General features: G+C 44.4%; 2 protein-coding genes and 1 long non-coding RNA gene across 7 annotated transcripts; 2 read left to right on the top strand and 1 right to left on the bottom strand.

Moving 5' to 3' along the window:
- Positions 1-15,098: 15,098 nt before the first annotated feature.
- Positions 15,099-17,747, top strand: LOC122939816. The gene is made up of 2 exons (XM_044295989.1): positions 15,099-15,520; positions 17,059-17,747. Exons 1-2 carry the CDS (start codon positions 15,507-15,509, stop codon positions 17,687-17,689), a joined length of 645 nt encoding a protein of 214 aa, XP_044151924.1. The 5' UTR covers positions 15,099-15,506; the 3' UTR covers positions 17,690-17,747.
- A 38,677-nt stretch (positions 17,748-56,424) lies between these two features.
- LOC122939804 (zinc finger protein OZF-like) lies at positions 56,425-119,119 on the bottom strand. 5 transcript variants are annotated; one of them, XM_044295966.1, is made up of 8 exons: positions 119,001-119,119; positions 112,113-112,249; positions 110,994-111,182; positions 110,829-110,913; positions 110,337-110,428; positions 83,677-83,782; positions 57,771-57,924; positions 56,425-57,151 (listed from the first exon to the last, which is right to left on the bottom strand). In XM_044295966.1, exons 2-8 carry the CDS (start codon positions 112,188-112,190, stop codon positions 57,025-57,027), a joined length of 831 nt encoding a protein of 276 aa, XP_044151901.1. In that variant the 5' UTR covers positions 112,191-112,249; positions 119,001-119,119; the 3' UTR covers positions 56,425-57,024. The 5 variants fall into 5 exon arrangements, with proteins under 5 accessions (XP_044151901.1, XP_044151896.1, XP_044151899.1 ...); XM_044295961.1 differs by lacking the exons at positions 56,425-57,151; positions 57,771-57,924 and adding an exon at positions 79,758-82,228; XM_044295964.1 differs by lacking the exons at positions 56,425-57,151; positions 57,771-57,924 and adding an exon at positions 79,758-82,228 and having other exon boundaries at positions 110,370-110,428.
- Positions 77,095-82,156, top strand: LOC122939817. Its single transcript, XR_006390176.1, has 3 exons — positions 77,095-77,486; positions 78,028-78,088; positions 82,019-82,156. It is a non-coding gene; the product is annotated as an uncharacterized LOC122939817 (long non-coding RNA).
- Positions 119,120-122,891: the final 3,772 nt, after the last annotated feature.

Below are 122,891 nucleotides of genomic sequence, written 5' to 3'. Positions count from 1 at the left end.
AAGACACATGCATCAAAAGATTCATTAGTCTTCCTTCCTGAGGTCCTTTTCCTTAATTTTCCCTTGTAAAAACTGAACAGAAGTATTCATTGAGGCAGTCAGCTAGTTCTTTATCTTCTTCCATATACCTTCCTTCTTTTGTTTTTATACGGCCAACAACACGCTAGATTGTGGGTCAATGGCACACTCTCACTAATGGGAAAGGCCAGGGGTGCACCCTTTCCCGGTCTCTGTTTATCGTGGTGGCCGAAACCTTTATTCAGTCCACTAGACAGACTACTGAGATTGCTGGAATCCAATATGGCAGTAGAGAATTGAAGTGCACCACATTTGCGGATTACTTGCTGTTTTTGGTCACCAACCCGGAGATCGGAGTAAGGGTCTTGGAGGGTAAACTTTGGGAATTTGGTACACTATCGGACTTTAAGGTAAACCCTACCAAGTGAGAAATGCTGAACATCACATTATCTGAGGCACAAGTTTCTCACTCGCAATCGTTCTTCCCTTTTCCTTGGTCGAAAGGGCCCAGTGACGTATCTAGAAATTCAAAATCTGAGGCAATTGGAAGATTTATATCTGACTAATTATGTCCCTCTGCTAGACTACATAAAGTGAATTCTACAAACGCATACTTTACAGTTTCTGCCTTGGATGGGTCAAAAAAAATACTCTATACCATACAGATGGTCCCAATATATCTACCAGCTAGGTTTTTCTAGGATATCAAAGGAATGTTCTCTCGATACCTGTGTGTGGGGTGGGGTAAGAGGCCCCACATCCCCTATAGCATCATGACCTGGCGTCGGGAAGAGGGAGGTCTGGGTCTACTGACATAGCTGTATACTATCATGCTATTTTATTGAGCAGGTGGCTAGAACATATAGAACAAAGGAGACAACCTGATGTTCCTGCGCTGTGTGCCTATAGTGTGGGCACTCTGTTCTACAGCATCTATGGCTCACTGATAGACATCTATATACAATGGAGAACTCTTGCTCAGGGGGCTGTGTGCAACATGGCTGGCCTTTTATAATAAACTGGCCCCGTCTCCCTCCCCTATGATGCCGGCTAGCTTACCCCCAGATTTGATACAAGTCCCAATGGGTGCCTACTTAGATATATGGGCTTCTTTTTCCTCCATTAAAGTGGGGAACTTCTTGGCAGATCAGGAGCCCCCTTCCACAGAGGTACTCTCTGACTCCCTTAGGGAATCCCCTTCTATCTTTTTGACTTTGACCATTTTAGCACAGTATGCCAGAAAGCACTGAGAAAACACACATTTTAGAGACTGCTCACTGCCTTTGAAAAATTAATTACCACACCAATAATAAAGCAGCAGAAGGTCACTGCTCTGTACTCATTGCTGGGAGGCCAGGGGAGGGACTTCAAGCCAACATACATTGCACTGGGAAAGGTAGCTCTATACGGTTTTAACGGTGCAGGAGACCAGGATAATCCTGTCGTCATCATATGGTTTTTCACCATGTGTGCGTCTCCAAGAGAACAACGCCAAACTCATATCTAGGTGGTATAAGATGCCTGAGTTTCTATACATGAGAGGCTTATATGCCTCAAAACAGTGCTGTAGATGTGGGGGAGAAGTGGGCTCACTGTCTCACATTTTGTGGAATTGCTCTTTGATTAAACCATACTGGTAAGGAGTGCAGGACGTGATTAGAAAGCTTTCTACAACCAACTTCCAGTTCACTTTAGATATGATAGTTTTCGCCCGACCTACCATACAGTATAAAAAAAAAGCCTAAAAAAAGAACCTTGTGACCCATCTCAGTGCAGCAGCAAGGGCCCTCATTCGTTTGAATTGGAATGGAGGTCCAAGGTAGCTCAGTTGTCACGGTGGGGAGTGGGGGGAAACTCCCCACCAAACACCATTGGGGAGCGAGAACAGAAACCAGGCGACACCTGGGAAGGGGAGCAGGGGACTTCCTACTGCCACCGTAATCCTAGCCCTGACTCCTAGCCATATGAGCGGACCCAGATGGTAGGAGGGCTCATACACAGTAACCTAGGGCCCTACTAACCCTAAAGATCACTAGAATTGAGTCAGGACCAGAGACGACCGGTTCCTCCAAAACACAGACGAACCAGAAGTCTCCAACTGGCCTAGCTGCAAGGAAAGGGGAAGACAGTGAAAAGCAACTTGTTCGGCAGGTAAGAACCCAGAACAACTAGCACTTACCTGCTGCAGCAACACACTAGAAACTACCTGGACCCCGATGCGAATCGGATACATGATGGCACCAGCCAGAGCTGCTCACTGACTTGTAGTTCCCCCTCCAGGGAACCCAGGAGCCCTCTTACCGAAAGCACAGACAGACAAGGGAATGTCTAGCATCCATGCAGAACAATACATACAACAGTCCAGACATGGAACAACAACTAGACATACAACAGACCCTGAACATAACCCACACCAAACATATACAAGGGAAGGTAAGGTAAAATACATAGAAGCATAGGGATGACATTTATGTCAAACTAGGTGGCCCTACACTGGACAGATGGAATTTCCAGGAAAGGAGCCAGGCTCCATCACCAACCAAGGCTGGAATACCACTGACCTCAATCTCACAGCAACAGGATAAGTAGAGCCATGAGACCACACCCAGATCCACACCATAACCCCATAACTAGCAGACTGGGGAGAGGCCAGGAAACAGGAGCAGTGCACACACATGCAGAAACAACACGTTGCCACAGGCAACTGCATGCACAGCACACGTGTCATGGCAAACTACACCGGAACTGAGACACAGCCTTGACATCAGTTATGTCAATTATAGGACATGTCCAGTTGGATAAACAGAAGTCATGACAGGTTTATCCAGGTTTGGCAGCCATGGCGTACAATTGCAAGTTCCCTTTGAGGTTCTTCTTATGCTCTGTCTAATAGTTAGGATAGCGAGTCATGCTGAATTCTGCCTTGTCTCACTATCTCCATGAAACACAGCTATGATAATAAACATCATATCTTCACAATATGGGATTCTGTATAATAGTTATTGAATCCCTGAAAATGGTATGAATTAAAGGAGATCTTAAAGGGAATCTGTCACCACAATTTGACAATATAAACTGCTTACGTGGCGCTCTAGCACAACTACACAAGATTGCAATGATACCCTTGTTGTATTCTTCTGACTTTCACCAGCTGAAAAAAACATAGTTTTATCTATATGCAAATGAGGGCTTCACCAGCTGAAAAAACATAGTTTTATCTATGAAGAAAAAGGAAATTCAGCAGCTCTCACCTGCCCCTCCTTCAGCTGTGAGCACGGAAGGCCCGTGTCAGGTAACGGGCTGCAAATGCAAAAAGATGTTGAAAGAAATCCAGCTCCACTTGAATAAAGGAATGTAGATTTATTTTGCTTGCGGTAAAAACTCATCCATGAATTACAAAAATAGCAGTCTTGTCTAAGCTTTTCGGGCTACCAGAGACAATTCCAGCCCTTCCTCATAGTTTTATCTATATGCCAATGAGGGCTCGCAAGTGCCCAGGGGCGGGGTTCTTGTTGTAGGTGCCCAGGTTGCTCTGCCTTCTTTTCATATTACCCCACCCAAGCCTCTTGCTGGGCCCGCTCTATAAGGCTGTTTCATCATCCCAAGTACCGGCCGAGATCCGGCGCGTGCGCAGTTCTTCGCCGGCCGGGGCATACGTACTACGATGCCCATTTGTGGGGAGTGGCATCACTGTATGTTGTGCGCATGCGCCAGCGGATGGCACGAAACCAGCGGCAAGGGGGCAGGCCGGAAGCAAGCAGGGAGACTGGAGGCAAGCCGAGTGAGAGAAAGGTAAGTATATCCACATTGAAGTGCGCATGCCTGTGCCAGCGGTGAACTGCGCATGCGCCGGATCTCGGCCGGTACTTGGGATGATGAAACTGCCTTACAGGGAGGGACCAGCAAGAGGCTGGGGAGGGCTAATATGAAAAGAAGGCAGAGCAGCCTGGGCACCTACAACAAGAACTCCGCCCCTGGGCACTTGCGAGCCCTCATTTGCATATAGATAAAACTATGTTTTTTCAGCTGGTGAAAGTCAGAAGAATACTACAAATTGGAATCTTGTGTAGTTGTGCTAGAGCACTACGTAAGCAGGTAATATTGTCAAATTTTGGTGACAGACTCCCTTTAAAGGGAATCTGTCACCAGTTTTTTGCTGCTAGGTTCCAACAGCACCAGCGCAGGCCAATGAGTCCCCATATTCGTGAGTTTACGGCTTACCCCGCCCACCTGCCTCTGACAGTTTTTTTCCAGCTGAATTAGCAGCAGATGGGTGGGAAAAGCCAGGAGCTCATGAATATCAGGACTCGTTCAGCATGCTCAAGCTATTTAGCACAAGATTTTAGTCAATTAAAGAAAGAGACCCAGCATTTTGCCAAGGAGAACTCTTAATAGTTCATGTTGCCCTTAGTTATAAAACTGGTGACAGATTCCCTTTAAGAAGTTTCAAGATAGAACATCATAATAACAAAAAAAGCAGTAACAAGAACAAAATGTCTCAGGGTTCACACCAACCACCTGGTGTACATGATGACAGGGACAGGTTAAGAGGACCTACCGCTTTTGTTAAGATTGAAAGATTTTTTTTTTAAGTTCAAGAACAGCAAAAATAAATCTAAGTTATCTGAGATTTTTCTCTTAACATTTGATATTCTTGTTGTTGCCTATTCTTTATGTCCTTGTGACATTGGCAGGCAAAGAGAACCTGTAACTTTGGTAATTTTGCAGTGATTACCAGTGCGGGTCTAGCAATGCTGGGGGGTCTGTAGAAAAGGTCCTCACTGGTGAACAACCTTTTTTAATGGCTAGACAATTTTTAGTGCAGTGGTTTAATAGCCCTAGCTTTTTTTATTTATAGACTGTAGACGTGTGTTTGTTAAATAAATTACTTTATTGTTAAATACGCAGTTTATAGTCATTTGTAGTCGCCACCATAACATAACGCACATAGTTAAAGAAGTATAGCAACAAGGTAGTTAGTATTTATAGCTAGACGACTCACACCTATTTATGAATATTAATGATTGATATTACCAAAATATTAATAATTAGGTGGAATTGTAGTTGGGAGTGTATTGTGTTAGCATAGTTGGGTTTAGCTGTGTAATAGTGATATTGCTGTACGCGTCTATATATATATAGCATCACTTCCAGCTTTTGGTGATAGGGTAACGACCCCAAACTTTATTCCCAGCATTCCTAGCTGGGAATAAAGTTTGGGGTCGTTACCCTATCACCAAAAGCTGGAAGTGCTGCCTCTTCATTCGTTGAATATATGTCTTGGAGGAAAAGCCTGCCTCTGTGAGGAATTTTGCACCCAGTGCACAACTTCTGACTGTGCTGCTGCAATATTTGTGGTATTATATATATATATATATATATATATATATAGCATAAATATAATCGACTGTAGACTTGTGATTGTTAATAAATACTTTATTGTTATAATATAGTTTATAGTCTTTTATTGCCGTAACAATCCATCGCACGTAGTCCACAGGAAGGAATAGCAACTGGTAGTTGGTATTTATCATCAATAATCAATAGACGACTCACGTCTATTTATGAATATTAATTATTGATATTAACCCAAAATATTAACAATTAATATTTCCTTTTACATTGGCAAGCCAAGCCCACTGCTAAGAATTAGTTTTTGTGTTTCTGAGCGTCCAGGGCCTGATAGTTCAGACAGGTAACTTGTATTTTTGTCGCAGAAGTTGTCGCATACCGTCTCTTTGAGAAAACCATTGCTGTTTGAACTTATCAGAAGAAGTCCGACTGGAAAGGAGAAGGGGTTTCTGGCACTAGAGGACCTCCTTTAAGCAGCGAACCAAGGACAAGGAAAGGACAGCACCAATGAAGATGGCTTCTCAACAAAACGGGAGTATGGACTTTTCCTCATTGAAACACCTAGCAAAACACAGCACATTTAACCCCATCCTCCCCACCACTTACAAGTCAGCAGAAATGCTGTGGTCCGGTTTGTTTGATACAGGCTTGTAGTTATGACAAGCTCTGTGTTAACAAACAGACGGTATTGAACAAGGCGACCAAACGGCTTCAGATGCTAGCCAAACTTGTACATACATTTAAGGATAGCATCTACAAGCCAAAGCGTGTTGCACTGGTGTCTCGTCAACAGAGACAATTCTCCCGACCATTCATTGCCAGTGCTGTGCCAGTAATTCGAATCAGGTTTCGGCATTGCGTGCATAGCTGGCAGAGAATGTACAGTCTACGGTTGACCGAGACACGCTGTTGGCTAGAATACAATCACAGTTAGTAGAGATGCAAAGGCAGAAGGAGGAAATAGAGGCTCAGTTGACTCATATGCTGAGATCAAGGCCTTCAAGGAATGGGCTGCCTCTACTAACGTGATGGTAGCCAAATTGAAGGATGAGGTTGCTATAAGATCCCAGTTAATGACAGGCATGCAACATGTCATTGAATTTTTTTCCAAAATGGTGCCGGCCCTTTCTTTTTCCTTAAAGTCAGGGCCAAAATCTCCAAAAGTGTTGCCCTATCCAGGGCAAAAAGAGGGGGATCAGTCTGTGATAGGCCGAATCTCCCAGAATATGAGCCTGTCCAGACTAATGGAGATTGTTCCCTGACTTTGGGAAAAATAAATATTGTGAAGAGTGCTTCCCTGAGGATGGAACAATTCAGGAGAAGGGAGTACCACTGCAGTGTAGACAGACCTAAGCCATGCGAGGCAAACATCAGATGTTTTGCATGTGCTGGCTTAGGTCATATAGCGAAACACTGCAAAAGCAGGTGGGGGAACAAGGACATATTGCAAGGAATTGCCCTTGTGCAAGTAATTGCAATGTGTGCAGTAGTAGTAGCCAGGTAACAAATCGTGCAGTGGGGCCTAGTCAGTTTGGCCATAAAGGGGTTACCTCTCAGCAGCATACGCCTCACCAGGCGCTGAGGAGTCAGAATGGCCAATCTAGGCTAGAAAAGACAACACTGTACTATTTGTTGCACAGTTTGCTCCCCGTGTATGTCCATGATTGTGTTTTTGTTATCTGTTTGTATGTTTTTCTTGATGTTGATGGTGGTAATCCTTGTTTATGACTGTGTTTTACCTTGCTGATTTTTGTAGTTTGCATTCCCCACTGTGAGTCCAGTCGCTGCTGTTTTCAAATTATTCTTGCGTCTCCTTTTGAGTAGAACTGTGTTATACTGTGGACTGAGGAAGGTGTTGGTTTGCGGACAGGTAACATTTTCACATGGTATAGTGTGATGTTACACTGTGCAACCAAGGTCTCAGATCGATACAGGTAACACTGTTTTGCTCAAGGTTTTCGGTAGGGCTGTGTTATACTGGGGACTGGGACGGACAGACAACATTGGTGTGATGTTGCACTGTGCACTGACTTTCTAGTCTGATCAGGTAACGCAGCTCTGATTGAGATTGGACGCAGAGTGATTGGCGGCAGAGTGTGGCCTGTGTTTGTGATGTGGAGTCCTGAAGAGTCAAGGCATGACTTATGCCATGGATTCTCCACAAGACAGGATGACAGGGAGAAATCAGCCTGAGTACACATGAGTAAGACAGTGATACAGTGCCATTACGAACAAGATGGTGCTTTGTCCACCGCTCCCCTCGGATATCCTAACCTATTAGGGTGACCATCCTTATCTGTTGGTGCTATCCTCTGATAGTTGGGTGTTTACACACCAGTGTTAGGATAACGAGGGGTCCTATGAGATGAAGGTCAGCCCATTGCCTTTTTCTCCATTAGGGCCAAAGGTATTGGTGCTGGGATTCGGCAACTTATTGCACCATGAGGGGAGAACCCCCTCAGAAGCGCATGGTATTTTTTTCTGTCCTAGGAATGGGTACCATAGAGCAGAAGGAAAAATCCTGATGACGCCAGAGAAGAGACCTGATAGCCGCCCTGATACACCCGTGAGACTTCAGAAGATTCCTCTTGGTTTTGGTAAATAACTCAATCTACGAGAGACTAAGAATTGGGCCACCATTCAACTAACCCATGACAAGACCAAGATCCAAGGTTTCATGGTGGGAGAGTCTATTTAGCTACAGTTCTAAGGCTACAATCTTGTGATACACCCAGTGAAAATTCTTCTGGTTCTGGTTATCATCATCTACATGGGACTGTGACCGGAGGGTCAAGGAACTTGCTGACCAGTTACACCAGAACTAGACAGAACTTCACAAAGTTAATCAGATGAAGAGGCTCAGGACGTAACTCCAGTAAAATCCTGAAGCCAGGTACCTCATGGACATGAGAGACAGCGAAGCAGAAGGTTCAGGGTCTAACTTCTTTATGGGGTTCGGGACAGGATTTGAAATTGATCCTGAAACCCCATAATGTTGTATTTGTATTGATTATATCACTGTCATATTGGTTTGGCAGTGTTGGGTGGGGGAGGGATGAGTATCTGTTTTGTGTGAATGGGGATTAGAGTAGATCTCCTAGGTACAGGCCCCCTCCTCTACTAAGTTATTTGCCACTTTAACCCTAAGAACTGTGATTTTCGCAAGGGAGGGACTGAATGTCAGTTAGTACGGTGTTCTTTCAAGCAGTTAGAATTTAGGTACTATGACATCACCTCTTATTCAGAAATTCTGACCTGCCTTGTAAAGACCTGTGTATCTGTCCATGGGAGAACCACCTCAACGAGAGATTCTTCAATCAAGATGGAAGAAGAAGTGTCAGAAGAAAAGTTGTGCCATTGCTAACAGGAGGCCATTCCACGGTTGACTGTGCTCCAGAAAGAAGCTGCTAAGTGGATCGACCTGGAGACTGTGAGGGTGAAGCTATCCCAGAGTCTGACTTATAAAAGACGACAGTGGGAGCGGCTGATATCTGAAGATCGACACTGACGGCAGAAATTAAAGGAGGCCAGTCCACAGTTGCTACGTGGATCGACTTAGAGACTCTGAGGGTGAATCCAGTGCAGAGTCAGGAAAAGACTACATTGGGAATGGCTGATACCGAAGATCAACACTGACAGACCGCAGATCAAGAAAGTTCCAGACCAAGATCCAGAGAAGAAGAAGATAGTGTATTCTGTGGATGGAGACGTTTGGTTACGTTGAAGGGCAGGTCAGATGTGTTGGTTGCGATGGGCGATGTCGTGTTCTCAACAACAGGGGGATTGTAGAGGGAAGAGGTATAATCATGCATATATATAGATATATATATCTATATATATATATATATATATATACACAGTACAGACCAAAAGTTTGGACACACCTTCTCATTCAAAGAGTTTTCTTTATTTTCATGACTATGAAAATTGTAGATTCACACTGAAGGCATCAAAACTATGAATTAACACATGTGGAATTATATACATAACAAAAAAGTGTGAAACAACTGAAAATATGTAATATTCTAGGTTCTTCAAAGTAGCCACCTTTTGCTTTGATTACTGCTTTGCACACTCTTGGCATTCTCTTGATGAGCTTCAAGAGGTAGTCATCTGAAATGGTTTTCACTTCACAGGTGTGCCCTGTCAGTTTTAATAAGTGGGATTTCTTGCCTTATAAATGGGGTTGGGACTATCAGTTGCGTTGTGGAGAAGTCAGGTGGATACACAGCTGATAGTCCTACTGAATAGACTGTTAAAATTTGTATTATGGCAAGAAAAAAGCAGCTAAGTAAAGAAAAACGAGGGGCCATCATTACTTTACGAAATGAAGGTCGGTCAGTCCGAAAAATTGGGAAAACTTTGAAAGTGTCCCCAAGTGCAGTCACAAAAACCATCAAGCGCTACAAAGAAACTGGCTCACATGCAGACCGCCCCAGGAAAGGAAGACCAAGAGTCACCTCTACTGCGGAGGTTAAGTTAATCCTAGTCACCAGCCTCAGAAATCGCAGGTTAACAGCAGCTCAGATTAGAGACCAGGTCAATCAGATTAGAGACCAGGTCAATCAAACCAAAGCACAGATTTCCACTGGTCTAATGTCCATTCCTTGTGTTCTTTAGCCCAAACAAGTCTCTTCTGCTTGTTGCCTGTCCTTAGCAGTGCTTTCCTAGCAGATATTCTACCATGAAGGCCTGATTCACACAGTCTCCTCTTAACAGTTGTTCTAGAGATGTGTCTGCTGCTAGAACTCTGTTGTCACGGAAGGTGTACAGGAAACAAGACCATGCAAAATGAATATATGACTCACTGGATCCAAAACTAAGGAACAAAAGGGAGACCCCTGCATCAGACCTGGCTCTCTCCCTGTCTGCTCAGCCTATGCGAAAATCCCAATGGTGGATGATCGCATGTCCACGTACCTCGACTATATACCACCTGAACACCCTACAATAGTGAGGGGACATGACCACCGGCTCCCTACACCAGACACGGAGGGAGTCAGGGTCACCTGGGATCCAGCAAACAGAAAATCACAAATAAATGTACAGCACTTAACTTGTAGAAGGCTGGAAGATAGGATCAGCATGCACACACACTCCAGGAAGTTGTATAAGCCGCACACAATGCATTATGGGGAGGAATTTAAAGGGATGCAATCAGTCCAACTACATGACAGCTGAGAGAGGCTAACGAGATGAGGAACTGAAATTCAAAACAAAGAAAACTCAAGGAGGAGGTTCTGAAAGGCTTCTGTCAGAGCTTCTCAGCTGTCTGGTTGTGACAGTACCCCTCCCTCTACGAGTGGACTCCGGACACTCAGAGCCCACCTTCTCAGGATGGGACCTATGGAAAGCCCTGATGAGACGAGTGGCCTTAATGTCCGTCACTGGGACCCACATCCTCTCCTCAGGACCATAACCCTCCCAATGAACGAGGTACTGGAGAGAACCACGGACAAGACGAGAATCCACAATCCTAGAGACCTGAAATTCAAGATTCCCATCAACCATAATCGGAGGAGGAGGCAAAGGCGAGGGTACAATGGGTTGAACATAAGGTTTCAATAAGGACTTATGAAAAACATTATGGATCTTCCAAGTCTGAGGAAGATCAAGACGGTAGGCAACAGGATTGATGACAGACAGGATTTTGTAAGGCCCAATAAACCTAGGACTAGTGATGAGCGAACTTCTGTTTTAAGTTCGGCGTCTAAAGTTCGGCTTCCGGTTAGCGGAGAATCCCGATATGGATCCCGATATGGATTCCTACTTCCGTTGTGGTCCGTGGTAGCGGAATCAATAATGGCCGATTATTGATTCCGCTACCACGGACCACAACGGAAGTCGGAATCCATATCGGGATCCATATCGGGATTCTCCGCTAACCGGAAGCCGAACTTTAGACGCCGAACTTAAAACAGAAGTTCGCTCATCACTACCTAGGACCCAACTTCCAGGAGGGAACCTTCAATTTGATATTCTTGGTAGACAACCACACCAGATCACCAACATTCAGGTCCGGACCAGGCACACGTCTCTTATCTGCCACACGCTTATATCTCTCACTCATGCTCTTTAGATTATCCTGAATCTTTTGCCAAATAGAAGACAAAGACGAGGAGAATCTGTCCTCATCAGGTAAACCAGAAGACCCCTCTCCCGAGAAAGTCCCAAACTGCGGATGAAACCCATATGCACCAAAAAATGGTGACTTATCAGAGGACTCCTGACGACGGTTATTCAAAGCAAACTCAGCAAGGGCCAGAAAAGAACACCAATCCTCCTGATTCTCCGCCACAAAACAGCGCAGATATGTCTCCAGATTCTGATTGACGCGCTCTGTCTGGCCATTCGACTGCGGGTGGAAAGCAGAAAAGAATGACAACCGAACCCCCAAGCGAGAACAGAAAGCCTTCCAGAATCTGGAAACAAACTGCGTGCCCCTATCAGAGACTATGTCTGAAGGAATACCATGCAATTTGACAATGTGATCAATAAATGCCTGCGCCAGCGTCTTAGCATTGGGCAAACCAGGAAAAGGGATGAAATGCACCATTTTGCTAAAAATCACAGTCTTCCCCGAGGAACGAGGCAGGTCCATTATGAAGTCCATGGACAGATGTGTCCAAGGACGGGAAGGAATGGGTAAGGGAAGGAGAGGACCTGATGGCCGTGAATGAGGGACTTTGTCACGAGAGCAAGTCTCGCAGGCTGCCACAAAACCCTCAACCGACTTACGAAGCGCAGGCCACCAGAATCTCCGAGCGATGAGATCCACTGTGGCTCTTGCCCCCGGGTGCCCAGCAAGGACCGTATCGTGGTGTTCCTTAAAAATCTTGTGTCTTAAAGCGAGAGGCACAAACAACCTCCCAGGAGGACAAAGATCAGGAGCCTCTGACTGGGCTGCCTGCACCTCTGCCTCCAATTCAGGAAAAAGAGCAGAGACCACCACACCTTCAGCCAGAATGGGACCCGGGTCTTCAAAATTCCCACCTCCCGGAAAACAACGTGACAGGGCATCTGCCTTCACATTCTTAACCCCAGGGCGGAACGTGACAACAAAATTAAACCTTGAAAAGAACAAAGACCATCTGGCCTGTCTCGGGTTCAGACGCTTGGCTGACTCCAAGTAGGCCAGATTTTTATGGTCAGTAAACACGGTAATAGGGTGTCTGGCTCCCTCTAGCCAATGGCGCCATTCCTCAAAAGCCAACTTGATGGCCAACAATTCCCTATCTCCCACATCGTAATTTCTCTCTGCGGAGGAGAGTTTCTTCGAGAAAAAGGCACACGGTCGCCATTTGGCAGGAGAGGAACCCTGAGACAAGACCGCACCCACACCCACCTCAGAAGCATCAACCTCAACTATGAAGGGTAGAGAAATATCAGGTTGTACCAAGATGGGAGCGGAAGCAAAACTCTCCTTGATATTAGAAAAGGCCTTACGCGCCTCTACCGGCCAGGAAGAAAAATCTACCCCCTTTCTGGTCATATCAGTGAGTGGTTTAACAATAGAGGAATAATTCAAAATAAACTTCCTGTAATAATTGGCAAAGCCCAAAAAACGCATCAGCGCCTTCTGATTCTCAGGAAGCTCCCGCTCAAGCACAGCGCGGACCTTCTCAGGGTCCATGCGAAAACCAGAAATTGAATTTCTGGAACCGCAAACACACATTTTTCCAGTTTTGCGTATAATTTATTCTCCCGCAGGATGAGCAAGACCTGACGTAAGTGTTCCTTATGAGTTTTGAAATCAGGAGAAAAATTCAAAATGTCATCCAAATACACTAATACAAATTTTCCCATTAAATAATAAAAAAATGCTGTTCAAGAAATGCTGAAAAACGGCTGGGGCATTCATCAAACCAAAAGGCATAACCAAATTCTCAAAATGGCCCTCAGGGGTATTGAAGGCTGTCTTCCATTCGTCTCCTTCTCTGACCCTGACCAGGTTGTATGCCCCTCTTAGATCTAACTTGGAAAAGACTTTAGCCCCAACAATCTGCCTTCACATTCTTGTGTCATGTCATGTTAAACAGGTCCGGGATCAGAGGAAGCGGATAAGGGTCACGAATAGTGATACTGTTCAGCTCCCTGAAATCCAGACAAGGTCTTAAAGAACCATCTTTTTTCTTAACAAAGAGAAAACCAGCGGCAACAGGTGACTTCGAGGGTCGTATGTGTCCTTTTCTCAGACTCTCAGAGATATAAGCACGCATAGCGACCCTTTCAGGTTGGGAGAGATTGTATAAACGAGATTTAGGCAGCTTGGCGCCTGGGATGAGATTAATAGGGCAATCGTACTCCCTGTGCGGGGGCAAATCCTGAACTCCACTCACAGAGAAGACATCCGAAAATTCAGAGAAAAGATGGTACAGTCTTAGTAGAAACCTCAGAAACAGATGTCGTGAGGCAATTCTCTCTGCAAAAGTCACTCCAACCATTTATTTGCCTCGATGCCAATCAATGGTGGGGTTATGTTTAGTGAGCCAGGGTAGCCCCAACACAAGAGGAGTAGGTAATCCGCTAAGGACGAAACATGACACATCCTCAACATGAGCATCACTCACAATTAGGGTCCATTCACACGTCCGTTTTTTCCTTCCTGATCTGTTCCGTTTTTTCAGGAACAGATCAGGACCAGATCTGGACCCATTCATTTTCAATGGGTCCTGGAAAAAATCGGACAACACAATGTGTGCTGTCCGTTTCCGTTGTTCCGTTCCGCATGTCCGTTTAAATATAAAACATGTCCTATTCTTGTCCTGAAAAATCGGATCCTGGTACAATGCAAAGTCAATGGTTCCGCAAAAAACGGATGACATTCGGATGTCCTTCCGTATGTCATCCGTTTTAAACGGAATCCGTTCCTGGAAATTAAATCCTGCCCACAGAAAACAAAGGGGAAGGGCTTGGCAGAGCTGGATCCAGATTTGTGAAAATCAGACTGGAGAAGTTGACAAGATGCCACTGTATGATGTGGAACGTCTGATTACGTTGATTGAGGAGCGTCCCAATCTATGGGATACACGGCTGGAGTCATACCATGACCGAGTTTTGAAAGATAGGTCCTGGGAGGAGATTGCCAAGGAACTTGATGGGGCAGAATTTGCGAAAGCAGATGCCAAGAAGCGTCAAGTCATCAGTGAGTAATTTATATATGTTTAATATGTCTGGTCATATTTCTTGTATGAAATGCATGTACTCAGGAAGGTGTAAACTATGGCTCTCCTAACTACTACTCCTCCTATGACATGCTGTCTAGAGTAGTAGTTTTTCAGCATTTGGAGAGCAGCAAGCTGACCATGCATTCCATATAGAATTACTATCCAGGTTTTTAGGCTTTGCAAACTTTAAAAATCCTTACATCAAAGATTTTTACTTTGCAAACCTGTGCATAGCAAGGCATTCATATACATCTGCATATGCATGCTTTTTGAGCTGGTTTGCAAACATTTTAACCCCCCAGTCCCAGATGGTTGCTATGCAAACCTGTGCAGAGCAAGGCATAAATACAGCTGCATATGGCTACATTTTTTTTTTGGCCCTTGCAAACATGTTAACTCCTTATAGCATGGCTGCTCAAGCTGTGGCCATCCTGCTTCGGACAATCTACAACACCTAACATGCCATGCTATAGGCCAGTGTTTCCCAACCAGTGTGCCTCCAGCTGTTGTAAAACTACAACTCTCAGCATGCCCGCACAAACAAAGGCTGTCCAGGAATGCTGGGAGTTGTAGTTTTGCAACAGCTGGAGGCACACTGGTTGGGAAACACTGCTATAGGCTGATAGCTGTAGCCTGTGCAGAAATGATGGGAGTTGTAGTTTGGAAACAGCAGGGGGGCCTGAGGTACTGCATGCCACCCTTTACAGCTAAAACTTTAAATTGAGTAGATTAGTGTTTGAATAGTGTGTAAATCTCATATATGTTTTTTTTTTAATATTGCAAATGTAAAATATATGTCAGTTTATTCTTTTTTCTTTTTTTATCCCAGTCAATAAAATAAAAAACCGCTGGTACTCTTGCCGGGACCAGTTCAAGCGGGAATTGAACCTGCGGCATAAAAGTGGAGATGGGTCCTTGGCCAAAAAGCCTTATCTATATACTGAACATTTACAATTTCTAAGGCCTGTAATGGAAACCAGACCGTAAGTAATGTTTGAATAATATTATATTATATTTCAATGTCATCTTGATGAGTATAGTTTGGTTCTTTTCTGACTGGCGTTTCGCGGTCGACCTGTGAAATCAGTTTTTAGGCCGGCGCAAGCGGTCCAAAAATGACAAGATAAGGACCAATGCATTCTGATTGGATATGGATCCATTTAGAATGCATAAATTTTACCGGCACCATGCCTCTTTTACTAAACATGCTGCGCTTTTTGCACTGGCCAAAAAACCGGAACACTTGTCGCAAGGCCGGATCCGTAAGGCTATTTTCACACTTAGCTTTTTTTTGCTAGAATAATGCAGACGGATCCGTACTGAACTGAGCCTCCGTCTGCATTATTATGATCGGATCCGATCGAACGCTAGCCGAACGCTAGTGTGAAAGTAGCCTAAGTGTGGAAATAGCCTAGGACGGATCCGTCCAGACTTTCAATGTAAAGTCAATGGGGGACGGATCCGCTTGAAGATTGAGCCACATTGTGGCATCTTCAAACGGATCCGTCCCCATTGACTTACATTGAAAGTCTGGACGGATCCGCACGGATCCGCACGCCTCCGAACGGCCAGGCAGACACCCGAACGCTGCAAGCAGCGTTCAGCTGTCCGCCTGTCCGTGCGGAGGCGAGCGGAGCGGAGGCTGAACGCCACCAGACTGATGCAGTCTGAGCGGATCCGCCTCCATTCAGACTGCATCAGGGCTGGACGGCTGCGTTCGGGTCCGCTCGTGAGCTCCTTCAAACGGAGCTCACGAACGGAATACCGAACGCTAGTGTGAAAGCAGCCTAAATGATGTATGAAGAATTTAGATGTGCTCCTGGAGATGGCGAACCAAAGGGATCCGTCCTGAGGTACAATGTAAGTAAATGTGAATGGATCCTTTTGCAGTTACACAATATGGTGCAATTGTAAACGGATCCATTTCCAATTGCCTTTCATTGTAAAGTCAGGAGTCCCTATTAATATACCATTGGATCAGATTTTTTTCCTATCCAATGGTATTTTTTATATTGAAACGTCCACATCACCATGAGAAAGCCTCTATGTTATAAAATACCAGGCATGCTCAACCTGCGGCCCTCCCGCTGTTCCCAAACTACAACTACCAGCATGCCCGAACAGCATACAGCTATCAGTTTACAGCAGGCCAACGTGGGAGTTTTAGTTCGACAACACTCATTGAGTGAGGAATCCTGTGGGTTTAGTTGAACTAGATAGTCAATCTATCCTGACAGAATCAGTTATTCTCATCAGCAGTGGGCCTATGGTTTTTTCATATCCAATAGCTTGGATAGTGACCCTGCGTCATGCATAAAACTGTTAGCAACTAGCAACTCTCACAATGGTCCTATGGTTAAGAGGATTTCTGTATGCCGTTCGGAAATGATGGGAAATGTAGGTCGGAAACTGGTTGACGTTTCCCAGATCTGCATGTCTGTCAAATAATAATCTTTTTTTTTTTTTTTTTTGTTTCTTGAATAATTAACTTTTATTAATACTTCTGAAATTTTTTTTACAGGACCGTTGATAACCTCTGCAGTGCTCTGGAGGCTGACCAAGCACCATCTGGCCCAGCTTCCCCAGAAAATCCATCGGCCCCTCCATCCACGGATGAAACTCCGCCATTAGAACCAGTCAGGGAGGATGTCCCGGAAAATCGCACAGTGCCACAGCAGATAAGCACCCAGCCTCGTTCCTCGGGTAGACGTAGGGGTCCCCCTCCCCACGATTCTGGTTTAGATACTAGAGCCATTGTTGAAGCAAGGGTTATGGACTATTTAAACCAGAATCGTGGTGAGAGTGCGGACGAAACTATGATAAAAAGTTTAGTGCCCTTACTAAAAAAAATACCCGAGGAACGAAAAGCTCGGTGTCTATCTGCTGTGGCACTGTTGATGGACCTATTTGCAGGTCCACAAGAACCAATGCAAACTGTTCACAATTTAGAGCGGGACCGCGATGCAATGCTGAATTGGAGGCCATATGCTCCAACGTTTTCTCAGCATCCACCCCCATCTCGATTCCATCACGGAGACAGTTCATCCCTGGGGAGTTATCAATTCGAGGCTGGACACCCCAGTTCTTCACAGGCAACTCATCTCCCAAGTTCCAACCCTGGCCCTTTTACAAGGGATCTTTTTGAACTTTAATTTATTTTTTCCAAAAAAAATTGTTTTCTAAAATAAATGGCATTTATCATTTCAAAAAGTCTATTCTTTTTTTTCTTTTTTCTGAGCACCAATCATGTTTCCTGAGGTTCTACAGTGCCCAGACAGTAGAAAACCCTCACAAATGACCCCATTTTAGAAAGTAGACACCCCAAGGTATTCGCTGATTGGGCATAGTGAGTTTATAGAACTTTAAAATTTTTGTCACAAGTTAGCGGAAAATGATGTTTTTTTTTTTTTCAAACAAAGTCTCATATTCCACTAACTTGGGACAAAAAATTAAAACTTTCATGAACTCACTATGCCCATCACGAAATACATTGGGGTGTCTTCTTTCCAAAATGGGGTCACTTGTGGGTAAGTTATACTGCCCTGGCATTCTAGGGCCCCTAATGTGTGGTTATTAATTTTAAATCTAAATGTGTAAAAAATGGCCAGTGAAATCCCAAAGGTGCTCTTTGGAATGTGTGCCCCTTTGCCCACCTAGGCGGCAAAAAAGTGACACACATCTGGTATCGCCGTACACCCCAAAACACATTGCCCAACTTCTCCTGAGTACGGCGATACCAGATGTGTGACACTTTTTTGCAGACTAGATGATTTTTACGGATACATGGATCGGATCCGCAAAACACATGCGGAGTCTATATGGGCTGATCAGTGGTTCCTAAAGGGTTAATAAGTGACGGGGGGGGGGGGTGTAGTGTAGTGTAGTAGTGTTTGGTGCTACTTTACTGAGCTGCCTGTGTCCTCTGGTGGTCGATCCAAACAAAAGGGACCACCAGAGGACCAGGTAGCAGGTATATTAGACGCTGTTATCAAAACAGCGTCTAATATACCTTTAGGGGTTAAAAAAAATCACATCTCCAGCCTGCCAGCGAACGATCACCGCTGGCAGGCTGGAGATCAACTCGCTTACCTTCCGTTCCTGTGAGTGCGCGCGCCTGTGTGCGCGCGTTCACAGGAAATCTCGGATCACACGAGAAGACGCCTATTGGCGTAAGCGTAGCCTGGGAGAGCTGCCGCAATGACGCCTTTCGGCGTTAGCGCGGTGGCAAGTGGTTAATGAATTAACGTTCATAACATATAGTTCTAAAAATTCACTGCAAACACAATTTTTTGAAATCTTTATTGCTTGAAAACAAAAAAAAAATGGGGTTACAAAAACACAATTCAAAAAAACATTTTGATCATTTTTGCACTAATGTTATTTAGAGGTATTTGAAGGTATTTAATAGCAAAAAAAAAGATTCAAAAATTAAAACACTATCACCAAATTCTGAGAGAATGATAGTCATTTGTCAAATATTAAATACCTCAGCTCGCAAGCCCACATCAAGGGTCCTCTTTATCTTGCGAGTCCCTAAACTAAACTATAACAACTGGGGATCTAACTAAACTAATAAATTGAAAATTTGGAAATTAATTTGGAAACCAGATTCAAGCTGAAATCAACGACTTCCACGGATGGCTTCCAATTGCCACGGTAATGCCCCCTCTGGACTGCTGAAAAAGTCGGCATAGAAATCCCGAACAGCTAGCCCAGCCGTTCCCGGTCTTCCAGTCCGACTGAGATCAAAATTGACTAAAGATGGCACATTTTGACCCAAATCAGCATCAGCGGAGGCATCATGTATCCTGGTGAAGTTGTGCAGCACTACACAAGCCTGTATCACCAGGGTGGCATTGTCCGGATTCATCTGTATGGATGACATGAATACTCTCCACTTACTGGACAGTATTCCAAAAGCGCACTCCACATACCGACGGGCGCGAGTCAATCGATAATTGAAGATACGCTTCCTGTCATCCAGATCGCGTCTAGGGAAGGGCCGCATCAGGTGATGTGACAATGCGAATCCTTCGTCTGCCACGATCACAAATGGAGCCGGCGGACCTGCAGATCCGGGTAGTCTTCTTGGCTCTGGCAGGGCAAGCTGGTTTTCACGAAGCCGTTCACCCATTCTGGAAACACTAAAGATGCGGCTGTCTGAAGTGCTCCCGTAGGCCCCGATATCCACAATTACAAACTTGTAGTTACTGTCAACCAAGGCCATCAGCACTACAGAAAAATATTGTTTGTAATTGAAGTACCGGGACCCTGAGTGAGGCGGTTTCTTCACACGGATGTGCTTTCCGTCCAGTGCCCCAATGCAGTTTGGAAACTGCGCGGATTGGAAAAAACCCTCGGCGATACGAAGCCAATCTTCCGCCTTGGGGGTGGGCATCACCGCATCTCTGAGTCGCTGCCATATGACTTTACACGTATGGCAGACAATCCCAGAGATAGTTGAGATCCCTAGCAAAAATTCAAAGTGCAGCGATGCAAACGAATTTCCAGTTGCAAGGAATCTGTGGAAAAAAAAAAAAGGTTTTAGTTCAATTAAAATTAAAATACACAAAATATTCACATTACCGAAAAAAACTTACCTCAACGTGACAATAAGCCTTTGTTCGGCAGAGATGCTGCGCCGCATGCTTGTGTCCCTGAAGTTAAGGTCAGGGTGGAGAGACGTCAAAAGGTGATCAAATGACGCCATGGACATACGGCAAAAATTGTGAAACTTGAAGGGGTCTTGACGCAGATCGTTATAAAGTGTGTGAAATTGTCCCTTCTGAATTCTCTGCGCAACAATGGGATGAATCCAGTGTCTCCTCCTCCTCCTCTCCGGTTCTTCTTCCAACATTGGTTGTTGTTGTCCGAATAACCGAAATAGGACCCAATGGAACAGAACTCCACAAATATCCTTCGGCATTTTATCGCAGTAGAGTATGCACGGAAAAATGGCTATACAGCAAAATTTCCACACAGAGCTCTTTACCTCACGATGAACCAAAGAAAATGGCACCTGAGGTAATCATATCTTGTCATTTTATCCACTTTTTTTTCACTTTTTTTCAAAGAAATCCAAATAACTTTATTTGCTTCCAACTTTAGACATCTATCCGTTTTTTGCGGATCCGCAAAAAACGGATGACATACGGAAACATTTTCAGGAACAACGGATCCGCAAAAAACGGACAGAAAATCGGATTATAGAAAAATCAGGACGTGTGAATGGACCCTAATGAATATTGTGAACTATGCCCTTTAATGATTTCTGAGAAAGTGGAGCGGAATCAATAGCAAAAACAGGAATATCCTTTCCCAAAGTGCACACCTGGAAACCATGAGTTATCGCAAAATGATTATCAATGAGATTGACAGCTGCTCCACTATCTACAAAAATCTCACAAAAAATGTTCTTGCTCTCTAGCGCCACCCTGGCAGGCAGGACAAAACGGGAACTACAAGCAAACGGAAAACCTTCAATTTCCGCCTCAACCCTGCCAATAGTAACAGATGGAACATTTTTAAAAGATTTTTTTCCTTTTTGTTTCTTTATTACTCCCAGAAAACTGCCTGAATCTCCTAGAGGGACAAACATTTGCCAAATGATTTATACCTCCACAACAAAAACAAACCTTCCCATGCGGGCTGAATCTTCTATTGTCAGAGGCAATCAACCCCAGCTGCATGGGCTCCTGCTCAGAAGGGGCTGACAGCGACTGAGACCCCTGCGCATAGAATGAGACCGCTGCACTGTCCTGAGACTGAGTATGACAGGAAGGAGAGATCTCTCCTCTCTCTCTAAGACGCCTGTCAATACGAACGGCCTGAGACATAGCACAGTCCAAGGAGATAGGCCTCTCATGAAAGGCAAATGCATCTTTCAATCCCTCTGAAAGACCATGGCAAAATTGACTTCGGAGTGCAGCATCATTCCAACCAGTATCAGCTGCCCATCTCCGAAATTCTGAGCAGTATATCTCTGCGGATTGTTTACCCTGGCATAACAGACGTAGTCTAGAATCAGCCAAAGCAACACGATCCGGATCATCATATATCTGACCCAGGGCTAAAAAGAAATCATCCACTGAACGGAGGGGCCGTGCCCCCACCGGCAGCGAAAAGGCCCACGACTGAGCGTTACCCCTGAGCAGCGATATAATGATCCCCACCCTCCGTTCCTCATCACCAGAGGAATGGGGAAGAAGGCGAAAATGGAGTTTGCAAGCCTCTCTGAAACGCACAAAATTCTCACTACCCCCGGAGAACGTATCCGGGAGCGAGATCTTAGGCTCAGAACAAACTCCATGAACGCAGACTGAACCAGTAACTAGAAACTGAGAAAGAGTCTTACGGAGATCAGCTACCTCCAATGAAAGACCCTGGAAACGTTCAGTCAAAAGTGAAACCGGATCCATGCTTGAGACGGTTTTGGCGGCTTATAATGTCACGGAAGGTATACAGGAAATAAGACCATGCAAAATGAATATATGACTCACTGGATCCAAAACTAAGGAACAAAAGGGAGACCCCTGCATCAGACCTGGCTCTCTCCCTTTCTGCTCAGCCTATGCGAAAATCCCAATGGTGGATGATCGCATATCCACGTACCTCAACTATATACCACCTGAACACCCTACAATAGTGAGGGGACACGACCACCGGCTCCCTACACCAGACACGGAGGGAGTCAGGGTCACCTGGGATCCAGCAAACAGAAAATCACAAATAAATGTACAGCACTTAACTTGTAGAAGGCTGGAAGATAGGATCAGCATGTACACACACTCCAGGAAGTTGTATAAGCCGCACACTAATGCATTATGAGGAGGAATTTAAAGGGATGCAATCAGTCCAACTACATGACAGCTGAGAGAGGCTAACGAGATGAGGAACTGAAATTCAAAACAAAGAAAACTCAAGGAGGAGGTTCTGAAAGGCTTCTGTCAGAGCTTCTCAGCTGTCTGGTTGTGACATCTGTGTGGCATTGACCTGGTCTCTAATCTGAGCTGCTGTTAACCTGCGATTTCTGAGGCTGGTGACTCGGATGAACTTATCCTCCGCAGCAGAGATGACTCTTGGTCTTCCTTTCCTGGGGCGGTCCGCATGTGAGCCAGTTTCTTTGTAGCGCTTGATGGTTTTTGTGACCTCACTTGTGACTGCAAAGTTTTTCCAATTTTTCGGACTGACCGACCTTCATTTCTTAAAGTAATGATGGCCACTTGTTTTTCTTTACTTAGCTGCTTTTTTCTTGCCATAATACAAATTCTAACAGTCTGTTCAGTAGGACTATCAGCTGTGTATCCACCTGACTTCTCCACAATGATGGTCCCAACCCCATTTATAAGGCAAGAAATCCCACTTATTAAACCTGACAGGGCATCGACAATATGGATCCTGCGTGATCCTTTATTACTATATTGTAATAGTGTCATTTAATGCTCATGTGTTTATTGAGTGACTTTGACACCTTTTGAAAATAATAAAGTGAAGTAAACATAAACCTGACAGGGCACACCTGTGAAGTGAAAACCATTTCAGGTGACTACCTCTTGAAGCTCATCAAGAGAATGCCAAGAATGTGCAAAGCAGTAATCAAATGAAAAGGCAGCTACTTTGAAGAACCTAGAATATGACATATTTTCAGTTGTTTCACACTTTTTTGTTATGTATATAATTCCACATGTGTTAATTCATAGTTCTGATGCCTTCAGTGTGAATCTACAATTTTCATAGTCATGAAAATAAAGAAAACTCTTTGAATTAAAAGGTGTGTCCAAACTTTTGGTCTGTACTGTATATATATGCCCCAATTATCTACAAGTGGATAAAAAAAGTCTACACACCCCTGTTAAAATGTCAGGTTTCTGTGATGACAAAGATAAATAATTTCTGAACTTTTTCCACCTTTAATGTGACCTATAAACTGTACCACTCAATTGATAAAAAAAATGAAATCTTTTAGGTGGAGAGAAGAAAACAAAAAAAACTAAATGAATGTGGTTGCATAAGTATATAACTGGGGATGTAGCTGTGTTTAGAATTAAGCAATCCCATTCAAAATCATGTTAAATAGGAGTCAGCATAAACCTGCCATCATTTAAAGTGCCTCTGATTAACCCCAAATAAAGTTCAGCTGCTCCAGTTGGTCTTTCTTGAAATTTTCTTAGTCGCATCCCACAGCAAAAGCCATGGTCCACAGACAGCTTCCAAAGCATCAGCGGGATCTCATTATTAAAAGGTATCAGCCAGGAGAAGGGTACAAAAGAATTTCCAAGGCATTAGATATACCATGGAACACAGTGAAGACAGTCTTCATCAAGTGGAGAACATATGGCACAACAGTGACATTACCAAGAACTGGACGTCCCTCCAAAATTTATAAAAATATGAGAAGAAAACTGGTCTGGAAGGCTACCAAGAGGCCTACAGCAACATTAAAGGAGCTGCAGGAATATCTGGCAAGTACTGGCTGTGTGGTACATGTGACAACAATCTCCCGTATTCTTCATATGTCTGGGCTATGGGATAGAGTGGCAAGACAAAAGCCTTTTCTTACGAAGAAAAACATCTAAGCCAGGCTACATTTTTGCAAAAGCACATCTGAAGTCTCCCAAAAGCATGTGGGAAAATGTGTTATGGTCTGATGAAACCAAGGTTGAACTTTTTCGCCATAATTCCAAAAGATATGTTTGGTGCAAAAACAACACTGCACATCACCAAAAGAACACCATACCCACAGTGAAGCATGGTGGTGCCAGCATCATGCTTTGGGGCTGTTTTTCTTCAGCTGGAACTGGGGCCTTAGTTAAGCTAGAGGGAATTATGAACAGTTCCAAATACCAGTCAATATTGGCACAAAACCTTCAGACTTCTGCTAGAAAGCTGAATATGAAGAGGAACTTCATCTTTCAGCATGACAACGACCCAAAGCATACATCCAAATCAACAAAGGAATGGCTTCACCAAAAGAAGATTAAAGTATTGGAATGGCCCAGCCAGAGCCCAGACCTGAATCTGATTGAAAATCTATGAGGTGATCTGAAGAGGACTGTGCACAGGAGATTCCCTCGCAATCTGACAGATTTGGAGTGTTTTTGCAAAGAAGAGTGGGCAAATCTTGCCAAGCCAAGTCAAAATGTGCCATGCGGATAGACTCATACCCAAAAAGACTGAGTGCTGTAATAAAATCAAAAGGTGCTTCAACAATGTATTAGTTTACGGGTGTGCACACTTATGCAACCATATTATTTTATTTTTACATTTTTCCTTCTCTCCACCTTAAAGATTTCAGTTTGTTTTTCAATTGAATGGTACAGTTTATAGGTCACATTAAAGGTGGAAAAAGTTCTGAAATGATTTATCTTTGTCTCATTTTTTTACATCACAGAAACCTGACATTTTAACAGGGGTGTGTAAACTTTTTATATCCACTGTATGTATATATACTTATATCATGTAATATTTCCCCAAAGCACGGATGCTCCCTCAGCTGATGCTGCTACATGACTCGACAGTTATGTCCAGTTGCGGCCACTTCAAAAGACAGAGGATCAATCAATCCTCTGCCTTTTCATAACATCTCCGGCAGGTATTTAGCATTACAAAGACAGGGGAACAAAGGGCTCCCTGCCTTTGTATGCTGCGGACCTCTGGCGCTGGAGATTCAAAATCACTTCACAGGCAGGAGGATCAAAGCATCCCCCTGCCTGGAAGCAAGCGCTGAGACGCATGGGCTGGTACGGTGACGTCATATCACCGCACCAGCCCACGTGTACTTGGCTACAGGCGTGCGTGCACGCCTGCAGCGCAGGAGCAAGCCCCGCGGGGTTTCAATAACCCGGTTGCGCTGCGCTTAATAGGAGGAGGAAAGATGGTCTGAGCAGAAGGAAGTTGAGCTGAGCAGCCTCCCTGAGAAGCCAGAATCTACCCCAGGACAGCGAGCAAGACAACGAGCAAGCGGGAATTAACCCTGGATCATCCCCTGGGAACGAGTATTAACCCCTGGAAACGAGCTGGCTGAGTAAACCTTCCCCTATACCACCACCGAGCATTAACCCCTACATTTCCCTAATATTAACCCCTGAACCACTAATAACCTCTTACACCCTGCCTTGCAATATTAACCCCTATATATCCCACTGCTTCCATACCCAGCCCAATACCACACATTAACCCCTTTGATTTCCTCCCTGCATTGCACTCTATATCATTAACACCTTACACCCTGCCCTGACCAATCTTTGAACCCCTTTACCTGCAATATTAACCCCTGCAATCCCGGGTGACCCTACTATATTTACCCCCAGCTATCCCTGCACACTCCTTGATCCTTGGCCTGCATTAACCCTTGCAGTGCCATCATCAGGGTTCCTATGGGAAAAACAACGTGTTAAACACAATCCAGGGTGGATTGTGTTTAACACCTTGTTTTCGCCATAGGAACAGTGTGTAGCCAGGAGGATGGGCACTGCTACTTAATGTGTGTATGTAAGTGTGTTATTTAGATAGTTTGTGGGGTAGAATTGTAATTGTGTTGTGTTAGCGTATTTTAGGTGTATTGTAGTGTGTTTACTGTATTGCGGTGTATATTTATATGTATATATATTTATAACCATTGATATAAATATATATATAGATATAGTAGTATTAATAGACTGCAGACTTTTGATTGTTAATAAATTCCTTTATTGTTCAAAACACAGTTTATGGGCATTTGTAGTCACCGCAACTTAGCACACATAGTTAATAAGGTAGAGCAACAAGGAAGTAGTTTGTTTAGTATTTTTAGTATAAATAGGCGGAGTTATCAATAGGCGACTCACACCTATTTATGAATATTAATTATTGATATTAACGCAAAATATAAATAATTAATATTTTCTTTTTACACTGGGCTACCATGATAATTTTTACTACTATGATAATTTTAAATAATACATTTTTTACGTGATCTGTAGGGCTGTTCATTCACATGTTTTCTTCCAATATTTTTTTTCGGTAAACTGTACAAAAAGTTAAAAATATTTTTTTTGTTCAAATTATTGTTCTTTATGTTCTTTGCAGATTACACCAAATTAATTACTGAAATTGGTTCCCTATTTTGTGTTGGCCTTTTTGATACCTAATATTATGTCTCTGGTGTGCGGGGTGGCAATAGTGATATATTTTTTTTTAAATACGTTTTTATTGTTTTCCAAAATATAAGGAGAGATACAACAAAGTTGCATAATACATCTGTGCTTCACATAGCCACATTGGCAGCTCTGATGCATGTCATACAGTAACATTGGGAAACTGATACATGCAAGAAGAACCAAATAATAACAAAGTAATAAACAGAAGGGAGGGGGTGGGTACACCTCACTAGGGGTATGCATCACATACAGATGTCGAAGTTTCGCTACTGTCTAATCAAGGGATTGAATTGCCAGTGTAGATTTTTCCCAGGAGCTCCACAGTACTGCAAATTTAGAGGAGGAATTCTTGGCTCTAGCAATCTTTTTTTGTATATATAGGTAGTATTTAGTTTGAGAAGGACCTCCGATAGGCAGGGAATTTTTGGAGACTTCCAATTTCGAGTGATAGCTAATTTAGTTGATAAAAATAAATGTGCTATGACTAGGTGGAGGTTACAGGGTATAGTATCTATATCAATGAAAAGTAAAGCTATCTCTGGCCTAGGAGTCAATGTAGAACCTAGTAGGTCAGATAGTATTCCAAATACTTTGCAGTGAAGGGCAAGACCAGAGCATGTGGTACAGTGTGCCCTTCTGGCCGCAGCCCCTCCAGCACATGTGTGAGGCTCCTGAGAAAATGAAACTTAAGCGTTCTGGCGTGTAATACCATCTCAATACAGTTTTAATCAAAGATTCATAATGAAGAGCACATTGCAGGTTCCTAGATATGAAGGTTAGGGCCTTGGTCCATTGTTCTTCTGAAAATTGTGAGCCTATCTCTGTTTCCCATGAGCTTATTGGTGCCGTTTTAGTTAACAACTTTTTGTCCCTCAAAGCCAAATATAATGGGCGGAGGCGCGTGGAGATTGGAGGAGGGAGCGCCCATACCTTAAATATCTCCGGATTGGCCAGAATTTGAAGAGGGGTTTTGTATGTAGGAAATGTCTGATGCAGAGATACTTATAAAACTTAGTATAGGGTATTTGATAACTATTATGTAAGTGTTCAAATGAGTGCAGACAGTCTGCCTCATACAGAAGCGATGTAGAGACTAAACCTCGGGATATCCAGGATTTGGTGTTTAGGTCAGGAATAAGATAATCTAGTAATGTAATAGGATCGGTAGAGATTAAAGATCTAAGGGAGTTTGGGCATAGTTTGTGGAAACGTGACCAGTTTGTTAGGGCCATGGATACTAAGGTAGGGGTAGGTGGGCATGTAAATGATGGGGTAAGAGAAGCTAATAGGAGAGCCTTAAGGTTACGAGAGGGGGGTTAAGGTGGCTTCAATATGAACCCACTGCTTGTTATAGTCTGCCAGCCACCAATCTCTCAATTGAACTATATTTGTGAGGGTAGGAAATAGTCATATAAGTTGGGGAGGTTGAGCCCTCCGCGGGATTTAGTCTTATGCATAAGGTTTGTCGCAATTCTGGGTTTACACTGATTCCAAACCAAGGTATTGAGGTGTTTAGAGCAAGTCTTAAAAAAAGAATCTGGTAAAGTGACTGGTAATGTTTCGAAAAGGTATAGAAGTTTGGGGAGTGTGAACATTTTGAAAGCTGCAATGCGGCCTACCCAGAATATTTCATACTTAGCTAGGTTGAGGAGCTCTTTCTCCATTATAGAGAGAAAGGGGAAATAGTTTACTTTGTAAAGTCTGGAAAGGGTGGGTGTCAGTTTGATTCCTAGGTAAACTGAGACATTTGCCAATCTATCAGAGTCTTGATAATTTTGGTGGATTTGTTTATGGGAAGTGCTATTTAGTAGTGTTGAGTTTATAGAATGATAGTTCTCCAAATGAGGAGATGGCGTACATAGCTGATTTTAGAGAAGTGAGGGGATCCGTCAGGGAAAGGAAAATATCGTCAGCATATAAGCTTATGGCGTGGCTTCTATTCCCTATTGTGATGCCTTTAATGGTGGTGTTTTACCTAATTGCCTGGGCTAAAGGTTCAATGGATAATACAAACATGAGTGGGGAGAGGGGGCAACCCTGTCGGGTGCCATTAGTTATGTTGAAGGAATCTGAGAGCGCCCCATTAACCCAGACTCTGGCACTTGGGTTGGTATATAGAGCTGTGGTAGCCGACAGGATTGTACCAGAGAAACCAAGGGTGACAAGACCGTGAAGGTAAAAGACCAATTGATCCGGTCAAATGCCTTCTCGGCATTGAGTGTGACCAGAAGGTTCGGGATCTTATTTTTTTGCACAAAGTCTACAATGTTTAAGATGCATCTAGAATTTCCTGTATTTGCCTAACTTTGACAAATCCCACTTGGTCTATGTGGGTAAGGCTGGGGATTAGGGGGCTATGCGGTTGACCAATAATTTGGCGTATATTTTGAGGTCTGTATTTAGGAGTGAAATTGGATGGTATTTTTTAGGGTCTTCTGAAGGTTGTTCTGAATTAGGGATGGTAACTATAGTTGCTTCCAACATCTTTTTTGGAAGATTCCCTGTGTTCATTATCTGTTGGAAAATCAGGAGCAGGTAAGGGGAGAGCTCTTTCTGAAATACTTTATAATATGTGTTTGAGAAGCCATCTGGTCCTGGGGCTTTATTATGGGGAGTTTCTTGATAATTCCTAGAATTTCCTCTATCGAGAGGGGGGCATTTAAGCTATTGAGTTGCTCATTAGATAGATATGGGAGGTTTAGATAGATAGGAAACGGTTCGCAGCTTCTGTTTTTTGAGGAATAGGTTTAGTCTGTGGGGAAAGATTGTGTAACGATTCGTAATAATCCCTGAAGGAATTGGCAATCCCGGTCAGATCCATGACCTTTAGGCCGGACCGTGGGGATCTCAAGAACGGGATTTTATATTTAAAAGCTCTGTCTTTTAACCTATGTGCTAGTAGGTTCCCAGCTTTGTTGTTTTGGGATTAATAAGAGGCGTTAAGGGACTTAAAGATGTTTCTCATATAAACATTCTTTTAATTGGAGTCTCACTGTTTGGAGTTGTTCCGCGGCTAGTGTGGATGGATTTGTTTTGTTCAGCAACTCCATAGCTTTATGTTGGCTTAATAGGTTCAAAATGTTTTCTTCCCTATACTTCTTGGCTCTGTAACCTGTTTTGATAAATATTCCTCTCATAAACGCTTTATGAGCGTTCCATAGAGAGAAGGGATTAGATATCGAATTCTCATTCGTCTGAAAGTATTCTGTTGTTCTAATAGGTGTTATTTTGCCAGGGTGAGTATTGGGGTTTGGAGTTAGTCTCATTTATGGTCAAGGTAATAGGGGCATGGTTGGACCATGTAATTGAATTCAATTCAATTGAAGATTGGGAGGCGTTACATAGGAGAGATCTGTCGACCAGAAAAAGGTCAATCCTGGAGAAGGAGTTATGGACAGTTGAATGAAACGAATAATCCCTTTCTCTGTCGTGGTGAAACCTCCAAACATCATAGAGGTCTTCTCTCAAGATCAGAGGAGCGAGTGCAGGGCAGTATTCTCTATTTTGGCCAGTCAAATCAATAGAGGGGTCTAGTACAGTATTAAAGTCGCCTCCCCAAACGACCAGACCCTGTCGTAGTTTGTTAACCTCGGTCATGAGTTTCCGTAAAAAGGAAACTTGATGTTTGTTCGGGGCATATATAAAAACTAGGGTATATTTTATGTTATTGAGAGAGGCCACTAATACCTGTCATTTTGGTCTACAACTGAGGAATCCAGTTGGAACGCCACTGAGTCTTTTATTGCTACCATTACACCCCTTTGTTTCTTGGAGTGGTGCGAGTGGAAGATGTGGGGGACGTGGGCGTTTTTCATTCTAGGAGCGCCTTCTACTTTCAAATGTGTTTCTGTAGCACAGAGAACATCACACTTAAGGGCTTTTGCCTCCTTCCATAACATAGACCTTTTGAATGGGCTATTAAGGCTCTTAGGGTTCAGGGCTACAACTTTAAGAACCATCTATCTGTAGGTATATGCTATGTAAGTGGGAAATATTGATGTTTAAACATTGAATAACTGAGACAAGGCAATGTAAATCAACTGTTAGGAAAATGAGAACAGCAACATGTGCAAAGGCAGCTTTCGCAAAGTGCCCTAGAGTGAAGTGTACAGAAAGGGGAATAAAAACAGTAAAATCTAACTGGAAGGTAAAAAGGGAAACATAATAGAAAAGAAAAGCAAATCGGCAGAGTATGCCGGCTAACATAGAGGGCATTAATCATGACTCATGGCCGAGGAAGGCCGAAGAGCGGCTAATTACTGTAGTAATGAAACCATACAACCACACAGTGGTGAGATCTTCTTCTTTGGGATCCTAGTTGCCACTTTCAAGGCAGATGGGGAGATGGCTTGGATCCTGGGGCCAAATCTTCCATGGTGACGTTCCAGGAGTCCAATAGCTTCTTCCCGGATTCCAGTGAGCTGATAACGTGAAGAGTCCCTTGGTGTTGAATCAGGACTTTGGTCGGAAATCTGTATGGGATGTTGTGTTATGCCGCAGGGCTGATGTGAATGTGCTTAGGGCCCTTCTCTGCTGGAGGGTAACCGCAGATAAATCTGTAAACATTTTGATCTGATCATAGGGGGCAGGTAGAGATCCTGCCTTCCTAGATGCCGCCATCAGCGCTTCCTTGGTATGAAAAAAATGTACATGCGCCAATACATACAGTGGAGGAAATAATTATTTGACCCCTCACTGATTTTGTAAGTTTGTCCAATGACAAAGAAATGAAAAGTCTCAGAACAGTATCATTTCAATGGTAGGTTTATTGTAACAGTGGCAGATAGCACATCAAAAGGAAAATTGAAAAAATAACTTTAAATAAAAGATAGCAACTGATTTGCATTTCATTGAGTGAAATAAGTATTTGAACCCTCTAACAAAAAAAGACTTAATACTTGGTGGAAAAACCCTTGTTTGCAAGCACAGAGGTCAAACGTTTCTTGTAATTGATGACCAAGTTTGCGCACATTTTAGGAGGAATGTTGGTCCACTCCTCTTTGCAGATCATCTCTAAATCCCTAAGGTTTCGAGGCTGTCTCTGTGCAACTCTGAGCTTGAGCTCCCTCCATAGGTTTTCGATTGGATTAAGGTCCGGAGACTGACTAGGCCACTCCATGACCTTAATGTGCTTCTTCTTGAGCCACTCCTTTGTTGCCTTTGCTGTATGTTTTGGGTCATTGTCGTGCTGGAACACCCATCCACGACCCATTTTCAGTTTCCTGGCAGAGGGAAGGAGGTTGTCGCTCAGGATTTCACGATACATGGCTCCGTCCATTTTCCCGTTTATGCGAATAAGTTGTCCTGTGCCCTTAGCAGAAAAACACCCCCAAAGCAAAATGTTTCCACCCCCATGCTTGACGGTGGGGACGGTGTTTTGGGGGTCATAGGCAGCATTTTTCTTCCTCCAAACACAGCGAGTTGAGTTAATGCCAAAGAGCTCTATTTTGGTCTCATCAGACCACAGCACCTTCTCCCAGTCACTCTCTGAATCATTCAGGTGTTCATTGGCAAACTTCAGACGGGCCTGCACATGTGCCTTCCTGAGCAGGGGGACCTTGCGAGCCCTGCAGGATTTTAATCCATTGCGGTGTAATGTGTTTCCAATGGTTTTCTTGGTGACTGTGGTCCCTGCTAATTTGAGGTCATTAACTAACTCCTCCCGTGTAGTTCTAGGATGCTTTTTCACCTTTCTCAGAACCATTGACACCCCACGAGGTGAGATCTTGCGTGGAGCCCCAGAGCGAGGTCGATTGATGGTCATTTTGTGCTCCTTCCATTTTCGAACAATCGCACTAACAGTTGTCACCTTCTCTCCCAGCTTCTTGCTAATGGTTTTGTAGCCCATTCCAGCCTTGTGCAGGTCTACAATTTTGTCTCTGACATCCTTGGACAGCTCTTTGGTCTTTCCCATGTTGGAGAGTTTGGAGTCTGCTTGATTGATTGATTCTGTGGACAGGTGTCTTTTATACAGGTGACTAGTTAAGACAGGTGTCCTTAATGAGGGTGACTAATTGAGTAGAAGTGTCTAACCACTCTGTGGGAGCCAGAACTCTTAATGGTTGGTAGGGGTTCAAATACTTATTTCACTCAATGAAATGCAAATCAGTTGCTATCTTTTATTTAAAGTTATTTTTTCGATTTTCCTTTTGATGTGCTATCTGCCACTGTTACAATAAACCTACAATTGAAATGATACTGTTCTGAGACTTTTCATTTCTTTGTCATTGGACAAACTTACAAAATCAGTGAGGGGTCAAATAATTATTTCCTCCACTGTATCTTGGAGAAGTGTTTGGAAGGTGTTTTGGGTGCTGTACTCTGTGTGCTCTTTCTAAAATGAGGTCATGGGATGAAAGTCCTGGAATGAGTGAGTTCATGCCTTGCAGATAGGAGGGCATAATTTCCTCAGGAATTCCGCGAAACTTGAGATTATTTCGGCGGGACTTGTCCTCCAGATCCACCAGTTTGGATCTGAGGTTTTCCAGATTCTCCATCATATCATTGTGCGAATCAATTAGCTTATTGTGAGAAGTGGCGAAGTCGCCCATTTTAGATTCCACATGGTTGACTCTTTAATCAATGTCCTCCACTGCAGACTGGAGTGGGAGGATGAGAGAAGACATGTCTTTCTGCAAGGATTTACTAAATAGGACTAACATGTCCTTTAACAGGTTTCCAGAGGCAGGCTGGTTGTTAGTAGGGAGCTCTTGCATAATGAGTATGGTGTGATTGCTCATCTCAGTGGTTTTCAAGGACTGCGTCTTCACGCTTGGTAAGTGCATCTCACGAGCAGAGGAGGGAGATGGCGTGTCCATGATGTCTCGTTCTCCTGGGCTTGGCAGCAGGATATCAGGATCGCGACGAGAGCTGCTCAGTGTGGACGGGTCTGATCTCCGAGATGGGGAAACTATCGGCGCATGTTCCGTAGTGAGCACTGCTGACGAGTGCAGAGAAACTGGAAGGTCGGGGCCTGATGAGCAGGGCAGAGGCGGCGACGCGGTGCCATTTTGGTGCGGGCTCTTTCCAGGTAGTAGTCCAGCTTCCCCTGCTTCTTTACTGACCGTTTGCCTCTGGTCATCATCTGGGCCAACTGTCCTCCGTTAGGGAGTATTTTGTGGGTGGTTAGGATGGGTCGCTTTCCCTCTGTTGATATAGTGGCGCTGAAGCTCTCGCCTCACGTGGCCATCTTACTCGGCTGGCAAGCCACGCCCCCGGACTAGCCTTTTTTTAACCCCTTTATTGGTATTTTATTTTATAATTTGTGTTTTTATTTGTGTGAGTGTTCATATTTTGGCACATAATAAAAGACCTCTGGGTACATTTACACCATATTATATTGCCATTTTCCACTGTAACTGAGTCATCCATAGGAGCCCCAGTTACAGGAGAACATGGTTCCTATAGTGACAACAGTGACTGGCAGAGCTCATCTTGGCCTACTATGACAGGAGACACCTGTAAGTTGGGATTCCTGGCACTCACTGAGTTTGATGTATGCTGAACAATGGAAGGCAGGAGCAGTTATAAACCACTTCTGTCTTCTCATTTGCCGAGCGCGGACCTGCTCCTTCTAGATTGCAAGAGAAGAATCTTAAAACCTGCCCAGTAAATTTACATTGGCATGAATATAAAGGCGAGAACTACGCGTTTTACATGTATGGCACACGGTTGTAAAACAAGATTGAAAATAAAACACTAACAATCAAGAAAGTACATTTACCTTAAAGGAAAATGAAACCTAAAACATTGGCAGGAAAGTTACTGGTTACTTTCACTACTTGGCACTCCTCCTGGCTGTCCTTGTAAACATGAACATACAGACTCTTCCACCAATATTTTAGGACATTTCAGTAGCCTGTCTACATCGCAGTGGATTATCCCAACCCCATTTAGGCTATTTTCACACTCGCGTTCTGTGCGCATCCGTCTTGTTAATAATGGATCGGTTTGCATTATTCATTCAAAAAAAATCTAAGTCAAAACGGATCCGTCTTGACTTACATTGAAAGTTAATGGGGGACGGATCCGTTTTCTTTTGCACCATATTGTGTCAGTGAAAAACTGATCCGTCGCCATTGACTTACATTGTAAGTCTTGACAGATCTGTTAGGCTCCGCATAGTCAGACAGTCACCAAAACGCTGCAAGCTGTGTTTTAGTGACCGTCTAAAAAATAGAACTGAGACCAAACGCAGCCAAACTGATGCATTCTGAACGGATCCTTATCCATTCAAAATGCATTGGGGCATAACTGATCCGTTTTGGTCCGCTTGTGAGAGCCCTGAGACAGGCCCATGACTTTTAATAGATCTTCAAACAGAGACGAGTCTTAATTCAGTAATAAACAGCAGGTAATGAAGTTTGTTGTATATCTGAACCAGTCTCAATGAAGAGATTAGATTATTGATGGGATGCCACCCAGTATGACCATGGAGCACAAGAGCATGAAGTGTGCATATTAAGTAGCAGGGCCGATTCTGCTGTCTGAGGCAAAAATTTAAATGCCACCGCCCCCCGTAACTAAATCCAGCCCCTTCCTGCCAGCCCTACTGTTAAATACATATGTAGATGAACATTACATACAGCGCTATCACACATACAGGAGAATACAGCACCACATAACTCTTACATCCAGTGACGTTGACGTTCTCTTTTCTCATCTTCTTCATTGGAAGTGGACCTGCATGATAACTTTCTGCAGAATTTAGCACACAGACATCATAGGTTCCTCGCTTTTCCATCATCCTCCCCGTCTTGCTGCTACACCCAATACTGTGCCCACTATGCTCCACAATGCCCACAAACACTATACTACACACATGATAGTGCTATACAGATAGTCCCCCTATAGTAAAAGTTCTTACAGACTGCCCTCAATAGTAATAGTACCCCCTACAGTACCCCCAATAGTAACTTTAATAGTAATGCCCCCACAGTACCTCCAATATTTATAATGCCCCCATAGCAGTAAAAAGGCCCCCTATAGAGCCCCTAGTAGCAATAAAGCCCCCATAGTATCCCCAGTAGTTTTGTAGTGCCAGTACGTATCATTCATCACCCTGTAGCGACCATATGTATAATGCCCCCTGCAGTGCTCTGGGCTGTAATATAATGCCCCACTTGCAGTACCCCCTGCATTATAATTCCCCTTGTATTATAATGCCCTGTAGTTGTCTGGCCTGTATTATAATGCTCTCCTGCCTTTCCCCAGTAGCCCTCTCTGTAGTATAATGCCTCCATGTAGTGCTACCATGTAAAATGTAATGTTCTCCCCCGTAGTGACCCCATAGTATAATGCCCCATTATATAAAATACTCTGTCCCTGTAGTATAATCCCTCCATATACATAATGCTCTCCCCATTTAATATTATGCCCCCCACCCATATATATGTTACATAGTATGTAACATAATATGTTACAGTATATTGCTCTACCTCTTGTAGCATAATGTCCCCTCCCCTGGTAGTCCCAACCTATATATAAAATAAAACAACAACTAAAAACACCTTTGTCCTGTTCTCCACCACCATCTGGGGCCATTAATTAGTGAGCATCATTATTGAACAAACATTTTTTTTTAACAGCGTGGTTGGAATCTCTACATGAGAATATCATTCCCAATTAAGAGTACAAATTGTTGGGCTTCATGGGGAATATCCCACTTCCCATATTATGCTAAAGGCTGTTAAGGGGGTACTCTGGGAATAAAGACTTTTTATTTAATGCCTACAGCCTGCCTCCATAAATAGAAGATTTATACTTACCTGCTCCCTGCCACTCTGGTCCTCCACACTGGCTCCTACATGTCCATGTCCCTGGCTCTGCATGGGTATGGTGACATGCCACAATCGGCATATCGCCATTGAAGCCAGTGATTGGTTGCAGTGGAGCATGTGACCGTGCCCATGTAGCACCAGATGTAAAGAGTTAACCGTTCCGCTGATTACTGCAGACCTTCACTACGCTCCAATTCACACCGTCCTAATAAAACTGTAGAGGGAAGTCAGGTGGGCGTATGTATATGGATATATATATATGTATCTGCCCCTTCTTTGATATATATGGGCCCCTTTATATGGCCAATAGGGATATCTATTTCCTGTATGGCCGTGTATATATTGGCCCTGTATGGTCAGTGGGGACATATGTATGTCCCCTGTATGTGATACCCCAGGTATATGAGAGTGTGTGAGTATATATATAGATATGTGTGTATGTATTTGCACACGTCTTTATGTATATACACTTATGCCAGCATGACAGTATGTATGTGGGCTTATTGCTGCCCATTCATACCCCCGGTTTTGTATGTGTATGTGTTTATAGATGTGCCCCAAGCATCTGTGGAGATATATATCTATATATATATATCTATATATATATATATGTAGAGGGAAGTGGTATAATTGTGCATATGTGCGTATATACATATATATATTGGCCCTGTATGGCCAGAGGGGGGAAGGTCATAGTGTTATGTCTGTACATGTGGATATGTCTGTATGCCCCTGTATCTGCACACATGTCCATTTATACTTACATTAGAGTTGGGTATATATAATATATATAGATATGCCCCAATTGTCTTATATGCTTGTGGCCAGTTATGTCCCCCAGTCATGGCGCCCCCGCCTCCTCCTGCATACCTGCGGGTGATGGCACCAGATGGCTAGATTGTCCAGCTTCTGGTCACTTCAGAAGATCAATGGATCTCTTTGAAACATCCCCAGCAGGGCTCCCCACCTTCTGTCTAGGGACTGTTTATGACATGGGTGTGTGTGTGTGTGTGTGTGTGTGGAGCCATGGTGTCTTTGGCTATACAGATTCTGAGCATCAGGGGGCCAGTCAGCTATCTTCTGCAATCTGAGTGCATGCATTCCGTCACATGCACACGATGATGTCATTTCCCTACACCTTGGATGGGGGAAGGGGGGGGGGAGTGAGAGTGACTTATATATCAGTCCAAGACAGAGGAAAGTGGGCTCTTGCAACCAGACTAGAATCAGAGACACATGGGAGAAGAGAGCCGGCCGCCCACCCTCCCTGAAGGATCATCCCCAGGATGACGAGCATCCCCTAGGCAACGAGCTGGAAGGACTAAGTATCCCCCCCCCCACTATCCCACCAACGAATCTACCCCATTACATTAACCCCACTATCCCACCAACGAACCCCCACTATCCCACTATAACTCCTGCAACCCTATAATCCCTGAAACACCCCCTATTTCATTAAATCTCCACTTAACCCTATAACCCCTGGTGAACCCCTTTCCCCTGATTTACCCTGTTAACCCCTGGTGGACAACCCCTGTTTCACCACCTCCCCTGATTAACCCTTTTCCTGCCAGGCCTTACCATACCCCTTAACCCCTGCTATGACCCTTAACCCTTCCTGATTCCCCTGAGTAACCCTGGCATCCCCTGGTTACTCTGTATTTGTGTCGGTGGCCTGCATACACCCCTGCAGTGCCACTGTTAACCCTTGTCGTACGTTAGGGATAGAATTAGTCAGGTGGGGTGGGTTGTTATATACTTGTATGTGTGAATTGTATAGATAGTTTATGGGTGGATTTGGGAACGTGTAGTTTAGGATTGTATATTTAGTGCTGTATTGTTAGTGTATTGCGTGCGTAGTGTATTGTAAGTAATAAATACTGTGTTACTTGTAACTATCTGTGTAACGTGTAGTTATTGGCGATAGTTAGTTCAGTAAGGCGCATGCAGTTAGTGTAGCGATTAGTGTAAAGCATAGCGAAGGTATTGTGTAAGTATTATATAAAGGCATAAATAGGCGGAGTCATCACTAGACGGCTCCTCCTATTTAGGAATATTAATTATCGATATTTACTTAAATATTGGTGATTAATATTCTCCCTTTACAAAAACGCAACGCATCAATCACTTAGATTAATTCATATTTTCAAGTGAGCACAAATCACTACTCACGACCATGGGGTGCATCAAAGTTCTGTCTTTTCTTTATTTAGTCTTCATATTTAAATCCATACTTTTCATGTAGCATATTGAGATCACAGAGTTTTCTGCCCCATATGCAAAACGATTTGGGAGACACGCTACCTTACTGATCTGTATGCTATACCAGATATAAACAGCCAAGTACCTGAACATGGGCATGTGTGAGCCCATACAGTGGAAACAGACAGGCAGGCAGGAAGCAGGTAAGTATGAATCTTCTATTTGCAAAGGCAGCCTGAGGGCATTAGATTAGTATATAAGTATTTATTCCCAGGGAACCTCTTTAAGGAATCTGAGATATGAAGAGCTGTTTGGTGGGGTCCTCATGCAAAAGATACAGGAAAACCTGATGGACTCGTTTAAGAGCCAGTGGGGACTACCAACATTTGTTGTAAGTTTCTTTCTACCTTCGAAAAATCTTACTGGCAGGATAATGTGTCTTCCCATAAAACTGGCCTAGTGTGCGTGTGGCTGAGGATGGGGACTGTAGATTGTGAGCACCACTGAGGACAGGGAATGATATAACCACCTCTTTACAGTAGTGTGAAATATGTTGGCACCATCTAAGCAACAGAAAAACAGCAAATTTATTTGGAATAGAGGACAAAACAGGATTGGCTCCATTACCCTTTCAGGGCCCAATAGAAAAGGTGGGTTGGGTCTCCCAGACTAAATACGCAAAGGCTGCTGTCTTATCGAGAGTCCTGGAATGGAACAGTAGGCCAAAACGTAAATATTGGGTAGATCTTGAGGAGGGTTGCACTTCTTTCCCACTCAGCTTTGTAACATGGAAAACTAAACATAACCAATATCTTTTCAAAGATATAGGAAACCCATACACCACCCACACTCTTAAGACTTGGCATAAGACTCTCAAAGCAGAAACTATATTATAGAGAACTTCCCTTATTCGCTTTAATTCCTAAAAAACTTAGGTTGATCAGGAATAAAATAAGTATGTCCCAGGTTGTAACATAGCTTTAAAATATATAATTGCTGGAGACAATATACTAGATTTCGAAACCTTTAAAAGTTCCCAAACACTCCCACAATTTACACACAGAGAATACTCTCAATTAAGGAAACATCTGTGTTGGTCTCAAGTTCATATGTGCAGCATGGCTGAGAAAAATAAAGTGTTAATATATGCAAATGAGCCTTTGGAGCAATGGGGACACTGGCATTACACCTAAAGGCTCTGCTCTCTCTACCACTGCTGTGCCCTCTGCACTTTGATTGACAGAGCCAGGCATGATGATGTTTACACTGCCTGGTCCTGTCAATCAAAGTTGCTCCTAGAGGCTCATTTGCATATATTAAATGAAAGGAATGGAATCCAGCACTTGTTTAAAAATATATTAAAATATATTTTTTCTCAGAAATGTGAGCACATAAACATGGGACCAACACAGATGCCTTCAGCTGCTAAGCGCACATGTAACAGGTCAGCTAGTTTCATAGGTACAAATCTGCTGACAGATGGCCTTTAATATCAGGAGGGAAAACATTGAAAAAATTGTTATTTTGAAATATCTTTTTTAAGTAAATACAATAGCAACATTGGGTCTAAGAGATCTATTTAATAATGTATGTAGTTTGTATTTTCTAGTCATTTTTGTCAGTAGGTCCAAATACGTTCATTAAACATATCACAGGGTAGGCAAAATTTCCAGCTGTAATAGACGACAGCAGGTCCTGACAAGCTCCAATACTTCATGCTGAGACTTGTCGTTCTACAACAGCTGAAAAGCCACAGGGTGCTTTACTCTACTGTAACTATGCAACTCCCCCTCACCTGGTCATCGCTACTATTATGGAACATATATATATACAACCTATATGAACTATATATTGAGTAATTAAAAAATAACACATTCAAATAATGAATTAACATTAAATGTAATTAACTCAATGATGTCTCATACAGACGAATTACGGCTCATAATTCATAGAGGCACATAGGGCCTCTAGCTTTGCCTTCATAACCCTCCAATTCCATAACAAGTTTTTCTTTTCTAATGTATTCTGTACAAATCTTAAGTACAGAAATAATATACCCTTACTTATGCCTGATGGAACTATATTGCAGTGCATCAATGTTGTGTAGCTCTGTACTGAGTGTCCCAATAGAGGCTGTTTATTGTTCCTGCAAAGAATGCACTCTGTGTTGATGGGTCAGGTAGAGTAAAGAAATGATATACAGGTCCTTCTAAAAAATTAGCATATTGTGATAAAGTTCATTATTTTCTATAATGTACTGATAAACATTAGACTTTCATATATTTTAGATTCATTACACACCAACTGAAGTAGTTCAAGCCTTTTATTGTTTTAATATTGATGATTTTGGCATACAGCTCATGAAAACCCAAAATTCCTATCAAAAAAAATTAGCATATTTCATCTGACCAATAAAAGAAAAGTGTTTTTAATACAAAAAAAGTCAACCTTCAAATAATTATGTTCAGTTATGCACTCAATACTTGGTCGGGAATCCTTTTGCAGAAATTACTGCTTCAATGCAGCGTGGCATGGAGGCAATCAGCCTGTCAGTGTCGCAGGGGTCGCACTTGCGACCGGGCCCGGCACTCCAGGGGGCCCGGCCGCCTGTGGACCCGCCCTGCAGTAGTACTGTGCCTGTATAACCCGGGCGGCTGGCCCGGGGCCCGCCCCCCAGTGTTGAGTTTCCCTGCTGCCAGCCCTACTCTCCCTTGAGTCTCCTCCCCCTAAGTCTCCTCCCCGGCCGCCTGTGGACCCGCCCTGCAGTAGTGCTGTGCCTGTATAACCCGGGCGGCAGGCCCAGGGCCCGCCCCCCAGTGTTGAGTTTCCTTGCTGCCAGCCCTACCCTCCCTTGAGTCTCCTCCCCCTGAGCAGTGGCTACCTACCATATAGGCAGACCGGCCCGAAGTGGAGAAGAGGCCCCGCCCCCTAATTGCTTCTATTTATCTTTCTTATTTTTTTATCAATTGTCTTTTTATTGACAGTTTTTCCAAGAATAAACACGTACACATGAAAAAACATGACTTCGGAGTACATTACTTATGGTACAGAAAAAGAATCAATGGTAATTGAGCAGGAAAATAGCATACCTTTACATTGAATAAGTCTGAAAAAGTACATATACAATAGTCATGGATGAGTATGTACTATAAGAAGCGCCTATAGGCTATTAAGGTAACAAAGCAACTGTATTCGCATTAACTATGCAAAGTTATACAAAATGTAATGTAATAAAGATACAGACGTACAGTGGGGAATGACAAGACTAGACACATTAGGATTAGGATGAAGGGAGTAAGGTGAAAGCTCAGTCAGTTGAGACATCAAACACCATGTCCCATTGCTTCCAGACTTGGTCAAATTTATCTACCGAGGCAAGCAGTGTAGCCGACATGTGCTCGAAGCGTCTAACTTCTAATACACTATGTATGAGGTCAGTTCGTGTTGGGCAATCCGTCCTTTTCCAAAATCTTGCTAACAAACGCCTAGCTGCAGTCAAGATGTATAACATTAACTTTAATAGGTGCTTCTTCAGAGGTATGTGTGGGATATTCAGCAGATATATATAAGGATCTAAGGGGAACCTCACCTCAAACAGACTATATAGGATTTCCTGTACCATATTCCAGAATGGGGTTAGAATCTGGCATCCCCAGAAGATGTGAATATGTGAACCCTCCTCCGTGTTGCATCTCCAACAGCGATCCGAAATGTCAGGGTTAAACTTATGTAACAACTGTGGAGTGTGGTACCAGAACATCATTATTTTGTAGGTGTTCTCTCTATGAATAGCACAAGTAGATGTCATCGCAGCTCTCTGCCAGATTATCCTCCAATCATCTACTGAAATAGAACGGTGCAGGAGGGACTCCCATTTAGACATGTACGAATGACGGATAGATGCAGGAGAGGCCGGGGAGGAGAGGAGCACATATATTTCGGATATAAGACCCTTAGTGGACTCTGAGAGCTTACACATCTTCTCAAAAGACGTGGGGATAGATACTTGTCTTGAGTGAAACAACGCAGTAAACAAATGTTGGATTTGCAAGTATTGATACCTAGTGACTTCCGTAAGTGACCTAGAACTTCGAAGTTCATCTAATGACAGTAATTGCAGCGTCCTATAATCAATCATATCTGCAAACCTAAACATTTTCTTGGCAAACCAAGGTTTAAAAAAGGACACCTCTGACCCAGCATTGAAAAGCGGCGTAAACAGAAAAGATGTCATGGAGGATTTCTCAGAAACCAGAGAGAAACGGTGCTTACAATATTGCCATATTTTGTATGTATGTAGCATTGGACCTAATAAATCTGGTAATTGAATTTGAGGAATTGGGGACCACAACAAAGAGTTAGGGTGTATTGGAGCAATCCACAATTTTTCGATTTCCACCCACCTGGAGTAAGCATAGAGTTTAGACCATGCTGGTAATCGTCTAAGATGCGTGGCCCAATAATATTTGGCTACATCTGGGACCGCCAATCCTCCATGAGACTTCAGGGCCATAAGGGTACTACTAGCTATCCTGTGTCTCTTCCCATTCCATATGAATTTAAATATCCCAGCCTGCAATGCCCGAAGTTCCGTCCCTGGTACATGGACCGGGAGGGTCTCAAATAGGTAGAGTAATTTCGGCAAGATAGACATTTTAACTGCCACTATGCGGCCGAACATGGATATGGGAAGAGACATCCATTTAGCCATTTGACGCTTAAGTTCCTGAAAAAGGGCAGGAAAATTATGAGTATATATAGAAGAATACGTTGCCGCCAAATTCACCCCCAAATAACGCAGGGCAGCATCCTGCCATCGAAAATGATAATTGGATCGTAATGTAGCTAGAACGTCTGCCGGCACATTCAAGGGAAGAGCTTCTGTTTTCGAGGAGTTAATCTTATATCCGGAAAGCCGACTATACAGTGTTAACAAACCAAATAAATTGGGCAGGGTAATATGTAGGTCTGATAGAGTAAGTAGAACATCGTCTGCAAATAGTGATATTTTATATTCAACTCGGTTGACTATGATTCCATGAATGTCTGGGTGGGATCTGACTGCCGTAGCTAAGGGTTCAATACAAAGCACAAACAGGAGAGGGGAGAGCGGACATCCCTGCCTGGTGCCGTTTTTTATCGGGAAAGGAGCTGAATTTGCATATGGCAATTTGATTGTCGCTGTAGGACGGCTATATAGTGAATGGAGGGCTGAGAGAAAGGGACCAGAAAATCCAAAAGCTTGCAAGGTAGAAAACATAAACGACCAACTTAAGCGGTCAAACGCTTTTTCAGCGTCCAGGCTCAATAGTAATGCCTGTTGGTGTTGCCTATTGACAATATCTATTAAATTGATAAGTTTTCTCGTATTATCTCCACCCTGACGACCTCTCACAAAGCCAACCTGATCTGAGTGTATCAGTTGCGGGAGCCAATGCGCCAACCGGTCTGCCAACAGCTTGGTGAATATCTTCAGATCAGAGTTTAGAAGAGCAATAGGGCGGTAGTTTGCGCAATCTAAGGGGTCCTTTCCCGGCTTCGGAATAAGGGTTATATGAGAATGAAACATGGTTTCTGGTATAGCTGTACCTTGTAAGAATGAGTTAAACAGCGTACACAAATGGGGTATGAGAAGAGATGAAAAAGTTTTGTAGTAAGAATAGGGTAACCCATCCGGCCCAGGAGACCTGCCATTAGGTAACTGGGAGATCACCCCCTGAATTTCTTCAGCTGTGATCTGGGCATTAAGCGCAGACCTTGCCTCTGATGATAATTTGGGTATACTACTTTGAGCTAGGAAAGAGTTAAATAGTGTCTGGCGATCAGCCGGGTCGGAGGGTGTCTGTGGTGTAAGGGAGTATAAAGAAGCATAGTATTTCTGAAATTGGTCGAGTATCGCTTTGGGGTCATATATCATGTCTCCATTGCTCTTTCTCAGGGACATTGGGGTAGTAGCCGTGGTTGAATCCCGCAACTGACGGGCCAAGATAGTGTGTGATTTGTTCCCCCACATGTAGAACCGTTGTCGCGAATATAGTAGGAGTTTACCCGTTTTTTCAAAGGCCATCTCACGCAATCGAACTCGGAGGAGTACTATACGCCTTAGCAAGTGACAGGAGCGATGAGATCCCAGACGGGCTTCTAACTGTTTTAGCTGGTCAAGGGTGTTATTATAGCGGAGATTATAATCCCTTTTCAATCTGGTGCTGACACTAATACATTTGCCTCTAAAAACGGCCTTATGCGCTTCCCACAATATAGCTGTAGACGGGGCCGAGGGTTGATTAAACGCAAAGTATTCCTCCAAGGAACTTCCTAACTCCTGCCTAGTTGGCAATTTAGTCAGCAGAGATTCATTAAGCCGCCAGTGGCATATCCTAGGGCGGGCACCCCCAGGATTAAACGTGACAGAGATCGGCGCGTGGTCTGACCACGTAATATTGCCTACCTCAGCATCTGTCATCATTCTAAGGGCAGGAGTATTCCCAAAGAAATAGTCTATACGTGTATGAGTCCTGTGGGGGTGGGAGTAAAATGAATACGTCCTAGCCGAGGGATGATTAACCCTCCACAGATCATACAGAGCATATTGTCTGATGAGCTTTCTAAAGAGACGTGATATTTTCCGTTGGGCCCTAGACGGTGGTGTGTTTCCTGAAGGTAGCCTATCCCAATGCTCAGAAAAAGCGACATTAAAATCTCCACCTATAACAAGCGCTGCTGGCAGATAATCCTCTAGTTCTCTAAAGACCGTCTTCAGGAATGGGATCTGATTCGAATTTGGGGCATAAATATTACATAAGATGAGAGGGGTACCGTGGAGGGAGGCCTGGAGTATTATATATCTACCGTGGCTATCAACCCGTGTGGATTCAACTTGTATAGGACAGGTAGTAGATAAAAGAATAGCAGTCCCAGCAGTCTTTGTGTCAGCAGTGGCTGAATATATTCGTGGGTAAGATCGGGCCGCAAACTTAAAGGAGCCCTCTCTGTCAAAATGCGTCTCCTGCAGGAAAACAACGTCTGCTTTTTGAGATTTACATTCAGTGAGAGCCAAACGTCTTTTTGCATTAGAGTTGAGACCCTTAACATTCAAGGAAATGCACTTAATCATGAGTGTATGTGGTAGAACAATACTTGCCAATGACCAGAGAGGGACCCTGTAGTGGGCATCTTCCTCCATTTACATCATTAAGGAACCTAGGGGGGAGAGACAGGAGGGGAGAAGGGAAGACAAAGGACAACATATACGACAATAAACAGGATATATAATTCTGAACAATGGGTGTGACCACCCAGTCAGGACTCAAGATAACATGGGCTAAAGTGAAAAAAAAAGCCCGTGTCTGTCCCACCTCAAAAATCAGAGTGAGGGAAAGAGAGAGGGCAACAAATAGAGTCCCGTCGGTAGGGACCTGACTGGACGCCATAACAGGCGTGGCTGTAACAATAGCTCAGGGGACACCTGAGACAGATCAGGTCAAAAAGATAAAGAGATAAACAATGCACTGAAAAACAATTACATTAACTCTTAGAGCTGCTGCTCAGAACAGTCGTCTGAAGGCCTCAGAGGGGGTCAGACCCCCTAAAAAAAAAAACTTTCAAGGAGGCGCGTCACGATGGGGAGATCCAGATGTACTCGTTTGGGATGGAGGTCGGTTTCTCTTCCGCTGGACTGTGTGCCATGATGGGGCAGGAGCTGAGGGAGGGTCTGGAATCTCCCAGTCATCAAGGGCCGGCGTGTTAAGGCCCAAAGAAGAACAAAAACGGGATAAGTCCGCGTGTGTGCGCAATACTGAGGATTTGCCATTTTTCGTAGCAATTAAAGCAAAGGGAAAGCCCCAACAGTATGGGATTTTGAGATCTTTCAAACATGCTAAGAGAGGTTGAAGATTTCTCCTTTTCTGTAAAGTCAGCCAAGATAAGTCCTGGTATAGGTGAACGCTTGAGCCTTTAAAAGAGATCGTACGTAAAGCGCGTGCTTTGACCATAATGGATTCCTTCAGGCGGAAGTCATGCAGGCAACAAATCACATCTCGTGGTTGTGACGTAGTGTTTTTCGGCCTAAGCGCTCTGTGAGCTCTATCAAGCTTGATGGCCAGCGGTGTTTGGGGCGCCAAAATCAAATTAAAGAGTTCGTTCAATATAATGTCCAAGTCCTCATCGGAGTCCGATTCTTGCAAACCCCTCACCCGTATATTATTACGGCGTCCTCTATTGTCTAGATCTTCCAGATGATTAGTATTCTCTTTAATAGCTTGGGATTGAGTGGCTATAATAGACTGTAGCTTAGACACATAACGCCTGGTGTCATCATGCTCCGTTTCAATCTGATCTACACAAGCAGACACTTGTTGAAAGTCCATTCTTAAAGAGGAAATTTCTGCTTTAAAGGCATCATGCACCCCAGCCACCATTACTTTAAAATCCTCTTTTGTGGGCATCTGCTGCAGAGCCTGCTGCAGAGACTTCATATCCTGGGAAGCGCAGGGGGGATCATCGCCATTCTCATCCCCAGAAACTGCATGTTGGCTCCACACATTTAGTTCCCCAGGGGGATGCAAAGGGACCAAGGCTGTGTCCGCCTCAATATCAGGGCCGTCTCCCCACTCTCGGCGGCGTGCCGGTGTAGCCGCAGGCTGCCTGGCCTGTTTAGGAGCCGTTTTGGGCGGCATATTAGAGGCTGTAAATTGGGAACCCTGTAACCAGCCAGGGGACTCCAGGCACAGGTTAGTAGTATCGGTGGGCCGAATCGGCACAAAATCTGCAGCCAGGGGGCAAAGAGAGGACTCCCCTGCTATTACGCCGCTGCGCTCACCTGCCGTGGTAGTGAAGGCGGGAGCCGTCGGAGCTGTAATGGCGCCTGTGACGAGATGCTGGAGAAGGCCGCACTGGGAAGACGGGAGCTGAGAGCCGCGGGTGAGGTAAGCATCCAGGGTTCTTTCCCCTCGGGAGGACGGGTGTGTAGTGGGCTTCTTTAGGGGCAACTTTTTCCCCATGTGACGCGCCGCTGTAAGCGGAATTGGCCCAAGTTAGAAGCAGGAGCAGCGGAGCTCAGGGATCACGCCGCCATCTCTGTAGACGTCCAGGCCACGCCCCTCTATTTATCTTTCTAAAGCTAAAGGACCTTTGATGATGTCATCAGAGGTCCTGTAAGGGAACTGCACAGTGTAAGGTGTAGTTCCCAGGTTAGAACAGTGCATCTGCCAGGACCTGTGATGACATCATATTCAACATCAAAGGTCCTGCAGAATCTAGCAAAGGAATAGGATCATCCCAGGTCCTTCAACCCCTAACAGCAAGTATTAGAAGTTCACAATCAGCTCTGCGTTAATTCATACAGACTGGACTGGAGTGGTAAGAGGAGGTCCTCCACTTTTCATCATTTACCCCCCTCCATGCCCTGTTTTTACTCATTGCTCACTCATATATAATACTTCAGACAGTTACAGTGACCACTACTACCTCATGTACCTCACACACACAGTGACCATAATGTATAACTGACCACATATATCTGTAAACACTGCATCTACAGTATTATACCTTCTATGTCTCACATCAATACACTGCTCTGTGTGTGTGTGTGTGTGTGTATATATATATATATATATATATATATATACACACACTGCATATATTACACAGTATTATACATGCAATATGTACAGATATATAACAGATATATAGTATATACCGCAGTGCACTGATATGTGAGGTACAAGGTATAATAGATGCTGTGTGTACAGATATCAGTACACTGCTGTATATACTATATATGTGAGGTATGAGGTATAATAGAGGCAGTGTGTACAGATATATAGTATATACAGCGGTGTACTGATATGTGAGGTACGAGGTGTCAATACACTGCTGTATTTACTATATACCTGTACACACTGCATCTATTATACCTCACATATTACACTACTGTATATACTGTATACACTGCATATATTAAACCCCGTACCTCACATATCAGTACACTGCTGTTATGTATATACTATATACCTGTACACACTGCATATATTATACCCTGTACCTCACATATCAGAACACTAGGGAATATACTATATACCTGTACACACTGCATATATTATACCGCGTACCTCATATAACTGTACACTGCTGTATATAATATACATCTGTACACACTGCATCTGTGCCAGGGCTGTTTTGTAATCCCAATCCGGCCCTGATGGCATAAATTATAAAACGCAGCAGCAAGAATAGTTCATGGAACAAAGGGAGGGGCTATTAAAGGGGAATGGGGGCCCAATTTAGATTCCTGCTATGGGGCCCAGTGATTTTTATGTACGCTCCTGCCCCTGAGTCTCCTCCCCGGCCGGCAGTGCGGCGTGCCGGACATGACGTTGAGACGCAGGGACAGGGAGAAGGCGCCGGAAAAGAAAGGGAGAGGGAGAGCGCTGCGCAAAGAAGCCGGTCCGGCTTTCAGAGTGAGTGAGGTCTGATGGGGGCTGAGAGTTGGGCAATGTATGTAAAGTTATGACTGGTGACTTGTGCTATGAAGTAATGTTTTTTTTTTCTGTTGTCTTGGGGTGCAGCTCTTTTGTGTAGGCACTTCTATTGAGCTTCTAGTATATGCTTGGATGTAGCAGAGCTGGTTTTGTCATGCATTTATTTTGCCTTCATATGGTAAAATACTTCATTGGCCTATCAATAGCTTTATAACTAACTCTGCTATATTTCTGTAGCCTACAACCTCTGACTGCTCAGTTGGACTGAAACTACTACACCCAACATGTTCTGGCAGTAATAGTAAATGGATATTGGTGCAATTCTGAGCTACTAGTCTATATAATACATATGTAGCCTACATATTTATTATATAGACTAGTAGCTCAGAATTGCACCAATATCCATTTACTATTACTGCCAGAACATGTTGGGTGTAGTAGTTTCAACTGGGCAGTCAGAGGTTGTAGGCTACAGAAATATAACAGAGTTAGTTATAAAGCCATTGATAGGCCAATGAAGTATTTTACTATATGAAGGCAAAAGAAATGCATGACAAAACCAGCACTGCTACATAATGTAGCAGAGCTGGTTTTACGTGGGAATACCGTGGGTTATACCGAATATCATCCTCTTGTATATAGTAATATACAGTATATAATATATATATATATACACACACACATGCATACACGCGCGGCAGCGGGTTGGGGGGGGCATCGACGGGAAGGGGGCCCCATGGACAGTTTCGCACCGGGGCCCCGTGGATTGTGTGTACGCCACTGCAGCCTGTGGCACTGCTGAGGTGTTATGGAGGCCCAGGATGCTTTGATAGTGGCCTTAAGCTCATCCAGAGTGTTGGGTCTTGCGTCTCTCAACTTTCTCTTCCCAATATCCCACAGATTCTCTATGGGGTTCAGGTCAGGAGAGTTGGCAGGCCAATTGAGCACAGTAATACCATGGTCAGTAAACCATTTGGCACTGTGAGCAGGTGCCAGGTCGTGGTGAAAAATGAAATCTTCATCTCCATAAAGCTTTTCAGCAGATGGAAGCATGAAGTGCTCCAAAATCTCCTGATAGCTAGCTGCATTGACCCTGCCCTTGATAAAACACAGTGGACCAACACCAGCAGCTGACATGGCACCCCAGACCATCAGTGACTGTGGGTACTTGACACTGGACTTCAGGCATTTTGGCATTTCCCTCTCCCCAGTCTTCCTCCAGACTCTGGCACCTTGATTTCCGAATTACATGCAACAGTCCAGTGCTGCTTCTCTGTAGCCCAGGTCAGGCGCTTCTGCCGCTGTTTCTGGTTCAAAAGTGGCTTGACCTGGGGAATGCGGCACCTGTAGCCCATTTCCTGCACACACCTGTACACGGTGGCTCTGGATGTTTCTACTCCAGACTCAGTCCACTGCTTCGGCAGGTCCCCCAAGGTCTGGAATCGGTCCTTCTCCACAATCTTCCTCAGGGTCCGGTCACCTCTTCTCGTTGTGCAGCGTTTTCTGCCACACCTTTTCCTTCCCACTGAGGTGCCTTGATACAGCACTCTGGGAACAGCCTATTCGTTCAGAAATTTATTTCTGTGTCTTAGCCTCTTGCTTGAGGGTGTCAATGATGGCCTTCTGGACAGCAGTCAGGTCAGCAGTCTTACCCACGATTGCGGTTTTGAGTAATGAACCAGGCTGGGAGTTTTTAAAAGCCTCAGGAATATTTTGCAGGTGTTTAGAGTTAATTAGTTGATTCAGATGATTAGGTTAATAGCTCATTTAGAGAACCTTTTCATGATATGCTAATTTTTTTAGATAGGAATTTGGGGTTTTCATGAGCTGTATGCCAGAATCATCAATATTAAAACAATAAAAGGCTTGAACTACTTCAGTTGGTGTGTAATGAATCTAAAATATATGAAAGTCTAATGTTTATCAGTACATTACAGAAAATAATGAACTTTATCACAATATGCTAATTTTTTTAGAAGGACCTGTATAACACTAGTGGACTAAGCCTTAGTCAATCAGTGCTAGGCTTGTTTTCTGGGTCTCTCTCAAGTTCAACACTGCACCTAGGTTGGATGGTGTCCTACGACAGATTGGGAACTTAAGGTGGCCCTGGGAACCTTAAATTGGCCCATGTTGTAGGTAAGTCTAAATTGAAAGAAGGTAGGGACAGCAGAGGTAGTCGGGCCAGAAATACCATAGTGCAGCATAAAACACCACCCTAGAAGAACCAAATACTATAGTGCAAAACAAAATACTGTTGCCCTCTCCACAGTATTTAACTCGGTCACCATCTTGAGGACATTGATTAGGTTGACTTCAGGGGGCCAGTAAGGCCTCATGAACATGACCGTTGTTGTGTCCCATGTCCGTTGTTCCGTTTTCCGCGATTTTCTGCGGACCCATTGACTTTCAATGGGTCCGTGGAAAACTCGGCTAATGCACCGTTTGTCATCCGCGTCCGTGATCCGTGTTTCTAGTCCGTGAAAAATATATGAAAAAAATATGACCTGTCCTATTTTTTTCACAGACAACGGTTCACGGACCCATTCAAGTAAATGGGTCCGTGAAAAAACACGGAGGCACACAAGATTGTCATCCGCGTCCGTGTCTGTTTTTTTCCTATCATTTGCATGGTAAACTTGACTTAGATTTTTTTTACTTTCCTTCATGTCTGGAGATCCTCCAAAAATAAAGGAAGACACACGGAAACAAAAACGGACACGGATCATGGAACAACGGAACCCCTTTTTGCGGACCGCAAAAAATACTGTCGTGAGGCCTAAAGGTGATAATGACAAACTAGCTGCAAATCGATTCCAGCGCACCCAGGCAGACAGATAACCCTTCCAAGTTGATACTGCAACCGAATTACTCAATAGCTTCAAGGCTACGACCAAATCAGCCCCCACAAGTGCTCCAGACAAGGAATCCCGCAAGCATTGGCCGATAGATCCAAGCTGTGAAAACGATTCATCTCCAAATGGAACAAGGCATCAGCAATTTCATTATTAACACCTGGAATATGCACTGCCTTAATCCAAAGGTTCAATTTTAAGCAGAGTACAGCTAAATGCCGCAAGAGTTTCATCACCAATGGACTCTTGGAAGATAGAAAATTGATTGCAAACATAACACCTTTATTGTCAGTATGCAAACGAATGCGTCTGTTCCTAAAATAAAGACCCCAAAACAGTTCCAATAAAACCAAATTCCCCAACACTGAATTAGAAACCCATGAGTTATGCCAAGCCGACGCACACCAATGACCATCCCAGAATGCACCAAACCCAGCACTACCAGCCGCGTCAGTGAACAAGTTCAACTGTGCCGCATTCACAAAATCCTCCTGCCACAAAGACCTGCCATTAAAATCCTGCAAAAACCCCAGCCAAACTAGCAGATCATCCTTCATATCCTTAGACAAAGACACATGCAAACGAGGATTCCGCAAACCTGAAACCATAAATGACAATTGCCTGCAAAAGATTTGCCCCACAGGCATAACTCTACAACAAAACGCTAATAAACCTAATAACGACTGAACTCCCTTTACCATAACACTGTGACGAGACAAAAAACTCTTAATCAAACAAGCTGCTTTTAAAATCTTATCTCCCGGTAACCTAAATTCCCCTGCCTGAGAATAAATCACTATACCTAGATATTCAATACAATCAAAAGGTGAAACAGTTTTCTCCATGGCTAGAGGAACACCAAATTCTGCAACTGAGAAAAACAATGACAAAACTTCAGAACAAACCGTAGAACTCGCAGGACCAACAAACAGAAAATCGTCTAGATGATGAATAATACCGCCTTTCATCGCACGAACAGAGACAACCCATTCTAGAAAAGTAGAAAAAACATCTCATAGGAAGGCATCTATCAAAATAAAAAAAACTTGAAAATGAAAACCCAACGAGTTAAAAGCTGCGGGATGGATGGGAAGAAGCCAAAATGCTGACTTAATATCAGCTTTCGCCATCAAAGCCCCCTTCCCAAACGACTTTACCACAGCTACTGCCAAATCAAAAGTAGCGTAACACACTCAATGAATGACCAAAAGGGCAAGACAAATGATAAATTATTCTGAAGGAATCAGGCTCCTTCTTAATTGTGCGTATCATAGCCCCCTGTAACCCTAAGTTCACACCTGAGCGTTTTACAGCGCGTTCCTACGCGCTGTAAAACGCTCAACAAGGAGAAACCAATGCTTCCCTATGGGAATGGTTCTCACTTGGGCGTTTTACAGCGCGTACGATCGCGTTGTAAAACGCCCGACGCTCAAACAAGTTCTTGAGCTTTTTTTGGGGCGTTTGTCGCGCGTTACCGCACATAGATAATAGGGAACGCGCGACAATGTGTGCACGCCTGTCTCTGTATGCACTATTGTAAACGCCCGTACAATCGCGCATACAGAGCGCTCGTTTCAGAACGCTCAGGTCTGAACCCAGGGTAAGAGATCGGGTGCTGCCAGGCAGCAGGGAGCCAGACCCCCCTCCCTCCCCAGTTTTAAATTCATTGGTGGCAAGTGCGGCCCCCCCTCCCTCCCTCCCCAGTATTAAATTAATTGGTGGCCAGTGCGGCCCTCCCTCCCCCCTCCCCAGTATTAAATTCATTGGTGGCCAGTGCGGCCCCCCTCTCCCCCACCCCTAATTAAAATCACCCCCTCCCCATCATTGGTGGCAGCGGAGAGTTCCGATCGGAGTCCCAGTTTAATCGCTGGGGCTCCGATCGGTTACCATGGCAGCCGAACGCTACTGCAGTTCTGGCTGCCATGGTTACTTAGCAATTTTAGAAGCATTATACTTACCTGAGCTGTCTGTGACCGGCCGGTCGCTCCTCTTACTGGTAAGTGAAAGGTCTGTGCGGTGCATTGCTTATAGCACAGACCTGTCACTTACCAGTAGGAGGAGTGACCGGCCGGCCACAGACAGCGCAGGTAAGTACAATGCTTCTAAAATTCGGAACTCTCCACTGCCCAATGATTGGGGGGGGGGGGATTTTAATTAGGGGGGGCCGCACTGGCCACCAATGAATTTTATACTGGGGAGGGAGGGGGGGCCGCACTGGCCACCAATGAATGTAATACTGGGGAGGGAGGGGGGCCGCACTGGCCACCAATGAATTTAATACTGAATAAAACATAGAGGCGTTCCCATGGTGATGGGGACGCTTCAAGTTAAAATATACCATCGGATTGGAGAAAACTCCGATCCGATGGTATATTAATAGGGACTCCTGACTTTACATTGAAAGTCAATGGGGGACGGATCAGTTTGCAATTGCACCATATTGTGTCAACGTCAAACGGATCTGTCCCCATTGACTTGCATTGTAAGTCTGGACGGATCCGTTTAGCTCCGCACGGCCAGGCGGACACGAAAACGCTGCAAGCTGTGTTCGGGTGTCTGCCTGCTGAGCAGAACGGAGGCCAAATGGAGCCATACTGATGCATTCTGAGCGGATCCGCATCCAATCAGAATGCATTAGGGCTGGACGGATCCGTTCGGGGCTGCTTGTGAGAGCCTTCAAACGGAACTCACAAGCGGAACCCCGAACGCAAGTGTGAAAGTAGCCTAAAGTGGGTGATGTTAGACAATGTGCAGATGTAAACTGAAGTTACCATTGTTTGTTCATTCTTTCTATGTGCCATTGTGTAGTTCTTTTGCTATCTTTTTTTTATGCCAAAGAACATGCAAAAATGAAAGGTAGTGTTGTGTTTGCCACGTCATCATCATGCTGATAGAGTACTCGCAGCATTCTGCATTGTCCATACATTGTGCATTGAAATGGCGTGACCATTGTAGTCGTAACAGAGCTTGTAGTAATACGGGCCACACACCCATTTTTGTAAAGTGTTATAGTCAAAAGTAAAAAAAAAAATAATGAGCAAAGTGCTGTATTTTAAAATATATTCATTTTTGTTTTTTTACCTTTTTCCCCAGATTCCTTTCTACTGGTAACTCATTTGCATCCCTGTATTTTGAGTTTCTTTTGGGAAGCTCAACGATTTCTCGGATCGTGCGTCACACTTGCCATGTCATCAACTCCGAGAAACTGTGATGTCATAGCCCAAGTCGGTGGCTTGGGTTTGAATCGCAGAGGGCTTTAATATTTCTGCGCAGTTTCCAAACTGCATCAGGGCAATGGATAGCAAGCACATTCGTGTGAAGAAGCCTCCTCACTCAGGGGTCCCGATTCTTCAATTATAAGCAACATTTTTCGGTAGTGCTTATGGCTGTTGCTGACAGTAACTACCGGTTTATAATGGTTGATATCGGGGCCTATGGAAGCACTTCGAATGCTCGCATCTTTAGTGCTTCTAGTATGGGTGCCCGAGCCCAGAAGACTGCCCGGATATGCAGGTCTGCCAGCTCCATTTGTCATCGTGGTGGATGAAGGGTTTGCATTAACTCCCCATGTTATGTGGCCCTTCCCAAAACGTGGTTTAGATGTCAGGAGGCATATTTTCAACTACCGGTGGACTCGTGCCCACCGGTATGTTGAGTGCACCTTTGGAATACACTCTGGCAAATGGAGGGTGTTTTTGCCATCCATACAGATGGATCCGGAGAATGCTACCCTGGTGATTCAAGCTTGTGTTGTTTTACACAACTTCACCAGGATTCACGAGGCTTCCTCTTCTGTTGACCTGGATAAATTTCCAACGTCATCAGGTTTGGGTTTGGATCTGACACTGCATAGACGAACTGCGACTGCAGGAATTGCAGTTAAGGAACTCTGTACAGATTTCTTTTCCAGCCCAGAGGGGTCTGTGCCATGGCAGATGGACGCTATTCGTGGCGGGATTTGATTTCTTCTGGGCTTGTTAGTTTTTTGTTTGTTTTTTCACAGATAGATTTGTCAATTTATTATGGAGTAGTTGAGTGTAGGGACAAGCAAGATAATGAGGACCCTTGACGTGAGCTTGCGGGCTGAGGTTTTGGCCCATATACAAATTGAATGTTCATAGAATTTACAAACAGACTTTGGCAAGTGTGTTTTATAGAAAAACATCATTCATCAATTTGCACTATGGACCCCAAAACCTTCTAATACCTAATTTGCTAATTAATACTTTGAAAAGTAAGTTGTTTACGGTATATTAAAATTATACTGCTTGAAGGATATATTGTGCGTGTTTGATTTTTGATATGAATGTGTAGAACTGCTAACGTATTTTGGTGGGATAATCAATATTACAGGACGAGTGATTTTTCAAATACTTCTTTGAAAAATAGTTCCAAACAACAAAACAAAAACATACATAAAAAGGCATTTATGACATATCTGTACACAATAAATAAATATAAACAAAGAATCCAACATTTATATATCAAAAAGATCCCTGGTGAAGGATCCTGCTGCATATGAGGGTCCGGGACGAGCATGTCCTGGATCCTGGGCCCCTGTTGGATAAGGGGCAGGATAATTGGGTTGATGCAAAGGCTGGTTATGACTTTGGGAGAGATATACATTTGGGGGTGGGCAAGATGGTCCTTGGCCTGTGGGTGGCCGAGGTGGGAAGGTGGTGGGCTTTGGATTTTGTGACAACACCACTTGGCGCCTGACCCGTTGGATTAGAGTATGTATGTCCTCCTGGTATGGGTGGCCATACATCTCTAACACCAGGGTCAGGGACGCCATGCACGTTGCCTGGTTGTCAATTGGGACCCGCTGCAATAAAGGAGCCAGGCCCCTCATCATAGTTTCCTCCCGGACTTCAGTCCTCTTCTGGGCTAGGTACTGAATGACTTGGGAGTCAATCATTTCTTTAGTAACTAGCCCAGAAGAAGCCTGAGGGGCAGCCCTTCTATGCTGATTCTGTGGCCTTTGGGTTTCTTCTGTGAACACTTCTGCAGGCCTTGCAGGTTCCCTAAGCTGCTGCTCATGTTCTTCTGTGGGTTGATGTGTAGGACTGGGTTCTGGGGAAAACACAGCTGGTGTCTCTTGCCCCTTCACCATTGGACTGCTGTGATTCATCAATGTCTGGCTCTTCATGACTGTCCACAGTACTGTAGGTGAAAAACATATGAAAAAACATATTAGACTTCTCATAAAACATTTATACACAATATATATAATCCTAGTATGGAAAACGGTGCTGCAAGTCCAGAATAAGGTGAGCATGCACAGATCGCTCAAGGGTTCTAAATAGGAATGTTAGCAATAAAACCTTTGTGGTAACAGTATAGAAATCCACAATTGTAGGACTTGATCTGGAAAGTGTGCAAACAGCAACTGAACATTTTGGAGGTAGCGAGGTGTTTGTAGCTGTCCAACAAAAACCCGTTGACCCGTTTAGGAGCTGACCAAGTTCTGAAATTGGTGCCATGTATATAAAAGGGAGAAAGCGGTTTGTATTGGTTGGCATACTTTAACAAAAGTGATTTTGGGGCCTTTGCACAGGCGTGTAGAAAACCAACATTACAAGAGACAAAATCCAGAAAACCACTTAAAAAACATAAGTATAAAAATATAGCATGTGAAAAACAGTAAAGGCTTATTTTAAACACATGATATGATCTAATGACCAAACCCGGAAGAAAGGTCTTCAATATATTATCATATTGACAAATGACAATATATAAATATAGACTGTATAACATGATTTATTTTAATATATGAACTTACGGCCTCAAATCCATGACTGGCTTCAGAAAACGCAGCTGCTTGGTGTACATGTATGGGCGTTTTCGGGGGGCACCATCACCACTTCTGCCCATCTCTGTCAGTTCTCGACAGTACTGGTCACTGCAGCTGTTCCAACGATTTTCTGTTTTCTTTACTGTGAAAACAAACATTTCAAAATAAATATAATTTTAAACCAACCCCCAAAAAAACAACAACATCACAAGAGGACAATAACCAGGTAGCTTTCAAAGACTGCTAAAAGGGGAGAATCCACAGCACATGGTACAGTAGGGCATCGCTCAATAACAGGCCACATCCGAAAGGTCACACAGGTCCATGGGCAGGCCACAATAAATAACGGCAAACGCATGGCCCAGTGTCAGCTCTGTGTATACAGCTAATGCGTTCTGACATTGTCTAGCAGGGATTACTCTGCTCAATGTTTAAACACTGTCAACTCACCTGCCCAAACTACATACCAGCAAAACAATGTCCTGTCCAACATGGTGAGGCAGGGGTGGGTATCAGCAGCATTTCAAAACTGACATGATCAGCAAACACAACACAAAATACACAACAGGGCAATGTCGGACAGTACATGGTGGTACTGATGTGGAACACTGGATACTAATGTTAGAGAATTGCATGAAGTTTAAAAATCTTTGGGGTACCCCTTTTATTAATAATATTTTATGGGAAGGGGACAGATGTCGCCACATCTATTCTAACAGGGCCACATGAGTACAAAACCGTAAAGGCCGCAGGCTGTGCAGACATTACTACTGTGTCCTGGAGAAAAGGTTGTGACATGCATTAAAACATTGGGGTGATGAGGAAATTGTAAGACAGAAAACTATGACAAAACGGACATGAATCTGAACTTATGCTACTAGTACGGCAATCATTAGGGACAACACAGGGCTAAGACACAAAACGACATAGATTGCTCTGGTTGGCTCGGTCCCATTCTGAAGGTCTCAAGAGTCTTGCCACTTCTTCCCATAAGCAGTCCTTTTTAATGCGGTCATTGTACAGACTGCTCCTTGTGTCCCAAAGCACTGGCCGCTCCTGGACCAGGAGGATACGTTTTTCTACATCCCAGCTGGGCATTATTTTGTCAAGTGTCACACTATCTCTCCTTACTAATCCTAACTCTTGACAAACTGCCTTTAAACTTCCTGTCCAATTGAATTTTTATTTTTTTTTAATAAAGCTTCAAACCCTTGGACACAGGTGTCAACAGATCTGCATAAAATGCGGATGCGGATGACATGCGGAAGCCTTCCGTTGTGCATCCGCAGTTTATGCGGACCCATTGACTTCAATGGTCCGCAATCCGTATTTTGCTGACAAGAAAAAGGACATGTTATTTTATTTTTGCGGCCAACGGAACAGAGCAACAGATGTGGACAGCATACGGAGTGCTGTCCGCATCTTTTGCGGCCCCATTGCTGTGAATGGGTCCGCATCTAAGCCGCCAAAAATGCGGAACGGATGCAGAATAAAACAACGGTCGTATGCGTGAGGCCTAAAACTGAGGCAACACAAAACCTTCTGAAAAACCAGCATTTTGGGAATCTGTTTAACCAAGGAAGCATTTTCGCTAATCTTACTGGCGTCCATGCTTTTGATAAAAACTCCTTTGCAGTCGGTTGTGACGGCAAATTAGCTTTCTTAAAACATCTGGACATTGGGTGTCCTGCTCCACAAAATGCACATTCATGCTTGTACTTACAACTGGCCGGCCACTTGCCATTGCGACTCATTGTAGGCAAAGCAAAGACCCTACCTCATCATACCCCCAACCGGGGATATCTTTGGGCTCACTACAACCAGCTTTTCGGGAACCAAAAGATTGAGCCACAAGCCCACATCCTTTGTTCCCCACTGCAATTGTGGGTAAACTGCCAATTTCTGCCTGAAATTCTCATCGTATTGGAACCAACCAAAACCTTCAAAGCTTTTGCCTCCAATACGATATCAAGGTGCTGAAACAACCCTGAGCATTTTTCAGGAAATCTTACCACTAACACTAGCAAAAATGCAAAAGCCTGTAACCAATTGTTAAATTAATGAGAAATAGGACGGAACCTATCCTCCTCAGATCTCTCCTCCTTGCGCTCAATTTTAGCAACAAAATCTTTAGGGGCAGGCAGGAGAGATAACATACCAACATAATCGCAGTTCCAAATTTTCTCTTTAACAGATGCAGACAAATGGAAACCTAACAGGGAAATGGAGCACTGTAAAGCTAAATTCTCTGAAATCCCCTTCGATCTGTCCATCAGAGGTAAGCTCTGATGACCCAACAATGGTTCAATCACACTATCAGCCTCCCCTCCACCCATCCCTTCAGCTGCAAGCCAAGCAGAAGCTATATTATAACAAAGCTTCCAGTGTGAAAACACACTACACAGGGAAGACAGAACAGGGGCAAGCTGGGCAATAGCACACTCACCCGCCTGTGGACTTGAACCAGGACTGGATGCTTCAGCTGCTACAGACGTGACGTCCCCCAGCAATCTTTCCACGGAACTTCCTGCTCCACCATGTCCGACCCGGCTGTCTGTGCATCCTCCAGCAGGTCCCTCCGATCCCCGCAACCCAAAGTCTGCGGTCTGCGGGGAGGAATTACAAACCTGCGCGGTCACAGCGGTCCTCATCCTGGCCAAAGAGGCTTTTTCGCGCCGGAAGTGACGAAATGCCCTCACGTCTTTACGCGGGAACAACGCCACCCCGTCCGTCTTCATGCAAACATGGCCGCGCATGCGCACTTGGTGAAGGAGAGAATCTTCGCATCTGGCTACGTTGTCTGCAGCTCCAGCTTCCGAGCCCACCTCCATCTGCTGTGCATGACCAAACTCCGCTGAGGCTCCCACAGCAACTCCAACTATGTCCACAGGTTCTGGGGGAAGCGTAGCCAGCCCAGAAGACAGCTCCACAGCAGGAGGGACCCCGAAAGCGGAGTAAGCAGTCCACAACGGAGCACCCTCTTCCGAAGCACAGGCAGTCAATTTATCCATCAGGACATCCATCAGGTAAGCGGGGTGGGGGGGAAAGGCGCAGAGGGTCCAGCTCCACAGGCAGGTGCAAGCAAATGGTAAAACCAGCCCGCGGAGCTCAAACACTTATACCCCAAACACTCCACCAATTAGACCACTGTTACCAGGGTCCGGGTAATCCTACCCGGCACCCTGGAACACAATAGCTCAATCAAATTGACCAATTAAGGAGAAATCACTGGGCAGAATATTGATGTGATCTTTCTCAAGAGCAGGGAAATTTTCCCTCCAAAATCGGGCTAAAGATATCCTCCTTATCACTGGGCAGAAAACCTATTCAGTCAGTTGCCTAACCTAAAGTTGGGCAATGCCAGTATTGCTATGCGTCCCCTTCCTAAATGTCCGGGGTCCCTCCAGTATGCAATACAATTCTGCACTCTCATTTCAGAACTCTTGTGGAATAAAAGGCCCTGGTACCTTCTTTCTGGAAAGGTTTGTATGGTTTAAAGATGAATTAGCAGGTCAGGATGTTCCTTCCACACTGGACAACCTGATCACCATAATAGCCCCACTAACACCAAATGAAAAATAATTTATCCTAACATTAGATACCAACACACAGAAATATAGACACTCACACACACTCAGGAGTCAAAGTCTAGGCTTGTATCCATGGCTCAAGTCTGTAAGAAATGATCAGGTGTCCATTTTGTTGCATATACTAATTTATATAGTGTGTCCATAGTAGTATTCATAGTGTATCCATAGTAGGAGTTTTGTGGGCCTATAGTTTTCCTAGCATAGAACATGAGACAATACCGTTTCCTAACATATTTAGTAGGGATCATGTCAGTTACCAGCAAGCTAACTGCATGGGAACAGATTTCAGGAATACCCAGTTTGTAATTATAAAGGTATGGATCTCCTACTAATATGTCTGCATAACCAGACACGTCCACGTTCATGAATCAAATAACCAAATGTAAGGTTATGCACATGGGAAGGAAAAATACATATGGCAACACTAAAGTGGATAGCTCACCTTCTTTACGGTATGGAACTGGTGCTCTAGTCAAAAACTGATCACCCAATCAGTATGAAGAAACTTAGAAAGAAATAGTACGAGACTGGCACTCAATTATGTGGATCACATAGAACATGGCAATTTATTGCAGCAATACATTAATATAGAATCACATTTATTAACATACAATAAAATCCAGTAATAAAAATAAAAATAAACTAAAATGAAATAATATACATAATAATCGCAGATGAAATGCACACTGATGGAGCTAGATAAAGTGCATATATAACTGGTCCTTCAATTGATTGGATTATAAAATCGCTTGTAGTTCATAGAGAATAGCTCCAGGTATAGGACTGGAGAGAATAGACTTGTACAGGTCCTTCTAAAAAAAACTTTGCATATTGTGATAAAGTTCATTATTTTCTGTAATGTACTGATAAACATTAGACTTTCATATATTTTAGATTCATTACACACCAACTGAAGTAGTTCAAGCCTTTTATTGTTTTAATATTGATGATTTTGGCATACAGCTCATGAAAACCCAAAATTCCTATCTAAAAAAATTAGCATATTTCATCCGACCAATAAAAGAAAAGTGTTTTTAATACAAAAAAAGTCAACCTTCAAATAATGATGTTCAGTTATTCACTCAATACTTGGTCGGGAATCCTTTTGCAGAAATCACTGCTTCAATGCGGCGTGGCATGGAGGCAATCAGCCTGTGGCACTGCTGAGGTGTTATGGAGGCCCAGGATGCTTCGATAGCGGCCTTAAGCTCATCCAGAGTGTTGGGTCTTGCGTCTCTCAACTTTCTCTTCCCAATATCCCACAGGTTCTCTATGGGGTTCAGGTCAGGAGAGTTGGCAGGCCAATTGAGCACAGTAATACCATGGTCAGTAAACCATTTACCAGTGGTTTTGGCACTGTGAGCAGGTGCCAGGTCGTGCTGAAAAATGAAATCTTCATCTCCATAAAGCTTTTCAGCAGATGGAAGCATGAAGTGCTCCAAAATCTCCTGATAGCTAGCTGCATTGACCCTGCCCTTGATAAAACACAGCGGACCAACACCAGCAGCTGACATGGCACCCCAGACCATCACTGACTGTGGGTACTTGACACTGGACTTCAGGCATTTTGGCATTTCCCTCTCCCCAGTCTTCCTCCAGACTCTGGCACCTTGATTTCCGAATGACATGCAACAGTCCAGTGCTGCTTCTCTGTAGCCCAGGTCAGGCGCTTCTGCCGCTGTTTCTGGTTCAAAAGTGGCTTGACCTGGGGAATGCGGCACCTGTAGCCCATTTCCTGCACACGTCTGTACACGGTGGCTCTGGATTTTTACTACTCCAGACTCAGTCCACTGCTTCCGCAGGTCCCCCAAGGTCTGGAATCGGTCCTTCTCCACAATCTTCCTCAGGGTCCGGTCACCTCTTCTCGTTGTGCAGCGTTTTCTGCCACACTTTTTCCTTCCCACTGAGGTGCCTTGATACAGCACTCTGGGAACAGCCTAGTCGTTCAGAAATTTCTTTCTGTGTCTTACCCTCTTGCTTGAGGGTGTCAATGATGGCCTTCTGGACAGCAGTCAGGTCGGCAGTCTTACCCATGATTGCGGTTTTGAGTAATGAACCAGGCTGGGAGTTTTTAAAAGCCTCAGGAATCTTTTGCAGGTGTTTAGAGTTAATTAGTTGATTCAGATGATTAGGTTAATAGCTCGTTTAGAGAACCTTTTCATGATATGCTAATTTTTTTAGATAAGAATTTTGGGTTTTCATGAGCTGTATGCCAAAATCATCAATATTAAAACAATAAAAGGCTTGAACTACTTCAGTTGTGTGTAATGAATCTAAAATATATGAAAGTCTAATGTTTATCAGTACATTACAGAAAATAATGAACTTTATCACAATATTCTAATTTTTTTAGAAGGACCTGTATATGTCAGTTACTTAAATATCGCTGTGTTCGATAGCATTCCCTAAAATCGGGACAGCACGGACGGTGGATACAGTCGGAGGGCGTTACTTTGGTATGCCGGTTCATGTAATTGTTAGGTATAGTTGGTGGATAGGGCGTGAAATAGTTCCTTACCCCTGTTGTATCGGGAACGCCACTTAGATTTCCACTCACCGCCTTGTACCAGCCTCTTCTCCTCCCGCTTGGCGCCCTCGTCCGAGACTTCTGCGTCACGTGGTGTTTGTCTCGCGGGACTTGCCTGTTTGGTCCGGTCTTTCGCAAGGATATCAATTCGGAAGATTTATATGGATCGCTCCACAAATGGTATAGTCCTCGGCTCTGTACAGTTAATCCAGATCTTTCTTTATGGGGGTGAACTCTGCCAGACGCGTTTCAGGGACCTCTCTCCCCTTCCTCAGTGATCCACATAATTGAGTGCCAGTCTCATACTATTTCTTTCTAAGGAAAAATACATGTCACCTGTACATACTAAATGGAAAAACACTGGGTAACACTTACATGGAAAAGGACAGCAAATTTAGGCTGAATTCACAATTCAGTTATTTGGTCAGTTATTTCCATCAGTTATTATGAGCCAAAACCAGGTGGCTGGTCAAAAACACAGGTGCAGATCTTTTCATTACATCTGATCTCTGTGGAGGCTTCACTACTGGTTTGGGCTCACAATAACTGATGGAAATCACTGATCAAATAACTGAAGTGTGAACTCAGCCTCAGGGCTCATGCACACAAAGTTTTTTCCCCCCCCTGTTTCCATTCCATTATTTTCATTCACTTCAATGGGGCTTGAAAAACCCCCAGAAATGACTCTGTGTGCATTCCGTGTCCGCATGCCGGTTCCACAAAAAAAGACAGAACATGTCCTATTCTTATCCATTTGGTGGATAAGGACAAGCATTGTTACAATGGATCCGCAAACAAAACAGATGCAACACGGATGCCATCAATTTTTTTAGCGGATCCATGTTTTGCCGACTGCAAAATACTATGGTTATGGGCATGAGTCCTTAACTGTAGAAAACAGTGTCAGGCAGCTGCTGCCAAGGCCAGTAAAATAATGGGTTGCATCAAAAGGGGCATAGCTGCCCGTGATTAGAACATAGTCCTGACAATTTACAAATCGCTAGTCAGACCACACATGGAGTACTGTGTACAGTTCTGGGCTCCTGTAAACAAGGCAGACATAGCAGAGCTGGAGAGGGTCCAGAGGAGGGCAACTAAAGTAATAACTGGAATGGGGCAACTACAGTACCCTGAAAGATTATAAAAATTAGGGTTATTCACTTTAGAAAAAAAGACGACTGAGGGGAGATCTAATTAATATGTATAAATATATCAGGGGTCAGTACAGAGATCTATCCCATCATCTATTTATCCCAGGACTCTGGCGAGGGGACATCCTGTAAATCTAGAGGAAAGAAGGTTTCTACACAAACATAGAAGAGGATTATTTACGGTAAGGGCAGTGAGACTATGGAACTGCTAGGCCTCGACCCCCTGGAGTGCTTGCTCAATCACCAGCCAGCCGGTAACAGAATAACAGTACCGACGCAGGAGGCAGATTGTGGGAACACAATTTGGGTGCATAGAAGTCAGTAGATGCTATGGTGTTTATCAGGATCAAGCAGGAGCTTAAGGAAAGTGAGCCCTCACACCATTATACTTATGCCACTCCCCGATATGTCCTGGATTCTGATTCAGCAGGTAACTTCCTACTTTGTTTTAATGGTATACGGACACCTGTCTCCGTACAGCATTAACCCCTTAAGCCATCGTGATGTACCTGTACATCAAGGTGGTGCAGGGGATGTACGGAGCAGGCCCGCACCCGGGCGCACTGACAGGGAGTGATCTTGCCACCTCAGTCATTTAACCCCTCAGGTGCCGTGATCAATGCTGATCGTGGCACCTGTGAGTTAAGGCAGGGGTATGCGGCTCCCTCTGCCTTCCCATTGGAGTCCCGGCAGTGAAATTGCGGGGTACAATTGGTTGCCATTGCTGCTGAAGTGATCCAGGCCTGCTATGGCTTTCGCCATAATTAGCTATGCAGAGGGCATAGCTCAGAATGGAGACTGTAGAAATCCTATTCACCCTAATAGAGATCTATCAGATCTATCAGGGGGAATAGGAGAGGGGATCAAAAGATCCCAGGTTCTATCCCACTAAGGGAGCTAAGTTAAAAATGTAAACAAAAAAAAATTAAATTAAAATATTAAGTCTAAATTGCCCCCTTTCCCAATTTTACATCTAAAAACATATATACAATAAAAAAAATAAACATTAGGTATTGCCACATCTGAAAATCCTATTAAACCATAGCACCTTCCTATTACTCAAGCAGCGATCGGCTGAAACCATGCCTGAATCTTATAATAGGATTATTAATTATACCAATGTAGGAGGACTTTACTATTCAACACCAGTCAATTAAGGATCAATATGAATTAATACCTACAATCAGATGTCATGTTATTCCGACCACTTCAAACCCTTCGATTTGAGAGCTACAGCGCCATCTACTGAACATAAGTAAAAAGACTATTATCCCATAGTATCGGCAGAAGGAAAATTCCCATGAAGTAGATTCTTTATTAAAGGACTTTTTCTACAAATCAATAATTTATCTATTTTTTTAACATATTTTTTATCTTTTTACCTTTTTTCCGTTTTCTTTAGTTTTTTTTTCTTAAAGTTAACTATTTAAATTTTTTCATAGCAATTGTAATTGTACCTTTTGATGATATGCGCATGGCATCTTTTTAGCAGCTTGAAAAATAAATTTATATTGTGTCAAGACATATCTCCATTGTCATATACAATTCTAGATTGTACTATATACACATACAGCCAGGGATATCAGAGTGCCCCCCACATCCATTATCGATGATTGTGAACAAGCCTAATCCGAACAGGTTATTTAAAGGGGTTATCTCATCATGGACAATGGGGGCATAGCGCTAGGATATGACCCCATTGTCTTATAGGTGCGGGTCCCACTGCTGGGACACGCACCTATATAGAGAACGAACGGAGCCCCGCAAGTGAAGGAGGGTGCACTGCGCATGCGCAGTCGCCCTCCATTCATTTTCTATGGGGCCAGCGAAAATAGCCGAGCGCTGGCTCGGCTATTTCCATTGGCCCCATAGAAATGAATGGGACCGGGGGACACGCATGCGCAGTACACTCCAATTCACTTCTATGGGGAGCCGGCTTGGTGGTTGCCGGACTGGAGTCCTGACGCCACCACAGTGCGGGGCTCCGTTCTCGATATAGGTGTGGGACCCGCACCTAGCGATATGCCCCCATTGTTCATGATGAGACAACCCCTTTAAGGTCTGATACATCAAAGTTATCTGAGCACTCAAATCTCCTTGGGTTCTTATACATTTGCATGGTACTCCTTTCCTTTTTTTTTTTTTTTTTTTTCAGTCTAAGTGTACAAAACCAAAATACACTGATGTTCCTTACCATGCTGAAAAGTGTGTTTCATCTTTAACTTTATGCCTTTTGGAGATCATTTCTTCAACTTGTTTAACTGTTCACAGTAACAGTAATTTTGATCAAGGGTGGCATTAACAGTCAGCTCCTATTGGATTTTCTAGTCATTACTGTCTCCAATCTCTGCCCTCTCCTGTCCTGATTTGGCAGCCAAACAGTTCAACAACTTTATAATTCATCCTGGAGGAAGTACGGTAGCTGCCCCTACCATTAGACTCATTCGACAAAGATGGCGGAAGCCTTGGCACACGTCTCAAACATCCTAGGAGCACCTAACGTGCTCTGCCCTTCACTTTGCCAAACAATAATCCTAAATCCCTCTGACACTTTCCACTCAATCCTAAAGTGCAGGCACCTGAAAAATATCTCACTGCCAAAGACCTGGCCACCTACTTTAGAAACAAAATTGACAACATCCAGCAGAAAATCCCTCAGTCCCCCAGCACCATTGATCAATCCTCTTCCGTCCCACTCATCATTTGACCCTGTAACAGAAAGACCTCTCCAGGCTCCTCTATTTTACTCACCTTACTCCCTGCCTCAGTGATCCTATTCCCTCATACCTCCTATTGGTCTAGCCGTCTAAACCACTTTCTCTCAGCTAACTCTCTTCTTGAGCCATTACAATCTGGCTCTGCACTGTTCACAGAAACTGCCCTTTCTAAAGTCTCCAATTATCTCCTCCTGGCTAAATCTAATGGTAACTACTTCCTACTGATTCTCCTGGATCTCTCTGCAGCATTTAACACACTAAACCACCCTCTCCTACTCAGTATGGTCCACTCTATTAGCCTCAAGGCTACTGCTCTATTCTGGTTTTCTTCCTACCTCTCTTTCAACATTTCATTTCCTCAGGATTCAGTCCTTGGTCGTCTTATGTTCTCGGTACACTGCCCCAATCGGACAAACCATGAGCAGATTTGACTTTCAATACTACTTCTATGCCAATTATACCAATTATATACCTCATCCCTTGATATTACCCTTGCACTACTACAGAATAGCAGTGATGGTCTGTCCATTGTCTCTAACAGCATGTCCTCTTTATTTCTGAATCTAAATATTTCTAAAACTGAATTTCAGTTTTTCTCTTGCATCTACTTTCCTAAATATATTTCTCTCAGTGAGTGAAACGACCATAACTCCTAGGCAGCATGCCTTCTGTCTTTGGGTTGTCTTCGACAGCATGCCCTAAAAACATGTCTTTAGGCAGGCCTATGCCCATCCCTAATGTAACCCTTTTCTGCTCCCTTCTATATTATCCCCTAAAACCTGTACCCCTCATCCAAACATAACCCTGATACTCGATCTCCAATGCACTTAATGTTTCTTTTGACTGGTGTCAGCTCAGGCAGCTTTATATGTACTTCCCTATACTATATAAAAGACAACTGGACCATGGTATAGTACAAGCACTTATGCCTCATGTATCACCCCTATCCCCTCAGATTGTAAGCTCTTGCGAGCAGAGCCCTCACTCCTAATGTCTGAATTGTTGACTTTTCATTCCATAGTGTCCGCTTTGTTTGTACAGTACATGTTCCCTCTGAATTGTAAAGCGCTGCAGAATATGTTGGTGCTATATAAAGATTATTATTTTTATTAACCCAGGACCTTCCCTTTATATGCCCTGTCATATCAGTGGCTGCTTAGAGCCATGAATCAGTGCTGCACATTATGCTTTCACACAATATCAAGTGCGTACAGCATTTGTAACCATGTTTAACCATTCCTGAGGATGCACCTTGATTCTTGAGGATATAATTGTGGGTGCAGAAAAGCATGGCTCGTGGGAAACAGTCTGGGAAACACATAAAGCAGTGATAAGGGGGGAATTAATAGCCTTGGGGAGCAGAGTCAAAAAGGATAGGCAAAAGTTAATAAACTCCCTGCTCTCTCAGCAACTATAGATTCTCTTCATAAAAGATCCAAAGCTATACAAGCTAAAAGACCATCTCAATGCTTGCAATGAAAAGTGTATCAATATTCTAAATTCCGCTTCTATGCTCACGGGGACAAGGGCACCAAACTTATGTCTCAGCTCATAAAACAAAAGACAGACTCCGCGTTCATCACTATTTAAACTAATAGAGGTAAAATAGCGTAAAAAACAAAAGGATATTGCGGGGGTGTTCTGTGAGTTTTATCAGGGCTTATATGGGCTTAGGGAATCCAGGAAATTATCTGAGGCCTATCCAACAGAAGAATTGGATAAATTCTTAAGTAAACTACAGTTTCCCTGTCTGACAGAAGGGGAAGTAGAGGAGCTTATGAAACCAGCCACAGAGGAAGAACTTAAAAAGGTTATAAATTCAATGCAATTAGAGAAAAGCCCTCGCCCTGACCGTTTCCCGGTGGGTTATTATAGGGCATTCCTAGCAGATTTTCTCCCACAAATCACAAATTGGTGCGGGTCCCTTATGGCAGGATCGCATCTCCATAAACAGTCACCATACTCCCAAAGGATGGAAAAGATCCCCAACAATGCGGAAGCAATAGACCCATCTCGCTTCTAAATTAGTCCCAGGCAGGGAGGGTGTAACAATACAGCCTGGACCGCAGCGGCTCCCTGTGACGATACGCTGGCTTGCGCTCCAGCGTGGAACGCAGCGACCGCCTGTGTTGTTACGCTGGCTTGCGCTCCAGCGTGGAACGCAGTGGCCGCCAGGCCTTCTGTGACTCCGCCCACTTACCATTCAGGTGCTAAGCAGGGTGTTCCACTAATGGAGTGCGCACCCTGCTAGCTCCATGGTATCTGAAGACTCTGTCCACATATCCAAACCTGGATGCCTAACTACATTGTGAAGGACTGTCTACCTTCTTGCCACTGGCTTTCTAGCCAGGACCAACTAACCGCAAGTATATGCCTGTTACCTGCTCTGATTAATGTCCTGGAACTCAGAGTGAACCTACTGCATACTATATACCAAACTGTGGACATGCTATACTAACTCTGAACCTACTGCATAGTATATATCAAATTGTGGACATGCTATACTAACTCTGAACCTACTGCATAGTATATATCAAACTGTGGACATGCTATACAAACTCAACCTACTGCATAGTATATATCAAACTGTGGACATGCTATACTAACTCTGAACCTACTGCATAGTGTATACTAAACTATGGACATGCTATACTAACTCTGAACCTATGGCATACTATATACTAAACTGAGGACATGCTATATACTAACTCTGAAGCTATTGCATACTAGATGCTAACTCTGAACGTTGCACAAGCTTATACTAACTCGTGACTCCTGTAATTCTGAGAGTCCCTCCTTACCATCAGTAAAACTAATTAGTTAAATGATTTTGTTACCCCAAACTCTCCGCTTAAGACTGAGAGTGACGCCTGGGGTACATACTGAGTAACCGCGAATCCCACAGCCAAACACAAGGGTGGTGGGATAATAGTGGATGTCCATTGCTTCCGCAGTTGAGATCCTAACTGATCAACTAGGTGCGTTACAGAGGGGAACCAAAACTCCTGTAGACTCATTACAACAATCCAAGCAGCTAGGAAGACGGGCCAGTCACTAGTGCCCTTAGGTATCGATGCGGAGAAGGCCTTTGACAGGGTTAATTGGGACTTTCTACAGAAGGCATTACTGCGATATGGCATACCAGAACAGTTTCAGTGAGCAATTATGTCCTTATACAGCGAACCGAGCGCCAGGGTCAGAGTAAACAGGATGTTATCTGATCCCTTTACTATTAAAAATGGCGCGAGGCAAGGGTGCCCCTTGTCCCCCTCCCTTTATCATGGAAACTCTTCTCCAGGCCATCAGAGTGCACCCAACAATTCAGGGGGTTAAAGTAAAAAAATAACAAATCTAGCTACACAAATATAGCCTTTGCTGATGACCTTCTCATAATGGTAACAAACCCTGTCCAGGCCTTCCCGCATCTGCTTGAGTTATTTGAACAATATGGGAGGTTATCTAATTTCAAAGTTAACCATTCTAAAACTGAAGAGATAAATATCTCTGCTTCCCAAGCGGTGGTTTGTCATTCCTGAATACCTCTACACCTTTCAAGTGGCTACAATCCCATATCACTTATCTGGGGGTCAAAATCCCCTCCCAGCTTGGCAGACTTTTCCAGCTAAATTACATCCCCTTACTTAAAGACATTCAAACACACTTAAAATCCCTAAGAATCCCCTATGTATCATGGATGGGTAGAAAAAAGGTTTTAAAAACTTTCATTATGCCCAAATTATTGTGTGTTCTCTAAATGCTCAAAATTTTCTTACCCAACTTTTTTTTTCCCAAGTGAGAAGCACCTTTTCCAATTTCCTTTGGAATGGGAAGAGACCTAGAGTGGCACACCATAGATTAATTATGAGAAAGAAGCATGGAGGATTCGGTCTCCCAGATGCCATTACTTATTATAGAGATGCCTCCAAATTCAAATCCCTGCGTATGGAGCCCTGGGTAACAAACTGGAACATATACACCTTACACGAGAACAGAGAGCGGGGCTATGGGGCTTAACAACCACGCTATTAGATGATAATCCTCTTTTGAAGGGAATAGTGTCAGTATTTAGAACCCTGAATGAGGAGTATAACCTCCTCAGCAAGCCCTCACTGAATATGCCAGCGGACCTCATTCCTCTATTTGTAAGGCCAGGAGTAAAAGATACTGCCCCAGAGTGGAACAAACTTAGAGAGTATACAGTGGAGAGATTTCTTGGGGAATCGCCAGAAGCCGAGGGGGATCAACTCACTGTCCTACCAATTCCTAGGCACAGTAATTTTTGGGATGCTTTAGAACTTAAGTCGGCTAGGACTTTGCTTCAAAAACAAGTAGGGGTGGATAAGGAGAGGTCTTGTTTTGAGAAAACTATGGATAAAGAGATCCTCCCGAGGAAATTGATCTCACACTTATACATATACCTGTTAGCCCCCAAAAAGAAAATCACACCGAATTACATACAACACTGGAAGATGGAATTGGGTAAAGAATTCTCTGAAACTGACATAATGCGGGTTCATTCACACTCACATGGGTTCTCTAGATGCACCAGAGTCCTACAAAACTCAGACAAATGCTGGAGGTGTGGGACTTGGAAGTTGAGCTATATCTTCCGGTATTGCCCTAAGATAAACACCTTTTGGTCAGAGATCCAACAATCCATTAATAACATACTGAACTGCTCTCTAGTCCTCACCCCAGAATCTGTCCTTCTTTGGCTCTCCACACTGACTTGCCTTCCAAGAGAGATCTGATCACTCAACTGATTCAAGCAGCAAGACTTTTAATACTATCGAAGTGGCTCAATGTACAGCCTCCCACTATTTAGCAGTGGAGAGACAAAGTAGACCAAATATACAGGATGGAGGAGTTGGCAAGATAGAACACATAGCAAATTCCTGAAGATGTGAACCCATGGAGAATTTACAGGCAGGGAGTTCCCTATTAAAGTAACCCTAGAAACATGCATTCTTACTAAACCAGACCACAAAGACAACACATACGTAGTGCAAGCTGATTCCTACTACATTAAGTCACATTATCAAGAACAAAAAGTGAAGTTAACTTGGCTATCTAATCACTCTAGATATACAATTCTGACGGAGGTCAGAAAGTCTACCCCCACCTCCCCCCCCCCCCCTTCCATCAGCCGAAACCTACCCACCCTTTATTACCTCTTAGTTTTTTCTTTATATTTCTTACTTATGTCAATATGTACCCAATCTCTCAGTCTATCTGTATTACTAATGATTATTTAGATATGGCACTTTGTATAGACATCCTAATACTTGGAAATCGTTTAATATGTCATGTATGATATCCACTTGCCTTGCACTGTGTGTTAATACTTCGTACCGACCATTGGTACTGCGTACTGAGTTCAGACTGTTATTCTTTATACAGTCTGAAAAAAAGTTGCCACCCAAAAAAAAGTCACACACTATAATATTTTGTTGGACCGCCTTAAGCTTTGATTACGGCACGCATTCACAGTGGCATTGTTTTGATAAGCTTCTGCAATGTCACAAGATTTATTTCCATCCAGTGTTGCATTAATTTTTCACCAAGATCTTGCATTGATGATAGTAGAGCCTGACTGCTGCGCAAAGCCTTCTCCAGCACATCCCAATGATTCTCAATGGGGTTAAGGTCTGGACACTGTGGTGGCCAATCCATGTGTGAAAATGATGTCTCATGCTCCCTGAACCACACTTTCACAATTTGAGCCCGATGAATCCTGGCATTGTCATCTTGGAATATGCCTGTGCCATCAGGGACAAACAAAATCCATTGATGGAATAACCTGGTCATTAAGTATGTTCAGGTAGTCAGCTGACCCCATTCTTGGAGCACATACTGTTGCTGAACCTAGACCTGACTAACTGCAGAAACCCCAGATCATAGCACTGCCCCCACAGGCTTGTACAGTAGGCACTAGGCATGATGGGTGCATCACGTAATCTGCCTCTCTTCTTACCCTGATGCGCCCATCACTCTGGAACAGGGTAAATCTGGGCTCATCAGACCACATGACCTTCTTCCATTGCTCCAGAGTCCAATCTTTATGCTCCCTAGCAAATTGAAGCCTTTGTTTCTGGTTTGCCTCACTGATTAGTGGTTTTCTAACGGCTACACAGCTGTTCAGTCCCAGATCATTCAGAATTTTTTTTCCTGCCACATTTCTTCCTCGAATACGATGGATCTCCACTATCCTTCCAGTTTTTAATAATGCGTTAGACAGTTCGTAACCCAATTTTAGTCGTTTCTGCAATCTCCTTAGATGTTTTCTCTGCTTGATGCATGCCAATGATTTAACCCTTCTCAAACAGACTAACATCTTTTCCACGACCACGAGATGCATCTTTTGACATGGTTGTTTAAGAAATGAGAAGCAACTCATTGCACCAGTTGGGGTTAAATAACTTATTGCCAGCTGAAAGATAATCGCCCATGCAGTAATTATCCAATAGGAGGCTCATAACTATTTGCTTAGTTAAATCCAGGTGGCCACTTTTTTTTTTTGGACAGGCAGTGTATTACTCAATAAAAAGAAATTTGAAAGAAAAGCATGGCTCGTGTAGTGACAGGGCAGACATGAGACACAGCAAAATCCATAGCTGGCCTTTTCTCATGAAAAATATGTACATCTCATATGGATATAACCTACAAATCCCCAGAAAAGTGCTGAAAGGTTAAATTCAATAAAGTATTCAGCAATGCCGATAGCATGCCTGAGCATATTGAGTAAACCATAACTGGGTAGTAGATCAATGCCAATGTTTTCCTCCTAAAGTGACAGACCGTTCAAATAGCTGATGCATATGTGTTTATAGGATAACACACAAATAATTCATTTTTAAAAATAATTCAAATGGTTAAAAGCTGTAAACTCAGCTGAATGCACACGGCCGTGAGCGGTCCGTGGTAACACAGCCTGGATTCCTGCTGACAGCAGGAGCGCACGAAGTCATTGGTTGCTATGACGCTGTGCGCTTCATGCCGCCGCTGCACTACAGTAATACACTTGTATAGATCATTTGAGTGTATTACTGTAGTGCAGCATGAAGCGCACGGCGTCATAGCAACCAATGACGCCGTGCGCTACTGCTGTCAGCAGGAATCCAGGCCGTGTTACCACAGACCGATCACGGCCGTGTGCATTCGGCCTTAGGGCTTATTCAGACGGCCGTATGCTGTCTGCATTCCATTTTTTGCTGATCCATAGACTATAATAGGGCCATGTCCTGATTTTTACTGACAAGTATAGGACAGGTTTAATTTTTTTGCTGAGCCATGCAATGGAAGAAAAGGGCCCCATAGAACTGAATGGGACAGCATCTAATCCGCAAAAAAAAAAAAAAAGGCTCCGCCATTTTTGCGGACAGCATACGGCAGTCTGAAGTGGCACTGAACAGGAACAAAACATGACAACTTTCAACAAGGGCTGCACCATCCCTCCTCTGGTTGATAGATGTTGTTTTCTGCAGGCAGGGGAGATGTAAAGACTGCTGTAGAGAGATCCGGGAGGAAACCGACGTTGGGGGACCAGGTAAGTATGCTCAGTGTTGCCAGCCCAGGCTTTGGGAAGGGGCGGGGGGGTTATTCAGTCTTGGACAACCCCTTTTATGTCATGCCACAGATTTCCAAACAGAGTTCTTGGGTTTGAGTAGACCACTGCAAGACATTTAAAGGCGCTTTCTGGGATTTTGATTTTGAGGACCTATCCTCAGGATAGGTGATCAGTATCTGAGCAGTGAGGGTCCAACAACCGGGAGCTGTTTCAGAAGGCACTAATGCTTCTGTGAGTGCTGCAGCCTTCTCTGTGCTTACTAAGCACAGCACCATACATTGTATAGCGGCTGTGCTTGGTATTGAAGAGAATGGGTCTGAACTGTGAACGATGCCAATGCCTTCTCAAACAGTTGATCAGAGGGGGGCCCGGGTGTTGGACCCCCACTGATTAGATACTGATGACCTATCCCTTTAAAAGGTTTCTCTTATACCACTCCAGTGTAGCTTTAGCAGTATGTTTATGACCACCCCAGTCTCAAATCTCTGGGAGACTGAAGCAGGTTTTTTCTCAAGAGCCCTGTATTAACTGCATCCATCTTTCCTTTGATCCTGAGCAGCTTTACATGCCCTGCAGATGAAAAGCTCCCCCACATCACAACGCTACCATCACTACTTGTTTGTGCCATATATAATTATGTGAGCATATGTTTTTAAGATATTATTAAAAGTTATATTTTATTATATGGGAAGGTGTTCTAGGTTTACGTACAATTTATACTTCCACATTTAATCTATATACTGCCAAGGCGGTCTTTTGTTCTGATGGCCATATATAATTAGACAACATACACAGATATGTATGGTGTATACTTTTTATTGAAAAATACTGTATGTTAAGGGCCCATTACAAGGGGCAAGAATTTAAACGATCATTTGCTAATAGTAATGCTTGTTAGTAATGATCTGGTGGTGTAAATGTACTGCGATTACCTGCTGAACGAGTGAAAATGCCATATGCTGTGTGCTCGTTCATCAGGTAATTGGATTGTTAGTGCAGCACAAATATCCTCGTTTCCGTTTGCAGATGGCGCTATATGTATACAATCTGCTGTCTGGAAACAATGAGTCTGTATATGGAAGAGTGATGGAATTAGCGATCATTCCTCCCCATACTCTGGGGGAGTTGGAGGAGATTGGTGCATGAAATAGCAGCAGTCTCCTCCGCTAACAATCAGCAGATTGTTGGGAAGGAACGCTTCCTTCCTATCTACTTGTACATCGTCCCGTGTCAAGGGACCTTTAAAGGAGTTGTCAGAGTTATTTTTTTGTTCCATGTTCCTAACTAGGCAAATATAACAGCTTTCCAATCACACTATCTCCAGTGGCTTGTTCCTCAGATTTCACTGAGGGTCACATGACCTGTGATGTCAGCTTCTCTCCCTGCTCTGATAATGTTCCTTTACAAGCCTGTAAACGAGACGTCACTCTGCTGGCCACGCCCCCCTTCACTGCCTCTCTCCTAGGATTCTTAACTCCTTCAGCTGCACACACTGGGCATCTGCAGCAATGACAATTCTGGGCACAGGAGCTGAAGGACTAGAGAGAGCATTGCACAAGAAGGTAGGGGGAACATCCTGTGTGTATTAGCAGTGTCATTATACAGCTGGGACTTCTAGTTCTACACTTACAACATGCTGCAGAGTCTCCCAGCAGGCAGACCTGTCTTAGAGCAGGGGGAGGGGCAGAGGTTGTTTGTATTGCAGGTAAACAAGGGGCCAGAAAAGAACCAGGGAAATTAGGAAATATATATATATATATATTTTTTTGCATAAAACTAGCTTAGCTTAGTTATATATTGCTGCCCATCAGATTTTCAGTGCTATATATTTTTTTTTCATAACTCGGACAACCCGTTTAACTTCCCAATTTAGAGCCTGTAAACATGCTATTTGATAATGGCCTTCCAATAATATCTAGTAGGCGCCTACTTACTATCTTGACATTGGCTGGCTTTAGTGGGTTTCTAATTATCTGCCTAGCAACTAATGATGTCATTCTCTCTCACTATTTTATGAGTGGCTCAGCAAACTTGTTATCTAATAAAGTACAGCAGGAAGTACATAAAGTACATTGTCAGGAAGGAAGCGTTCCTTCCCGACAATCACCTGCTCGTTGGTGGAGGAGCTCGCTGCTATTACATGCAGAGTATGGTACGAACGTTCTCGTTCATTGGTGGTACATTTACAGCACCAGATAATCTCCAAGTTTTTTTTATGAATGCTCATTAGCGATTATCTGCAGGATTCTCAGCCCTTGTAAAGGTCCCTTTAGGCTAAATGCATATACACTAGATTTAAACTGGCTGATTTTAGGGAAAGCCCAGGTTACAAAATCTGCCTAGTAACTAGTGATGTCACCATTTATCTTTGACTGGCTTTTCCTCTCATTGGATCTACTTATTCTCTATTGGTTCCAGTTGAAGGGGCGTGCCTACTATACAGTACAGAACAATTTAATGAACCTAGTTAATGTTTTTTTCTTAATATTGATTTTTATGCATTTACCCTTGATTGTATATTGTAGCCCGTTGGGGTGTGTATGTATATATATATATATATATATATATATATATACACACACACACACACACACACCACATTGGTGCTTGTGTCCGTTATCCTCTCACTGACTTGATAAAGGGGGTTAAATACCAAAATACTTTAGCCCTGATTTATTATTTCTTTACTCCAGAATTCTGGCTTCAAATATGACTTTTGCACTCGTTTGTTGTGTGCTGCGACCCGATTCACTTGTGAGTATCCACTGCTAAACAGCGTTCTTTAGTCACGTGTCACAGTCAAGATCACGTGTAGCCTCAGCCTAAAAGAGGTACACAAACACCTAATGAAAATCACAGGTGAATGCTACCATTAAACAAAAACCTTGTTCATTAATACTGCCATAAAGTGACCACATAATGGTCAAATACCAGATTATCACCCAGCAGACAATACAAGAGAATACCACACTTGTGTTGCAGAATACACAACAATCACATCTAGAGACTCAAAGTCTGACTGAAGACATTTTCCTTTTATTCTCCATTTGACCCACACTGTCATGACAATTTCTGCTTGCTACAGTACATGAGAACCCCGATTGATGACCTGGAAGCCTATCAGCTGCTACTGCTATTTGAGAACTACATGCTGGCCATGGGTGGCATTCAATGTGTAAACTTGGCTTCAAACATGGGGGAAAGCTCCAGGATATTGAAATATGGAGTACCACTACATTATGCTATCAGTATGCATATATGCTTCTCAATTAGTTCTGGGATGGTTGCTGTGTCCCCACCCTCACAAAAGGAGCCAGCACCCTGGGCTACTGAACCCAGCATCTGAAGGTAGAAAGGAAGGAAAACATTATGGTAGCCTGTCTGTACCCCGAGGGGGGAAACAGAGTCCTTGCTGTAACAACTGCTAGTTCTACTGTGACACTGCTGAGAAAATGGGTTGGCCCTTCTGTGATCCCTGAGGTGGGAGGTTATTACAACTACTGACAGTATGGGGTATGTGCGGTATTTACTGCGTTAGTAGGGCTAGGGCTGCGTTAGTTGGGGTAGGGCTGGCCGTACTTGCCAGGGAAGTGGAGAGCGAGAAGATATTATATATATACACTCACCTAAATAATTTTGCCTTCAGAACTGCCTTAATTCTACGTGCCATTGATTCAACAAGGTGCTGATAGCATTCTTTAGAAATGTTGGCCCATATTGATAGGATAGCATCTTGCAGTTGATGGAGATTTGAGGGATGCACATCCAGGGCACGAAGCTCCCGTTCCACCACATCCCAAAGATGCTCTATTGGGTTGAGATCTGGTGACTGTGGGGGCCATTTTAGTACAGTGAATTCTTTGTCATGTTCAAGAAACTAATTTGAAATGATTTGAGCTTTGTGACATGGTGCATTATCCTGCTGGAAGTAGCCATCAGAGGATGGGTACATGGTGGTCATGAAGGGATGTACATGGTCAGAAACAATGCTCAGGTAGCCCGAGGCATTTAAACGATGGCCAATTGGCACTAAATGGCCTAAAGTGTGCCCAGAAAACATCCCCCACACCATTACACTACCACCACCAGCCTGCACGGTGGTAACAAAGCATGATGGATACATGTTCTCATTCTGTTTACGCCAAATTCGGACTCTACCATTTGAATGTCTCAACAGAAATCGAGACTAATCAGACCAGGCAACATTTTTCCAGTCTTCAACAGTTCAATTTTGGTGAGCTCGTGCAAATTGTAGCCTCTTTTTCCTATTTGTAGTGGAGATGAGTGGTACCCGGTGGGGTCTTCTGCTGTTGTAGCCCACCTTTCTTTCCCATTCTGACATTCAGTTTGGAGTTCAGGAGATTGTCTTGACCAGGACCACAATCCTACATGCATTGAAGCAACTGCCATGTGATTGGTTTACTAGATAATCGCATTAATGAGAAATAGAACAGGTGTTCCTAATAATTCTTTAGGAGAGTATATATATATATGTATATATATTATTTTTTATTAGGGTTTTTTAGTAGTAGGGGAACTTGTTTTGATTACCATCAATATGAGTTTTATTTGGGTTCCTGGGAAAATGGTAGGGATAAAATCTCAAGTTATCTGCAAGGCCCTACAGCGTGTCATTGCTGGCTCCTAACCCGGCTAAGATGTGTCTAGGCGTGCCACAACCACATCAAAAACTGCGGCAAACACTTTTTTTAAGCAATTTTACCTGCACCTCAACTGCTATGTGTCAATATACCCTGAAAAATAGTTCTACAGAAACATAAAATGTATGTAAAAGTTACAAAGTATGAAAACAATAGGGGAAATTTATCAATACTGTTGCATTAACTTACAAAACTAAAAAAATGGAGCTAGATTATCAAAATGGCATATGTAGTATCATAAATTTGATCATGTTCTACATATTTTTCTTCTTTACACCACCTCTTAGTTATGCCATATTTCGCTTCGAAAGATTGCGCCCCACCGCATGCTTCTTCATTGTTTTCAAGATAGCAGAGTTTGGGAAGGAACGCTTCCTTCCTATCTACTTGTACAACATGTCTAAAGATACCAGTTTCTAAAGTGCATACTCAATGTCACATATTATCCATTTTTTTTATACATGTTTGCCTACTAAATTTTTCCCACAAACACCAAGTATAAGCAACCCTGAGCTAAGATCATCCAGAAAATGTCCTTTTGTCAGTCTCTCTCATTTCTCTCCATTACCTTGTCTGTAACTCAAAAAATTATCATAGATAAAATTCACACACCCACTACTGCATTATTATGGTTACATTCAAGGGTCCTTTTACATGGATAGATGATCTGGCAGATTATTGGGAACAAAGACACCTGTCCGATCATCAGCAGAGATAAAGGCTTACATACAGCAATCACCTGCGCTGAATGGGGACACGAGACTTATACAGTGATCGCTTGCCAAATATTATTACTACGCAGCAGATTTTCCGTGCCAGCAGAACAACATGATCACCTGCTCGTTCATTGGGTAATTTGTGGCACCTTTTACACAGGCAGAATATCGTGAACGAGCATTTATACAAATGCTCACCCAAATAATTTGCCTGATAATTGGCCCATCTAAAAGGACCTTTAGTTTACAGTAACTTTTGTCACAAATTCACCATTCTAACAAGCAAAACAGAACACATCTATAAACTTGATCTTGAAACAGTATACTTCCACCTAAAGCATTTCTTCATAGGAAAGAGAACTAATGGCAATCATGCTGTAGTCATGTGGAATTTCTTTCAAAGAAAACCTAAAACAGTCCAAAAAGATCAGCACCAGTAGTACCAGAAATTCTTCATTTCAAGAAAGAATTGGTTAGAGCAAACAAAATTTGACACATCCGACATCATCTGACAAATGGGATTGGTAGGTCAGTCCTCAATAGTAGATGTTGGCTAAGACAGTTATTCCTTATTTCCTTTCCACAAACTATGCATAAACATTCCTGGGAATAAGTTAGAGAGGCTCATCTGTGCGTTTTCTGATGTATAACAAAAATAGATTTGTTAATAAAACAATCTCCACATTCCGTGCAGACAAATGGCTTACTTTCTGTGTGAGTCTTTTTGTGCCGAAAAAGGTCTGAACTGGTGATGAAGCCCTTGCCACAATAAGAACAAGTAAAGGGCTTTTCTCCAGTGTGGATCCTCTCATGGTTAACCAGGTTGGACCTTGAAGCAAAGCATTTTCCACATTCTTGACATGGAAATGGCTTCTCTCCTGTATGGATCCTCTGGTGTTTGATGAGGTTTGATTTCATTCCGAAACTCTTACCACAATCTGCACAAGAAAACGGCTTCTCTCCTGTATGAATCCTTTGATGTTTCACAAGGTTGGACTTTATCCCAAAACTCTTTCCACACTCAAGGCATGTGAATGGTTTCTCGGCATTATGAATTTTCACATGTTTGACAAGGTTGGCCTTCATGGCAAAACATTTCCCACAATGTGAGCAAGAAAACGGTTTATCCCCTGTATGGATGCTCTGATGAGTTTCAAGAATGGATTGATTGGAGAAAGACAATCCACACTCAGAGCACTGAAAGGATTTTTTGCCAGAGTGAATACGCTCATGGGCAAGGAAAAGGATTTTACTGGCAAAGTTCCTTCCACATTCAAAGCAGTAAAAGGTTTTCTCTTCTCTTCCAGGTGGCAAGACTGAGTGAGGATTGAAATGAAATAATGTCTCACAGTCAAAGCACAAACGCAGGTTTTCTCCATTGTCATCCCTCTGAGCAGGGGATCTGCTCTTGAACTGAAAGCACTTCTCACACATTGAACATATATACATCTTTTCATCTGTGCCAACGGGACTGGAGGGGCTAGAAGTTGCATTTGATTGCTCATTTTCTTCACAATCTAGAAATAAACAGGACATGGTGAATTAAATGGACAGTTAGAAATTCAATGCCATACAAAAATGTTTCTGGTCTTGTTGCAAAGTCTTCAATGTGCCGATGTGCTGTGACTTGGGACCTCAGATAGAAGTTCACGTGCTCCATGCAGGTAATTCTATGGCAGCTTAAACCCCTTAAAAGGTTGTTCCCTTATGGGACATTTATGGCATATTCACAGGATTCCACTTCTGGGACCCACACCTATCTCAATAACAGGGTCCCGTCTTGCAGCTGCCATGAATGGAACGGTATCGCTCTCTTCGTTTGCTTCATATGTGCACTTTATACTGCATGCTTACTTAGCTATCTTCAGAGCTCCACCTGAATGAATTCTCGAGATAGGAGAGGGGGGGGGGGGGGGGGGGTTCCAGAAGTGGGACCTACACCTATTGAATATTTATGGCATATTCTGTGGGTATGCCATAAATGCCAAACATGGAAATGCCCTTTTAAGGAACATGACAATTTTAGCAGCGTTGGCAGTTTTTGTTTTTTCATCCCACCTTCGAAGAGGCTAACATAGAAACACATTGGCACCTGTAATCTGTATGTGCTGATGAGGTGTTAAGTGGAGCCACCTCTCTCTATCTAACTGCTCAGATATCATGGGTGTTATTGAATTGCAGAAGAAAGAAGATGAACCTTTGGATGGCGCTGTCAGCAGGAGTCAGAAGCGGGTAGGTATTGATAACAATACTTTTTATTTTCAGTCAACGCGTTTCAGGGGCGGAGAGCCCCCTTCATCAGGACAGTATACAATATAGGGTGTTATTGACTGAGGTACATTAGGTTACTTTCGCACTTGCGTTGTTGTTTTCTGGTATTGAAATCCGGCAGAGGATCTCAATACCGAAAAAAACTGTTTCTGTTTAGTTCTCATGCATTCTGAATAGAAAGAGATAAGTTCAGGATGCCTTCTGTTCAGTCAACATTCCGGTTTGTGACCGCACACAAAACCGCTGCCTGCTGCAGGGTGGGGGAAGGGATCCGTTTTTTTAGGACGTCAACCATTAACTTTCAATGTATGTAGTTATGGATCTTTTTTTTTTTCCTGTTTTGATTTCACACAACCACATCCTGATGGAACTGATGCATCCTGAGGTGTAAAATCAAAACGGATTAGTTTAATTCCGGTATTGAGATCCTCTGCCGGATCTTAATACCAGAATTAACAAAGCAAGTGTGAAAGTAGCCTTAGAGGTTACATGCCCGATGCAGCTAACGCACACTGTGGGTGGCACAGGCGAAGCTTATAAACCGGCTCAATCCGTGTGCCAAAAATGTATGGTGGCTGTTGATAAGGGTTATAAGACATCAAGTTATTGTTCATTTTGTAGTATCTTCAAATTCAATACCCGCACTCTCTGTGCCTCCATTACCATAAACACACACACCGCAGAAGTTATATACCTGAACTGATAGTTAAGGGCTGATCTTCTTCCTTAATCTTTACATAAGCGTCTCTTTGGTCAGTCTGTGGCATAATAACAAGCTTCACATTTGTTAAGGTGTCTGCCTAAAAGTTAAGCAAAAATATATCCATCTTTTGACCAGTTTAGAGCCCTTCAGGACAAGACACATTTTAGACGTTTTAGCATATAGCAATTTAACAACTAACTTTTCTTTTTTTTTTCCCATTACCAATCTGGCTTTCTTTTCTAATTTTCATACACAGCCTTTAAAAAACAGTAGATAAAATAAATATTAGGCTTAGAATTTGTAAAATAGTAAAATATTAATTCCTGCTATATTTTTTTCTAATAATCACACATTAATGGTACATTAAAATTCATTTTTATTATTCATTATTATTATTATTCATTTTTATTCACAGAGATTAAACTTGTGGTATATTTTGATATATTCCATGTACAGTAATTGGGCTAGTGATAGCACTTAGGGTAAAAATGGAAGGAGGTTTAAAGAAGGGGCAACATTTTTTTTATACTTTATGTGTTTGGCTAATTATGGGAAATCAGCCCTGTTTGAGTGACAAATTATATATTTTTTCAATCAGATATAATTTTTATTGAAATAAAGTTTTACTTAAAATACATTTGAAGAGTGTACATTTATTTATGTTATCAATCAAATACACAATATAGAAGTGCTAATAACACATTATTTTAACGGCATTATACATCAATAAATATAAAAAGAGAGAAATCTGAAAATCAGAGTTACAAAATACATCTTTCAAGATAAATAACCCCCCCCCCCCCCACCCCAGGCAAAACCGTACAGAGAGACCACCGCACCACCATCCCTACGGACAACAAGAGACAGTATGCTATGAAAGGCATTTTGGAAGGACTATTCTGCATGTGAATTTCTGTGGCGGATATCACAATGTGCTATGTCAGCAGCCCTGTCAAGGCCAATTGTCCCCTCAGTCCGTCCCTCATTAGAGCCACAGACGCCATACCAGGGACTGCGAACCAACCCTGCTATATTTACCTGGGCATCTACTCTTTACGTATACCCCTCTTTCAAATCGTAGAACAGTATTTAGTCGATTTATATACTCCTGTCTTGTGGGAGGGTTCTCCTGTATCCAGTGCTTGGCAAGTAAGACCCTGGCCTGGAAGAGCATTCTTTGGATACTCAGATTTTTTGTCATCCATTCCCAATGAGTCTAATATACCGAGTACACAGATTTGGGGATCTCTAGGTACCTGTATTTGGGTTTCCAGGTTATGCTCTTTACTATCTCTTCCCAATACTCCCCTAGTTTCGAACATTCCCAGAACATATGTATTAATGACGCCTCTGTCCCTCAACAAGGGGGGCAGGTTGAGTCTGATCGCAAACCTATCTTAAATAGGAATTTGGGGGTTCTATATACTCTGAATCAGATATAGCTGGGATAATCTCTGAGATTCACTAAGCGTAAGACTAGGGGTCAAGGCCAGAATGTCCTCCAACTGCTCCTGGTAAAATTTACCCACGTCTTGCTCCAACTTTCTCTTAACAGGTAGGGGGTCCGATGTAGTACTTTTATGAAATAGGTGTTTATATAGCATAGATATCAGTCCCCTAGCGGTACTACCACCTAATAACTGTTTTACTACAGGAAGGGAGATGGGCAGTTGCAAACCATCCTTAAATTGCTTCTGGAAAGCATGTCTTAATTGTAGATATTGAAAAAAATGTGATTCTAGGTAGCCCAAACTCCTCTTGCTTTGGTCTACGGGCTGCTCCAGGAGAGCGGAGGCTCCATATCCTCCCTACCATATGTGTCAGCCTGGGAGAGAGAGTTGGGTAGATCCTTTTCTTAAGAGCAGTGGTTGAAAGCATTTACCCCATCGCATAAGGCGTCCATTAGCTGCGATATACAGGACAAGAATTTCAAGATAGTGTCCAGATGGTACAGAACCCCAGCACTTCTTCACTCTTTTTATCCCACTTGTTTGGATCTATGTTGGCGCTGCAACAAGGAGATAGGCTCAATGTCCCATATTTGGTGGCAGTGTTCCAGTTTAACTTCCTTTTGGGAGATCTTAAATGATCTGTATGAACGAGTATCTGGTCGCTTGGAAAGGTGGACTCTTGAAGGGGCTATACTTTTTATGCTCCCGGTATCCAACTGCGCTCTAAAAAAGGGACTTTTACGATTTATTTTTTTTGCAGGCCGCACGTTTGGTCATACCTAGATACTGGAAATCCCACACCACACATCAGGGACTGGTTGCACACTTTTGAACAAATACGTAGAATGGAGGAGTTGTCGTCAGAGGATGAGGGAACAGATGAGAAATATATGAAAATCTGGACTCCTTGGATCCTCTTTAAAGGATCTCAGGCATTTAAAAATTGGCTAGAATGTGTCTAGTAATAAAAGAAAACAATATACTTAACTGTAATCCCTCCCCCATCTTCCCTTCCCCCTTGAGTATGTAGATAGGATTACAAATAGATAACACTTCATGATCATTTATATTACATGTTTTTCAAAAAATGTGGTGATATTCAAAATATTCTGAATATTTGACTGATAACTTTACTTGATTTCGATTGGACTGCGTCCAAATTGATTATATTCAGGTCAATAAAAGTGTTTGAACAACAAACTCCTCTTGCAACTGCGTGAAAGATTTCATCACCACCTCTGATTGAACTTGACATAGAAATAAAACACTTTTGTTTTCCAAAGGGGAAAAGCCCTCCAATCTGAACAGTTCCAGTAGTTGAGTGTTACGCCATAACTGGGTGTTGTTGTTAAACCGCACCAGGCCTATTAATTTCTTAAATTTCGACCAGACCTTTGTTATTAATGTGATTGTAGGGCAGTTCTCAGCGCAAGACTGCGGCCTTCCTAGCTCCGCCAATGCGCCAATGTGATAGGTGTTTTCTGTTTCATGACTATGGAGGCAATTCTGGCAGAGGGGGGGGGGGGGCATGGCTTGCTCATGACGGAGTAAGACGCGCACTGCTGCAGCTCTGCCGCCACTCCAGCTCTAAAAGCTATCTCCCTGCTATAAGACCGACATTGACCCGATCAAAATGGGACGGAAAACGGCCAGCGGGCAAGTGGAACCTGATCAGCAAGGTGACGGAGCCGGCATCCAGAAGTTTTTCGGCTCCCAGCCGATCACAGTGGGACAGCATGGAACTCCCAAGATGGCCGCCGGCACCTCCACGCCGCTTCCAGACCACGGCACCCGCTCGTCACCCTCAGAAAAAGACCTCTGATAACGGCTGGGACCTCCAAGCCCAGCTACGGGCTCTGGCTACAAAAGAGGACCGTGAGCATTTGGTCTCCCGACTTGAGCAGACCTACAAGACAGAGATGGAGGTACTAAAGGGGGAAATAAAGCACTTGGGGCACCGGGTTGAGGCCTCTGAAAAGACACAGGAGGTCGTCTTTGAACATTTAGAAGATCACCAAAAGGTGCTCTCTGCACACTCCATGCAGCTATCCCATCTACTGTCCCACCTTGACGACATAGATAATCGTCACCGGAGAAACAACCTCCGGATAAGAGGGCTGGCGGAAACCATTTTGCCTACTGACCTGGAATCCACTGTCCAGACGCTATTTGGCTCATTGTTAAAGGGGTCAGCTAACACCCCCCATCGAACTGGATCGTGTTCATAAGGCTCTGGGGCCATAAATCTACAGACGCTAACAGTCCGCGTGACATTGTTTGCCACGTGAACTTCTATAAAGTTAAAGAGGACATTATGAAGGCCGCACGTCAGTCTGAGGATTTATGTTTTGAAGGCTTTCAGATCCAGATCCTGCTGGATTTATCCAGAAGAACCCTTCAACTCCGAAGAGCGGTGCGTCCCATTCTTGCCCTGCTGAAAGAAAGGGACATTACATACCTTTGGGGTTTCCCATTTCAAACACACGCCAGGAAGGATGGCAACGTTCCGGGACCTAGAAGACCTCCCTAAGTTCTTAGAGACATTCTCCTTACCCAAGGTCTCCCTTCCGGATTGTCCGTTGATGCAGTCTCCAGCACAGCTGCCAGATAGAGCACAGTGGACTCAAGTATCTCCGCGGTCAGCGAAATCGAGGAAGACGCCGTGATGTCTTCTGTTTCACAATTAAGGTCTGTCATATACTTGTCCACTTTCCAAGTGTTAGCTTGCATTTGAATCGCTATCACCTGTTTTTTTTTTGTCCAGTTACTTACCTCTAGTACATAGCTAGTTTCCTCATGTTCTATATGTACTTATGTGGGTGTTCTCTCTGTTAGGGCAGAGGCGACCGTTCTATTAATAGATAGCTTATTACCAGTTATCATCTGTTATGTGAGTGGTGGTGGTGGTGGGGGGCTGCTAGTTCAGCCTGGGCTTCCATCTCTCCTAGCAGTCTTGTTTGGGTGGCCAAAACACTCCTGAGATGTTTAGTTGGCTTCTGTTTCCCTTGTGAGTCATTGTTTTGTCTTCCCAGTCATGTTCTGTAGTCCCTTTTGTACTCTTCCTCCCCTTCCCTTTCCTGATCAGTTCATACTAGAATCGATAGCCTCTACTCCACATGATGGCGTCTGTTAGAGTTAGCGCCTTTAATGTAAATGGCCTCAACGAGCCTGCCAAACACAACCAAATCCTGTACAACCTGCATAAAACAGAAAATCTCAATAGCTCTTTTACAGGAGACCCACTTCAAAACTGGGCATGCGCCCTCCTGCAAAAACAGGTATTACACGACCTGGTCGCATTGTACACACCCAGAGTCGAAATCCCATGTGAAATCATAGACACAGCGTCAGACAACTTTGGCCACTACCTTTTCCTTAAGGTCTCCTTATCTTCCAAGCTTCTAATAATTGCAAATGTCTATTTCCCTAATACAGGTCATTCCCGATTTGCCTCCAAGATGTTTTCCACCCTTGCTGATGGCCTGCCGATCATCCTTGGCGGAGATATTAACTTCCCCCTGGAAGTGTCCTTGGATGCCTCCTCTGGTAGGTCTTCTATTTCTTCTGGGGTAGCCCGTAGTTTCAAGAGACATCTCCAGACCTTTAAGTTAGTAGACGCCTGGCACATACTATTCCCCACTACCAAGGATTATACGTTCTTTTCTGCCTCCCACAATACTTACCACTGTCTTGACTACATCTTCATTTCTCACTCCCTTCTTGATTCACGACACGCCGCGGGCATTGAACCAGTCTTATTTTCAAATCACTCCCTTACTTGGGTTGCATTAGACATAGGGGACTCTACCAGATCTTCCGGTTCTTGGAAACGTAATGACAACATACTTAGAGACCCTGTCTGTGCTGCAGACATTAGAGCCACCTTCTCTGATTTTGCAGAGATACACGGATCCGACCCTTCTAGCCCGACTATCCAATGGGAAACTTAAAAATGTTTAGTTCGAGGCAGACTTAGCCTACATGCTTCTAGACTTAAGAAAATGAGATCTCGGGAGGTAAAGGCACTGCTACAGAAATTGGCTGGTTTGGAGAAAAAGCATAAAGGCTCTCTGATTAATGTGGATCAGCAGACACATTGAAGCCATTTATGTCCTCTTTGATCCATGTAGACCAAGCAGGTTTTGTCCCGGGAAGGGAAACCAGAGACACCATACGCTCTCTGGTCATCATTAATAGGGCTAACATAACAGGGTCCCCTCTTTGTCTTCTCTCGATAGACGCTTTAAAAGCGTTTGATCGCGTAGATTGGACCTTTTTGGGCGAGTCCCTGAGGGCGTTCGGTTTCAGCCCTGGCATGATATCACGACCGGCGTGCCGATCACATATGTGACGCAAAGGGAGGGAAAAGGGAAGGCCCTGTCCAAGGTGGTGACCCCTAACTCACCTTGCGGCTGGCACCTGACTACCCTGACGTCCCTAGACGGGTTCCTCACCCGTACGCCGATCACGTGCCTAAAACCCTGGCTTTCCCTAAGATGAGCCCTAGGTAGTGAATAGGGAGGTGGGAACACTAGTTCGCACCACTTACACTAAAGGAAAACACCAAGGAGAGGACAGACAATACAGACAAAACATATAATCCCAGGTGGGCGACAACAGTGGACAACAAACAACCAACAGGGATCTGGAGGGTAACACTCTGGAACAACAACCAGGAATCACAGCTACACAGCTTCAGTGGGTCAGTATAGAAGTCCAGGCAGGAAGCTCTATATCTGGCAACCAGAGAAGTGGGAGAAGAGAATATAAGGAGGTTGGGAGTGACAGAGAAGAAACAGCTGAGGAGAAGAAGCTACGGATCCCTGAGTGAGACAAAAAGGATTGCAAGGCAAACACAGAAAGCTATCATTAAGAAGCAGCATGATCTTTAGACATAGAGCACGCAGCCACCCGCTGCGACTTCCTGACCCCGGGTATAACGGAGTCAGACGTGGCTCTTGACACCCTCGTGACACATGATCGCTAGAATCCTTGTTCTATACAGAGACCCTAGCGCCCAGGTACAAGTCAACGGCTCATTATAGACACCCTTCCGTATCCGTAATGGCACTACACAAGGGTGCCCACTTTCCCCTCTTCTGTACATTATGGTTATGGAATTTCTAGCCAGAGCTCTCAGAGCCAATAATTCTATCAGGGGCCTAAGATTGGGAGAACTGGAGTCGAAAATTGCCATTTATGCAGATGATCTCCTTATTTATTGTACAGACCCAAGGGGCAGCTTTCCTAACATTCTGAAGGAATTTCGACCTTTTGAGACCTTAGCAACTTTAAAGTTAACCGCCAAAAGTCAGAGGTTCTTAATATCACTCTGCCGTCAGCCCTGGTCAATACTCCGAAATCCTCATTTACCTTCCGCTGGGCCCAAGAACATATTGTATACTTAGGCACGGTTATTCCCTCTAACTCCTCAGATCTCTTTCCGCTAAACTTCACCCCCCTTATTGAGGACATTAGAAAAGTATTGCAGGTATGGAAGAGTTTACCGTTAGCCTGGTTTTTTTTAGTAGGATTCACGCATTTAAAATAAATATACTCCCACGAATCTTGTACCTTTTCCGCACTATCCCCATACCCCTGCTGAGCGGTTTCTTCAGGGCTTTTAGATCCATGTTTCTAAAATTCATCTGGGCAGGCTCTAATCCTAGGCTGGGGATGAGATTCCTGGTCCGCCACAGGTTGAGGGGAGGCGCAGGGGTCCCAGACCTCCCAAAATATCATAAAGCCGCAATCCTTTCATATATTTTGGACTGGTTTCATAATGGACCGTCCAAAAGGTGGATTCAATTTTAGAAGCAGGAGGTGGGGTTTCCAGTTCAGAATCTGCTCGGGATCTCTAAGACTAAAAGACCTCTGTGGCTCCCTCTATTGACCTCTGGCATTCTAGGAATATGGGATAGAAGTGCAATACCCCTAGGCCTCACCAAATTTCCTAGCCCCTTGACCCCCCTTTTTGATAAACCTGTCTTCTCTATGGGCATAGGTCGTAAATCACTTTTGGGTATCGAACGTGTAGACAACCCTACTGTATCTCTAGTTATAGAGAAAGGCTCCTTGCGTCCGCTGTCTTCCTTCCCGGGTGGGTCGTCTAGAGGGGCATGGCTCTGTTACGGCAGTCTGAAAACTTTTTTAACCTCTTTAGGCCCCAAGGAAAGTCTCTCAAGAGACCTCACTACCTTTGAAGCGCTCTGCCTCCAATCATCTTCCCCCACACATTTAGTGTCTCTGGTTTACGGGCTGCTCCAGAGGGAGGACGACTCCGTTTCTGCCCTGCCTTTTGTAAAGGCATGGGAGAGAGAATTGGGGAAGTAATTCTCTTCAGACCAATGGGAGAAGGCATTTGTGTTATTACATAAGTCGTCCGTAAGCTGCGGACTCCAGGAAAATAATTTTTAAGATCTTGTCCAGATGGTACAGGACACCAGACCTGTTACACTCCTTTTTCCCTTCATGCCCTAGCACGTGTTGGCGTTGTGGTCGGAGGTGGGCAATATGACACACATCTGGTGGTACTGTAGTAGAATAACACTCTTCTGGAAGTCCCTGAATGACCTCTATGACCAGGTCGGCGGTAGTACAACCATGTGGACCCTGGAGGGAGCGTTGCTTTCTAGGTTGCCTGGTTCTATCTCCTTGTTGAAAAAGGGCCTCCTGAGATTCTTTGTGCAAGCCGCTCGCCTGGTCATACCTAGATATTGGAAATCCACTATTGCCCCTCAGTTTAAGGACTGGCTCAACACCTTTGAGAAAATCCATAGAATGGAGGAGCTCTTAGCGGAATATACAGGCAATACTAACAAATACTTACAAATTTGGACCCTTAGATTTTGTTCAAAGGTTCCAGTGAATTTCAATATTGGTTGAGCAGGGTTGATGCCAGTAGTTAAGGGGACCATTTTTCACTACATTGTTTTTTAGGACTCCTTGGAGTTTGTTCGAGAGCTCCAGGGAATTCTAACCACGATTGAGCAGGATTGGTGTCAGTATTTAATGGTACCGTCTTTCACTACATTGCTTGTCAGGAATCATCCTTACTCCCCCCCCCTACCTCCTTACGTGTCTACCGTCTTGTATTTGTGTATCGTTGTTCCCCGTCAGGGTTTCATTGCACATATATATCTGATGCTGAATCTCTCCGCTTGTCATATAACTCGACAGTGTTCATTATCTCCCAAATATGTAGTCTTTTTGATTGTACGTTCATTTATGTACACAGCCTCGACCTGTAATTGAGGTCTGTTTATGTTGTATCACATAATTTCTCTGATCTTACTAATAAAAGTAATTAAACAATTCTGGCAGAGGGGCCCAGCTGTACATGGTGTCCCCATCCTCTAAAGTGCTGTAGCTGTGCGGCCATGAAGTACAGTCATGGGTTTGGGATGGAGAGGCCACCTTCCTCCTTGCCTTTTTGAAGCGTTTCCATGCAGATTCTGGGTTGCTTTTTCCATATCAAGGAATGAAAGATACTCTGTATCTTGTAAAATGTCCGCTGGGGGATTCATTTAGGGGAATTATGTAGTACAAAAAGCAATTGGGGCATCAGTCATTTTGATTAAGTTACTATGGCCAATGACAGAAAGAGGCAGTTTGCACCAGGTATTGACATATACTGTTGGCTTCAGCGTTTTCATAACTCCTAAATATTTAAAGCTACTGGTCATCTGTAATTGGGTATTGGTGAGATTGAGCTTTAGGCGGGGGAGGATCAAGTGGGAGAATCACTCATTTGTCCCAATTGATTGTTAATCCTGAATATTTCCCAAACTCAGTATTATCTTTCACAATAGGAGTAATGGAGATTTGCAGATCTCCCACATAGAGGAGCAAGCCATCCTTATATAAAAAGACTCTCTTCCTGGGAACCTAGTGGGAAACCTTTCCACTCAGGGGAAGTGCGCAAAAAGCAGGCCAAGGGCTCAATAGCCACCGCAAACAGGGGGGACAAGGGGCAGCCTTACCTCGTTCCTCTATGTAGTGAAAATTGGGCAGAGAGCATTCCATTTGCTTTGATTTTTGCTACTGATGAGTTATAGAGTAGTTTGACCCAAGACATAAAGCACGGTCCAAATCCCATAGCCTCCATAACTTCCCATAAATGCTCCCATTCCACACTGTCAAAAGCTTTGGCCAAGACTTTAGCCAATACTTTCACATCAGTTGGTAAAAAGGAGATTGATCTACAGGAATCGGGTATAGTTGGGTCTTTACCAGGTTTTGGAATCAGCAAAACTACTGCCTCCCTCAGATGCTGGTACTTTCCCCACTCTCAGAGCTTCACTGAAGGTTTCCAAGAGGTGGAAGAAGCGGGTCCTTATAGCTTTTGTAAAACTCTGCTGGTAGACCATCCGAGCCAAGGGTCTTCTCATTAGAGAAGGAGTTAATGGCCATTTTAAGTTCCTCCAAATCTAGGGGCTCATCTAAATATTTAGATTATTCAAGAGACAGCGTAGGCATTGATATCTTGGCAAGGTAGGATTTAATATTATCAGAATTTGTTGACAATTTTGAGGAGTAGAGTTCCTTATAGCAATTATAGAATTCATCAAGAATTATGGAATCATCTGCTGAGAGGCTTCCCCGTCTAGTCGTAATGGTTGCTATTCTAGCTGTACCCTCCTGTGAACGAGTCACTCTAGCTAATAGCCCGCACTTTCCCTCGCTTCAAAATACTTCTGTTTTAAGAAGAAGCGTTTGTCAGCTACAGGGCCGCCTTTAATATTGATTCGACCATGGACAAGAGGGAGAATACAAGTGCCGCTGCCGCATTCATGGGTCCATACTTTATTAACTAAGTAGCAGGACATGTAGGGCATGTGGCCGCCATTACATTCTCTCGCGCTGTATGCCAACAGCATCGGAACACCAGTATGGACCGATAAAAAGGTCCTCCAGTGGTCAGCGGGGCTCAAGAGGCAGCTGCCTTGGGCACCCCAGCAGGAGCAACTGGGCCCAGGGCAGCTGCCCCTTTTTCTCCACGTTAAAGATGGCCCTGGTCAGCTATTTGTAGCAGATGGTCGTGGAGTCAGTACGCAGGGCAGCTTCACAGTCTTTCACCTCCTATTGTATAGCCTCGGTGAGTTCCCTAGTTTTCACCTTACACCTTTCATTTTCTGTATATACAAACCCTTTATGTATGCTTTCATGGTATCCCATACCATCCCTATGGCCGCTGAACCTCTATTAGTGCTAAAGAATTCCAGAATCCGCTGTGTTAGTGGATCCCCTTCATCCAGTAGTTGCATCCTAAATAGATTAAGTTTCCAGAGGGAAGATGCAGGACGACCTCCATCCCTGTTAAATTGTAATCCTATATGAATAGGAGAGTGGTCTGACAGGCTACGTGCCAAGTAGTCTATTAGGGAGATGTTGTCACGGATGTAGTAGGGGAGAACACCAAACGACAACAAGAAGGAAGGGGAAAGACACCAGGCCTCAACGCTAGGGAAGTAAAAGGGTCACCACTTATAAAAGCATGCTCCTGGCCCTAACTCCTATCCGTATGGGCACCTCTCAATGGTAGAGATGCCCATACACAGGAACCTAAAAAAACCCTGGTGACCCCCGGATGCCCTAAAGGTAATGGACAGGGCACAGACAACCCGTTCCTTTCCTGGTGAAGGAACCAGCATCTCGCTGAGGCCTAGTAAACAACTGGGGGGGAAACAAAACACAAGCGGAACACTTAAACTTCTGAGGATGATGGATGAACAGGACTTCAACAAGAACCACACTGCAGCTCTTCCAAAACCACATGAGATCACTCATGTGCATTCAGTCTTTCAAACCTTCTAACACCTGTCACAGGTGTGACAGATGTAGGACGATGCCTCCAGCGACCCAATTGGTAAGTCTATTCTGGACAGGGAATTATGTTAAGTAGAGAAACAGGAGTATTGACGTACCTGTGGGTGTTGGATTCTCCATAAATCGTGTAAATCGAATTCTTGCAATAGCTTTGCCAATGAAGTTTCTGTGGCATTTGTTAACATGGGACCTTGGTGAAATTTATCTAACTGGGGATTCAAGTATTTATTAAAATCAACAAGCATAAGTATGGGTACATGAGGTCCACGAGTCACAAATGTCATCATTTTTTCAATACAGAGCAACAAGTTGGAGGGATATATATGGCAATCAGGAAAAATTGCACCCTACATATAGAGCAGTGCAGGCAGACTTTTCGAAGCTGTGCTGCGTTTTGGTTCTGGCAAAAAAAACACAAATAGACGTGTGTTTTTTTGCAACAATATACCTGCATTTATGTATGTCTGTGAAGGTTCGTAAAAAAGGAGAAGCCAAGCTTGAATAGAGGTGGGGGGGGGGGGGGGGGGGGGGGGTTAGACATCTATTGTCTGCCACATACCTACTGACTCCAATTAGGATAATAGAATCAACACCTTTGACCCAATGCTGGGTATAATTACCAGATGTGGATTCAGTTACAGATTTATTCCCAGAGTTTTTGTACAGTCACTCAGAATTGAGAAAGCTCGTTGGAAGAACGAGCGAAACGTTTTCAAGAAATCTACAGTACGTCCAGTTGCCTTGATTTATTCTTTACAGATATACTGCATTTATGTAGAATTTCTTTCCAACAAAGGAAAAAAGGGCAAAACGCTTAAAGCAAAAATAGAATTTTCTGGTTTCCCCTACTGATGAGCTATCCTCTAGATAAGTCATCAACGGGGCAGATTAAGTGCATGATAGGTCAGGGGCTGTCTACCCAACGTGGGCCCCTCCCTCCATTTTTTTTATTTTTTTTATTTTTTTTTGTATGAAGAGGCTGTGGTGCTTCGTGAGCGCCACAGTCTCTTCCTAGGCCATATCAGACAAAAAAAAAATACCCTAAATTGGGTCCTAAACTGAAAATTTAGTCGCCAAATTTAAAATACATATAATTATAATAAAAAAAGACATGGAGGAGAATACAGCATCACATACATCTTACATCCAGTGACATCTCCTGTCATGCAGACCTTCTCTTTCCTCTTCTCCATTTGACTCAGACCGCCATGGCAAATTCTTTCAGCCACATCTCATCTCTACAGAGTTTGTTACACAGACACGTTCGATTTCTCAATTTTTACATCAACCTCCCCATCCTTGTCATGGTCTTACCTTCTCACTGTTCTCCTTCGTTTGACATGTGCTGGCGGCCATCTTGGTTTCTGGGTTTCTTGTAGCCTCCCACCCTGCGGCTTCTCCTTCCCACTGGGAAGAGCTGGATGCCTAGCTCATATATATAGGAGGTCTGTGGCTTCAGTTCCTTGCTTGGTCCTCCTGTGTTCACATGCTTCTAAGACTGCTGCTGCTTCTGGTTCCTGATCCTGGCCTCGTCTGACTACCCCGTTGGTTCCTGATCCTGGCTTCGTCTGACTACCCCGTTGGTTCCTGATCCTGGCTTCGTCTGACTACCCTGCTGGTTCCTGATCCAGGCTTCGTCTGACTACCCTTCTAGTTCCTGATCCAGGCTTCGTCTGACTACCCTTCTAGTTCCTGACCCCTGTCTACGCAAGACCCTGCTTCGGTTTAGCCATCCGCTTGGACTTTTGCTTACGGCTTGATTTGCAATAAAGCCTTCTTATTTCCACTTATCTCTTGTTGTACGTCTGGTTCATGGTTCCATGACATTAGGACCAAGCCATGAATTTTGACGGTACAGGGCCATCCTCGCTACCTACGCTGGTTGCCAGACTTGATCAGCAGGATCACCTGTTGGGTCGGTTCACTGTGGCGTTGCAAACCCTGCTTGAACGCACGGCTCATTTCGCTTCCGTTGCCGATGGGTCGGTTGTCGCTCCTGGGCCCGCTCCTACTGCCGCTCCGGTTGTTGCGCAAGAGTCTTCCCCGACACCTGTTGCTGCGCCTGCGGTGTCTCGGGGTATGACCGGTTCTGCCCCCCTTCCACAGCGCTTTGGGGGAGAGCCAACTCAGTGCCGAGGTTTCCTTAACCAGGTGGGCATTTATTTCGAGTTGCTGCCACATGCCTTTCCTACTGAGAGATCAAAGGTGGGCTTCTTGATCTCGCTGCTCTCGGACAAGGCCTTGGCCTGGGCCAGCCCTTTATGGGAGAACAACAATCCGGTGGTTGCCGAGTTTTCCGGTTTTTGTTTCTTCTCTTCGGAAGGTATTCGATGTGCCGGCTCGTGCTGCCTCTGCTGCGAAGCTCCTTATGTCCATCAGACAGGGTTCACGATCCGTAGCTGAATACGCCATTGAGTTTCGTACCCTGGCAGCAGAGGTGGGCTGGAATAATGAGGCTCTGGTCGCTGCTTTCTCTCATGGTCTCTCGGATGCCTTGAAGGATGAGGTTGCAGCTAAGGACCTACCAGTGGAGCTCGAGTCTCTTATTTCTTTCCTGATTTTGATTGACACCAGACTCAGGGAGAGGCCTTCCTTTAAGGAGAGCCTGCGGAGGTCTTCTAACAGATTGGCGCCTACGTTTGCTGTCCCACCCGTGCCTCCCTCTCCTCCCACACCTCCTGGGGATGACTTGTCTGGGGGTGAACCCATGCAGCTGGGGTTTGCTCGCCTGTCCGAGGGGGAGAGGGTACTCCGGAGACGCGAGGGCCGATGCATGTACTGTGGTCTCGGTGGGCATTTTCGGTTGGCATGTCCGAACCGTCCGGGAAACGCTCGCACCTGAGATCCTGTCGGGGGCAGATCTTGGGTGGAGTCTCCTCGTCCCCGGTTTCCCGTGTTGACAAACCACTGATCACTGTTGTCCTCTCCTGGGTCGGGGGCTCGGTGACGACCCAGGCGTTGGTGGACTCTGGTGCTGGTGGTTTGTTCATTGATAGTGTGTTCGCTGCCGCCAATTCCATTCCTCTGCAGCCTCGAGGTTCCCCACTGGCTCTTGAGGCGATAGACGGCAGACCCCTTCTGCCGCCACACGTGACTCATGAGACCCTTCCAGTGGGGATAGCCATTGGTGCCGTTCACAGAGAGTCGGTCTGTTTCCAGGTGATTTCGTCTCCACACTACCGGTGGTCTTGGGGTACCCCTGGCTCCAGAAGCATAATCCGACTTTCGATTGGAGATCGGCCGAGATCCTCTCGTGGTCACCGCAGTGTGGGGCTAGTTGCATCCATGGGCCTGTCAAGTTGCTGTGTACTTCCTCGGACTCTCTGTTGCCTCCTGAATACGAAGAGTACCGGGATGTATTCGATAAGGTGCGCGCGGTTGCCCTACCTCCGCACCGCCCATACGATTGTGCCATAGAGTTACAATCTGGTGCCGTTCCTCCTCGTGGCAAAGTCTATCCACTGTCGGTAGCGGAGAATGAGGCCATGGAGGAGTACGTGAGGGAGGCGCTTTCACGCGGACACATTCGCAAATCCTCGTCCCCGGCAGGGGCTGGATTTTTCTTTGTGAAAAAGAAGGGCGGTGAGTTGAGGCCTTGCATCGATTACAGGGGTCTCAATCGCATCACGATCAAGAACGCTTACCCGATACCCTTGATTTCCGAGCTGTTCGATCGCCTCAAAGGGGCCACGGTCTTTACCAAACTCGACCTGAGGGCGGCATATAACCTGGTAAGGATCAAGGCGGGCGATGAGTGGAAGACCGCGTTTAACACCAGGACCGGTCATTATGAATCCTTGGTTATGCCCTTTGGGTTGTGCAATGCGCCCGCAGTCTTCCAGGAATTCATCAACGATGTTTTCCGTGACCTGTTGCAGCAGTGTGTGGTGGTCTATTTGGATGACATCTTGGTATATTCTGAATCCATGGAGGCCCACATTATGGATGTCAGACGAGTGTTGCAACGGTTACGAGAGAACAGGCTGTTCGGTAAGCTTGAGAAATGCGAATTTCACCGATCCCAGGTAACCTTCTTAGGTTACATCATTTCCGCTGAGGGGTTCTCCATGGATCCTGAGAAGGTTTCGGCTGTTTTACAGTGGCCCCAGCCCAGTGGTCTCCGTGCCCTGCAGCGCTTTTTGGGCTTCGCCAATTATTATCGGAAGTTCATCAGGGACTTTTCTATGCTAGCCAAGCCTCTCACGGATCTGACCAGGAAGGGCAGTAATTTCCAGGTCTGGCCGCTCGAGGCCATCCGAGCTTTTGAGGCTCTAAAGTCCGCCTTTGTGTCGGCTCCGATTCTGTCGCATCCCAACCCTGGGTTGCCCTTTGTCCTCGAGGTGGACGCGTCTGAGACGGGAGTAGGCGCCCTTCTGTCTCAGCGTAGAACACCAGAGGGTCCTCTGCTTCCTTGTGGGTTTTACTCCCGGAAACTGTCTTCCGCGGAGTGCAACTATCAGATTGGTGACAGGGAGTTATTGGCCATCGTGCAGGCCCTTAAAGAATGGAGGCACTTGCTCGAGGGTTCGGTGGTTCCGGTTCTCATCCTGATGGACCACAAGAATCTGACCTACCTTTCTGAGGCCAAGAGATTGACACCACGTCAGGCCAGATGGGCTCTGTTCTTGTCACGTTTTAATTACGTGGTCTCCTACCTACCCGGTTCCAAGAACATCAGAGCGGATGCCTTATCACGGCAGTACTCCGAGCTGTCCGGGGAGGAGTCGATTCCGACTTCGGTCATACCTCCGAATCAGATCCTGGCCGCCATTCGCACCAGCCTGACCTCTCCCCTGGGTGAGCAGATTTTGGCGGCTCAATCTGGTGCTCCCTCTGGGAGACCCAACGGCAGGTGTTTTGTGCCTGAGGAGTTGCGCACTCGGTTGTTGCGAACCTACCATAACTCCAAGGCCGCGGGGCATCCTGGTAAGAATCAGCTGTCCTGGGCTGTTTCACGTCTGTTCTGGTGGCCTTCTCTACGTTCCGACATCGCCGCATATGTAGCGGCATGCTCCGTTTGTGCCCAGAGTAAGTCCCCTCGGCACCTTCCGTTGGGCCTTTTGCAACCCATAGCCACCGGGGAGCGCCCATGGTCACACCTGGGGATGGATTTCATTGTGGACCTCCCTGCATCCCGAGGCCATACGGTCATTCTCATGATTGTGGATCGGTTTTCCAAAATGTGCCACTGTGTTCCTCTCAAGAAGTTACCCTCTGCACAAGAGTTGGCCACGATTTTCGCCAGGGAGGTCTTCCGGTTGCACGGTTTGCCCAAGGAGATTGTGTCGGATCGGGGGAGTCAGTTTGTGTCCAGGTTCTGGCGCGCCTTTTGCTCCCAGTTGGGGATTCATCTCTCTTTCTCCTCGGCCTACCACCCTCAGTCCAATGGGGCCGCAGAACGATCCAATCAGGCCTTGGAGCAATTCCTTCGTTGCTATGTCTCCGATCACCAAGACAATTGGGTTGACCTCCTGCCTTGGGCTGAGTTTGCCAGGAACACGGCGGTGAACTCTTCCTCTGGGACGTCTCCCTTCATGGCCAATTATGGGTTCCAACCTGCCGTGTTACCGGAGGTATTCTCTCCCCAGGATATTCCGGCTGTGGAGGATCACCTTTCCGTCCTACGTGCTTCTTGGGTACAGATCCAGAGGTCCCTTGAGGTCTCTGCGCAGCGCCAGAGACTCCAGGCTGATCGCAGACGAGCGCCCGCTCCTTCCTACCAGGTCGGAGACCGTGTATGGTTGTCCACCCGCAACCTCAACCTTCGAGTGCCCACTCCCAAGCTGGCTCCTCGCTTTGTTGGTCCCTTCCGAGTGCTTCGCAGGGTAAACCCGGTAGCCTATGCCCTTGCGCTTCCTCCTGGCATGCGGATCTCCAACGTGTTTCATGTCTCCCTGTTGAAGCCATTGGTGTGTAATCGTTTCACTTCCTCGGTTCCTCGGCCCTGTCCGGTCCAAGTGGGCAATCGTGAGGAATATGAGGTGAGCAATATCCTGGACTCATGCCTGGTCCGCGGTCGGTTGCAGTTTTTGGTCCATTGGCGTGGTTATGGTCCAGAGGAGCGTTCCTGGGTTCCCTCCGCAGATGTCCATGCTCCTGCTTTGCTCCGAGCCTTCCACGCACGCTTCCCTCAGAAACCGTTCCTTACTCCGCGGAGGAGGGGCCCTTGAGGGGGAGGTACTGTCATGGTCTTACCTTCTCACTGTTCTCCTTCGTTTGACATGTGCTGGCGGCCATCTTGGTTTCTGGGTTTCTTGTAGCCTCCCACCCTGCGGCTTCTCCTTCCCACTGGGAGGAGCTGGATGCCTAGCTCATATATATATAGGAGGTCTGTGGCTTCAGTTCCTTGCTTGGTCCTCCTGTGTTCACATGCTTCTAAGACTGCTGCTGCTTCTGGTTCCTGATCCTGGCCTCGTCTGACTACCCCGTTGGTTCCTGATCCTGGCTTCGTCTGACTACCCCGTTGGTTCCTGATCCTGGCTTCGTCTGACTACCCTGCTGGTTCCTGATCCAGGCTTCGTCTGACTACCCTTCTAGTTCCTGACCCCTGTCTACGCAAGACCCTGCTTCGGTTTAGCCATCCGCTTGGACTTTTGCTTACAGCTTGATTTGCAATAAAGCCTTCTTATTTCCACTTATCTCTTGTTGTACGTCTGGTTCATGGTTCCATGACAATCCTGGTGTCCCCAGTGTCATCCTGCTGCCTCTCCCAATACTGTGCCTGTTGTGCCCCAGGTACTATACTGCTGAAAACTACCTTAATAAACATAATTGGGGTCACTTAGCAAACTGGTGTAAAGTAGAACTGGATTTCCAAAAGAGCTGTCAAAAAGGAATGGTTTGGCTGCTATGGGACACCATAGGGACCCAAATGTCCCTATAGTGTCCACAGCAGCTATAATGTCCCCTAGAGTGCCCCCAATAATAATAACACCCTGTACTGTGCTCCAGGCAATAATCCCTGTATAGTGTCCACGAAAATTTTAGAATTGCCCCTACAGTACCTCCCCAGTAGCAACACCCCCATAGTAATTTCCCCCACATAGTAATCCACCCAAGGTAATTTCCACACACACAATTTCCCCCACACTGCCCCATGTAGCAATTTCCCCCACACTGCCCCATGTAGCAATTTCCCCCACACTGCCCCATGTAGCAATTTCCCCCACACTGCCCCATGTAGCAATTTCCCCCACACTGCCCCATGTAGCAATTTCCCCCACACTGCCCCATGTAGCAATTTCCCCCACACTGCCCCATGTAGCAATTTCCCCCACACTGCCCCATGTAGCAATTTCCCCCACACAGTAATCCCCCCCACACTGCACAAACATAGTAATTTACCCCCACACAGTAATTTGCCCCCACACAGTAATTTTTACCCCCACACAGTAGTCCCTCCCATAATAATTTGGCCCCACAGAGCCCCTACATAGTAATCCTTCCATAATAATTTTCCCCCACATAGTAATTTGCCCCCATACAGAAGCCCCAATATAGTAATTTCCCCCCGATGAACTTGATGTCTCTTCACTAATACGTCCTGCTGTGTGTCCCCACCTCATGTCCACCAAAGTACGCACATGAAAAAAGAAATATAATAAATGAAAAGCTAAATACTCACCTATGTCCAGGGCCAGGCGCTTGCTCGCAGAGGAAGGCGGGATGAGGCAGGCGAGCACACATCACAGGGCGCGCGATGAAGTCACCACGCCCGCCTGCGCCCGGATTTCACTACCACATAGGCCTACTAGGAGGTGATCGGCAGCGGGGCAGGGAACTATGCGCTCCCGTGCCCCGCAGCATTATGTGGGCGTTCGGGTCGACGTTGGGCCCCCCCCAGCGCTGCCGACCCGAATGCCCCTATTGTAATTCGCCACTGGTCATCAATATCAGATCAATGGGGGTCCGACTATCGGCACCCACACGATCAGCTGTTAGAAAAGACTGCAGGACTCATGAGCGCTGCACTCTCCTCACTGTTTACCTGCTCTCTGTCAACATTGAATGGAAAGGAGAAGTTGTAGTCACACTATCGCATTCAAGTGAGTGGGATGGAGAAGCTGTAGGTACACTGCTCACCGCTGCACTGTCAAAGGTGGACAAGTAAACTGAGAATAAAGAGCTCGTAGGATAAATAGTTTAAACCTGATGTATGAACTAAAATAGGTGGACATGGTGGAAATGTTATGTCTGGCAATGTCCAGACTAGTAGATAGGAAAAAATGTGAATACATTTATCAAGAGGCATTCTTTCAATGAAGATGGTGCATAGCACTCCAACTATCTCTCTTACTGCTCTAAAAAAGTAAATATGGTCGATTGTAAGCTCTTGCGAGCAGGGCCCTGACTACTAGTGTTTCAGTTGCATTTTAGCCAGTTACTTTTGTTTTGTACATGAACCCTATGAATTTGTAAAGCGCTGCGGAATATGGTGGAGCTATCTAAATAATTATTATGGGCCACAGAGGCACACATGGCTTGATGGTCTGTAAGAGCCCGAGATTTTTTATTTTTTTTTTGCTAGTTTTATTGAAGAATAAACGAGCAAGGTACAGCAATGGATACAGTCTGTCATGGTACATGCGTTACATACAAGAGAAATTAAATGAGAACATAAACACCATGAAATTCAAGACATGGAAGTGTGTATAGCGTTTGATCAAGGGACAGTTAAGGGTGACATGCACCACACTCCCCACACCTTCCAGAACTTCTGCGGGCAGCGTCTGTTATTTAGTTCAACAAAACCTTCCATTGAGCAAGAGTAAGTGGATGGTCTCCAGTCCATCGTAAAGCTTTGACTCTCCTGGTCATGAACAAAGTCTCTTGCAGAAATATTCTGGCATTATATGGCCAGAGCTCTTCTGCTAGGAGGCTTAATAAACAAAACTCGGGAATGGCATGTGACTTTGGGAATGGACACTGTTATATTATTTTTGCCCACCAGGTGTCCCCATTGTTCAATTTATCCCATGCTTTGTGTGGATGTTTGTAATCTGATGTAGTTTGCTTTTTCATGGTATTTATTCCATATCCAAGATTTATTTTGTATATGGCACTATGCGGCTGGTCTGTAAAGGAGGGTGTAGCGAGGGACACTATGCGGCTGGTCTGTAAAGGAGGGTGTAGCGAGGGACACTATGCGGCTGGTCTGTAAAGGAGGGTGTAGCGAGGGACACTATGCGGCTGGTCTGTAAAGGAGGGTGTAGCGAGGGACACTATGCGGCTGGTCTGTAAAGGAGGGTGTAGCGAGGGACACTATGCGGCTGGTCTGTAAAGGAGGGTGTAGCGAGGGACACTATGCGGCTGGTCTGCAAAGGAGGGTGTAGCGAGGGACACTATGCGGCTGGTCTGCAAAGGAGGGTGTAGCGAGGGACACTATGCGGCTGGTCTGCAAAGGAGGGTGTAGCGAGGGACACTATGCGGCTGGTCTGCAAAGGAGGGTGTAGCGAGGGACACTATGCGGCTGGTCTGCAAAGGAGGGTGTAGCGAGGGACACTATGCGGCTGGTCTGCAAAGGAGGGTGTAGCGAGGGGCACTATGCGGCTGGTCTGCAAAGGAGGGTGTAGCGAGGGACACTATGCGGCTGGTCTGCAAAGGAGGGTGTAGCGAGGGACACTATGCGGCTGGTCTGTAAAGGAGGGTGTAGCGAGGGACACTATGCGGCTGGTCTGTAAAGGAGGGTGTAGCGAGGGACACTATACGGCTGGTCTGTAAAGGAGGGTGTAGCGAGGGACACTATACGGCTGGTCTGTAAAGGAGGGTGTAGCGAGGGACACTATACGGCTGGTCTGTAAAGGAGGGTGTAGCGAGGGACACTATACGGCTGGTCTGTAAAGGAGGGTGTAGCGAGGGACACTATACGGCTGGTCTGTAAAGGAGGGTGTAGCGAGGGACACTATACGGCTGGTCTGTAAAGGAGGGTGTAGCGAGGGACACTATACGGCTGGTCTGTAAAGGAGGGTGTAGCGAGGGACACTATGCGGCTGGTCTGTAAAGGAGGGTGTAGCGAGGGACACTATACGGCTGGTCTGTAAAGGAGGGTGTAGAGAGGGACACTATATTGTTGTGTAGGAGAGCCAACAGGTTTTTTTACTTCGTGTCATGCCTCCTATTGGAAGGAGCGCATATTGGGCCCCAGGCGCTGGAATGGAGCAGGTTAGGGTACTTTCACACTTTGTTGGAATCCGTCAGGCAGTTCCGTCGCAGGAACTGCCTGACGGATCCGGCAATGTGTATGCAAACGGATAACATTTGTAGACGGATCCGTCTCACAAATGCATTGCAATACGTCTCTCCGGTTGTCATCCAGAAAAAATGGATCCGGTATTTATCTTTTTCACATTTTTAAAGGTCTGCGCATGCGCAGACAGCAAAACCGGATCCATTTTTCCAAAACACTTGGGGCCGGATCCGGCAAGTGTTCCCGAATTTTGGACGGAGAAAATACCGCAGCATGCTGCGGTATTTTCTCCATCCAAAAACCGTACAGTGACTGAACTGAAGACATCCTGATGCACACTGAACGGATTGCTCTCCATTCAGAAAGCATTAGGATAAAACAGATTTTTTTTTTTTTCTGGTATTGAGCCCCTAGGACGGAACTCAATACCGGAAAAGTTTAATGTGTGAAAGTGCCCTAAGTGTCATTTGTTTGCTTAGGTCCAGCATGCAGTACTGGCCACATTTAAAAAGGGGTACAAAGCTGGACAACCCTTTTAAGAAAGGAAGTCTTAAAGATGATGAGTTATTTAAAAATGTCCCCTATGCCAATAAATGCTATAGAATCAATAATCATCCTACAGGTCTTGTGCAGTATGCTGATGAGACCAGTGATTGGCGGCACCAGTCATGTGCTGTATACCTCTACATCACCACTGCAGCCTTGTACACAAGTATTGCGTCGGAGGACCAGAGATGAAACACTAAGGACAGTGGGGGAGAAAAAGGTGAGAAAAAGGTGAGAAAAAGATGATTTTATAGCATTTACTGGCATGGAGGAAATTTTTTAATAATTCAGGCAACCTCTTAATGTAATAATGAATCTGCTTAAAAGTTGCTGGCCATGCACCATCATGTTTAATTTCCCATTTTCTTTTCCCCCCGCTGGTTACAGTATAGGGCTGTAAGAGAAAATCCTGGCTTTAAAGGGTTATTCACATCTTGGACATTTATGGCATATTGATAGAACATTCCATAATTGGAATGGGTCCCGGGATTGGGACCGGCACATATCTCAACAGAATTGTGCCCCGAATTGTTCCCCGTGAACGGGGAAGAACTTCTGCACATGTCCAACCACCTCTCCATTCACTGCTATGGCACTTCTAAAAATCCTATACCAGTGAATGGAGTGGATGCTGTGCATATGTGGCATGCTCTCCATTCAAACTGGGGCCCCTGTCTTGATATAGGAGTGGGTCTCAAAATGTGGCACCTGCACCTATCGATCAGTTTTTATAGCACATTTTCTTAATATACTATAAAAGGCAATACTCCTTTAAGCCCTTAAGTACCAAGCCTATTTTTGATTTTGTATTTCCGTTTTTACCGCCCCACAGTCCAATAGCAATAACTTTTAAATGTTTTCTTTCACATAGCCATATGAGGGCTTATTTTTGCGTGACAAGATGCATTTTTAACGGCACCATTTAATTTGCCATTTCTATTATTGGAAAACAGGAAAAAATTATTTGTGGTGTTAAATTGAAAAAACTTACAATTCAACCAAGGCTTTTCGGGTTTTGACAACACGGTTTTAACGGTACGCTAAAAATAACATGAAGTTCTTATTCTGCAGCTCAATACGAATCCTTTTTACGAAACTTGTCTTTGCATTGCCATTTTGGCATAATAAATTGTTGTTTTTATTGGTACTATTTTTGCAGTACATTTGACTTTTTGATCACCGTTATTACCACAAAATGACCACAAAATGAAGAATTGTTGTTATTTCCGACCACGCAACAGTATCCCTGTCGCTACTAGATTCCTACCTAAGAGGGCCAGATTACATTTGGCGTTTCCCCTCCAACTTGTGCGCGAGAGAAGAGTTTGTAGAGAAACTGGGAATTTGGTGGGAAGAATACAAGTCGGACAATGAGGTGCACGTCACGGACCCAGGCTTATTTTGGAACGCGTCGAAGGTGGTCATGCGAGGGAAAATCATGGGGTATGTTAATGGGATTAAAAAAAAGGCCCGTCAATCATTCAATTTAGCGAGTCAAAAAGTAAGGGAGGCTTACCTTACCTTCACGACTGACCCCTCTGAAGACAATAAAAAGAGATGGGTTACGGAAAGGGAAACGTTTGAGAAATGCGTTGGTGACCTGGAGTCCTTGAGACGTTCAGAGCTGGAAGCTAAGTTTTTCAGGCATGGAAATAAATCAGGGAAACTCCTGGCAAATTTGGCTAAGGGAATGAGACCTCCTCAATATATTGCATGCTTGAAAAACGGAGGATGTGGTTGTACACAACCCCGCGGAAATTAATAAGATTGTAGGAAAATACTATGAGGCCCTATATAGGGATGAGGGACAATGTGACCTGAGGGACACTCTTTTGGACAAGGTTGACTTACCTAAGCTGACGGTTGAACAACTCCAAATGTTGAATGCAGAAATCTCGGAACAAGAGGTACAGGGAGCCCTAAAAAAAACGGGGAATTCGAAAGCACCAGGCCCAGACGGGTTTACTGGGGAATACTTTAAAGCATTAATATCTCAGATTTCACTAGTCCTATTAGACGTCTTTAATGGAGTCCTTCAGGGTCATATGCCTTTAGATAGGGATAACATGTCGTACGTCAAACTATTGTCTAAACCAGGAAAGGATCCCTTATTGCCCGGGTCGTACAGACCGATATCATTGATCAATGTCGACGCAAAGCTAATGGCCAAAATTGTAGCAGACCGCTTAGCTAACCTGTTACCTAGTCTGATAGGCCCAGAGCAGGTGGGTTTCGTCCAGGGGAGATCGGCGGTGAAAAATATAAGGACGGTCTTGACGGTTCTGGACAGGGTTCATAATATACCAGTGCAGGGGGAGCACCCAGCTATGCTCACCTTGGATGCTGAGAAAGATTTTGACAATGTACGGTGGGCATGGCTGGGTGCAGTTCTAGATAAAATGGGGTTCTCCGGCGCTTTCAGAGAGTATCTCTCTCAAATGTATCATCACCCTAGAGCCAGGATATATACCCAGGGGTTCTTGTCGGCACCATTTATGCTGCAAAAAGGCACTCGACAGGGTTGCCCCCTATCACCCCTCTTATTCAATATAGCATTAGAGCCCCTTGCAAGGGAACTGTGTAGCTCAATAGTGTTTGAAGGAATTAAAGTAGGTGGGGCCCAGGTGAGAGCGGCATTATTTGCAGACGATGTTATACTTTTTATGGCGAACCCGAAAAATCATTTACAAAAGGTAAAGGAATTGCTAAAAGATTTTGGTAGGTACTCTGGGTACGCGATCAATATGTCCAAATGCGAACTGCTACCCTTAGCGCAAGGGGATGATGGGGCCTATATGGGATCCTCGGGTTTAGGCACCATAAAAGCGATGAAACAAATTACATATCTAGGGATCAGGATCGGGAAGTCCCCGCGTTCAATATATCAATTGAACTTTCCCCCATTATTCTCCAAAATCAAATCTGATCTGGATAGATGGCAAAACCTGCCTCTCTCGTTAGTAGGGAGAAGTCATCTGGTTAAAATGATGGGAGTGGCGAAGTTGATGTACCCTCTCCAGACGATTCCAGTCCTTCTGCGTCATGCAGATGTTGCTGACATAGAAAGTAGGTTCATCAAATTTCTTTGGGGAGGGGGAAGGGTGAGGATTTCTTTAAAAAAACTAAAGCTCAGGAGATGTCATGGGGGTCTTAACTTCCTTGACCTACGGGGCTATAATTTGACATGTCTCAGCAGGCACATTATAGATTGGGCCAACGCAACAGCATACTACTCTAACTTACATGTAGAACGCCAGCTTGTGGCCCCTTGGAATTTGATGGCTTTAGTGCATACGAAGGTATCTCGACTTCCAGTTGTGGCGAGAAAGTCTTTGATTTTGAGGGACACTATTATTGCATGGAAAAGCATTAGGAAATTGTTTGGCCTATCATTTCAGTTCTCTAAACATCCACCTATTAGGGGCAACCCGGCTTTTGTATCGGGGAACACGGACAAGTCTTTTCAAACATGGGCTAATAAGGGGGTGAATAAGATGGGAGATCTCTTTCATGAGAAGGAGGCCAGATGGGCGACGTTAAAGGAAGTGGAGGAAAGATGGATTCTCCGAGGGTCAAATTAGTTCCCTTATATGGAGGTTAGAAGCTACGTGAGAGGATTGTTAAAAGACCTCTCTAAGGAATGGCAAAAAAACGAATTTGACACCCTAATAAGCAATAAAAGCAAGACTTCCATTTCCATGCTTTATAACGCTCAGAGATTCTTGGGAGGAATCCCTACGAGGGTCTTTATTCAAAAAATTGGGCAATCAGCTGGGCATAACGGATGTTGGACCGGTGGCTCTCTCGGGACTTCAAGCTGTATACAGGGCAGTCTCGGGTACAGGAGGGGAGGGGGGGAAAAATAGAAAACTCGGGTTTGTCATGTTATCATCTTATGTATGGGAGAGAAGAATTGTGAACCGATTGCTCTTTTATATGCCTTATTTGCACTTTACTGATGTACCGTAATGACATGACAACAATAAAGGATTGTTTAAAAAAAAAATTGTGTGTTTTTCATTTTTTTTCTGTTATGGCATTTACCAGACAGGAATTAAAAAAAATATATATTTTAATAGTTCAGACATTTCCGGAATTGGCGATACCTAATATGTTTATTTTTGTTATTGTTTATATGTAAAATTGGGAAAGGGGGGTGATTTAGACTTAATTTTATTTTATTTTTTTCACTATTAGCCCCCCTAGAGGGCTAGAACCTGGGATCTTTTAATCCCCTCTCCTATTCAATCTAATAGAGATCTATTAGGGTGAATAGGATTTCTACAGTCTCCATACTGAGCTATGCCTCGTGCATAGCTCAGTATAGAGAAAGCCATGGCAAACCTGGATCGCTTCAGCAACGTCCAGGTGGCCATGGCAACCGATCGGAGCCCTGGGATTTCTCCGCCTTCACTCACAGGGCAGGGAGGCACCTGAGGGGTTAAATGACGGGGGTGGCGCGATCGCCGCACCCAGTCAGTGCAGCCTGTATGATATAGCTGGCACCTGCCATGTATGGAGCAGGCCTGCTGCGGTATGTCACAGTGGATTAAGGGGCAGAATTTCAAACATAGTATCCTGATATCCAGTTCAATATTGTTATCTTCATATCTGCAGTACTGCAATGTATCTACAGGTACCTCAGTAATGCTCTCTGGGCTGCCCGCATCTACCTCTGCGTAATCCTCTCGACTTGACAATCTCTCAGGGGTACCCATGCCATTGAACTCATCTGTCAGAAACACACCCAGAGTCAATGAAGAATATAGATAGAATATATGCAACACAGTATAGTACAATACAAGCGAAGAGGTTGTACAAAATCTACACAGATGCCCATATATATTGTGTGGTTCAAATTTGGAATGCAGATGGGGAAATGTCCTACATGCAAATTTTGGTGCAGATAAGCAGGCTAGATCCACAGCATATTTTATAAGTCTGAACTTAGCCTTACGAGTCTCATTAAAGTCTCTGGAAAATCCAAAAGTGTCAAGAGAAGGGCTAAGAATTAACATGTTTTAGGGGTAGTGCGCGTCTGCTTTTGGGGAAGGTGATGGGTACCGATGAATGTCCAAGAGAACTCATGGAAAAAAGGAAGCCAGCACATGTTCATTGAGAAAGGTACTTACCCTGTGGTTCTTCCATGCAACCCTCACTCCTGGTTTGTGAAACTTCATGGTCAATAAATTTCCAAATCTGCAAAGATACAATGACCTGTGACCTATCATCTTCTACCCTCAATGTCAAAGTAGCATCCAGACCCCTCTTCTGTATCATGTCCTAGTAGTGCTCACCTCTCCAGTAAGTAGGTGAATGACCTTGTTGCTCAGATCAAGGATCTTTTCTTCATGATTCTTTTCAGAAGACTGGGTCTCACAAGGAGAAGGTGGGATGGGATCTTGGGCCTTAACTGAAGCAGCTAACAAATTTGTAGAAATTCTGCATGCAACAAGTTCCCCAGATTTCTTCACAACCATTAAATCCTGTACGGGAAAAGAATGGATTTAGTTCACACTAGCTTTTTTTTGCAGATCCATCAATCTGCAAAAACGCCTCCATTACAATAATACTACCGCATGCATCAGTCATGAACGGATCCAGTTGTATTATGTCTTATATAGTCATGAACACCATTGAAAGTCAATGGGGGACGGATCCATTTTCTATTGTGTCAGAGAAAATGGATCCGTCCCCATTGACTTACACTGTGTGTGCCTTCTTGCGCCACACCACATCGCGGACAGAAAAACGCTGCTTGCAGCATTATTCTGTCCACGATGGGAGCGCAACTAAATGGAACGGAATGCAGTTCAGTTTTGTCCCCATTGACAATGAATGGAGACAAAACTGAAGCGTTTTCATCCGCTATTGAGATCCTATAATGGATCTCAATAGCAGAATTGAAAACGCTAGTGTGAAAATAGCCTAAGAACAGGCTCCAGTGAGCGATAACGGTGGTGTCAAGTGAAACAACTCCCAGAATAATCCCTGTGCTGTGTAAAAAAAAAAAAAAGTCATGTCACGTGACATTATTCTCTCAATTCCTCGCCTCTTCTACATGGGGGACGGGGGCATGTGTCCTAGATGCCATCCAGCCAAAGAGTCGTTTCCAGCCTTGTCACAGAGTCTCATACTCACAAATGGAAGAAGGAATTTTACCGTGGCTGGCTTCACAATCTTCCCTGGGTAAATTAACGGTTTAGTCCTGTGGCATCCGCCAGACACACTGAATGCTCCTGTCAGGGGGCCTAACTAAGCAGACTGGTCACGTCACTGCTCTGGAGCACTTAGGATGTATGAATCTTTACCCTGGGTGCAATAAAACTTAGCTATGCCTCGGGCCTCTCAAGTCATGTCCCTGTATAATTAATATAGGGAATAATAGTCATGTCTTGTGTCCCAGAATCTCTCACCTCTCCAGTCAGAAGGTAGATGATCTCCAGGGTCAGGTTCAATATCCTCTTGCTCATGTGACTCTTTTCATTCTCCATACTGAAAATAAAGTATGGCCTCGGGTCCAGGATGAAGGCACTGGCCCTAGAGGTGACCACTGTAAATGAGACACAAGTATGATAACTTCAATGAAAAACATTCTAGGAGCAGGAAGCTATTTGAGTGGAGAAGGGGAGGAACATTCCAAGAAACCAGCACAAGTTCCTATGAAGTGTTCAGGTTGAGCTGCCTATAGACCTGTACAAGCTCACCAGCCAGTTAATGCCAACCCATCACCTAGTGATGCCAGTCCTTCCTCAAACTGCCCATACACATTCTATAACTGTGGCCGAGACAGCTATCTTCCCCACACATATAGATGTTTGTATGTGGATTCTGTGGGGAAAGCATGGTAGATGTTTCAGACACTTCTGCAGGCAGCTCATCTCCTAGGAGAGCAAAGGGATCAGACGAAAATACTTATTTTGCCCGATCCTCGTCTCGGGGAGAGTTGGAGCTCCACACACATTCATGTCTCGGACAACAATGTGTACGGCTAGCTTTAATGAGCATGCAAGGGGCCCGCATACTGTTCTTGCACAGAGGCCCTCTACTGTCTATTTCCACCTATGCTGGTATACAATATAGGACATTTGTATGTGAAAAATATAATCTATATTATGTTATTTGATGAATCTGTGCCCAGATACCAAGCTGTAAGCCCACAACTCAATCACTGCCCACCCACCTGTTCCCAAATACTTTATACTCCTTCCCTGACTCCCCACTGCCCAGAGACCTAACTCTGTACATGCTACTCTAGCCCCTGACACCCACCTGTGCTCAGATACTTAACATTGTACCCTCCTTATATGCCCACCTGCTACCAGACAGTCAGCACAAAACTGGTTATTCAGTACTTATAAGCCCAGCTATTTCCAGGTACACAGCACTGTACGCACTACTTTCTACACTAGCCTTTATATCCATATGCTACTCCCTCCTTATACACCCACCTATACTTAAATACCACTCATTGTACCCGCTACTTCCTACAGGCCTCTACACCCATTTATAACAGCCCCGTAGTACTATCTACTTATACACTGGCTACTACTCGCTCCACTCTACTGATATACCCAGCAGCACTGCTCCTAACTCCCCAATACCATCTACTCAACACTTCTAACTTCCCTCTACCCATAAACCCTAAATAAATAACAGGTAAGATTGAGTGGCACAACAAAGATAATGGGGCAGATTTACTAATCCTATAGATGGCAGTTATCACAGGCTGGATGGTAAATCTGGCGCAAGGACAGACACTTTTTCTCAGACTCAACACCAACTATTGGTTGGCTTACTTTACAAGAGAATTTTACACCCACACCCCCATTCCTAGTAAAACATGCCCCTTTCATAAACTTGGCAAAGAACTCTCTAAACCTAGACGTGCCAAAATCTAGGCGCACTCATTTCAGTAAATGTGGGCCAATGTGTCCAGGTGCAGGGCCTCAGAGAACCTGACCCCCTTCTACACATACATGCAGCCCAGCCCCACCTTACTGACCCCCTTCTACACATACATGCAGCCCAGTCCCACCATACTGACCCCCTTCTACACAAACATTCAGCTCAGTACCACCATACTGCCCCCCTTCTACACATATATGTAGCCCAGTCCCACCCTATTGACCCACTTCTACACATTCAGCTCAGTACCACCACCATACTGACTCCCTTCTACACATTCAGCCCAGCACCACCACCATACTGACCCCTTCTACACATACATGCAGCCCAGTACCACAACTGACGCCCTTCTACACATACATGTAGCCCAATCCCACCACCATACTGACTCCCTTCTACACATACATTCAGCCCAGTCCCACCACTATAGTGACTCCCTTCTACACATACGTGTAGCCCAGTACCACTACTGACGCCCTTCTACACATACATGTAGCTCAGTACCACTACTGACGCCCTTCTACACATACATGTAGCTCAGTACCACTACTGACGCCCTTCTACACATACATGTAGCTCAGTACCACTACTGACGCCCTTCTACACATACATGTAGCTCAGTACCACTACTGACGCCCTTCTACACATACATGTAGCTCAGTACCACTACTGACACCCTTCTACACATACATGTAGCTCAGTACCACTACTGACGCCCTTCTACACATACATGTAGCCCAGTCCCACCACTATACTGACTCCCTTCTACACATACATTCAGCCCAGTCCCACCACTATAGTGACTCCCTTCTACACATATGTGTAGCCCAGTACCACTACTGACGCCCTTCTACACATACATGTAGCCCAATCCCACCACCATACTAACTCCCTTCTACACATACATGTAGCCCAAACCCACCACTATACTGACTCCCTTCTACACATACAGTACAGACCAAAAGTTTGGACACACCTTCTCATTCAAAGAGTTTTCTTTATTTTCATGACTATGAAAATTGTAGATTCACACTGAAGGCATCAAAACTATGAATTAACACATGTGGAATTATATACACAACAAAAAAGTGTGAAACAACTGAAAATATGTCATATTCTAAGTAGCCACCTTTTGCTTTGATTACTGCTTTGCACACTCTTGGCATGCTCTTGATGAGCTTCAAGAGGTAGTCACCTGAAATGGTCTTCCAACAGTCTTGAAGGAGTTCTTGGAGATGCTTAGCACTTGTGGGCCCTTTTGCCTTCACTCTGCGGTCCAGCTCACCCCAAACCATCTCGATTGGGTTCAGGTCCGGTGACTGTGGAGGCCAGGTCATCTGGCGCAGCACCCCATCACTCTCCTTCATGGTCAAATAGCCCTTACACAGCCTGGAGGTGTGTTTGGGGTCATTGTCCTGTTGAAAAATAAATGATGGTCCAACTAAACGCAAACCGGGTGGAATAGCATGCCGCTGCAAGATGCTGTGGTAGCCATGCTGGTTCAGTATGCCTTCAATTTTGAAAAAATCCCCAACAGTGTCACCAGCAAAGCACCATCACACCTCCTCCTCCATGCTTCACGGTGGGAACCAGGCATGTAGAGTCCATCCGTTCACCTTTTCTGCGTCGCACAAAGACACAGTGGTTGGAACCAAAGATCTCAAATTTGGACTCATCAGACCAAAGCACAGATTTCCACTGGTCTAATGTCCATTCCTTGTGTTCTTTAGCCCAACTAAGTCTCTTCTGCTTGTTGCCTGTCCTTAGCAGTGGTTTCCTAGCAGATATTCTACCATGAAGGCCTGATTCACACAGTCTCCTCTTAACAGTTGTTCTAGAGATGTGTCTGCTGCTAGAACTCTGTGTGGCATTGACCTGGTCTCTAATCTGAGCTGCTGTTAACCTGCGATTTCTGAGGCTGGTGACTCGGATGAACTTATCCTCCGCAGCAGAGGTGACTCTTGGTCTTCCTTTCCCGGGGCGGTCCGCATGTGAGCAAGTTTCTTTGTAGCGCTTGATGGTTTTTGTGACTGCACTTGGGGACACTTTCAAAGTTTTCCCAATTTTTCGGACTGACTGACCTTCATTTCTTAAAGTAATGATGGCCACTCGTTTTTCTTTACTTAGCTGCTTTTTTCTTGCCATAATACAAATTCTAACAGTCTATTCAGTAGGAGTATCAGCTGTGTATCCACCCGACTTCTCCACAGCACAACTGATGTTCCCAACCCCATTTATAAGGCAAGAAATCCCACTTATTAAACCTGACAAGGCACACCTGTGAAGTGAAACCCATTTCAGGTGACTACCTCTTGAAGCTCATCAAGAGAATGCCAAGAGTGTGCAAAGCAGTAATCAAAGCAAAAGGTGGCTACTTTGAAGAACCTAGAACATGACATTTTCAGTTGTTTCACACTTTTTTGTTATGTATATAATTCCACATGTGTTAATTCATAGTTTTGATGCCTTCAGTGTGAATCTACAATTTTCATAGTCATGAAAATAAAGAAAACTCTTTGAATGAGAAGGTGTGTCCAAACTTTTGGTCTGAACTGTACGTGTAGCCCCGTCCCACCACCATACTGACTCCCTTCTACACATACATTCAGCCCAGTCCCACCACTATAGTGACTCCCTTCTACACATACATGTAGCCCAGTCCCACCACTATACTGACTCCCTTCTACACATACATGTAGCCCAGTCCCACCACTATAGTGACTCCCTTCTACACATACATGTAGCCCAGTCCCACCACTATACTGACTCCCTTCTACACATACATGTAGCCCAGTCCCACCACTATACTGACTCCCTTCTACACATACATGTAGCCCAGTCCCACCACTATAGTGACTCCCTTCTACACATACATGTAGCCCAGTCCCACCACCATACTGACTCCCTTCTACACATACATTCAGCCCAGTCCCACCACTATACTGACCCCTTCTACACATACGTGTAGCCCAGTCCCACCACCATACTGACTCCCTTCAACACATACGTGTAGCCCAGTCCCACCACCATACTGACTCCCTTCTACACATACATGCAGCCCAGTCCCACCACCATACTGACTCCCTTCTACACATACATGTAGCCCAGTCCCACCACTATAGTGACTCCCTTCTACACATACATGTAGCCCAGTCCCACCACCATACTGACTCCCTTCTACACATACATGTAGCCCAGTCCCACCACTATAGTGACTCCCTTCTACATATACATGTAGCCCAGTCCCACCACTATAGTGACTCCCTTCTACACATACATGTAGCCCAGTCCCACCACCATACTGACTCCCTTCTACACATACATGTAGCCCAGTCCCACCACCATACTGACTCCCTTCTACATATACATGTAGCCCAGTCCCACCACCATACTGACTCCCTTCTACATATACATGTAGCCCAGTCCCACCACCATACTGACTCCCTTCTACACATACATGCAGCCCAGTCCCACCACTATAGTGACTCCCTTCTACACATACATGTAGCCCAGTCCCACCACTATAGTGACTCCCTTCTACACATACATGTAGCCCAGTCCCACCACCATACTGACTCCCTTCTACACATACATGTAGCCCAGTCCCACCACTATAGTGACTCCCTTCTACACATACATGTAGCCCAGTCCCACCACTATACTGACCCCCTTCTACACATACGTGTAGCCAAGTCCCACCACCATACTGACGCCCTTCTACACATACATGCAGCCCAGTCCCACCACTATAGTGACTCCCTTCTACACATACATGTAGCCCAGTCCCACCACCATACTGACTCCCTTCTACACATACATGTAGCCCAGTCCCACCACTATAGTGACTCCCTTCTACACATACATGTAGCCCAATCCCACCACCATACTGACTCCCTTCTACACATACATGTAGCCCAGTCCCACCACTATAGTGACTCCCTTCTACACATACATGTAGCCCAGTCCCACCACTATACTGACTCCCTTCTACACATACATGTAGCCCAGTCCCACCACTATACTGACTCCCTTCTACACATACATTCAGCCCAGTCCCACCACCATACTGACCCCCTTCTACACATACGTGTAGCCCAGTCCCACCACCATACTGACGCCCTTCTACACATACATGCAGCCCAGCCCCACCACTATAGTGACTCCCTTCTACACATACATTCAGCCCAGTCCCACCACTATAGTGACTCCCTTCTACACATACATGTAGCCCAGTCCCACCACCATACTGACTCCCTTCTACACATACATGCAGCCCAGTCCCACCACTATACTGACCCCCTTCTACACATACATGTAGCCCAGTCCCACCACTATACTGACCCCCTTCTACACATACATGTAGCCCAGTCCCACCACTATAGTGACTCCCTTCTACACATACATTCAGCCCAGTCCCACCACTATAGTGACTCCCTTCTACACATACATGCAGCCCAGTCCCACCACTATAGTGAATCCCTTCTACACATACGTGTAGCCCAGTCCCACCACTATACTGACTCCCTTCTACACATACATGTAGCCCAGTCCCACCACTATACTGACTCCCTTCTACACATACATTCAGCCCAGTCCCACCACCATACTGACCCCCTTCTACACATACGTGTAGCCCAGTCCCACCACCATACCGACGCCCTTCTGCACATACATGCAGCCCAGTCCCACCACTATAGTGACTCCCTTCCACACATACATGCAGCCCAGTCAGACCACTATACTGACCCCCTTCTACACATACATGTAGCCCAGTCCCACCACTATACTGACCCCCTTCTACACATACATGTAGCCCAGTCCCACCACTATAGTGACTCCCTTCTACACATACATGTAGCCCAGTCCCACCACTATACTGACTCCCTTCTACACATACATGTAGCCCAGTCCCACCACTATAGTGACTCCCTTCTACACATACATTCAGCCCAGTCCCACCACTATAGTGACTCCCTTCTACATATACATGCAGCCCAGTACCACTACTGACGCCCTTCTACACATACATGTAGCCCAGTCCCACCACCATACTGACTCCCTTCTACACATACATGCAGCCCAGTCCCACCACTATAGTGACTCCCTTCTACACATACATGTAGCCCAGTCCCACCACTATAGTGACTCCCTTCTACATATACATGCAGCCCAGTAGCACTACTGACGCCCTTCTCTAGTAATTACTGTTTACTTCCCTCTACCCACCCAGTACTGTGCCCGCTACTACCCATCACTCTGAACCCGCATCTCCCTAGTTTCATTTCCACCCACCTACTCAAACATCAGGAGCACAAGAGCCGCAACTCCGCCCCCTCCTTATTTGCACTAGGGCCACTAGCTAGATCAGGACGTGAGACACACAGAGCGGTACACACCTCTCACCCACTTTCATACAACGCTCCGGTTTTCTGACAGAACACTGCCAACACTGATTTGACCAGAAGAAACAGAATAACTACCGCGGAACACCAGAGGGAAACCAGTACAACAAACGGTACAAGTATTCCGCCATTTTGTCGGAGATCAACAAATGTGAACTCAGTGACGTCAGAGCTGACCTTTCTTTCACAGTTCTAGGCAGCCATCTTTGCTGAGGGCTCCAAGCCCAACTTCACAGACTCAATCTCGTAATCTTATTATCATTTATATACTGTAATATGTCATTATATGTATGTGAATTTTATAATTTAATTGAAGAGGGGTCTAAATGGATAGGCAAACTGGATCTATTCTTAATAGCAATTAATCAGATTGCCTCATGTTTTCTAAGGAAATTTGGAAAATTAAAGGGACAGTCATTAAATAACATTTTGCATTTTTCAGTTGTAAATAGTGGATGTAGCCTTTGGACTGCAATTAGAGTTGACACCTTTCCTAGCAAAGAGCAGCTGCCAAGTTTACATGGTAAAAGGTAGTAAGGGCTCCGTGCCCATGCCGCTCTTTGCAGTCCACAATGCATGGGCACTGGCCCTCCTTGCTGCGGACCCATTGACTTGATACGGTCAAAGATGGACATGTCTTATTATCTATTTGGGCTTCCGATCCGTGCCTCCGCTCCGCAAAAGATAGGACAAGCTCTATCTTTGGCTATATCTTGTGGATTCGCAGACCCATTAAAGTCAATGGGTCCGCAGCTGCAGTACAGAGGGCATACGGCCAGTTCTGGGTGTTATTTGACACCAATGGTTTGATCATATTTTGGTTTTGGTATCTCTTTTTTAATAAAACTATTTTTTTCCTGTTGTTATCAAAGGTGTTGTTCACCCCTGGGGATCTATTCTATAGACCCATGGTGGTAATCATACTTACCTGATTCCCACCGCTGGAGTCCGTCTCCATTGCTGCCCAACTGGTTCTACAAGTCCTGTACCTCACCGTATCAACATCCAGTTTGATGTGAGTTACGTGATCACTGCAGAAAATGATTGGCCACAGCAGTGACATGTCACCTAGGCTACATGTGACCAGTGCAGCTAGTCATTGGGCAGTAATGTAGCCAAATTCCCGCGGCAGGGATCAGGTATGTATGATTACCACCGCAGGTCTAGCCACACAGTTTGGGGGTGGGAGGTGTAGAAAAGGTTCCCAGGGATAAACAACCTCTTTAATATAAAATGCAGTTCTGGCCTGATGTGTGCACAGTGCGACAGATTAGCCCTTATAGAGAGCCAAATAACCACAAAGCCATGAAAAATCCCTCACTGCTGCCAATAAACCAGGCATCCTCAAACTGCGGCCCCCCCAGCTGTTGTACAACTACAACTCCCACAATGCCCTGCTGTAGGCTGTTCGGGCATGCTGGGACTTGTAGTTTTGCAACAGCTGGAGGACCGCAATTTGAGGATGCCTGCCATAAACCATGCTGCCCTATGCCGGAGAATGCCTGTTCTGAATAAAACCTTCTCTATCTGTCAGAAATATATTACATCTCCCTCTATATTGATAGTCACCATTAATGCAGTGTGTGACGGGGATCACTAGAGAAGCAGTCTGCAGATTTTACACTAGAGATCCAGGATGACCAGGATTCACCCACATGTGTACTGGAGGATCTGTCAGGAGCTCCCGTTGCAGATTCCATCAAAAGTATTAGTCAGTGCGGTCTGCCAGGAGGTGTTTATTCCCATCATTTGATGGAGATGGCACTTTCATTATTTTACTTCTTCTTCTTCTGCAATGAACGGTTTTGTGTTTATAGTCACTTATTTTGTGCCATTAAATTTCTTTTTTTTTCTTTATAGAGACATAGGGGTAGAAAACAATATATTATATCGTATTGTGGCTTTATAAGACGTACTTAGCTTTTAGAGGAGGAAATTAAGAAAAAAATCATTTTTCATCAGAACTCAGATTAGACCCCCAAATCAGCCCCTCCAATCTTTACCAGACCCCCCAATTTTCATCAGACAGTAAAATAAAAACCTTACATTTCCTGCCTCGAACGCTGTTGCCACGCTGCAGAAGCTGTGCACTGTTCCTGCACTTGCTGTTCCCTGGTCTTCTGCCTGCAATGCGCTGTACTGTGACCTGACATTACAGTGTGCATTACATCCTAACATTATACGCAGTCAAGACACAGCCCTCAAAATAGGTCATCAATATCAGATTGACGGGGGTATCAGCAGTCGGTCCCCCATCAATCAGCTGTATGAAGGGGTCATGATGCTCCGCCATCTCCCTTGTAGCGGTGGTGCAGTGTAATTACAACTGCTCTGCCACTACAAGGAATACCACACACAAGTAAATATCGATGAGGACGCAGCCTTATCCGAAGTGGCTTCATTCAAAACTTCGGAATAATACTGTATGGTGATTTGTCTCTGTACAGAATTAGAATGTATGGGCTCTGATGAGCCGAAGTTAGTTATTCACGAAGTTGCGTGTGACTTTGTTGAATAACTTTGGTAGTTGATTTTTAAAGTGGAAAACTTGAAAACAAACTCTGCTTCGGTTCTGAGGTACTAGTTGGAACCGAAGCCGAAGTTTACAAATAACTTACTTTGGCTCAAGTGAGCCCATACATTCTAATACTGTAAGGAGACAAATCTCCGTACAGTATTATTCCGAAGTTTTGAACGAAGCCACTTCGGACAAGGCATCTGAAGCTCGCTTCGCTACAACACTAATTGCGACGTTCATACAAGTGCTGCGTCCTCATCGATATTTACTTGTGTGTGATATTTACAGTTGCTTAGCCAACCTGACAAGAGACCTTGTCACTGTTCATGATAAGATAAAGCTTTTATCTAAAGGGGTTTTATCTTTAGTTTTACCTCATAACATATGGTACCTTGTTCATGAAATAAATAAAAGGATACACATGTTCTTGTGAAATATTTATTAATATCACTTTTTATAAATAATTTATATTGCATTCCCCATACAATAAAGCTCAAGACCAAAATAATAAGTGCTTTTATTTACATTTATTTTAAATGCAAATTAGATTTTTTTCTGCTTTTCTACCCTATATTAGTATAACACATTTCAGTATGAAATCTTGCAAGAATGCAAATAAACCTGAAAAATCCTTTTTATAAAAAAGAGCAACATCTTTGTGCTGTGGTTAAGGAAACCAAGTCACACCAGACCAGACTAGGCTGACGAGACTTTAAAGGGTTTGTCCAAAATTTTAATGTTGAGGGCCTAACCTCTGGATGGGACACCAATATCATCACGCAACAAAAATAAACTTTTCGTCTACTACTGGGCAAAAACCATTTGTCCTATACTAAATCAAGTGTGCGGATTACTAATCCGAAGTCAGAATTGTTGTAACACGTCACGACAGTTTGCTATGCATAAGTATGCCTAAATGAATTAAGCACTTGGAAAGCATTGAATAATTTTGAACAGAACGAGTTTTACTCCAACAATTACCTGATCTGCACCAAAGTTTGCATAGTAAACAGTGTATGAAAATGTAATGGAATAACAACATTTCAAAAAGTCTAGTTCTTCAGTTTAAAAGCCTTACTTGAGCAAGGCCCAGTACTGCCAAAAGTGCTTCAGGCATCTGCTTTTGCTTTTGTGAATGGTCATATTTTCCCATTGCAAAAACCAGCAGTAGTCCCCCATCATGTTGGGATTCCAGCGGCCTGTTCTCCATTGTAGAAATATCTTTATGGAACTGCTCTCCATGTTCGTCACTTACATGTCCCAAATTGAGTGGGAAAAAGTCTACTACCGTATTTTTCGCCCTATAAGACGCACCTAGGTTTTTGAGGAGAAAAATAAGAAAAAAAATATTTTGATCCGAAAGGTGT

This window comes from Bufo gargarizans, chromosome 6 (assembly GCF_014858855.1).
Source record: "Bufo gargarizans isolate SCDJY-AF-19 chromosome 6, ASM1485885v1, whole genome shotgun sequence".
Lineage (NCBI taxonomy): Eukaryota > Metazoa > Chordata > Amphibia > Anura > Bufonidae > Bufo > Bufo gargarizans.
Note: the sequence above shows the minus strand (reverse complement) of the source record. Positions and strands in the feature narration are given on the sequence as shown.

Excerpts from the sequence above, each read along its gene's own strand:
- LOC122939804 (XM_044295961.1), bottom strand. The coding sequence starts at position 112,190 with ATGGAGAATGAAAAGAGTCACATGAGCAAGAGGATATTGAACCTGACC. Across the intron at positions 83,783-110,336 it reads GCCCAGAGAGCATTACTGAG|GCAGACACCTTAACAAATGT; the intron begins GTACCTGTAGAT and ends CTTAACTTTTAG. Across the intron at positions 82,229-83,676 it reads GCCCTTAACTATCAGTTCAG|ATTGTGAAGAAAATGAGCAA; the intron begins GTATATAACTTC and ends GTTTATTTCTAG.